At 42.9% G+C, this 144,179-nt stretch overlaps 2 protein-coding genes across 3 annotated transcripts in view; one reads left to right on the top strand and one right to left on the bottom strand.

The window, feature by feature from the left end:
- The window catches only part of ETFA (electron transfer flavoprotein subunit alpha), a 70,814-nt gene extending 15,216 nt beyond the window's left edge, over positions 1 to 55,598 (top strand). Inside the window, exons 6-12 of one of the 2 annotated variants that reach the window (XM_073652658.1) lie at positions 13,796 to 13,906; positions 17,835 to 17,936; positions 18,822 to 18,890; positions 26,660 to 26,742; positions 40,397 to 40,462; positions 42,713 to 42,793; positions 55,548 to 55,598. In XM_073652658.1, the coding sequence (XP_073508759.1) occupies positions 13,796 to 13,906; positions 17,835 to 17,936; positions 18,822 to 18,890; positions 26,660 to 26,742; positions 40,397 to 40,462; positions 42,713 to 42,793; positions 55,548 to 55,583 (548 nt within the window). In that variant the 3' untranslated portion in view covers positions 55,584 to 55,598. Of the gene's footprint in view, positions 1 to 13,795; positions 13,907 to 17,834; positions 17,937 to 18,821; positions 18,891 to 26,659; positions 26,743 to 40,396; positions 40,463 to 42,712; positions 42,794 to 44,608; positions 44,819 to 55,547 lie in introns of those variants that run through there. The other variant, XM_073652657.1, reaches the window with a different exon arrangement.
- An 8,091-nt stretch (positions 55,599 to 63,689) lies between these two features.
- Positions 63,690 to 139,363, bottom strand: TMEM266 (transmembrane protein 266). The gene is made up of 10 exons (XM_073652656.1): positions 139,216 to 139,363; positions 132,998 to 133,094; positions 131,163 to 131,317; positions 124,863 to 124,936; positions 124,577 to 124,633; positions 124,231 to 124,369; positions 89,679 to 89,794; positions 88,496 to 88,673; positions 68,906 to 68,968; positions 63,690 to 64,692 (listed from the first exon to the last, which is right to left on the bottom strand). Exons 2-10 carry the CDS (start codon positions 133,009 to 133,011, stop codon positions 64,160 to 64,162), a joined length of 1,329 nt encoding a protein of 442 aa, XP_073508757.1. The 5' UTR covers positions 133,012 to 133,094; positions 139,216 to 139,363; the 3' UTR covers positions 63,690 to 64,159.
- Positions 139,364 to 144,179: the final 4,816 nt, after the last annotated feature.

Here is a 144,179-nt window from a genome sequence, read left to right as displayed (position 1 = left end):
TCAGGTCTTATGTGTGGAGTCTGAACTGAATACCGACAGCCTTGTTGATGCTGGTACTCAACAACCGCCCTCTTCTGCTCACAAATCCTTCCCAATATCTGCAGTGTAGAGTTCCAACGCGTGGGGACATCACACACCAGTCTGTGAGCCGGAAGCTGCAAATGCTGCTGAAGCACAGCAAGGGCGGCGGAAGATGTAGCTGACTATCTAAAATGGGCACACAGATGACATACTTTGACAAGCAGATGGGGCACCTCCGGGTAGGATTTGAGAAATCTCTGAACCACGAGGTTAAGCACATGGGCCAGGCATGGTACGTGTGTGAGCTCGCCTCGCCTCAGAGCCGCCACCAGGTTCTGGCCATTGTCACACACGACCATGCCTGGCTGTAGGTTCAGCGGTGTGAGTGTGAGCCACAGACCTGCCTGCTCTTTCTGTCCACAACTCTTCAGCATTATGCGGTTTGTCACCTAAGCATATTAGCTTCAGCACAGCCTGTTGCCGCTTTGCCGAGGCAGTGCTGCAGTGCTTCCAGCTTGTGACTAATGTGGTCATTTCGGAGATGGAGGCTGAAGAGGAGGAGGAGGCTGAGGAGGATGAAGTGCAGGAGCTGTAGACTGTGGGGGAAACCCTGATTGACCTAGGGCCTGCGATCCTTGGCTTCGGGAGGACGTGTTCCTTCCCAAGGTCCGACTGGGTCCCGGCTTCCACTATGTTAACCCAGTGTGCCGTCAGCGAGATGTACCGTCCCTGCCCACAAGCACTTGTCCACGTGTCCGTGGTTAGGTGGACTTTCCCCGTAACTGCGTTGTTTAGGGCACTGCTAATGTTTTGGTAAACGTTCTTGTGTAATGCGGGTACGGCACACCGGGAGAAATGGTGGCGTCTGGGACCGAGTACCAAGGAACGGCCGCCGCCATCAGGTTGCGGAATGCTTCCGTCTCCACGAGCCTAAAAGGCAACATTTCTAGCGCAAGCATTTGCAAAATGTGGGAATTTAGTAGTGTGGCCTGTGGGGCGTTGGCTACGTATTTGCACTTGTGTTCCAAGGACTGGGGTATGGACAACTGAACGCTGCGCTGGGACAAGGACATGCTTCCTGATGCTGCTACTTGAGAGTGTGCAATGACAGGTGCAGGGCAGGAGGCATCTTCGCATGAACCATGGACAAGGGATTGGCTTGCATGTATAACAGCGGAAGAAGCAGTGGTGCCACCCGCAGACACTGTTCCTGGACCCTGGGGTTCGGCCCACAAAGTCGGGTGCTTTGCTGCCATGTGCCTGATCATGCTGGTGGTGGCCAGGCTGGTCGTTTTGCCACCCCTGCTGATGCTGGCCTGGCAGGTGGTGCGAATTGCCTTTTTGTGGTTATCGGCAGAGACTTTAAAAAACAACAAGACTCGGGAAGACCAAACAGTTGTACTGGCAACTTCCTTCGTGTTGGTGTTTATGGGGAACGGTTGCCTGCCTTCTTTCTGCGGCCACCACACTGCTTCTTCCTGCCTGTTGGGGTGCTCTGCCTCCTTCCCCCTGGTTGCTGCTGTCCTAGCTCTGCATGTCCTCCTGCCAGGTTGGGTTAGTTACTATATCATCCACCACCTCGTCTTCCACTTCCGCACTCTGGTCCTCCTCCTGACTTTGTGGCAATTGTGTCTCATCATAGTCCACCTCTTGTGACACTTTCCCACTGTCGCCTTCGTGTGACCATGGCTGCTCAAATATTTGGGCATCGCTACATGCGATCTCCTCTTGCCCCGCTTCAAGTGGACCGGGCAAGAGGCCAGAATCTATAAATGGGAAAAGTGAACAGCTCTTCAGAGTATCCAAGTGTGGGATTAGTTGTCTCCGGGCACTCGACATGGTGGGAGGAAGGAGGATCAGGGTGAGGAATATGCGGTCCAGACTCGCAGCTACTGAGACTTGACCGTGTGGAAGATAAGGTGGTGGTGGCTAAGTAACTGGAAGCATTATCTGCTATCCAACCAATAACCTTTTCACACTGCTCTTTGTTCAATAGTGGTGTTCTGCAGTCCCCTATTAATTGGGACAGGAAGGTCGAGCGAGAAGATGTGGGTGTTTGTTGTGGCACCATTTCAGCTTGCCCACGGCCTGGGCCTCTGCATGCACCATCACCATCACATCCAGTTCCCCGTCCCTTGCCCATTTTAAATGGAGGACAATATCTTCCACACTCACTACAAATGACTGAATTTGGAGCGAACATATATGTGATCCATGTGACAGACAAACCACAGTCTTAAATACCTGGCTTGTAGGTAACCATTTTGAACAGCAAACTGGTGTCAATTGCTTCACTGACACAAATTTTTAATGTATGGCAGAAATAGCAGTATTTTCAGTGCAATTATATGTGATCCGTGTGACGGACAAACCACAGTTTTAAATAGCTGTATTTTAGCACTGTAATATGGAAAGGACCTGGCTGTATTCTGCAGTACCAACCAGCAAATGGCGCCGAACAACGGTGTTCTCTGGATTGCTTTTTAAGCAAATAATGAGGATTAAGATCCAAAAAACAATTATTCCTGGCCCCTGAGACCTTGGCATTTTCTAGAAATATCTAACAGCAGCAGCAGACAAAACTTGAATGGAGCCTCTTGTGCTATGTACACTGCAGTCTGCTATATACCCTGCCTGCCTGATATCTCTGTAGATGGATTAGTCTTCAGAAGGACTGTTTGTTGAGATGGATATGTGTCTCTAATATAGTTTGTTACACCTACACTAACTAGAAGCAAACAAATCTCTCCCTAGCTCTGCAGCTCCTCTCCCTACACTGGAGTGACTGTGACGAGCATGGCGGTGCCAGGTCTGATATAGACCTGATGACGCTGTGTGGCCAGCCAGCCAATCACTGTAATGCCACAACCAACATGGCTGCGGCATTATTGTGAGTGGCAGGCAATCCCTGCATCTTCATTGGCTCTGTAAAGAGCTCCAAACCTGCAGGGAGGAGACCCGAGCTCCCGCTGAGCAACCCCGGAAATACTCGGCGAGCGCCAAGCATCTCGAGCAGTGAGATGCTCGGGCGAGCATGCTCGCTCATCACTAGTGCCAAATCCTGCTGAAGAATGAAATTTCCATCTCCAAAAAGCTTGTCGGCAGAGGGAAGCATGAAGTGCTCTAAAAATTTCCTGGTAGATAGCTGCGCTGACTTTGGTCTTGATAAAACACAGTGGACCTACACCAGCAGATGACATGGCTCCCCAAACCATCATTGATTGTGGAAACTTCACACTAGACCTCAAGCAGCTTGGATTGTGTGCCTCTCCACTCTTCCTCCAGACTCTGGGACCTTGATTTCCAAATGAAAATTGAAACTCTGGGACCTTGTGGAGTGTCAACGACTGCCTTCTGAACATCTGTCAAGTCAGCAGTCTTCCACATGATTGTGGAGCTTACTGAAACAGACTAAGGGACCTTTTTAAACGCGTAGGAAGCCTTTGCAGGTGTTTCCTGTTAATTATTTTAATTTACTGAGATAATGACTTTTGTGTTTTCATTGTCTGTAATCCATAATCATCAACATTAACAAAAATAAACACTTGAAATAGATCACTCTGTTTGTAATGACTATAGATAGATAGATAGATAGAGAGAGAGAGTGTTTCACTTTTTGGATTGAAGAACTGAAATAAATTAACTTTTTGATGATATTCTAATTTTGTGAGATGCACCTGTACATAAAGTGCAGCTCAGATTCATCTCCACTAAAAGCCTAGATCCTTAGATCAGGAACTGACATCTTATAGGACATGTTGGGTTTCTACTCATTTGGGTGCGTCGGGAGGCAAACAGGAAGCATGTTCCTTTAAATGTCCATGTCGGTTTATTGCTTCCTAAACCTGGCAGAAAGCAAAAGGTAAACAAACAACCTTTTGTTCAGGCAAAACAAAGTAAAGAGTCCTTAAGGCAAAGTCTCTGGTTAGCCAGTCCTGTGGAAACACAGGCTGGATAGCATTCAGCTCTCTGGCTCAGTCTGGATACAACATCACACAGGAGGCCTTCTCCCTCCAAACACAGACCATGTGCCAAACACCAGGAGTAAAGGGGAGTGGTGGCGCTAATAGGTAGAACTTTGATCTGCTGCAAAGGAGACAACTACCACAGTTGTCTAGTGGGTAAATAACAGCCGAAAAAAAAAAAATAAATAAAATTATATATAAACCTACGCTAGTCTCAAAGTTTGTAACGTATATATGAATAAAAGAGGAGATGTTGGCTGTATAAAATACGAATTTATTTAGAACAATAATAATCGGATAAAAAATATTTTGATAAGAGCAAAGGATAAATAGGATCATCAGGATTTACCTATAACTCTAAGTAAAGTGCGTAGTGCTTCTTAGTTCTGTAGTGGTTGGTTCCACATGGAGATAATATCCAATGAGAGGAAAAAAAAGATAATAAAAGTATTCTAGTGGGTGGCCTAATTGGGGGTGAAATTATAAGAAGATTTTTACCTGAAAATTGGGGTTGGAGGGATATGATAGGTCAGTAGAGGATCAGTTTGAGGGACGATTCTGTTCTAAAAATCAAAGTAGATGTTTAGGATTTAGGTTCTTATTTATCGAATTCATGGCGAGTGTATTTACCTGAATTGATGGTAGAAGGATAGTTTTTGGTCCAGTTTAGTGTTGGAGTTCCCTTGGAGCTGTGGATAGTTGGATTAGCTTTTTTAGGGTCTCTGGTTAAATGATGAATTAGGAATATACCAGACTTCCATGTGGAACCAACCACTACAGAACTAAGAAGCCCTACGCACTTTACTTAGGATCATCAGGATTTGCCTATAACTCTATTTATCTTTTGCTCTTATCAAAATATTTTTTATCCGATTATTATTGTTCTAAATAAATTCGTATTTTATACGGCCAGCATCTCCTCTTTTATTCTTATACGTTACAAACTTTGAGACTAGCGCAGGTTTATATATAATTTTATATATATTTTTCGGCTGTCATGTGCCAAACACCGACCTCCATTTTATAGGTTAACCACACCAAGAGGTGAGGTATGTGGGTAACCAGACCCGCCAATCTCTCATGGCTACCTGTAACCAGGTCCCAGGTGTAACAAACAGTCCTCTTAGTGCTTACGTGCACTAGAGCAACACTCCGGGTTACATTACAGAGGACAGCCATCTCTGTGATACATACCTCCCGTCTACTATGCGTCCGTTAGCCACCTTACAGATATTTCTTAACTTTCCCAAATTCTTATGAAAACATTTACAGCACATCCTGCATTGTAGTACGGTACTCAATTTATTATATATTTTAGGAGTCTGAGTTGGTCCATTTTATTCAGACTCCGACTACACCGAAATGGACACCGACTCCACAGCCCTGAATTGGGAAAAGCCACAAAAAAAACAAAAACCCCAGCGAATACGCCATCTTTTTTCGCAAGTGGCTACACCTACATCTCTAGACATCTGTCACATGGGATCAGTGAAGAGAACACCAAAGGTAGCCTGGCCAATTCTGGTGTCCTCTTTAGAAGGCCAATTAAGCTACATGGGGCTTGGCTGTGAGGAAAGGTCCTATTACAGAATATTAGGCCCTCATGGGGTCTTTCTGAAGGTTTGGTAAAAAAAATGCACAGCAGTAGTCTGCTGAAAGTCATTTTGAGGTACTTTGACCACTTGCTTCCTGTTTCTCCTCTCACAAATGTACAGATACCAGTCCTGCTGATGGGGTGATGCTCTTCTGTTGTTTTGTCAGCCTCTCCTTGTGTAACAGTCCATGTCCTGGGATCTGTTCCAAGTTCCTGATTTTGTTTGTTAAGGCACAGCAGACCTTTGACAATATGTATGGATATGACATCCTGGAGAACCTGGACTACCTGTGCAACCTGAATGGGCTGCAGGTCCCACTTAATACTACCAGTAGTGACGGGAATCTAGCAAAACGCAAAACTAGAGAAGAACTGGTCAGGAAGGATCCTGGTCCCTTTTTGGGGGCCGCTTACCCTTGCCTCTCCATTACGTTCCTTTTGTCATTTTTTATTTGCACCAAAGCAGGCTAAATTGATTGACAATCAATTTTATGCTTCCTAACTGGCCAGATTGATTGACTTGGGATTATACTGTGATGTGCAAATGTTCTCTGAATTTTTTGAGCAGTGTATATGCAAAATTACTTCATTTATGTAGATTCATTCTCTATGTAAACTGTTGAATATTTGCTTTTATAAAGTGTCGAAGAGAAAAATTAAAAATCCATAAATATATCTCCAAAAAGGGACATAACACCCTCACATTGAACATATGGCTTAATTATAACTAGGTAAGTGAGAAAGAGCTGACACTTCAACCTCCCTTGAAGTAGGACCTCACATTGAACATATAGGATTAATTATAACTCAGGAAGTGAGAGCTGCCCCTTTAATCTCCATTAAAGTAGGGACCTCCTGCATTGAGCAATTAATTACAGCAGAGATCTGCTCTGAAAACCAGTCACGAAGACTAGGATTCGGTTATTCAGAGGTGGAGAAGTAAACTTCCAAGGCAAGAGCTTCCTCTATTCAAAGCATTGATTGCAGACCTTTTGGAGCCAGTGGTCAGTGAGGAATGTTGGGGTTTACATCGATCCCGTATTTATAGGAGATATATTATCGGCATCGTGGTGAAGGGACGAACATAGCGCAGTCACTCACATCACCATAAGCCCATACTAGCCCCTCCGAACTTAATATTGATCGGATGGACGATGCTATCCATGCAATGTTTCATCTCTATAGAAAGGTAAAATTGCTATAGTAAACATGACAATATCTACCGCCTGGTACCCCTAGGAGCGAATGGATCTCCTAAAATTGTAACAGACGTAGCACATCCTACAACCTGCCACCATATGAACTCACCAAGGGGAGGTATGAGGACATAACCTTCAGCTAATAAAAATCTGAGTTTGGGGGTCTGTGATTGTTAATTTCTGGAAGATATAGTTCGCTGTGATAGTGTTCCATTTTACCAATCGGAGTGCTTCCCTCCATAAAGATAAGAGCCATTCCTGCAACATCAGGTTTAGTACTTTTCTTTTGTTATCCCTTTTTATTTCCTGTAATTGTATATACCGTATTGTTGTTACCATTTTGTAACATATTTGTTCATTTTTATAAACACTGCCTACCTTTCCAGACTAAATATATAAAATGTAATAGCTCTGTTCCTCTTGGTCTGTAAACCACAGCCGTGAAGCCATACACTACCTGTAACTGGTGTCCAATCGCCCTGTATGGTTCAGGACGAAAATAGGGAAAAAAATGTAATGCGTCAAATAAGGGTCCGTCTTGCAGTCCGACTCAGCTTATCAGCGTGGTGAAGCGGGGTTACAAGATGTGCGACCCTGCAGGGTGATTCTGCGAGTACCATCTCAGGCTGATAGAAAGGGGTGTTCGGCGGTGCGGGGGCTCCGCTAACATTTTGTGAAACCCCGGAGCCCTTGCACGTACATGGTTTCAATGCAGCTGTCTCGAGAGACTAGATTTATGTGCCGAGATCTAAATCTGCACATGCGGCCACTTTCCCGTAGACTGCTGCATTGAAACCATGTAAGTGTGGAGGCTCCGGGCTTTCACAAAATGTATAAAACTAACTTTTTTCTCCCAATTTCGGGGAGAAAATGGGGGTTGCATTTTATAATCCGAATGTAGCAACCCCCATTTTCCCCCCAAAATTGGGAGAAAAAAGTTAGTTTTATAATCCGAAAAATACAGTACGTATATACATATACAGTATTTATCCTACTATAAAATGCACTTTCCCCCGTCCCAAATTTGTGTGTGTGTGTGTGTGTGTGTGGGGGGGGGGGGTTGAGTCTTATAGAGCGACCCTGCCTGCTGGCACCCTGCTCCCCTGCACCTCTAAGTCACCGTAAAAGTGGACTACAAGATGCACCACCATTTTATTTAAAAATGTTTTTTCCTATTTTCCTCCCCAAAATTTGGGGTGCGTCTTATAGTCCGCAAAATACGGTGTGTGTGTGTGTGTGTGTGTGTGTGTGTGTGTGTGTATAATATATTTGTATTCCATGCGGTGGAATTGGAGATGTATATACCATACGCTCACTGTGAGTCCATCACTCATCAGTCATTTGATTAATTGTCCTGACGATTGGAGGCAGTGGAGGTGCGTCTCCCTGACAAACTGGTGGCAGCGGTGGGATCTGTGTGATCTCCCCGGTGTTATCCGTGACATAAAGATTTTAATTCTTTACTACAAAATAACGTTAACCTTATGATGAGTGTGGGTTAAATTATTCTATAACCACATTACTTTACATTAGTGTTTCTGATGCATTGTTGGCTACATGGGTGAAAAGTTTTTTTGAATGGTTTTGGCAATTTTTCTATAAAAAACTCAATTTTTACTAATTTGTTAAAAATAATTGTATTGCCATGTTATAATTTCTTTATCGATGGCCTTTCATCCAGAAATCTAATACTCCCGTTCTGGCTTTACCATAAAGCTACTTTATATATTCAGAGTGATTATCCTAAACTATTCAGCAAATGCATGCCCTCATTATCTCCCTCTTAGATTACTGCAACGTCCTTCTTGAGGGCCTCCCATGTAACACTCTTACACCCCTCCAATCCATTCCCAAATCTGCCTCACAGTTAATCCATTTCCTCCCGTATTATTCTCGCTCTCCTGTCAGTACATCTACTGACCACTCTTTGCCCACCAAATACTTTTTGAAATGACAACAATGACTTGCAAAGCTGTGTATAACCTATCTCCTACTACCTCGCCACAAGTAATCTTCAATCCTCCTTCTTTGCAACTCTTCTCTCCTCCTCACTGAACTGTCTCCAAGACTTCTTCTGAGCTTCTCCCGTACTTTGAACCTCAGTACCCCAACTGGTCTGACTTCCAACAACTTCCTTCCGAATAGCATTTGAAAACCCACCTCTTCAGAAAAGCCTAATACCTGCAGTAGCCCTGCTGCCCCCACACTGACATATGAGTATATGGGAATTAGAGGAACTTCAAAATCAAATAATTATGGTGATTAGGGAATGGTACATGCATAATGTAGTGTTACACCAGGGTATTGTCTTCTCCAGCTTGTGGTGTTGTTGGCCAGTAATATTAATTCAGAAACTGTCATCACCAACGCCAAATGTGAAATTCTATTATTCCATAGAAAAGTGAAAATTAGCTGCAGTGAAAAGGATCGTTGTTGTACTGTTCGCAAGGTTTGACGGATTTCCCTATATCTGCAATGATCATGGTGCACTCTTACAAGTTAATAATTAATAGAATCCTGTGAACCATGTCTGACATGGCGAGAGATAGTGAAGTCGCCCCAGTCATTTCTGATTGGCTACAAAGATTTTAGTGATTTATATTCACCTTTAAGGCTAAGTAGGGAGGGGGCAATGTAGCACATTTCTTAGGGTGCTTATCTTCACGTTCATGGGCCCCAACAGGGATTTGCATCGGAACCTCCTCTTCACACAGCAAAACTGGATTCGGACTTATGTGCTGACGGGGCCATAGAATAGAATAGTGCCGAGTGAGCAAGCACATGCTCTGTTGTGCATCATTTTCGGGCGTATACAACTACTGGAGGTGGACACTCAGCTGCAGTCTACTACTTCTGGGTGTCCGCGTCCAGTAGGCGTACGCGCTCGAAAATGGTGCATGGCAGAGTGCACATTCACTCTGTCTGCATCATTATAGTCTATCTCCCCGTCGGCGCATATACCCAAATCCCGTTTTGCGGGGAGTTTCACACATAAACCCAGACGGGACCACAGAATGGATGCCTGGATGTAGTGTGAAAGCGCCCTTACTCTGGTGTGCAGCAGCTGAAACATGCGCTAAAATTCATTAAGAGGAGCAGGTGTCTTACTGAATTTGGCACATTTTCTTCCAGCGCACCCTTTATCAAGTCTGATGAGCCCATCACCAGTCTTCATAGATCATAGCCTAAGAAGTTTAATCCTACGTTGTCACGTTGTGTAGCATACTATTGTGATTGTGTTCTATAGGAGCCCAGCTCTTTGCTGAGTGAACATAAAGGTGTTTCTCAGCTCGGACAGTGATTACGGCCAGGATTTGCCGTCACATATGGTTGGGGGTATATGTGATGGTTGGTGTCTGAGATCCTCAGCATTCGTGAGAATGAAGGTGACATAGAGCTGGTGTAGCATAACATTACCATTACTGTTTTTCTTTTTCCTAAGCCACCTATAACTGTGCAGGTAACTTTAGCACATAGCCATTCAAGTGAAGGGGCTGACTTTAGTTCTCTGCACAACCTGATGGCTTACAGATGAAATTTAGAGGGATGCAGTGCTGCAGGCTGAACAATGGGGTAATGGTTATATGCTATCATGTTATGACATGAGAAAACTGCTACTAGTGTAATTACCTGATATAAAACAGTGTGCATGTGCCTGTAATGCACATCATATTTAGTGTAATATAAGGTAGTAGTGTCCATTATTACATGTGATCAGTGACTAGCCGATCATATACTCCTGCTTAAATATGACCAGTCATTTCATGCTTGGAAAAATCTATGGTTATCGAATTCGCCCCATCTGTACATCCCCATCACCAAGTAATATCAAGTGCCCTCTCCCCCACATGTCCTGTTAAATATTAATACATCCTGCTGTTCTGAGAGCTCGTCACAACAACATACAATCCGTGTCCTTGGGATGAGAAATCTCCGAGGGAGGACATAACACTGTCCCTGGTGGAAAGCTCTGCGCTGCTTGGTGCAGCTGTCACACAAATGGCAATTGTACCACTCCACAGTGGGCGAGAAGCGGAATCTGTGCTCTGTAATCTCCCTATAAAATTAGTAAAGGTGTCCTCCCTAACTATTCGCTAGAATAAAGGTATGATGTGTGTAATAAATATATGTATATTTATTATTTTACTTTGGAAAAAATAAGTAAAGGTGTTTTCCCTAAGTTTATTAGCACATATATATATATATACATACATACATACATACATACATACATACATACATACATACATACATACATACACACACACACACACACACACACACACACACACACACACACACACACACACATAAATATATATATTATTTTTATGTATATGTACTAATAAAGTTTACTTATTTTATACAAAGTAAATTAATTTTAATAAATATATAATACATATATATTATAGTATATTATCCCATATGGTCCAAAGACAGGAAGAAGCATGGCAAATAGCTTTACTGTTTCATGACAGACCAAAATACTTTGAATCCTGAAGATTATTCCCCGACAGCTTTCCAAATGGCTCTTCTCTGGGGATGAGCAGATGTAGTTGTGCAGCTTGCTATGAACATGGATGGTGTGCAATGCAGTCTCTTCTGTGTTTGGTGAAGATGCCACCAGTCCTTTTAGTAATCCGGGGCTCTAACCTCCGCATCCGCCACCAGCTGTTTGTGCATTGGCAACTTCCTCCTCTGCCAGCTGTGGCTCAGGGTACATGGCTTTTATCAATTTTTTCCAGCTGTGACATTAATGGATGCCGGGTGGATAGAAGCGATACTCCATGCAGTAACCCTCTCTTCCCTCATCCATTGATCTTCATTAGATGGATGCTAAATGGATAGTAAGCAATGTGTGTCTATAGTATTGTTACACTTGATAGGGAATGTATACGTCTCATATACGGTGAAAGACATAATTATTTGATCCCTTGCTGTTTTGTAAGTTTGCCCTCTTACAAAGACATGAATAGTCTATGATTTTAAGGGTAGGTTAATTTTAACATTGAGAGAGAGAATATCCAAAAAAAAATCACATTGTATAAATTAGATAAATTTATTTACATTTTGCAGTGAGAAATAATTTGATACCTCTGGCAAACAACACTTAATACTTGGTGGCAAAACCCTTGTTGCCAAGCACAGAAGTCAGACGTTTTTTGTAGTTGATGATGAGGGTTGCGCACATGTCAGGAGGAATTTTGGTCCACTCCTCTTTGTAGATCATCTCTAAATCATTAAGATTTTGAGGCTGTCACTTGGCAACTTGGAGCTTCAACTCCCTCCATAAGTTTTCTATGGGAATAAGGTCTTGGAGACTGGCTAGGCCACTCCAAGACCTTACTGTGCTTCTTTTTGAGCCACTCCTTTGTTGTCCTGGCTGTATGTTTTGGGTCATTGTCTTGCTGAAAGACCCAGTCACGACCCATTTTTAATGTCCTGGCGGAGGGAAGGAGGTTGTCACTCAGGATTTTACGGTGCATGGAACAGTTGTCTCCTTCTCACCCAGCATCTTACTTATGGTTTTGTAGCCCATTCCAGCTTTGTGCAGGTCTATGATCTTGTCCCTGACATCCTTAGAAAGCCCTTTTGGTCTTGCCCATGTTGTAGAGGTTAGAGTCTGACTGAGTCTGTGGACCAGAGTCTTTTATATAGGTGACTATGTAAGACAGCTGTCTTTAATGCAGGTAACGAGTTGATTAGGAGCCAGAACTCTTAATGGTTTGTAGGGGATCAAATACTTATTTCTCACTGCAAAATGCAAATAAATTTATCTAATTTATACAATGTGATTTTCTTGTTTTTTTTTTTTTTTTTTTTTTTTTTGGATATTCTGTCTCTCAATGTTAAAATTAACCTACCCTTAAAATTATAGACTGTTCATATCTTTGTCAGTGGGCAAACTTACAAAAACATCAAGAGATCAAATAATTTATTTCCTTCACTGTATATAGTGTGATTATATTCTGTAGGTAAGGTTTAAGACCCCTTTCTTTACCTGTTTGGTGGTCCTAAATAAAATACAGTAATATGTAAACACTAGCAGCCCAAGTTCCGAAACAAATACGTTTCGGAAGCTAGAAAAGTGTGCTCTACATAATAAAAACTTACTCAAATTACCAAGGTCTAATCACTTTCAGCATTTTTACACGATAAACAACAAAGTTGTCATAATTAATAAATTAGTAAATGGCATTACGGAAAACAAAAATAAAATTTAGAAGATTACAGAGATGTTTGCCATTTCAAAAAGTGAATTGCCCAGGGCAAATCGTGTGGAAATCTCTCTGTATGCCTTATCATCTTCAACTGATCCTGTTTAAAATCTCTGCCTCAAGAACATTTCTATTCAATGATGTTACAACTAATCGTGTACCATTGCAAAGTCTTCGTTTTGTATTCAAATTTATCAGCAACATAATAATGCTGCCCACCTTAAAGGGAATCTGTCACCCCCTGGGAGATATCAGAGCTCTACTATGGGCATACTCTCTGTGAGTGGCGCTTTGCACATGGCCCGGAAGTCAGGGAGCACACTGCACGTCACAGGGCTCGTCACAGGGCCCTGTGGCGTGCAGGGGAGGGGGGATATGATAATTAAGCATATAGGCGGGGATTTGGGTGAATAATACGCACATAGGCGGGGATTGCTTGGCGTCCCCCAGACACTAAGCCTGTACGAAATAAAATTGATTAAAGCGCTTTTCTCTGCAATCAGACCTCTACTATGGGCCATACAGTTATGTATAGATTTACTTTTCTATACCCTGTATGCCCATAGTAGAGGTCTGATAACTCCAAAGGGGTGACAGATTCCCTTTAAGTCTAAGGCTATGACTCGGCATGCCTGATGGGGTTAAGCTATTTAAAAATTCAATAGGAAAATTGTTCCCTTTCATCGTCATCATCTACAACAACAGAGTCATCGCTCCAACGTCAGCTGATGTTTTTCTCAGACTCGCCTCAACCTGAAGCTCTTTATGTAGTAAGATGTTAATGGTCACATTTTGTAGGAAATGCCTTGTGCACCGTGAAGTGTGAAGAAGCCGTGAAGATGCTCACCGTCAGAGGAACGTCTTTTGAAGTGGCTCCAACCTCAGGGGGCAGTGCAAGTCTAGATAATGGTAAGTAGTTCTGTGCCTAATTCTGTAGGTCATATACATTCTTGAACACTTAAGTTAGAGGGCTATTGCCATCTTCTAATGTCCTAGCCTTTCTTTATTTTAGTGAATAGAGTTGGGCTGTCTTGAGCCATGAGAAATAAAGTGAATTCCCTTACCATCTGAGGAATATCCTTTTAAAATGTAAAGGTTAATAACAACATACTAACCCCTTCCCATCCTGCACTGTACATATAACTTTCCACAACTTGTGCCATTAGCACCAAGTGCCAGCTCATACCCCAACTTTTTAACCTCTTAGATGCTGAGGTCAATAAAAATGTCATTGGAACATTTCAACAGAGGTAGAAGGCCCTCTCTCATCCCATTGGGGCCTCCAAAATCTACTTGTGTGATTCTGATTAGTTTCCATAGCCTAATGTCCCCAGGTCTGCCATCACTGTATTCTTATAAAGCCTATATATTTGGCAGTGCAAACTTTGAGCTCCAGGTTATCACTAGTAAAAATATTTTTTTTTCCTTGTCAAAGGTCTGCATAACTCTTACATCTCACAAGACAAAAAGCAGAAAGCTGAGTAGAATATACTGCTTGTGAGACTTTCTGGTTAAAGGCTATGATCATACTTTTTCCTCATGGATTGTAAGCTTACAAGCTCAACGTTAGACAATGCAATTTGGAAGGAAAGTATCCAGCTTCCGATCATACAAGGTAAAATTATGCTTTAATTCAATAGTTGAAAAACGTGACATATTGTAAATAAAAAGTAAAAGATGACTTGGGCTATGGGGAAAGAAAAAATGGCCCAAGATCACCAAACGCGTTTCGAACGCACACTGGTTTCTTAAACTTGGTTTACAACTGAACTATCTTGGGTGGAATTATAAATGCACACAGTGAAAATTAATTGGGCAAAACGTGAGTGGAAACAGCAAATGCTCTGATAGGCAATGACAAAACCAAATCCGACAATACTGACATTACATTTTTGGAGCTAGAACTTAGGGGCCATCGTGGCCTTCCCATTTCCAGCAATTACCACTTCGGGTAATACTATACAGGTGCATCTCACTAAATTAGAATATCATCAAAAAGTTAATTTATTTCTGTCCTTTAATACAAAAAGTGAAACTCATATATTATATAGACTCATTACAAACAGAGTGATCTATTTCAAGTGTTTATTTCTGTTAATGTTGATGATTATGGCTTACAGTCAATGAAAACCCAAAAGTCATTATCTCAGTAAATTAGAATACTTTATAACAACAGCTTGAAAAATGTTTTTAAAATCCGAAATGTTGGCCTACTGAAATGTATGTTCAGTAAATGCACTCAATACTTGGTCGCGGCTCCTTTTGCATCAATTACTGCATCAATGCAGCATGGCATGGAGGCGATCAGCCTGTGGCACTGCTGAGATGTTATGGAAGCCCAGGTGGCTTTGATAGCAGCCTTCAACTCGTCTGCATTGTTGAGTCTGGTGTCTCTCATCTTCCTCTTGACAATACTCTATGGGGTTAAGGTCAGGCGAGTTTGCTGGCCAATCAAGCACAGTGATACTGTTGTTTTTAAACCAGATATTGGTACTTTTGGCAGTGTGGACAGGTGCCAAGTCCTGCTGGAGAATGAAATTTCCATCTCCAAAAAGCTTGTCGGCAGAGGGAAGCATGAAGTGCTCTAAAATTTCCTGGTAGACGGCTGCGCTGACTTTGGTCTTGATAAAACACAGTGGACCTACACCAGCAGATGACATGGCTCCCCAAACAGTCACTAATTGCTTTAAACTTCACACTAGACCTCAAGCAGCTTGGATTGTGTGCCTCTCCACTCTTCCTCCAGACTCTGGGACCTTGATTTCCAAATGAAAATTGGAACTCGGGGGACCTTGTGGAGTGTGTCAATAACTGCCTTCTGGACATCTGCCTACTGAAACAGACTAAGGGACCCTTTTAAACGCGTAGGAAGCCTTTGCAGTTGTTTTGTTGATTATTGTAATTTACTGAGATAATGATTTTTGCGTTTTCATTGGCTGTAAGCCATAATCATCAACATTAACAGGAATAAACACTTGAAATAGATCACTCTGTTTGTAATGACTATATAATATGCGTTTCACTTTTTGTAATGAAGAACTGAAATAAATTAACTTTTGGATGATATTCTAATTTAGTGAGATGCACCTGTATTACCTGCCCAAAGTTTTCATCCACGACATACTTTTTAGTCTATTTTGGTTGTTGAATTCACCAGAGCCAAAAGACATTGCAGCAATTCTAATTTTTCTGAGGAGTAATCAAAGGTCATTAAACAAAGATAAAAACATAGACATTACCCTTCCTGGTCTTTAAATTGGGCCATAAATATTGTATAATTCAAAATCAAGAATGTATTTAATTAGTACGACCCATATACCTAAAAAAAAAAACAATGATACAAATAAGAATAACTCTAATAAACTGACCTTAATTCTTACGTACAATTTTCACTTCCATTTCTAATATTTTAACCGTAATTTACATATCATAATGGATGATAAAGTTATGGATCCTATTTTGAATATAGGTATTGGAATTGTTTCGCGTAAGGCCTGTACTTTAGGTAACGTTTTGTCTCCCAGTTTGTGTAGGTCACAGATAACCAATTTCCTGGTAAGTTAGAGGACCTCGGTCAGTGTTTTTCAATTGTGGGCAATATCCCTGTAAAACCTGTTTGCACAATCACAAGACACATGTCTTAAAACCAGGATGGTAGTGCAACATTCACAGTCAAGGTTTTTTTAAATTTGTAATTCAGACCATGTTGTCTATTTCCTTGAATGCAGTCATTGCAATTTAAATATATATCGGTTCAACCATCAGAAAAATGAAATCTAGGATCCAAGAACATATTTATGACATTGTTCACACATCAAATCACAACATGTAAAGTGCCCCAACACACTTTGTTACACATCATAGCAGGGATATTTCTAATCTTAGAATTTATGTAATTGAGTCTGTCCCCAAAAACGCCCATGGTGGTGATCGTGAAAAAACTCTTCATACTAGAGAAGCTTATTGGATTTTTTTCTTTGAATACCCCAGCCCCCTCATGGTAAAATCTCAGAAGAGAGACTGTTTCATTTTTAATTCCGTAATATATTTTTCTTTTTTACCCTTTCATTTTTTTATTTCTCCATATATGTTTAATTTTTATTCATTTTGTTTCTTTATTCACACATGTTTTTTGTGGATTATTTCATGTTGTCTGGATTTGTTTTTGTCCTTGTCAATCAGAGCATTTTCTGTTTCCACTCACGTTTCGCCTAATTAATTCTCCATTTCTGCATTTATAGTTCCTCCAAAGATAGTTTCATTGTAAACCAAGTTTAAGAACGAAGTGTGCATTCGAAACTTGTTTGATGATCTTGGGTCCTTTTCTTTTCCTTTCCCCATACCCCCAGTCATCTTTTATTTACAATGTGTTATGTTTTCTAACTATTGAATTAAAGCATGATTGTCCGATTGAAAGCTGGATCCTTTCCTTCCTGTTTACAATAGTCCTCTACCCATCTGGCTCCATTCATCCATATTTACGGGGGACACCGCATAGAAAACAATTACCACCTATCCACAGAACGGATTCTCACTGATCTGGAGAATGGGGGCAGAAGTCCTCTGTAGTAATGAAGTGTCAGTGAGCATCAGCAGTCACTGGTTCATTAACTGTCTATGTCTCCAAAGTTAGCAGAGACTGCTCTGTTACACATGCTAACACTTCATGACCACCAGAGACTTTAGGACCGCTGTTCTCCCGATCGATGTGTTCAGTACAGGACACCATGTTATGAGAATTTCAGCATTAAAAGTACTTGTAGATTATTGGACTGGGAATAAATCCTACCACTTGCAGACTAGAAAAAATACCTGAAAATTGTTTTTAATGTTCTAGTAACTCCCCCTGCACCAATTGGAAAATCTGAGTGGTTACAGCAGAGCTTGACAAAAAGCGATCGTCCGGAGCTGACCAGTGCCAAGGTTGTGGTTTCTGGAGGTAAGTTTACAGAAGATGGTGAGACATATTTGCAAACTTGTTTAGTTGGTGGAATATTTGTTGCCTGGAAACCTCAATTTAATAGATTTTGATTTTGCCATGTGGCAAAGTATAGCAAAATTAGAAAGTGGTTACTGCACACAACCAAAAGAGAGTGAAGTATTATTACTATATCATACAATGTTAGGGGTATTGCTGTGCTTAAAAAAGGCTGATTGGAAACCAAAACATTGTAAGATGAACTCACTCAATCACCTTTTTGTTTATTCTGTTTAATGTCTGACTGAGCTATAGCTATTTGCTAATAGATCTTGTTCACACGCTGCATTTTTATTGTAGAAATGAAACACGCAGCATTTTACAGTAGCAGGAAAGTGAATGAGATTTCTGAAATCTCATGCACATGTTGCTCATTTTTTCCTTGCAGATTTGAACCATCAAAGCATCTTTCAAATCTGCAGCACATGAATTCTTTTAGTGTTTTTTGCAATGTTTTTCACCCATTCAGACCAAATGAATGGGGGGGGGAATGCAAGTAAAATATGCATGTGTTATACACAGTATTTTTTTTCCTGCCAGCACTGTTTCTTGCTGCAGAAAAATCTGCTGCAAATACTCAACGTGTACACTTAGCCTTAGGGATTTCATCTGTGTGTCGGTGTTCAGGACCAAACCCACCAGATATACTGCAAGTGCAGTATAGGGCCTTATAATATGTTGAGTAAATCATTATTGGGTCTTTACTGCAGAGGTGTCTGGCAACCTATACAACGAATGGAGAGGATTTTTAATAAGATGTAAATTGCAAAGTTAAATGTTTTTAGAAGCACTTTACCTAATTATAATTGAGAAAACCCTTTGTGTGCTTTTTATGCTCACTCTTAGGTCGGGGGCTGAAGAATGGAGAGAACTTTAAATTGCTGTATGATCTGGCTGATCAGCTGCATGCTGCTGGTAAGTTGGGTTTTATTTATTTTTATAAAGCTAATATAAGAGTGATTAATCTGACCACTTTATTGTCCAGGTCTGAGGAACTGAAATTGCACATTTTTGGCATTTTAGGAAAATTGCACAAAGCGGTTTTTGAATGTGAAGTGTAAAGCATACATCTCCAGTTGGGTAAAATGCAGTTAATCTTGGACCTCTAAATATTTATTAAAATGATTTTATTTTGTTTTAATCGTGGGGAATACCTTCTAAACTGTGCACTAATATGTCAGTTTCCCCAGCATAGTATTTTTTTTTTTTTATCGAAAAATGTAATCGCGGGGAGCCGATGTTTGTCACGGCACTCGAAAGTCAAATCATGACCTCCGTGTCTGCTTGATTCATTGGCCTGTTTGGCCCTGCCATGAGTGTTCTGCCAGTGTCAAACTGACAGGTAAAATGCATTGCAATACATTTGTATTGCCATGCATTAGACCACTGATCAGATAAATAAAAGTTAAAAAAGAATTGTAAAAAATGTAAATGATCTCCCATCCTCTCTTATTGAACTGGCTTCATAAAAAACCTATATAAATCTGGTATCACTGTAATCGTGCTGACCCGAAGTATATACCACACAAGGAACAGTGTAAAAAATAAATGAGCAATTCTTGAAATGCTGCTGATTTGTTAATTCTGCTTTTTAGAGATTGCAATAAGCCTCAGTTCACATTTATCCTGTACCCACTGAGAATTTACATCAGGGTTTATGTGTAAATCTTTGAAGTATGTGATTCAAACAAAACCCCTAACGGAAGATTTACTATAATGAAGGGAGTCACTTTGGACTCTGTCTAGTCTATGATCTGTCAGTGTCCGTCTTTTTATGCATAAGTGCTGTCGAGCACAGTTGTGTGCACTGCTGAAAAGGACATCACTGAACAGACGCCAGACTGAGTCCAGAATAACTCTGCCTCCCTCATTAAAGTGAATGAAACCATCGGGCTTCCGTCTGAATCACGTATTTCAGAGATTTAAATGGAAACTCTGATGTAAGTGCTCAGCGTAGAGCGCAGGATAAATGTGAACTGAGCCTTAAAGGTGATCCAAAATGTAATCCCATAAATAAAAGCTTTAACTCAACCCACAAAATACAAGTGGGATGCCCAATGGTATAAATTCTGTGAAATACCTGTTGTGTCAATATACTCACTGAAACTCTACATGAATTTACTGAGAGGTGTAGTTTATAAAACAGGGTCACTTATGGGGGTTCTGCTGTTCTGGCACCTTAGGGGCGCTGCCAATGTGACATGGTACCCGCAAACCATTCCAGCTACATTTGCACTCCAGTGTGTTTTTTTTCTCCACTTCTGAGCTTTAGAGCTGATGCAGATGAGCGTATAAATCGCTCTGACCCATGTTGTTCAATATGTATGTTCAGACGAAAGATTTTTTTTCCACGCTCCGACCGTCCGTGAGAATAAAAATTGCAGCATTCACTACTTTCTTGCATATATCGGATGAGACTCGCCTGTTCAAGTCTATGGGTGCATTTAAAAAAAAAAATCTGATCCCTCATAGAACATCCTTGTGGCATGTTTTTTTTTTTTTTTTTTTTAGCAATACATTTTTTTTAAACCTAGGAAACTATTTATTTTTTAATGTAGTTGTATGAAACTAGATTGCATACATACGTCACACGGATTTAAAAAAATGGACACGAATGGCACCTAAATGAAAATTTGATGACAGTTAAACCTCTTCTCAATTTTCTGGATGAAAATTGCATGATTTCTCATGCGTTTGTTGGCAGCCAGCTTTACACTGTGGCAGAAACATAGTTTTCGACTACATATGGGGAATCTACATACAAAGGAGAAATTGCGTAGCAAATTATCTGTTTCATTTTCTCAAATTAGCCCTTTTGAAAATTAAAGACTCGGGGCTAATACAATATTTTAGTGGGCTGTGAAAATGAAAACATTACATTTATCCCAATCTATAAAAATTCTCTGGGTTTTAAAATGCTCATTACACTTCTGGATGAAGACCTTAAGGGGTGTAGTTTCCAAGATGGGGCACTTGTGGTTGTCTGGGCATTACGCTGTTTTGGCATCTGAGGCTCTCCCAATGTGACAAGGTGTCTGCAATCTATTCTAGCAAAAATTGCACTCCAAAATTCAAATATCGCTGCTTCCTTTCCAAGCGCTGCCATGTGCCCAAACAGTATTTTCCGACCACATATGGGTATCAGTATGCTCAGGAGAAATTGCACAACAAATTGTGAGGTCCCTTTGCTCCAGATTGTCACAAAACCTGAAGGATTTCGTAGTACCTGCAAAGTGAATGAGATTCCTGATGTCTCATGCACACGTGACTTATTTTTTCCTTGCAGATTTAAATCTCCAGCATGTCAATTCTTTCAGTTTTTGTTGCATATTTCACCCATACTAATGAATTGGAAAAATGTGTCAAAAATGCTTACTTACCTATTTTAGGCTGCTTTTTTTCTGCCAACACATCAATATTTGCAGCAGATTTTTCTGCTGCAAATCCTGAACATGTGCACGTACACTAACTTGTGAAAATTAAAATTTGAGGCTAAAGCAACATTTTAGTAATAAAATAAATACATTTTTTAATTTTTCTTTCTAGTTTGCATTAAATATTGTGAAGTACCTGAAGGGTTATCAAACTTTTTGAATGCGGTTATAAATACTTTTAAGGGCTGCAATCTTTAAAATTTGGTTCTTGTTTTAGGGTTTTCAGGTATATAGACCCCTCAAAGTCACTTCAAAATTGAAGTGGTCTCTAAAAATACAGGTTTTGTAAATTTAGTGAAAAAAAAAATTGTTGCCAAACTTTTAACTCTTTTAGCATTTCAACAAATAAAAAAAGTGTTTTCAAGAATGATTCTGATTTAAAGTAAACGTGGTAAATTTATGTAGTTATGTATTAATTATTTTGAGTGGTATGACCATCTGTTTTAAGGGCATAAAAATTCAAAGTTTCCAAATTGCAAATTTTTTACATTTTTGCAGTAAAGGCAGGACAACAATAAAAAAGAAAGATTTTGGGTACTCACCGTAAAATGTTTTTCTCTGAGCCTTCGTTGAGGGACACAGGAAACCACAGGTTTATGCTGCTGACACTAGGCAGAAAAAAATTAACTGCTCCCCAGCAGGTTACACCCTGGAATCAAGCTAATCAGTTGGTGAGAAAGCAGTAGGAAGGAGAAATAGAGATAACACAACATTTTAACCAATAGCAACAACTAAGGGCAGGTGCTGTGTCCCCTAATGAAGGTTCAGAGAAAAAGATTGTACGATGAGTACCCAAAATCTTGTTTTCTTTATCACTTCATTGAGGGACACAGGAAACCATGGGATGTCCTAAAGCAGTCCCTAGGGTGGAAAAAAAACAGCTACTCACAGATCTAAGACCAGTCCACTGCTGCATGCAAAACATTCCTGCTCAGGCTGAGGCATAGGTGTGAACTCTGTAGAACCTTGGGAAGGATTGGACTGAAGACCAGGTGGCGGCCTTGCAGAGCTGCAATGCAGAGGCCTGATGGCGAACTGTCCAGGAAGCCGCCACTGCACATGTGGCGTGAGCAGTGACCCTTTGTGGGGGTGGTCTTCTTCTCTTCTTTCGATACCGTCCCGAGATGATAGAACGAATCCACTGGGCAATAGGTAGCCTTTGAAGCAGGGAGACCTCTAAGAGGACCTTCACTGCTAGTGAAAAGAGAATCCAAATGTTTGAAAGATGCTGTCCTTGTAATGTAGAGATGTGGAGCTCTGATGAGATCCAGTTTATGTAGGGATTGCTCCAAGGAAGGAGTGGGAGAAAGTCAGGAAGGACGATGTCCTCATTAAGATGAAGAGTAGAAACCACCTTAGGAAGAGTAGATGGAACTGGACATAGGACCACCTTTTCCTTGTGGAACACAAGGAAAGAGCTGCAAGTTGGGAGACACGTCTGATGTAGATGATCGCTACATAAAATAAAACCTTCCAGGAAAGTAGGGAGAGACCAAATTGAGATCCCACGGTTCTAAGAGAGGCCGATGGGGAGGGATGGAGTGAGCTACCCCCTGCAGGAAAGTATTGATTTGGGAGTGAGAGGCCAAGCTCCTCTGGCAATGGATAGCAAATGTTGAGACCTGATGCTTTAGGGAGCTGAGAGACTAAACAGAATTCAGGCTTGACTGCAGGAAAGCCAGGAAGGAGGGAGGAAAGAAGGACAGTGGCGCGACTTAATTGGTCTCACACCATCGAAAAAAAGCTTTCCAAGGAGAAAGTTAGTTTTCTCGCTTTGATCATGGTCTGAATAACCTGGTCGGAGTACCCTGCAGCTTTTCAGGCTGCGGCTTCTAAAGCCATGCCGTTAAACTGAGTGACTGTGAATTCTGGTGGAAGGAGAGGACCATAGGAAAGAAGGTCTGGTTGATCTGGGAGCGTCTAGGGGAATTCTGCGAGAAGATTGATTATCTCCACTTACCAGGCTGTTCTGGGCCAGTCTGGACCAAGGAGTATGACTGGAATGCCCTCTGACTTGATTTCACCCGTGGACATACCCTCGTGGCTGAGAAAATCGGCCACCCAATTGTCCACCCCAGGAATGTGTACTGCAGACAGAGCCAAGACAATCTGTTCAGCCCAAACCAGAATGCGGGACACCTACGACATGACTGGTCAGCTCCGTATTCTGCCCTGGTGGTTGATGTATGTCACGGCCGTGGCGTTGTCTCATGAAGGAGGGCCAGGTAAATGGCACTGATCTCCAGAAGGTTGATGGGAAGGGAGGATTCTTGGTCCATCCAGTGGCCCTTGGCTGTGAGAACCCGGAAGACCGCTCCACAACCCAGGAGGCTGGCATTTGTTGTCATGACTTTCCACCAGGTAGGCAGAAAAGATCTCCCATGACGGATAAGGGGAGAGGAACTCCACCAAGTCAGGGATGGTCTTACCCCATGGGGGAGAACAATAAGCCGATCCAGGGAAGCGATCAATCTGTCCCAATGTAAGAGAAGGGTTAGCTGAAGAGGACGGGTGAGGAAGAGAGCTGAAGAGAGCAAAGGGATGGCTCTCTGAGAGACTGAATCTTGAGAAGAATGGACTGAGACTTTTTTCTTGGGAAGAAACACCCTTGTGCGAAAGGTGTCAAAATCTTTACCTAGGAATACTAAGCGTTGGGCTGGGATCAGAGACTATGTCGATCTGTTGATGATCCAGCCTAGAAAGGGACAAGGTGTCAAAAGTATGGTGAAGATATAATCTTTCTGGTGTGGAGTATAGCAATGACTGTGGCCAATAACTTTGTAAAGACCCTGGGATCAGTGGTTAGACCAAAAGAAAGGACCGTAAACTGGTAATGAAAGTCCTGAACCGCGAACCGAAGGAATCTCTGCTTACCTGGAAAGATAGGAAAGTGAAGGTAAGCATCCTGAATGTCTACTGAACAAAGGAAATCCCCTCTGTGCGGATGCTCCACACTCTTGATGTGTTAGGGTGATAGGGTCCTGCCTAGTAGACATGAGAGGGTACAATATGGATCAGACCACACTGTTTGCACGGTCTCTAGGTGGGAAATCGGGGTGAGCAATTACATCCGGTTGCCCGTAGTCACAAGCTTTATCTGAAAGTAAAAGGGAAATCCTTAATAAAACACAACAAACAGGTAGTGGTGGGTCTGAGCGCAGTTGGTGGGTGTAGCCTGCTGGGGAGAATAATTTTTTTTCTGTCCCCCAATGAAGCGATAGAGAAATCTGCCATTGTTTTTTGTTCCAACATCAAAGATTCAGGTGTTAGGGATGTGGATATAGGGAAAATATATATTCTTGTACCGTGTTAGCCATTAGATAGAAAATATTTAGATTTGAGAGTCCTCAGTGGTTGATACCTTTTAATGGCTAACTGAAAAGATGGTAACAAATTGCAAGCTTTCGAGACTACGCAAGTCTCTTCATATTTATACACAATAAGACACAAAAATAATGCAATAGATAAGACAGGTGATGAAAAGCAGAGTTATTATGGAAGAGATAAACCGTTCTGGCTATAAATATTTTAGCAGTTAATAGTTAAGGAGTGTGAAGGTTTTATTGTCCTGTGACTAGGTCCAGTGTTATAATGGTTAGGGATGTGGAGATTTTTGTAAGTTTTTATGCAGGTTTAAAAAAATTCACACAATATAGCATGTTTTATTTTATTGATAAAATGGCGATTTTAGTGCTTTTTAGATGGAAAGCAAAACACTTTCTTTTTTATATTTTTTTTTATACAGTATTTGAGACACACAGGGGTAATTGAACATGCAATGTTTTGAGCACATCCATAATTCACTAAACTACTTATACAATGTGTTATCCCATTTAGACCCTTTCATACATGACAGACCTGGTGGCTATTTGTTCGTTTAGTAAAGAGCTATCGGGGATAACCACTATAATTAGTCAATATTGGAATAGCAAAGTAGTAATAAAATATAGCATTTAATAGATATACATTAAAATCAATATTCTTTAATCTCAAAAATAGGCAAAACCAAAAGCCGTCTACAGACTTTGGGTCTTCTGAATTAACCATCAACAGCTAAATAGCCGTGCATACATGTATACCACATATACTGAAATGCCAAATTACAGATATATAGGGTACAATAATAAACCTCAGTTGTGTAAAACAAAAGTGTGTACAATTTTTGATATTAACCCTTATTGGCATTTAGAGTTCAAATTCATCAAGGGATAACGTAATTTATGCTCAATGGGGCATATACTGTGTAGTGCTTTCACTCAACGCCCGAGCACATATGATTCCTGTGGATAATCTCCAAAGGTGTATAACATACATTTCATATACCTGTACACCATTAATGCATACATAGGAGATACCAGGAAAAAATCAGTGCATATTGAAATCCCACATGCCCATGTTTCTCATAAATCCTTCAAACTGAGCACTCTATTCAAAAAGACAAATAATCCAACAAGCATCTATACCAGTGCTTAGTCCAGAAAGGTACTAGTAACTACGTAGGGGAAATTTGTCAAAGCCTCACTGCGACATTCATAGGGCTATAGCTGTAGAAAGCATAATGAAACAGTCTCACCCAGTCCTACAGTGTACCATGGCTTAGTTCGTCCTGGTGTAATATCATCCTTCTATGTTTTACCCCCAGGAATAATATGGAGGTACAATGCTCCCAACGCGTTTCCTCCCAATTAGTTTCATCAGGGGAGACTTAAGAGGGGCTAAGGGACTCCACCATGAATATCAGCCCTTATCCTCCTCTCTCCTGTTACATACAGAAGACCCATACGTATTTGTTCGTTTACCAGTTGCCAAAACAACTCATTTGCACCCCACAATTGCTGATAGGATTCCAGCTTCAAACTTGGTCATTGCACAGTTGACACCCCGTGCTGATGGCATGGGCTCAGCACCTGAGTAAGCGCCACCACTGTGTCGTAAATCTACGACAATTTGTACGAAGATTCACCTGTCCAGAAGGAAAATATGTCATCCTGTGGAAAAGAGGTTCAGGAACACCAAGAAACTCCATAAATAATAATAAAGCAATGTCACACAGAGAACAATGGTGGCCATGTCCCAATACCTGTTTTAGTAATGCTTCTTCTGAGTATATTGAATCTGTGCACATATACCAGTATTTTAAAATCCAGTGTGTTAATAGCCAAGTCAGTAACACCCCTGAAAGACGTCTAATTATATGTATCTATGTATACATGATAGCTTTACAAGTAATAACTTTTTTGTATTGTACAGTGGGCGCCTCTCGTGCGGCTGTAGATGCTGGCTTTGTGCCCAATGACATGCAAGTTGGACAGACTGGGAAAATTGTTGCACCTGTAAGTATACCATACATATGTTCTACTTCCCTATAAAAGTCATTAATCACTTTTTAACAATTGTCCTGATCCCATCGTTCCTCCTTATTGTGGTCAGGATTGAATGAAGTTGTATGCTTGGAGCAGTAACTGTCAATCGCAATGGTGATACATGTCATTTGTCAGATAAGTACCATTATTTGACTTAATCTCTAGTGATGAGCGAGTACTAAAATGCTTGAGTGCTCAGTACTTGAATCGAGCAGCTCGGACAGGCTCGACACGTATACAGAGTATAATGCAAGTCAATGGGAAACTCTAGAATTTTTCCTGAAGACCCTAACAGGAGGGCTGCAGGAAAATTGCTGAAATGACATGGGAACAGCATGGGGAAGACGCCTGGATGCATCTCTGACTCCCAGGTCACTGCTGGGAACAATGTTGTCAGAGTATTACTCCACTTTTACGGATTGACAATAAAACATACAAAACTGAAGATAAAAATGGTTTTACAGGCAAAAAATGTTAGGAGGCCTTCTTTCCTGTATACTGACTTGTATATAAGGAAAAATTAAAAAGAGAAAGAAAAAAACCCTCCTCCACCCCTTAATAGCCGGGCCATCTCTGTCGCCCATAACTACAGTAGATGGGGGAAATAAAATGACACCCACCAGTGATCACCGGTAAATGTAATTTTAACATTTTACTACCTTATCTGAGCATGTGGTGTGTGACATGGTCAGACGCTTCCTGTTTAATTTATGAAGAGGGACTCTGAAACTCACAAAGCCTATGTGAACAATGCAAGAACTGCCAAAAAATAGAAGGGAGAGGGACTCCAATACACCTTGTATTAGACATAAAGGAGGGCCTCATACATTCTGTTTAAAATTGTCAGGTAGTGGGACTCCTAGACTCATAAAGACTATGCACAAAGTGCAAGAGCTGCCAAGAGTTAGAAGGAAGGACTGTAGTACACCCTGGAAGACACATAGATGAGGGCCTCCGAAAAAAATTTTTCCCCATTTTTGAGGGGGGGAACTCCTAGACTGGTAAAGCCAGTGCACTAATTGCAAGGGCAGATGGATGGATCTGCCTTCTTTGCAAGTTTTCCCACCTGCAAGGAATGGAGAGGTCTGTAATTTATATTGTAGGTACACTTCCACTATAAGAGACAGGATCTAAAAATAAAAACCAGAAAATCACAATGTATGATTTTTTAAATAATTAAATTGCATTTTATTGCATGAAATAAATATTTGATCACCTACCAACCAGCAAGAATTCTGGCTCTCACAGACCTGTTGGTTTTTCTTTAAGAAGCCCTCCGACTCTATACTCATTACTTGTATTAATTGCACATGTTTGAACTCATTACCTGTATAAAAGGCACCTGTTCATACACGCAATCACACTCCAACCTCTCCACCATGTCCAATACCAAAGAGCTGTCTAAGGACCCTAGGGACAAAATTGTAGACCTGGGATGGGCAACAGGACAATAGGCAAGCAGCTTGGTGATAAGGCAACAATTGTTGGCACAATTATTAGAGAATGGAAGAAACACAAGATGACTGTCAATCTTCATTGGTCTGCTTCTCCATGCAAGATCTCACCTCGTGGGGTAAGGATGAGTCTGAGAAAGGTCAGGAAATATCCCAGAACTACACTTGAGGACCTGGTCCATGACCTGAAGAGAGCTGGGACCACAGTCTCAAAAATGACCTTTAGTAAGACACTACGTCGTCATGGATTAAAATTCTGTGGCCCCCTGCAAAGTGGGACAGAAAGCTGGGTCTCATGGATGAGCGTGTTTGTTGTGCTCCTGCAGCAGACACCGTTTCACCAGGCCCACGGTCTTTGCCTCTGCGTGCACCATCAGCAGCATGTTCACTTTCCCGTCCGTTACTGCACACCTTGCGCATTTTAAATTAGGTATATAATATATACCTGCAAACTTTCTGGTATTAATAGGGAAAAGAAAATATGTATCCCTGAAAAGGACTTTTGTTTTTAGGTTACAGCAGCAGTATACCTATAGAAGGACTGTAAGGCAATAAACCCTGCCTACTGCAATAGCAATTAAACACTGCCTATATGCCTGCTCTAATCTAAGTTCTCCCTCCTAGATCAACTCTCCCTGAACTGCTTCCAGAGGAGAGTGTGCCAAGCATCGTGCCAGAGGATCTTATTTAAGACCCGATGATGCGGCCGGCCAATCATAGTAATGCCAGTAGCCCACATGATTACTTCATTACCGTGTATGGTAGGCGATCCCTGCACATTTATTAGCTGTTTAACAGCCACTAAACATGCAGGGCGGGGACTCGAGCATGATGATAGTTGATCGAGTAACGACCGTACCCGAGCACCCCAATGCTTGATTGAGTCTGGAGCAGTGGCAAGCCCGAGCTCTCATCACTGTTAATCTCCTTGAGTCAGCAGCTTGTATAATGCTATCTGTGAATACAGGTTCTATAGATCTTTAGGGTGTATAGCACAGGCTCCTGTTCTGTACTGCATGTGGGCAGTATCGTAACTCAGTGGTTAACTGTTGCTTTTGCAGCACTGGGGTCCTGGTTTAAGGCGTTTGTGTGTTCTCCTTGTTTGTCTGGGTTTCCTCCGGGTTCTCTGGTTTCCTAACACACTCCAGAGACATACTGATAGGGAATCCATATTGTGAGCCTCAATAGGACAGTGATGACGATGTCTGTAAAGCCTTGAAGAATATGATGGCGCTGTATAAACAAAAGTAGAATACTGGTAGGTGCTGTGGGAGTATCCTCCTATATCTGTTGTGACTCCATAGAGCCACGTTTTACTTTTTCTGCCAGTTTTGGCATTTGTAGGGGTAATTTACTTAATCTCATTGAACTCCCTAATATGTTTTAAGGACAGGACACGGTTGCTCTTATTTTAAGACCTTTTAGTACCAGGTTTCCTTTAGAGAACATCATTCCTTAAAATGCTGTGTGTTTAGCGAATTTGGAATTGTATGATTTTCTGTACACTGGAGGGAGTAATGTGTGCCTCCCCAAATTAATTTTCTTGGTAAAGGGGAATATGTCACCAAGTTTTTGTTACCTAATCTGACAGCAGCATGATGTAGAGCAGAGACCCTGATTCCAGCGATGTATCACTTACTGGGCCACAAGTTTATATTTTTAATAAAATCAGTGTTTCTCGGCTGGTTCATTGGAGGGACACAGAAAACCATGGGGTAGTCTGCTGCCACCTGGAGGCTGACACTTTTATTACATTCTAAATGAAAATTGGCTCCTCCACAGCAGACTATACCTCGCCTACTAGCCTCAGGCTTCCTCAGTTTTGTGTAGTGTCAGTTGAAGGCAAGGTATGTCTCAGACCTGTCACAAGTTTACTTATAGATAATGGCCGCATTCAAATTCTTGGTTGCAAAGAGTGATAATTTTATTATAATACAACACCACACCGTAGAAAAAAGGTGCTTAGTAGCGATACATGACGTTTCGACCTGGATAGGCCTTTTTCAAAAACATCACTAAAAGAGAGAATTAAGATTCTTCCCTATTTTGTCCGTACTTGTTCTTTATTTTTTCTTTGCCTTATTTTTTCCCTACTTTTTCCCTCTATTTTTTTCCTTTATTTTTTCCATTTTCTTTTTTTATTTTTAGTCTTATTTTTCCTTTTTATTCATATAGTAAACATTATCCATTCTATAGATTACTCTCCCCACTTTGTGTCTGGAGTATGATTCCTTTGGTGTTAGAAGGTATTGTCCTTCTCTCCCTATGCCCTATTATAATAGTTATTCACTGCTGCTAAGTTGCGCATGTGCCCCTTTCTTCTCTGTGCGCTCTATGGCCTGAATTAAGGTGTCCACCCTACAGCCACTCCATTTTAGACCTGCTCCGCCCTTTAGCCCCTACATTTTACTGTAGGTCCGCTCAGTCTTCCCTGCGTTCCAAGCCTCCATTTCATTAACACTTCCACCGGAAGCATTCCGCAGCACCTATATTTAAGATCCACTGCCACCAATGCCTCCCACACACCAGAGAAGCAGCAGGAACGCAAGTTTACACTACCACACCACCAACAAGGTATAGTCTACTTGTCTTTCCCATCTCTTATACTAGTGATCCTCCTATAGTTCCTATTGGTACTCCAACACCATACCTCTCATCCCCTGCATTATTGAGGCTCCTATAGATCCCACTGGTGCTTCAACAGCGATCTCTTATTTTTGATTTCTTATTTCTCCAGGCCTTTTCCAAGCCAGTATTTCCATTTATCCATTAAGCTTTATCCCCTTTGAATGCAGTATATAGGTTAGTATGTTTGGATATTGAGTGCCCATATTTTTACTATTGTGACATATTTAATCTAGGGATATATAGGGATCCCCTACCCTTTTCCCTATCCCCTGGTACCCCTTTTACTACTACTACTACTTGCGTCTGGCTGTGTACTCTCAAATGATTATTTACTTGCAAATGGTGTAGCTATGTGTATTTGTAAATATAAAACTTTTCTTTAATTTCTATGACACCCTATTAATGTATCTTAATTCTCTCTTTTTTAGCGATGTTTTTGAAAAAGGCCTATCCAGGTCGAAACGTCATGTATCTCTACTAAGCACCTTTTTTCTACGGTGTGGTGTTGTATTATAATAAAATTATCACTCTTTGCAACCAAGAATTTGAGTGCGGCTATTATCTATAAGTGATTGGTTGGATCGTACCTCCTTTAGCCAGTACCTCTTCAGTACTGTGTGCGCATCTTTTTTTCATGAAATTAGTCGTAAGGTTAGGCGTTAACCTCTCTCGCGTCAGAATGGCCAGACCAGAGTACCTTGACACTGTCGGTGGTCAGGTACTGGGGCGGCAGTCAGTAAGCTAGCCAGCTCCTGCCCACCCCACATAGCGCTCATGTTGCATGCAGCAGAAGATTGGATTTCGAGTCTTCAGGATAGGTGAGTATAGCCCTGTTGAGACAGTGTCCCCCTCCACCACCACCTCTCCGTACCCCCTTCCTCACTTTTTTCCCCTCCCCAGCTTCCTGTCTCTTAGGGTAGAGACATCTAGGATTGGGGCTCTGTGGTTTGGAGGAGAGGCTCTGGTCTGGTGCGATAGGCAATTCGCTGCTACAGTGTGGCGTGCCGTTTCGATCCTCTCTGCTGGCCTTCGGGGATCGCTCCCTACTCTCTCTATGCTGGGGTCGCGTGATTACCTGGGTCAGGTGGGATGGACCTAATGGTGGCCATTGCGCGCGACGCTGTCTCTGCCCTGGTGTGGCGGTCCTGTGCGGCTGGCAGCGCTGTAGTTAATCCTTTGGCTTCCTGGCGTCTGACCCTTTAGCCCCACCCCTTAATTTTCCAGCAGCACTATATCGCTCGGCAGAATTTTAAATGTGATGCCTGTGTGGGATCCTCACTCATTGGAGCGCAATGGACACCAGAGACACTGGGGTGCTCTTCTCAGACCGAGGACAGGGTACGCTGTTGACATCTGGTGGCTGAATTGGTTCTCCTCAGAAACTTTTCTTAAAGCTCACTGGCGGTTTTTCCCCTCTCTCTGGCTCTTATGATGTCTGAGTCCAGAGAAGACCTTGCGCGCCCATCGTTGCAGCCTGCACTAGTCACTTATTATGCATGCTTAGCCTGTAATAATACTTTTTCCACAGGGAAATCGGTGGCCTACTGTACCACCTGTGCTCATCCACCTCCCTCCCTGCTTAGGAAACCTCTGTAATGTCAGAAGAGAGTATAGCCCCGTCTGCTTGGGCTCCTGATCTAGCCCAGTCAGTAGCCGAACTAACCATAGTGTCCAGGACGCTGGTTGCTGTTTTGGAGCATGTGCCAACGGTGAGTGCCGCCCCAGGAGCTCCAGTCGCCGCTGTGAGTGAGTCACCAGTATGGCCGATATCAGCCGAGATCCAAGTGGCCTCACTTTACTTCATCCTCCAGATCTTTCTCCCCCTCTCAGGAAGTACTCTTTCCCCAACTCTCGGACTTCAGTTCCAGATCAATCTATATTAGACCCATATCAGATGGGGAAGTTGAGTGAGATGGTGGAAAGTCTGGCGTCAACTCGTCTCTAGGGGTGACTTCAAAGAACCCCTCCGCCCTCCAGGTTTCTTTAGGAGAGGCAAGCTCGTGGCTAGGTGTTTTTCTAACTAAGAGGAATTTGGGGGTGGAGGGGGGAGGAAGTCCAACAGAATGAATGGGAACGTTTTCAGGAACACAGCCCTATGGAGGTGTTATACCTGTTTCCTGGGGAGTTGGTGGCATCCTGATCCTTTCTGTGGTAGACACTCCCGTATCTCGCCTATCAAGAACGGCTACCTTACCTCTTGTGGTAGCGGCACTTAGAGACCCCACACACAGAGGTATAGAGTCTGTGGCTATATCCACCTTTGAAGCAGTGAGCTTTGTCCTCAGCCCTGCTTTCGCTGCTACTTTGGTATCCAAGGCAGTTACTGCTTGGGAAAAACATTTATGATGCAGTGTTCTGGCTGGTTCCCAGAAGGCGGAGCTAGCGGATATTACGGATCAGATCGCGCAGGCAGATATTGGTGTTCATTAGATGCGGCTGAATGCTCTGCCCAGGCACAAGCAATTGTGTGGCCAGACGTCTTATGTTATAGTTCAAGATATGGCGAGCAGATTTGGCTTCGAAGAAGTCTCTTACAGGTTTACCCTTCCAGGGGTCGCAACTGTTTTATACTAAATTGGACAAGATCATTGCTGATGCCAAGGGTGGCAGAATCACCCTGCTTCCCCAAGCCAGGCCCAGCCATCCATTTCGAAGACAGTGGGCTTTGCAGTTCTGCTCTTTCGTCAGTTTCCAGCCGTCAGGTCAGACCCGGATGTCAAGGAGATAATCCTTTAAACCTACTCCCGCCGGGCGTTCCCTCTTTTCAGGTGGTAGCCCCTCTGGTTCCAGAGTCGGTAGAGGAGTTACCATCTGACGGGCGGCCCGCACTCGGAGATTTTTCCCGGGTGGGTGACCGCCCCCTCGTCTTCAGTGAGGCATGGCTGGGTGCCGTCAGCGATTTATGGTGGTCTATTTTGGCTACAGAATAGAGTTGTCCGCTCTTCCGCGAGATCGTTTTTTTCAGATCTCGTTTCACCCCCCAGTTCTCCCAGTATAAGAGCCGGTTTAGATCAAGCTATAGCATCCCTGCTTCAAGTAGGAGTAAACATGAAGCTTCCTCCTCCAAAACTCTTCAGAGGGTTCTATTCAAACCTATTCGTCATCCCCAAAAAGGATAGTTCGGTATGACCCATTCTGCATCTAAGACAGCTGAACAAATGGGTGTGGCTGCGTCACTTCAGGATGGAGTCACTCCGGTCAGTCATGGCATGGAGTCCGGGGAGTTTCTGTCCTCGATAGGCATCCTGAATGTGTAATCTTCATGTATCTATCTTTCTGGCTCATCAGCGATTTCCCCCCCCCCCCACACTTTGCAGTCAAGAAACCAAGATCACTTTCCGTTCAGGGCCCTTACCTTTGGGCTAGCAACCGTGCCCAGGGTGTTTACTAAGGTTCTGGCCCGTTATAGCTTTACTCCGGATGAGGGAGATGGTGGTAATTCCTTACATGCACAATATTCTGGTCAAGGCACCTTCCTTTTACCTAATCTGGAGAGTTTGCAGATTGTTCTAGATTCCCTGGAACAATTCAAATGAATTGTCAACAGGGCAAAGTCCGCGTTAATTCATCACAGTGGCTTTGGTTTCTAGGGATACTATTCAACACAGTTCAAACGTCAATCTTCGTTCCAGAGAAGAGGCTAGCGGTGCAATCTTCTGTAGAAATTCTGAAGCAGCCAGGGAGACATTTTCTCCGGTTTTGCATGAGTCTTGGGAAAGGTGGTAGCAACCTTCGAGGCAGTCCCATTTGCACAATTTCATTCAAGGCTTCTACAGGACACACAGTTGGCCTGTTGGGACAGGTCAATACAATCTCTAGACTGCTCAGTCCTCCTTTCACTTCACTTTTGCAAGTCTCTCAGATGGTGGTTGATGTCGGCCCTAATAATCCAGGGTCGCTCCTTCCACCCCAACCAGTGGCAGTTTCTGACCACGGATGCCAGCCTTGTCGGATGAGGGGGCGATCTTCCACCACTTGTGGGTTCAGGGATCGTGGAACAGTCAGGAGAGAGACCCCTTTCGATCAATGTATTGGTGCTCAGAGCCATCTGTCTGGCTCTTCTACATCTGGTTTTAGGATTGCCCATCAGGATCCAGTCCGACAATGCCACATCAGTAGCCTATGTCAACCGTCGAGGAGGGACGCAGAGTCTATCCGCCATGTCAGATGTGGCGGAGATACTGAAATGGGCAGGGGACAAGGTTCCTCTGATCTCGGCGGTTCATATACCCGGAGTAGACAACTGGGTGGTAGACTTCTTTGAGCAGATTTGTCATCTGTGGGTCACACCTAGATGTAGATTTGTTGGCATCCAGATGCAACTGCAAGGGACCAAGATTCGTCGCAAAATCTTGAGATCCTCAGGCAGTCGGAGCTGACGCATTGGCAATTCCCTGGTCCCAGTTCTCCCTTCCTTACCTTTTTCCTCCTCTACCTCTTCTGCCCGAGCTTCTCAAGAAAACTAAAGGTAGAGGGGATTCCAGTTATCCTCATCGCACCAGACTGGACCTCGAAAGGCCTGGTAAGTGGACATGATCAGCGTTTTGGCAGAAGTCCATTGGACTCTTCCTTACAATCCAGATCTTCTGTCTCTGAGTCCGTTCTCCCACCAAAATTTACGGTCATTCAGTTTAACAGCATGGCTGTTGAAGCCATGATTCTGAGGGCAGTGGGTTTGTCAGAATCAGCCATCCAAACCATGATCGGGGAACGGAAGTCCTTCTAGCTGTGCATCGATCACTGCACCTTTTCAGCCTCTCAGGGAAATTTCTTCTCTTCATCTTGCTTATAAGGTAGCTTTCCTTATAGCCATCACCTCTGTTAGGAGAGTATCTGAACTTGTGGTTCTTGTCGAGCTCCTTCTCTTATCTTGCATAAAGATAAGGTAGTGCTGAGAGCTGTTTTGTCCTTCCTTCCCAAGGTGGTTTTGGCTTTCCACCTTAACAAGGACATTGTCTTGCCTTCCTTTTGCACTGCACCTTCTCATCCGATGGAGAAAGCTTTGCACAAATTAGATGTTGTCAGGACTGTGCAGTGTTATCAGCCACCGCCCCATTTATACGGTTTAATTCCTTGTTTGTCATACCAGACTTAAGGCAACTATTGCTCGTCAGAACAGCGATCATTCAGGCCTATAAGGTGAAGGCCAGGGCGCCTCCTTTTAGGGTTAAGGCGCACTATACATGGGTGGTGGGGGGCCTCCTGGGTGGTTCGCCACCAGTCATTGGTCCTGCAGCTATGTGAAGCAGCTACTTGGTTATTGGTACATACCTTCTCCAAGTTATACAGGGTCCACACATTTGATTTTTCAAATGCAAGTTTCAGCAGGAAGATTTTGCAGGCGACAGTTGCTCATTCTTTGGCCTTAGCAAGAGTGGAGAATTTGATGGTAACAGTATATTATTTATAGCCCCACCCCAGGGACCGCTTTAGGACGTCCTATTGTTCTGTGTCCCCCAATGAAGCAATTTTTAATTTTTGGTACTGACCGTAAAATCTGTTTCTTGGTAGTCTTCATTAGGAGACACAGCACCCAACCTTAGTTGCCTGGTTGGGCGTGCATTTATGTTGGTTTTCCCATCTCTGGGTGTAATGGAATTATTTTTCCAAATGCTATAATGGTTTTTTTTGCTTCTTCTGCTTTCTCAATAAACTGAAGGAGCATGAGGGTAGCAGGTGAAGTATAGTCTGCTGGGGAGGAGCCAATTTTCATTCAGAATGTAATAATAGTGTCAGCCTCCAGGTGGCAGCACACTATCCCATTGTTCCGTGTCCCCCAATGAAGACTACTGAGAAACAGATTTTACGGTGAGTACCAAAAATCTTAATTTTATCTACTACAGATCTACTGGATGAGGAGCTCTGTATTACCCCGTCCACACCACTCAGTGACAGCTTTCTGTGTACTTTGTGCATAAGTTTTTGTTACCTAATCTGAGAGCAGCATGATGTAAGGGCAGAGACCCTGATTCCAGCAATGTATCTCTTACCAGGCTGCTCTCTCCAGTTTTGATAAAATCACACCTCTAGTGATCGCCTTATTTAAAACTGATTTTATAAAAACTATAGCAAACAGACTAGTAAGTGATGCATCGCTGCAATCAGTGTCTGTCTTTTCATCTGCTCTGACATTAGGTGGCAAAAATCTGGTGACAGATTCCCTTAAATAAATGTCAATATTCCTCCTGGAATACATCACTTAACAGCGTCCTTCACATGCTGACAGGCCTGGCATCTTGTGGCGTCACACTTACCTGTTGTGCGACAGTGAACATGATGGGTGAAAGTCCTTTAAATAATTCAGACATCGGCTTCTTGACTTCTGAGTAAACTGTCTTGAATGAACCTCTAAACTGAATACTGCATATAGAATAACTTGTAAGATTGATTGGACGAATAAAACCGTGACAGATCATGTATAACGTAGTCAAATATTTACCCCGAGCAGCATTATTCTCTAATAAAGTCTGTAGCAATAGAGGGAGATAAGCATTGTATGTCCCAACCATTACCATTGCCCCACACTCTGAGGCCTTTGGTGAATTCATGGCTTGGCTTTCTTTAAATGAAAGAGAACTCAAATTGTTCTGTCAGTACAAGAGTTAATGAGACGGATTAAAGGGGGATCCAGAACATGCTGGCCAAATTGCTTTTATGTTTAACCCCTAGGGAACAGAACATCAACTGCTTTCAGCCAAATGCACTGACATATGAATATTTTACAGCAATTTAATGTTTTTTTCCAGCGGCCCCAAAGGACCTGCGAATCAATTTGCGAACGTTGTTCTCCTGCAGTTAAAGGCTGAGCTGGATAATTCAGGATGAAAGAGGCTGTCAGCCCAGAGCTTTTTAAGAGGCTTAATAAGAAAGTAGAAATTACTCCCACCCGATATCCGTCCTCCTCCTCTCACCTACTTAAACTTTTATGCTCTGAAGTGGTCCGTGCCTATGGCTTGCTCCATTTTATATAACTTTTTATTGTGGCTTCGTGCTTTATTCTACCTGGTTAACTCAGGAAAATGATTGTAAGATCTTATGTGACAGATGAGCATTCTGTATGTGGATTTCCTTTTTATTTTATTTCCAGTGTAAAAAAATAAATATTTTTCACAATTTCAAATTAGCCACTCAATATAATTTAGACAAAAAAAAACATCCTGGTTCAATATATATTAATAAATGGTTGACATGGTTATTTAAAGAAGCACTCCCATGAAAGTTTCAATCCTCTTGATATATTGCAGTCATCATATTATACAGCACTGTGTACTTACAATTGCTCATTTTACCTTTCTACCCAGATAATTCTTCTCTTTTCTCTGCTCTATGTAGAAACAGGAAGTCTCTTGTCCCTGCATTTATCATTCTCCTCTTCAACTCCTCCTCCCTTTGTCAGAGACTTTTGCAGTGGCTCAAGACTTGTGCAGACAAAATTGACCTCCTGTTTCTACAGAAAGTTTAGAAGGGTTCAGCTAGTCAGTTTTTAATCACGATATTGATATCATAGACCTAATGGAAAACAGAAGAATTATCTGGGTAGAAGGGAAAAATGAGCAATTGTAAGCACACAGTGCTGTATAATATGATGACTGCAATATATTAAGATGATAAAAACTGTGATGGGAGGGATTCTTTAAATAGTAAATGGGAGAGAACGAGGCAGACAAAAGTGGGGTGGATACAAACTACAAATCTTCTTAAAGCTTTCCACAAAGTTGCTTTTGATTTTTCTTTTTAGCATAGACTTATTTGCCATTAAAAACATTGCAGAAGTGTGCATAGCTTGTTAATTCTGACATCCTGCCTCCACCACTAGGGGGCAGCTTATCGTCTTGGTAAGATTGTTGTGTGACTCTGTATACCCTAAAAACAGTTTATTTTAAGCGTACCTGTCGCTTCTTCCAAAAGCAGAGTAAATGATGATTTTGCAGTCCGGTCCCTGAAAAGGTGCAGTTAACACTGCTTTTGGTGCAAATACCAGTCTAATATATCCTGGAGCTATCCGGATTCTGATGCTTTATAACTTACTTTCCAATCTTTTTGAATGAGCACTTCATTCTTATCAGCATTCTTCCAGCACTATAGGAGCTGGAGCTCTTTTACCTTCACTCCCCAGTATGCATTGGCCTTCCCAACATATCTCTGTATTAAGCCTGTATGCAGTTTGATTGAAAAAAGAGCAGGAGCAAATAAACAAAGACTTGCCCCCATTTGATGTAATCCATCTCGGCTTTCTTGATACAAGAGACTAATTACATTTAACAAAAAGCAGTGGAGGGCAAGACACAGAAGGTAGATGCCTAAGGGCTGATACTTTTAGAGTGATTTTTTTTTTTGTGGAGGCATATTGGAAACTTTCTTTTCAGTAAGTGTATTTTGCAGTATTGCTGGGCATTGCACTGGCCCTCAGATGAGCCTAAGTTTATTGAAACCAAAGACATTTTAAAGTTGGAGTTACAGTTTAATAGGTGGCAAAAAAGAAAAGCTTAATGACTTTAGAAAATGGCCACTAAAAATCTTTATGAATCCGTTCTAAAAGTGGTTGTAGCGCCCTCTACGCTTATTTTATTGTCTGCTTTACCAACTTGTATCATCAGTGGATCAGATACAGTTCTATATGACTACAATACTATCAAGTATAATTCATATATTTTATTACATTCAAATAAAGACAAATAAAAAACAGACGACAAGGCAAACAATTAAAAATGTATAAAACATAAATAAAATACAGCTCAGGAGGGGGGAGTGGTGTAAGGGGGCCGGGGTATGTCTCCAATCTTGCCTTCATCATCATGGTCTCCTCTGTTTGCTATATTATCTGTGTAATCCCCTGCTTTGGGATTCAGACATGATTTGATTCCTTTCAGCCAAAACCTCTTTTTGAAGGTTCCATTATTCTAGCAGCGTTTAATTATATTATCCCTCTTTTTTTCTATGGTATTTATACACCTGGTAATCAATTGCCATATATATTTATTGCACAAGCACTTTATGTTAATTTATATGTATTGATTTTCTTGGTATCCTTTGGTGTTCCCTATAATACGTATATTTATTATTACTTTTTGCTGCTATTAGAGGTGATCATGTATATTTAATTATTGACAATCTAAATTTGGCTGGCACAAAATATATTCATCATTTGTATAGGAGATCCATGTGTAATATTTATTGTGAGCATCCCCCTCCCCCCTCCTGAGCTGTATTTTATTAATGTCTTTATACATTGTTAAATCTGTTTTTATTTGTCTTTATTTGAATGTAATAAAATATATGAATTATACTTGATATTGTAGTTCCTTTTATACCTTTCTTTTGTGGTTTGTATTCAGAGTTTGAGGTATTTGGATTTATTTTTTGAAATTTGTGGCATTTCCTTCTCTTTATAGGATTTATTCTACAGTTCTATATGCCACTGACAAGTAATACATATTGGTATTCCAAAGGATTTTCACCTTTATGTATGAAAGACTTGTAAGTGGTTAATGATGGCTGATTGTATTAGTTGTGATGATATCATGGGTTCTTTGTACTTGCAGGAACTGTACATTGCTGTTGGGATCTCTGGAGCTATCCAGCACTTGGCTGGAATGAAGGACAGTAAGGTAAATGCATCACAAGATGTAGTGACATTTTACCATTACTTAGATCACATTTTTAATTTGAGGTAACACAAATAATCATCTAATATATATTTACTTCATACTGTCATCACCAGTATTTTACTGGATTATTCTAAAATGTGGATTGGCTGCAGTATCTACTTAAAGGGATCGTCCACTACTCAGAAAACCTTAAAAAAAATATATTCCAGAGTGTAAAATAAAAATAGCAGATACTCTCCTGCACCAGCGCCATTCCAGTGATGTCAGTGATATCCAGGTCTCCCAGAACTTGAGTGACACTGGCTGCAGTGCTCTTTATCATAAGTCAGCAGCCTCTAATGGGCTGTAGTTTTCACACTTCCTTCTAATGTCAAAGCTTCATCCAAAGAAAGTGTAAGGAACGCATCATATTAGTGACTTCTGATTGGCTGCAGCCCCACATGGCGTAACAGTGCCACGTGAGCCCTGGGAGACTCGGTGCCAACAGCGTTGGAACGTTTCTAGTGCGGGAGGAGAATATCTGTTACTTCTTTCTCCTACTGTAAAATAAAAATATTTAAAGAAGTGGTTTTCTGAGTAGTGGGCAACATCTTTAAAGTGAAGCCTCACTTTTCTTTAAATACATGTACGCAGGGCAAACATTTTCATCTCCTAGTATTTTCTCATGAGCTTTTATTGTAGAGGTCAGAAAAACAAAAATAGCGCCATTTTATAGGTGTTCATTTTGCTGCACTATAACCATGTTCATATGATCCATTAACTGATGCACTTAGCTGCAATTTTATAGTTGTAATAAGCTGCTGAGTGCTTTTCTATAGAAGACTTGGTGATATAACTTTAAGGACTTTACCAGTAGACTCCTACCGTGGGAGAACACCAAAAAATGGTTTTCCTTTGCGGAATGTGTAATGTTCTGCAGGTCTGGACTGGTAATTTTCCCATGCGGATAGGTTCCTGTTGGGCCAGTCATTCTCTGTCAGCTGCTTTGGAATAGCAGAAACTGTACTGGAGATGAGAAACAAAAACCTAGTCTGAGCCTGTGAGAATATTCTATAAGCTTGAAAGGGAGCAGGCAGTGTATCCACTCTGACAAGGGCATTGCCTTATTGAGTCACTGCCAAACACTGTAATCGGCAGGAAAAAGTATACCTCCAAAACGTGCCGAGAATAAAAATCATGCTAAAGAACGGCACAGCCTCAGACCTATGCCGTATTCGGTGCACGTGAGCTTTTTCAAGGCCTTGAGAAAGCGTACGTACAGTTCACACTGCATCAGTCTAAGAAGGATCAGACAATTGCCGCAGGTAACTTCTTCTTGGTACACGGTACTGATGATGTCTCTCCAGCATCACCTGTGCAGTTTTTGAATTTGGAAGGGCAGAAGCACCTGTGGTGTCATCACCATGTGGTGACCACTAGCCTAGCACCCTAAGAGGACAAATGAAACTGGAAAGCTATACCTACACTTTCCTTCCACCTCCAGCCTCAGCTCCATCTTCTGCCAGTCTGGAAGGAATAAGAACCTCTTGCTAATCTCCTTAAATATTAGCAAAAGGACCAATATCCAATGTTTATTTAATATACCTCAATGCCTGCATCCGCTGGTTCAGTTTGTTTGCTCTCACTAAGGAAGGCTGAGGTCCGTCCTTCCCGTATGAGTATTGTATTGCTGCCTCCAGTGGCAAATGTGGTTAAAACCTAGAATCTTTCCTCCCCGAGATGGTTTGCCTCACCAGTGATAATGAAACTGATAGGAATTGTGAGCAGCAAGCACAAATACTTAGAACCTTTCTTGTGATATCATGCAGACACTGCCCTCCTCCCTAAACTAATCCTATGCTGCGCTTGTCCACTCCTTCCCTATCATCGGACATGATCGATGGCTTAGCCAGCCAAAAGCACGTTTAGCCACTATCCAATAAGTATTACTGGGGATGGCGCGAGGAGTGATCTCATGCCTCAGCTGAAGTGCTCGGAAGCGTAAATGCCTATGCCTAGAGCACTTCCTTGCACTAAACCAGCCACTCAGCTTGGCGCTTATCTGGAGGTATTTGTGCTGGACGGTCTTCAGACGTTCCATAGAACTTGATGGAGAGCACATACATGCTCTGGTACCTTTCCATTGACAGGGTTTCAGGGACCTCTTTTCTTTAAAATAGATGTGGTTTTCACCTCTGAAACCCAGACCTAGCTTTACATTGTCACTTTTTTTTCTTAATTGGAATCTCTCATTTGTTTTTGTGCTTTCAGACCATTGTTGCCATAAACAAAGATCCAGAGGCTCCAATATTCCAGGTGTCAGATTATGGCTTGGTAGCTGATTTATTTAAGGTAAACTATCTTTTTGTACATACAGGGTGTTTTATTGGTTTACCTAGGGTATGACACTATGATGATTTTAGTTTGTGTTCTACCCCAAAATCCATGTGGAGTTTGCCTCCAATAGCTTTAAATTGCAAATGTCCCTTCTTGTTCCAACCAGTGACATATTTTAAATCTGTGTTTAAAGAAAAAAATTAAGTGGTAGGTCATTTTTCAAAGCAGATTACCCACTGAATGGGACTAACCTGCATGCTGATCCCCAACATATCTTACTGCATTTTTTTTGCACATAAATTCCTTCATGGGAACATAGACCCTGATTCATTATGGCATTTACACCTTTTTTTCGCTTCGCTTTTTTCATTTAATTTTTGCCTTTTTTAAAGTTTGTTTTTATGTGTTCCGGATTTTTTTTTTTGTTTTAAAAAGTTGCACATTTTCTTTGTGTGCAAATGTACTCCATTTGCCCCTCCTAGAATAATTTATGTACGTCTGAACTTTTTCCCAAATTTTGTGACATTTCAAAGGATCATACAACTTTTTGCCATAAAGAGTCACAAATAAGGTTAAAGACAAAAATAAAGAACATTTTTTTTGTGCATAATTAAAGAACCATGAGTACCATTGTGAAAAAAAATTGTTCAAAAAACTTTTAATTCCACAGGACAGAGATAGAAAAGTAACTTAAACCCTCCAAGTGATGAATTGGGACCAGTCTTACAGATTGGTTCAGTTTGTTTCACTGTACCACGTATAGTGATGTCTCACATGTGTAAAGGTCCTAAGTAAAATATTATATAGTTTTATATGTACCTGAGTACATAACTTATTATATAGACATCCTGGTTGTATTAATATCATCTATATCTGACTTGTTCTTGACATTGCTTCCAGGTTACGCTGTTGCCTGCCTTGTATGCTTTTCTGTGCTCCACAGGGAACAGCAGGTGGCAGTGCCAGTACTTAATGCGGCTCCTGAACTGTCGCCTGCTGGCAGGATCCAAGCCACAGTCACTTAGTGTACAACATGTAGACTATTTCCTCAATAAATTTTGTAGGAGCAAATTAATTCCACCCGATGGAAACAGATATTGTAAATAATTGAAGATTTCTTTTCATTGAGGACCACCCTTCTACACTACTCATATTTACACATGTGGCTAAAGTAAAGGTTAGACCGTGCAACCAGTTGACCGCTATCCAAGTATGTGCAATGCTTTTCTGTATAATTAAGCTCTGCATTGGCTTAAAGTACTGCCCTAATTTGGTCCTTTACCCATTAAAGTGTTAGTCTTGCTCCACTTACTTCCATAGTGGGAGATGAGCCGGACTGGTGACTTCACGAGATATCTACTGGGCAATCAGCAGGTATCATGCACCTTAGAATGACAGGTGCACAAAAGTAGCTCAACGCACACAACCGGGCAGACATCTGTAAACGTGTTGTCACCGTCCTCTCACACCTTCTGATGTGGAAGCGAACAGAGCCAGAATACCTATTTAAAACCAGTATTTTTGTCTTAAATGACAAATTTTGTAGATGTGGTGGACCTAGCTTTTTATTTTGGGCTTCCAGAACAAACTTTTTTTTTTTTTTGTTACAATATTTACCAAAAAATTAAATTTAGCAAAATTAAAAAGTGATCTTACCTTCTGAAAGCTGCTGACTTTCAACCAGACAAATAAAATCCAGCCTGATTTGATCTTTGCCCTCCTCCAAATAGAGGGTCACACTCAGATTTTTGATAAGACCAGATGACTTGTGTACTGGGGTTATATATTGTCATCAACTGTGTGTGTTTTATGTTTGGGTTTTTTTTGCAGGCAGTCCCAGAAATGACTGAATTGCTGAAGAAAAAATAGTCTGTCCATCCAATGGAATAGCTGCTGCGCCTAGGAAATTTGTACTTGATTCTCTGTTAATACGCACATGACATCACAGAAACACTGTATAAAATTCTTATACTTTTTTTTTATTGGCAGCGATTACATTTATAAGTATCACAACTTTATTAAACCGATGCTAAAATTTAAGCTGTGAGTAATGTGTTATGATGAGTGTTTTTTTTTTTTTTATCGTTGTGTAGAGGATCATAGCCATGGACCATCATTCTATTAATTAATGATTACCTCTAGTATAGTCAGGAACTTGATAATAAAAATCCTAATAAATGACTTTGTTATAGGAAGCCTATTTGAGAGTCACAGATTGCTTTTATATTGCTCCCAAAACTATACCCAACACACAAGTTCGCCTTTGGATAACCTAAATTTTGTATTTTTAGGAACTGCAAAGTAATGATATATTTGAACCTTGAACTGGCTGTTTAGTGCAAGAATTACCCTTTCCAAGCTTGAGCTCTCGATATGTATTTAAAATTCTGTAATCCTCTAGCCGTAAACCTTTCATTCAGTGTGAGGCCATATGGAATGTCTACAAGGTGGTGAGTGTAACCTCACAAATATTACAGTCCAGCCACAAGAAGTCGCTCACATTTGTATGAGCTGTAAGGGTTCACTCTCTCGGGTAGCCGTTTGGAACACGAAACTACAGGATTTTTTTTATATCACACATGGAATAGTATTTATTGCCACTGGTTCTACAATACCGAAACAAAACTATAAATAAAAAATCCATAGCCTTGTCCAGGCACTAACTAAACAACACAGACCCATGCTACTCAGACATGGCTGAGTCAGCGGTTTTGTGTGACCGAACTGAGACTACTGTCCATAGCAACCACTGATACTTACAGTTTGGTGCACATGGCCTGTGCAGTTTCTTCTCATAGAGACTCTGGCTTGTCTCTCTCCAGCTCCAACACAACCCAGTCTGCTCAGCTTCCTCCAGTGGACTAACCAGTGTGCACATGGCTTGGATCTAGTCATAGCTATCTAGGTGCATCTAATCAGGACCTGTAGTGCTAGGATTTAACCCTAGCCTACCTGGCTTTCCTACAAAGCCATATGTCCAAGATTATTAAATTTTTACGAATTCCATTCAATAACTTCTTCCAAAAAATGTTGCATGATGATTGTTTTTTTTCCTTAGTCTGTTAATCAATTCTTCCAATTTTGGGTGCAAAAAATGCTGCCATTCATCATTCCAAACTTAAAGTAGCAGTCCCCTTAAAGGGAATCTGTCACTGTTTCTTTGCTATGTAATCTGAAAGCAGCATGCTGGAGGGGCTGAGACCATGCTTCCAGCATTGTCAAAGAAAATGTGGTATCCAGCTCCAAGTTAAAACATGTGTTTAATTAATCCGTGTTAAAAATTACATCCATGAGGAAAGGGTATGGTGGGGGGGGGTAGGTGAACATTGCTATGCGTTTTGAACGATCTAGCGTTCTTTGTCACAGCTTCTGGAACAGTGTGTCGGTGCATCCTTAAATTTCACTGATAATTACAAACCGGTGTACTAATTTAGTGACATGGTTAGGCGTGTCCACAGACATCATCACTGAAAAGAAAGCAGCATTGTGTCACTTGCTGCTGTGCATGCTGTAATTTTTATACAATCACTATTTTCTCAGCTGCAGATCTAGCAGTGCTCAGAATGCTGAGCCTTGTGTAACACCACCCACACCATTGATTAGCAGGTTTCTATCAATGTACAGTGTACACAAAAGCTGACAATCAGTGGTGGGGGTGAATGGAGCAGTTGAATAGGAGGCATGAGACACCTAGTCCCGTAGTGATAATCTCCTGCTGATAAAATACTGATTTTCATTGAAACCGCAACGCACAGCCTAGTAAGTAACAAATTGGTGTAAGCAGGCTCAGCCCCTACATCATGCTGCTCTCAGATTACATAGCAAAAATCTGCCTACAGATTCCCTTTAAAAAGTTATTTACTAATGCTAGGGGTTACGTTCGTACTGAAACGGGACAGCAGGAGAGATCAGTTTTAGTAAATGATATTCTTCATAAAATCATTTGCAAACCTTGTTTCCTAGAGCTTAAAAGGGTAAAATTGGCAGATTTTAAAATGTACGTCACTGGTGTATTTCTGTGCAAATTGCCTCTTCAGAGAAAAAGAGGTCTTGTACTCTATAGCGCCACCTATTGGAAGCAGCAATCCTACAAGTCACAATCAATCCTTTAACGAGTCGTGCAATATGACTTAGGATATTATTTCTGTGCTGAATGGTTCTTTTGCATGTGGATCAGATTTGTTGAAAGCCTAGCCACATGCCTACTGTATCTTGCTGTGGATTTTGTGCAAATCTGAAGGTAAAATTCTCAGCCCTTTACCCTCATTTCTCCTAGAAATATATTAACAAGTGAGTGTTATCAGCTGGGAGGGGGGGTGTTCCTACCTTCATAATCCAATCGGCGCTGACAATGTTACTGTGTGGACATATGCCCAACTACTAATGTCCAGTTATCAATTTATTCTTAAACTTCGAGTAAGAATAATAGCGAACGAGCACAATACAGAGATATAAGAAAATATGTACAGTGGTATGAAAGTGTTTTCCCCCTTCCTGATTTCTTATCCTTTTGCATGTTTGTCACACTTAAATGTTTCAGACCACAAAACAAACTTAAATATTAGATAAAGATAACACAAATAAACACAAAATGCAGTTTTTAAATGAAGGTCTTTATTAAGGGAAAAAGAAATCCTAACCTACAGTTAAACTATGTTACTATGTTACAGGGCCCTGGGTGAAAAAGTGACCCAGCCCCCCTTAAAACATAAAGTGTGATTTATCACATCTTTGGGAAGCTGAGTTCAATTTCCCTAGCCACATACAGGCCTGATTACTGCCACACCTGTTTTCAATCAAAAAATCACAAATAGGACCTGCCTGACAAAGTGAAGTAGACCAAAAGATCCTCAAAAGCTAGACCTCCTGCTGCGATCCAAAGAAATTCAGGAACAAATGAGAAACAAAGTAATTGAGATCTTAATCAGTCTGGAAAACGTTATAAAGCTATTTCTACGGACTGACGAGACAAAAGTTTAACTTTTCGGAAAATGTATGTCCCGTTACATCTGGCGCAGAAGTAACAGCATTTCAGAAAAGGAACATCATACCAACAGTAAAACATGGTGGTGGTAGTGTGATGGTCTGGGGCTGTTTTACTTCTTCCAGACCTGGAAGACTTGCTGTGGTAAATGGAACAATGAATTCCGCTGTCTACCAAAAAATCCTAAAAGAGAATGTCCGGCCATCTGTTCGTAACCTCAAGCTGAAGAGCATTTGGGTTATGCAGCAGGACAATGATCCAAAACACACCCACAAGTCCACCTCTGACTGGCTTAAGAAAAACCAAAATTAATAGTGTTGAGCGAGCACTAAAATGCTCGGGTGCTCGAAGCTCAGGCCGAGCTCACCGTGATACTCGGGTGCTCGACCCGAGCAACAAGCACAATGTTAGTCTATGGGAGACCCGAGCATTTTTGCGGCGGCACCCCCGGCAGTCTGTAGAAAGCCTAAAAAGTGCCCAAAACGATAGGGACAGTGCTCAAAAGACATAGGGGCAGCATGGGGATCGCCCCTGGAAGCATTTCTGACCCCCAGGTCATTGCTGTTAACAACGTGGTCAGAGGTATTAAGCCACTTTTACGGGCTCACAATAAAACGTTCAAAAACGAAACTGAAACTGCTTTCCTGTGAAATATGTTAAGGAATTTCCTTTCCAGGGTAAAGACTTGTGTATAAGGTAAAATAAATAACCAAAAACAAAAATACTCCTCCACACCTTGGGCTATGTTCACAAGTAGCATTTTTCATGCGTTTTTGCACTTTTGTATTGCTTTCAACCGTGACAAATGCATTCAGCGGGAACTGTCATTTTAACATTTTACAACCTTATCTGGCCATGTGCCGTGTGACAGATGCATACAGTGCTGAAAAGACATGGGAACAGCATGGGGAAGACCCCTGGAAGCATCTCTGACTCCCAGGTCACTGCCTAAAAGTGTGCCCATCAGAAGTGATCCTTGCCGCATCAGAAGATGCAGACTTGCAACTATCCCCGTGCAAGTCCTTGTCCCAGGGCAGTGTTCAATTGTACCTCCCCCATTCCTTGCAATGCAAGCGCAAATATGCAGCCAACCACCCACCCACCCGCATGCTGCAATACCATACTGCTAGCTTTCACTTGAAAGGAGGCCTTTTAGTTTGGAGGAAGCCGAAGCTGGCCACTACCTCATGGCTGCTTTGGCAGCGAGGTATCCATACTCAGTACCCCGGCGGCTGGGTGTCCATAAACGGTCCCCAGCCGCCCCTATTTCTCCTGTCACCTTCCCACACACTTTTCTTAGCCTGGCCTGCTTTAGGGAAGCATAGGACGAGCCCACCAGAGAACAAGACTCCTCCGGTGGACCCTGGCTTCTCCATCAGGGGAGTTGAGAGTGCCAAGGTGAGGAGCATGATGATAATGATAGAAGTTAGCATCGGCTTTGTTTTCTTTTAATGCAAGCGTAAGTGTGCAGCCTGCCACCCACCCACCCCAGGCTGCAATGCCATACTGCTAGCTTGCACTTGAAATGGGGCCTTTTAGTTTGGAGGAGGCCGAAGCTGGCCACTACCTCATGGCTGCTTCGGCGGCCTGGTATCCATACTCAGTCCCCAGCCGCCCGGCGGCCGGGTGTCCACACTCGGTCTCCAGCCACCAGGGGGCGGCCGGGTGTCCATACTCGGTCCCCAGCCGCCCCGCGGCCGGGTGTCCACACACGGTCCCCAGCCGCCCCTATTTCTCCTGTCACCTTCCCACACACTTTTCTTAGCCAGGCCTGCTTTAGGGCAGCAATGGACGAGCCCACCAGAGAACCAGACTCCTCCGGTGGGCCCTGGCTTCTCCATCAGGGGAGTTGAGAGTGCCAAGGTGAGGAGCATGATGATGATGATAGAAGTTAGCATCTGCTTTGTTTTCTTGGAATGCAAGCGCATGTATGTAGTAGCGGCTAGGCCTGAGGTGGTCAGCGTTTTGGCGCATATCCTTCCTCCTCCGAGGATTGCTGGATGTTTTCCTGCTACTATCCCAGTTCTATGACTCCCGTTAAAACAAAGCTTCAGGTGATAAATGATGGATGAGGTGGTGGCAAAGGAGAAAGAGCAGGAGGAACAGGGACCATTCACATCAATATCAGGCCAGTCAACCACATGTCTTGTAGGATATGTTTCTGTACCAAAAGGAGCGGTTTGGCTACACAGTTATAGGGCATACAGTGAGTGCAATGCCTACCAAAAATTTAGAGGCACTCCAATGCCCCTTGGAAGTTACATGGAGGTCAGAGGGCCTTAACTAAACCGTTTTTTCCATTTATAGCAACTGGGTCTCCTGTGCACTGTTGGCCTAAGCAGTGAATGGAAGGCTTTCCAAAAATATGAGGAACTGCAATGCCCCTTGAAACAGACGTGGATTACAGCGTACTAAAAACCTTCTACCCATTATTGGGGAGTGGGTCTCCCTTAGTGTTTGCCTATGCATTGAAAAGCAAAAGCTGACTAAAATTAGGAGGAAATGCAATGCCCGTTGGAAGAGTCGTGGAGGTCGCAGTAGCTTAACAAGACTGTTTTAATGCCCCTTGGAAAAGTGGTGGAGGTCACAGTAGCTTAACAAGACGGTTTTAATGCCCCTTGGAAAAGTGGTGGAGGTCACAGTAGCTTAACAAGACGGTTTTAATGCCCCTCGGAAGAGACGTGGAGGTCACAGTAGCTTAACAAGATGGTTTTAATGCCCCTTACAAGAGCCATGCAGTACAGCATATTACAAACATTATTCCCATTTTTGGGGAGTGGGTCTCCCATAGTCTTTGCTTATGCCTTCCAAGCAAAAGCTGCCAAAAATTAGGAGGAAATGCAATGCCCGTTCGAAGAGTCGTGGAGGTTAGAGTTAATAAAAACAACATTTCAATGCCCCTTGGAAGAGCTGTGGAGTTCAGAGTGGTTTAACAAGACGCTTTTAATGCCCCTTGGAAGAGACGTGGAGGTCCCAGTAGCTTAACAAGACTGTTTTAATGCCCCTTGGAAGAGACTTGGAGGTCGCAGTAGCTTAACAAGACGGCTTTAATGCCCCTTACAAGAGCCATACAGTACAGGATCTTAAAAATAATATTCCCATTATTGGGGAGTGGGTCTCCCACAGTCTTTGCTTATGCCTTCCAAGCAGAAGCTGACAAAAATAAGGATGGAGGAACTTTCAATAATGGCAACACGGACCACAGTAACCCTGGTGGTATAGTGGTGGTGGAGGCTGAGGATAAGGAGAAGAACATATAACAGCCGAAATGAGGAAGCGTATACCCATGTGTGGCTGTGAAGCGGCGCATGTGAATACACCTCCCGAAATAACACAGTGGATTTGACTTTGTTACTCTGCTGTCATTTGGTCGTGATGAGAAGTCTAGGCCAATCCAGCCCTTGTCCATTTTGATAAGGGTCAGCTTGTCAGCATTGTCAGTTGACAGGCGAGTATGCTTATCAGTTATAATTCCCCCAGCGGCACTAAAAACACGCTCCGATAACACGCTAGCGGCAGGGCAGGCCAGGACCTCCAAGGCATACAGAGCGAGTTCATTCCACGTGTCCAGCTTGGATACCCAATAATTAAAAGGCACAGAGGAATCACAGAGGATGCTGGTACAGTCGGCAAGGTACTCCCTCACCATCTTTTGAAACTTTCCACTCCTTGTGAGAGTACCCCATGCCTCAGGGTCTTTCCGAAGGGAGGGTCTAAGAAAACTGTCCCAGAACGTTGACAGTGTTCCCCTGCCTTTGCTGGATTGGAGTTGCGTCTCTCTCGCATGTACGCCTTGGTTGGGCAACGAACTGTGACCTCTGCCGCTAGCGTGTTCAGATGGGAATTTTTTTAACAGTTCTGCAGCAAGGGCCTTCTGGTACTGCCCCATTTTTGTAGACCTCTCCACCTCAGGAATAAGAGAGTGAAAGTTCTCCTTGTAGCGGGGGTCTAAAAGTGTCACCAACCAGTAATGACTGTCACCCAACATTTTGACAACGCGAGGGTCATGGTTAAGGCAGCGTAACATAAAGTCAGCCATGCGTGCCAGACTGGTAACGGGCAAGACTTCCGTGTCCTCACCAAGATGATGACTGACCATGCTCTCCTCCTCTCCCCCCCCCCCCCCTGTCCTCAGGCCACCCACGCTGAACCAACGGTATGACAGTTGTACAGGTACTACCGTCTACAGCGCATGATACAAGCTCCTGTTTTTCCTCCTCCTCCTCTCCCTCATTGTCCCACAATGCACGTTGGGATGAGATGAGGCTGGGCTGTGAGTAATCGACCGCTACGGCTTCTTGATCCATCTCATCATACTCTGGCTGCAATGCCTCCTCTTTTATTCTCTGCAGAGAGCGTTGCAAAAGACAGACAAGTGGAATGCTGATGCTAATGATGGCGTCATCGCCACTCACCATCTTGGTGGACTCCTCAAAGTTTGTCAAGATGGTACATATGTCAGACATCCAGGTCCACTCCTGAGGTCTTATGTGTGGAGTCTGACCTGAATATCGACGGCCTTGTTGCAGCTTGTACTCCACAACTGCTCTCTTCTGCTCACAAATCATTTGCAGCATGTGGAGGGTAGAGTTCCAACGTGTGGGGACATCACACACCAGTCGGTGTGACGGAAGCTGCAAACGCTGCTGCAACACAGCAAGGGCGGCGGAAGCTGTAGCTGGCTTGCGAAAATGAGCTGACAGGCAGCGTACTTTGACGAGCAGATCTGGCAACTCGGGGTACGATTTAAGAAACCGCTGACCCACGAGGTTAAGCACATGAGCCAGGCATGGTGCGCGTGTGATCTCGCCTCGCCTCAGCGCCGTCACCAGGTTACGGCCATTGTCACACACGACCATGCCTGGATGTAGGTTCAGCAGTCTCAGCCACAGATCTGCCTGCTCTTTCACAGCTGTCCACAACTCACAAGCAGTGTGAGGTTTCTCACCTAAGCTTATGAGTTTCAGCACAGCCTGTTGCCGCTTGGCGGAGGCAGTACTGCAGTGCTTCCAGCTTGTAACTGATGTGGTGATATCTGAGATGGAGGCTGAACATGAGGAGGAGGAGGATGATGCGCAGGAGCTGTACACTGTGGGGGCAACTCTGACTGACATAGGGCCCGCAATCCTCAGTGTGGGGAGGATGTGTTCCGTCCCAAGGTCCGAATGGGTCGCGGCTTCCACTATGTTTACCCAGTGTGCCGTCAGGGAGATGTACCGTCCCTGGCCACAAGCACTTTTCCACGTGTCCGTTGTCAGGTGGACTCTCCCAGTAACTGCGTTGTTGAGGGCACGGCCGATGTTTTGGGACACGTGCTTGTGTAGTGCGGAGATGGCACACCGGGCAAAATAGCGTCGGCTGGGGACCGAGTACCGAGGGACGGCCACCGCCATAAGGTTGAGGAAGGATTCCGTCTCCACCAGCCTAAAAGGCAGCATTTCCAACGCAAGCAGTCGTGAAATGTGCGAATTTAGGACTGTGGCCTGTGGGGCGTTGGCTGTGAATTTCCGCTTTCGTTCAAAGGTCTGGGATATGGACAATTGAACGCTGCGGTGGGACATGGACGTGGATGCTGTTTCTTGAGAAACTGCCATAACAAGTGAAGACTGAGAGGAGGGGGCATCTTTGCATGCAGTATGGACAGGGGATTGCCTTGCACACACAACAGGGGGTTCTATTGCACGCACAACAGCGGAAGAAGCAGTGGTGACACCTTCTGACACTGGTCGTGGACCCTGGGGTTCACCCCACAAAGTCGGGTGCTTTGCTGCCATGTGCCTGATCATGCTGGTGGTGGTCAGGCTGGTAGTTTCGTCACCCCTGCTGATGCTGGCATGGCAGGTGGTACAAATGGCCTTTTTGGGGTTTTCAGCAGAGTCTTTAAAAAAATTCCAGACTCTGGAAGACCTACAGGTTGTACTGGCAACGTCCCTTGTGTTGGTGTTATGGGGAACTGTTGCCTGCCTTCTGTGTGCGGCCACCACACTGCTTCTTCCTGCCTGTTGGGGTACTCTGCCTCCCTCACTCTGTGTGCTGCTGGCCTCGCTCTGAATGTCCTCCTGCTACGTTGGGTCAGTTACTAGATCATCCACCACCTCCTCCTCCTCCTCTTCCACTTGCGCACCACGATCCTCCTCCTCACTTCCTGGCAATTGTGTCTCGTCATCGTCCACCTCTTGTGACAAATTGCTAGCGTCGACTTCCTGTGGCCGTGGCTGTTCAAATATTTGGGCATCGCTACATGGGATTTCCTCTTCCACCACTTCAAGCGGAGCAGGCGAGGGGCACAAATCTGGAAATGGACCAGTGAACAGCTCTTCAGAGTGTCCAAGTGTGGGATCAGTTGCTGTCTAACGCCACTCGGCCTGGTGGGAGGAAGGAGCATCAGGGTGAGGAGGAGTATGTGGTCGAGACGCACGGCTAAATAAGATTTGACCATGTGGAAGACAGACTGGAGGTGGTGGTGCCCAGGTAACTGGAGTATTATCTGCTATCCAATTAATAACCTGTTCTTACTGATCAGTTCGCAATACTGGTGTTGTTCTGTGCTTCCCTAGTAATTCGGTCAAGAAGTGGAAGCGAGAAGATGTGGCTGTTGGTTGTGGCACATTTTCACCTTGGCCACGTCCCCATCCTCTGCACGCACCATCACCAGAACGTCCAGTTCCACGTCCCTTGCCACGCGCCTTGCCCATTGTAAAGGCTATGTGCCCACGTTGCGGAACTGAAGCATATTTTTTACGCTTCTCCCTGGCGGGAAAATCGCATGCGGATTTTACATGCGGTTTTCCCGCCAGGTAGAAGCGTTTGTGAGGCGTCTTTGCATGCATTTCCGCATGCGGGTTATCAAGCACTTCTCCAAGTGATTTTAGCATCACTTGGAAAAGTGCTTGACAACTTGTTCACACTATATAAATCCATGCAACCGGCATGGATTTATATAGTGTGACCAAGTAATAGTTAAAAAAAAAAAAAAAGAATCAGAATGGTAAAAAATAAAGTTTATACTCACCTTCCGATGCATTCCCTGCCCCGTCCGGAGTCTTGAGCGGCTCACGCTGTTGTGTGCAGGACCTGCGGTGACGTCATTGAGTCATGTGATGGGTCACATGACTCAATGACGTGGCAGGTCCTTCACACAACAGCGCGACGGCGGGAAAACATCAGAAGATAAGTATAAACTTTACTTTTTCTTTTTTTTACAGGTTCTTTGGTACCCAGGTCTGGATGAGAGTCTCCTCTCCTCCAGACTTGGGTACCATCCGCACATTGATTCCGCTGCGCTTCCGCAAAATTAATGGACATGCTGCGGATTTTTGACCGCAGCATGGGCATTGACATTGCGGAATGCCATTGGGGACCATGGGGTGCGGATATACATGCGTTTTACAAGCGTTTACGCTGCGGAAATTCCGCAGCATATACGATTGCAATACGCAACGTGGGCACGCAGCCTAAAGGGAGTAAAATAGCTTACACTCGCACTATCAATGGAAAAAGGGTAATAAAAAGTAGATTAGAACTGTGGAAGAGGAAAACCACAGTTCTGTTTCTCTGGCCTACACCTGACTCTTTTAAACAATCTGAACAATCAGGGAGAAACTATTACTGTTTTTCTTTACGGAAAAAATACCAAAAGCTGAATAATAGAGATTTTTTACCGTGGAATGGCAAAACCACAGTTACTGTTTACTGATGTATACCAGACAATTGTAAATAGATATATTTGCGGCTGAACAGTGAGCAACACAGTCAAACTGTTTTTTTGTTTTTTGTTTTTTTTAGGTAAAAATGGCCCAAAAGTGGATAATACAGGTTTGAACCGTGGAACTGCAAAACCACACTTCTGTTTCTCTGGCCTACACCAGACTCTTTTTAAAAAAATATATTTGTATTAATAAGAGGGGTATTTGTTTTTTTTTAGATGAAAAAAAAAAAGGATTTTTCCTGGCCCCCGACACCTGGTGCTAAGTCCAGCAATTTCAGCAACAGGAGCACACAGGACTGTAATGCAGCGTTTGCTGGTATAACCACTGCGTCTCCTATACAGCCTGCCTGCCTGGTATCTGGGATGGATATTAGTCCTGAGCAGGACTGTTTGTTTGATCTGGCAGCCTTTACAGACCCTACGCTAACTATTTTACAGTATATATCTCTCCCTAAAACAGCAGCGCTGTCCCTACACTGCCTGATCCCAGCCGTCTGTGTCCAAGATGGCGGTGCCCGGTTTTAAATACTCGAGGTGACGCTGTGCGGCCAGCCAATCACTGTAATGCCCACAAACAACATGGCTGCAGCATTACAGTGACTGGCTGGCAATCCCTGCATGTTCATTGGCTCTGTAAAGAGCGCCAAACATGCAGGGCGGAGACCCGAGCTCCCGCCCGAGTAACCCGGAAATGCTCGGTGCTCGCCGAACATCCCGAGTAGCGTGATGCTCGGGCGAGTACCGAGCAGTGTCGAGCATGTTCGCTCAACACTAAAAATTAAGACTTGAGTGGCCTAGTCAAAGTCCTAACCTTAATCCGATTGAGATGCTATGCCATGACCTTAAAAATGTGGTTCATGCTCGGAAACCCTCCAATGTGGCTGAATTACAACAATTTTGCAAAGATGAGTGGGTCCAAATTCCTCCAGAGCATTGTAAAAGACTCATTGCCTGTTATCGCAAACAACTGCAGTTGTTGCTGTAAAGGGCAGTTCAACCAGTTATTAGGTTTATGGGGTAATCACTTTTTGACACAGGGCCCTGTAGTTTTGGTTTCTTTTTCCCTTAATAATAAAGACATTCATTTAAAAACTGTATTTTATGTTATCTTTGTCTAATATTTAAATTTGTTTTGTGATCTGAAACAGTTAAGTGTGACAAACATGCAAAAGAGTAAGAAATCAGGAAGGGGGCAAACACTTTCACACCACTGTATTATGTTTAATCATATTTTATTGAGAGGAACAGAGAAAAAGAGAATGGATAGAAGGACACGCAGGACCCTATCCAAAATCAAGTACAAAAATAAAATTGACATTGAGACTCTTGTAAAACAATAAAATGCTTCCATTTTTTTAATACTACGTATAATAAACTGTATTTAATTCCATAGGGAAATCAGAAAAGGATTCAGGCTAACATTCATATGTGTTTTCCAAGATAAATATGCATCCTAAAACGATATGTGCAAATGAAATGCATGAACTGGGTAGCCGGTTTAGGTCAATAAAACATTTGTATAGGGTTGATATTGCTAAACTACAGCGACATGCGTTCTATGTGAATCATATCTATGTATTATGATGCTTAATCACTATATAAATCATTACTCAGCATTTTCAAGATATTCGCTTGCTGTCAGTAAATAGGAATAGATAGGGAGGAAAACCAGCTCACCCCTCTGAGTAGACACAGGAAAGGGAAAAGCTGATCCAGCTTGTGATCCACAATGCAAAGGGACTTAGAAATAAAGACTTTTTAACCTTAATCATAAAGAGATACAAAATATAAAAACCTCTGTTAGAGGGATAGTAGGGCGGACATGGGGAAAAATAATGAAGATACCAGATGCGTTTTGAACGCAAGTGCTTACTTAAACTTGGTTTGAACCAACTTTCCCCTTTCCAGTAAATAAGAATGCAGCGGCTGAAACCATGTACTTACCTAGACCCGATCAGCTAAGCAATTGTCAATTTTAGGTAAAACTCTGTGACCTAAACCATCTGATCAATGCTGCTGCTCTATTCAGTTTAGAGCAGGCCTGCACAACATACGGCTCGCGAAGCTGACCAGGAGATGCTGCTACTTCCTTCCTAAATTCAAATGTAAATATACATATAATGGAGCTATGGCGGACATTGTGGGGCAATTGGGGGGAGATTGTGAAAGGGGGCATTATAGTGTATGGTGGGGTGGAGATATTATGGAAAGGTGCAGTTTGGGGGAGGGGTAGTATGGTGGGATATTATGGAGAGGGGCAGTGTGAGGGGGATATTTTGTGCAAGGAGCACAGTGAGGGGCAATTATTTATTCAGGGGCACAGCATGGGAGATGTTTATATTTATGGAGCAGTATAATGATATGGTGTCCTTAAAATTAAGTGTCGGGAAGTGCTGCTGAAGACTGAGAAGAGGGAAGTATGTACATGAAATGTCATCATGGCGTCTACTACATGGAGACAAAAGGAATGGAAAGCTTGAATCAACAAGGATGTCACCTATAAGGTACCTGGATATACATATTAGTGATACAGTGTACGTCTCATCAGTGCTGTGGTTCCTGTATGGTCCACAGGCCGATAACAACAACTCCTCCCAGCATCTCCTTACTATTGTTAACCTGATGAGAGTTGTATGCTCAAGCAATACAATTCTATATGGGGCTGACCTGACAGTACAATTGATCACAGTACATGTATACAGTACCAAACTTAGTACAGACAGTGGTTCTGGCTCTACATTTATGTACTAATGGTGGTTCTGGCACCGCATACATGTGCTGACTGTGGTTCTGAACTTGCACACATGTAGCAAGCCATAATGTGTTTCATCGCTATGTTAAAATTTAAAAATTCTCAAAACTAAGAGATCAGAGATTACAAGGAGAATTTGGTGAGTTTCTGCTGCAAAAATTCAGTTTGTTAGCATGTGTTCACACAGTTGTTGTTTTTTTTTTAAGAAACTCTCCAAATACTCATATACTGAATATACTCATATACTGAAAACTTGGGGATAACACCAGGACTCTTCAAGTCTGGCAACAGGAGCCATGTGAACATGGACCAGTTTAGGACTACTCCAACTGCATCATAAAATGGGTGCGATTGTTCTGGTGTTTTTTTTCCCCACTTATGATTATTAGTTCTATTTATAACTGTATTATTGGTTAAATGGGCCTGGTCATTCAGACTATTGACCATCCTATCCTGGACTGACCACTGTCAGTTTCTTCCCCACACAGGGAGGTGGATTATATCTGTTCATGTGTGTTTTTCGAAGTCATTTGTATTGATATGGGTGACCTATTTTTAATATAGGTGTTTTTTGTAATTTTAATACTTTTTGAGTAAAAGGTTAAGTTTTATACATTTTGCTTTTTTGCTTCTCTTCTTTTAATTCAACCCACAACTAATTTTAGTATGAGTGGGGAGGGGGTTTCTTGCAGACATGGGGGAACTACAATGGCAAATCAGGTTCAGCCCGAACTGACAGGTCCAAAAATATTTAGCCAATGACACAAGTTTTGGCATTTTAGCTGCTTTATATAACTATTTAATATGTTTTGGTAATCAATATGGGATTAAATTGCAAACTATCTTCTTTAATTTGAGCGTATTCACATCCTAATTGGAGTATGGGTTTAGAAATTACAGTTCTTTAATATGTGGTCTTCTTTAAAAAGGACCAAAAGTAATTGGACAATTATCTCAAAAGTTCTTCAATGGGCTCCATGGGCTATTCCCTCATTAATCCATCATTAATGAACAGTTAGACGGTCTAGAGCTGATTCCAGGTGTGGCATTTGCAATTGGAAGCTGTTGCTGTATGCACACTACATATGGTCAAAGGATATCTTAATAGGAAAGAAAATGACCATCATTAGATGAAAAAAAGAAGAAATCCATCAGAGAAATAGCAGAAATGTTATGAGTGGCCAAATCAACAGCTTGGTACATTCTGATAAAAAAAGCACACTGGTGAGTTTGGGAATGCCAAAAGGCCTGGACGTCTACGGAAGACAACAGTGCTGGGTGATCGCAGAATCCTTTCTATGGTGAAGAAAAATTCCTTCACAACATCCACCCAAGTAAAGAACACTCTTCTGGAAGTAGGTGTTTAGGCATCATCTAACTTTACGATAAAGAGAAGACTTTGAGAGTAGATACAGAGGGTTCACCACAAAGTGCAAACCATTAATCAGCATTAAAAATGGAAAGGCCAGATTAGACTTTGACAAAAAAAAATCTGAAGAAGCCAGCCTAGTTCTAGAAAAGCATTCTTTGGAAAGATTAAACTAAAAGCAGTATTTACCAGAATGATGGGAAGAAAGGTTGGAGGCTTGGAACGGCTCATGAGCCAAAGCATACCACAGCCTCTGTAAAACAAGTCGGAGGCAGTGTGATGGCATGGGGCACTGGGTCAAATGAGTTTTTGATGATGTGACTGAAGATAGAAGCAGCCGGATGAATTCTGAAGTGGACAGGTCGATATTTTCTGCTCAGATTCAACCAAATGCAGCAAGGTTAATTGGACGGTGCTTCACAGTACAGATGGGCAATGACCTAAAACATAATGAGAAAGCAACCCAGGAGATTTTTTTTTTTTTAAGGCAAAGAATTGGAATATTCAGCCATAGCAGAATCAATCACCAGACCTCAATCCCATCGAACATGCATTTCACATGCCTAAGACAAAACTTAAGGCAGGAAAACCCACAAACAAGCAACAAATGAAGTCAACTGCAGTAAAGGCCTGGCAAAGCAGCATGTGACAGTGTATGGTGACGTCCATGGCTTCCAGACTTCAGGCAGTCATTGATTGACTCCCTACAAGGTATTAAAAATTAACAATGTATTTATGGTAATACTAATAATCTATTTATATAGCACCAACATATTCTGCAGCGCTTTACAACTCAGACAATTTACAGACATTACCGGCACTGTCCCCATTGGGGCTCACAATCTACATTTCCTATCAGTATGTCTTTGGAAGGTGGGAGGAAACCGGAGAACCAGGAGGAAACCCATGCAAACACGGGGAGAACTTACAAACTCCTTGCAAATGTTGTCCTTGGTGGGATTTGAACCCAGGACTCCAGCGCTGCAAGGCTGCAGTGCTAACCACTGAGCCACCGTGCTGCCCAGTTAATTTGTCCAATTACTTTTGAGCCCCTCAATATTTGTAGAGGTCTTCGGTGCGGTAGAGTTTGATGGAGAATTATATTAAGGAAAATAGTGAAAGGGCTATATATAAAAAAAGAACTTCGATTAGGAAACGTGATAGGCTGCCCTAAACAGATATGTTTTTAGGGAGCACCTAAAACTGTGTAAGTTGTGGTTCGTCCTAATTTCTTGGGATAGAGCATTCCAAGGAATAGGTGCAACTCTTGGAGTCGGGAGTGGGAGGTAAGGATTATTGCGGATGTTAATCGAAAATCGCTTGTGGAGCTTAGAGAACCGCTAGGCCGATCAACAGAAATGAGGGAGGAGATGTAGGGGGGTGCTGCACTGTGGAGAGCTTTGTGGGCGAGAACAAGCAACCAAAATTGGATCCTATAATGTTAGGGCAGCCAGTGCAATGACTGGCACAGAGCGGAAGCGTCCAAGTAACGATTAGCCAGATAGAGGAACCTGGCTGCTGCATTAAGGATGGACTGGGGAGGGGGAAGGTCGAGTGAGGGGGAGGCAAATTAATAGAGAATTACAGTAGACAAGGTGGGAGTGGATCATGGCAACAGTGAGGGTTTTTGTTGTTTCCATGGTGAGAAAGGGGCAGATTCTAGAGATGTTCTTCAGGTGCAGTGTCCTTTATGCCGATTTGAATGCCGCATAAAGAGTAGGAGATGGTGTTCAACAGTGTCGAAAGCTGCAGAGCGGTCAAGAAGAATGAGCAGAGAGTAGTCACCATTATGTTTTGCTGTCAGGTCATTGGTCACTTTGAGTGCAGTTTCTGTAGAATGAAGCCAGACTGTGATGGCTCTAGGAGAGAGTGAGTGGAGAGGTAACGGGTAAGGTGGGAGTAGACCAGGCGCTCCAAGTGTTTAGAGATGAGGGGGAGATTGGATACTGGTCTGTAATTATTTGTGCAGGATGAGTCAAGAGAGGTTTTTTTTTTTTTATAATAGAGTGTTTGAAGGAGGAGGGGGAAGATACCAGAAGAGAGGGAGAGATTGAAGATTTTAGTTAAGTGAGTAGTGACGAATGGAGAGCGAGAGGCTGGAGTAGGTGTGAAGGAATGGGGTCAGTAGTGCATGTAGTAGGACGAGAAGAAGAGAAGAGCCTGGAGATGACTTCTGTGACTGGGTCAAATGTGGAGAGTGAGCCAGAGGAGATGTGAGGAGAGATGGGAGTCACGGCTGATTTCCTGATGGATATTTTCTATTTTCTCTGTAAAGCAGGAGGCCAGATCATCAGCACAAATGTCCATCATGAGGCCCTGCGCTTTAGGACTGAGGAGGGAGTGAAAGGTGTTGAAGAGTTTATTTGGGTTGTTGGATAGTGAGGAGATGAGGGTGGTGAAGTAGGTCTATTTAGTGAGGTGAAGGGCAGAGTTACAGGTTCTTAACATAAATGGATAAAGTTTTCTGGTGTGCGAGTTTTCCTCCATAGGCGTTCTGCACTCCTAGAGCATCTCTGGAGAAATCTAGTTTGCAGTGTGAGCCAGGGCTGTTTTACTCTGTGTTTGGAGGTTCTGAGGGTGAGGTGCGCTACTTGGTCCAGGGTGCTTCTGAGAGTGTCGTTATAGTGATATACAGATAGATCAGGACAGGAAAAAGAGGAGATTGGGGACTGGACAGTGATGAGTGTAGGGAATCTGTAAGTGTATGAGGGTTAATGGCTTATAGATTTCTGAATGTGTAATAGGTAGGAGTGAGCTGGGGTGGGCGAGGATTTATGAGCACGAAGGAGAGAATGTTGTGGTCAGAGAGGGGAAGAAGCGAGTTATCTAGGTAGGAGATTGAAAAGAGCTGGACAAAGACCAGATCAAGGGTGTTACCGTCTTTGTGTGTCTCGGAGGTTGAAAGCCAAGAGAAGTGGTTAGAGATAGAAGCTGGGATGCAGATGGGGAGGTGGGTCTGTTTATGGGGATGTTGAAGTCTCCCAGGATAAGGGTTGGTAATTCTGAGGACATGAAATGCGGCAACCAGGCAGAAAAATTGTCAAGGAACTGGGTGGGTGAGCCTGAGGGATGGTATACGACCACTAATCTGAGGGAGAGGGGATGAAAGAGTACGGGGGAGCAATGAAAGATAATACAGATGTAGTATTGATTGGCGGTCCAAAGTAACAGAACTAGTTGGCTGCATTGGAAGAGCTATTTATAGACTTGCCAAACAGATTATTTTCATCCCAGAAGAAGGAACGTGTTATTTCCTGAAACGCATAGAGTCTCACGATGGTACTCTGGAGCTTATATAGCAGCATAGGACATCATCCTGCAGCGCTAATAGTTTCTACTTTGACCACTAGAGATACGCTACTGGCCGGATCACTCTCCTGGGACATTCAGCTCTTCAAAACGAGGTAACTTTGGAAAACAAACAGTCCTCAGAAGACTCAGGAATCAGACTGTAAACACCACTGCAATGCTGACAATAAGGTTAGCCAAGTAAAGTTAGTTGTATATTGTCTATTACTTTATAGAGTAGCAGCATACGTTCACACGTTTGTCATTTTTAGAGTAGGTTCACACAACCAATTTCTGCACATCCGAGAAAAACAGTCCAATTATCCTCATAAGATGTCATCCGATAGCAGCCCAATTTTTTTTTTCATGGACCCATAGATATGTTTCAAAATTTTTCCTGAAGACCACTCTGTCCAAGAAAAAAATTGGACACATCACTCATACCTATGATATTCTATGGAACTGTGCATATCTGTCGTGTCGTGTGCACAAGCCCTTAGTTGTCAAGATTTGGTGGGTATTTCCAAGCCATTTTAAGGCGTTTTTGATTTAGTTAGAATATGTAGTTGGGACTGTACTGGTATCATACGAGCACAGAGTGTAGTAATATACATTTATTGGTTTTAGATTTGAAATGAAGAAACCCTTTCTTTTTTAGCATTTACATAAAACTGCCAACACAAGCTGAAAGCCAAATAACATTGTAATGGCGTAAACCGAGAATATTCAAATAGAAATGGATAATGATGAAAAAAAAAGACTAGACTACGTATGTACTTGTACAGGTCACTTTATTACTTGCATTTCTAAAACTGCCAAAACGTCATTGTGTATTAGAAAATATTGCAGCATTTGTACAAAATCTGTAGTGATGAGTAAAGGAAGTATTTCAGCTATGCAGCCATACCTGCTCACCAGATATTTCTGTGTAGTGTGTCCTGTTCTTCCAAAGTCCATTGTACACAAATACATGCAGTAATGAATCAGTCTTGTAAACTCTAGTGTGAGGTCCAGCAGCAAATTTGTATTTAGGGATTTCTTCTATCTCCTGAGAATAATGAATCTAGGCTTCTTCTGAACATGAATCCCGTTTGGCTTCAAAACGGTATCACAGTGACTGGAATCGCATTGGACTGGATGATCGCTGTAGTAAATGTCATGTTTAGCTCTGATTGATGCTCGTAATTTTAATAGCCTGAATAGCGTCAGAGATGACTGTTGGCTTGAAGGAATCTAATGCTGTGCATTTCACTGAGCAGGTATAAATCTAAGGCTCTGCTTCATTTTAACTCTGTATCTATAGGTTTACTCTCGAGAAGAGGGAGATTGAGTGGAATCACTGACCTGTCATGGAACACTGCAAAGCCCTCCCGATTCACCCTGTTGTAGATATTTCGCCCATGTCTAGGGCTTTCGGTGTGTAAACCTACAGGATTGCGGAGGTGTAAGTTGGCTGTTTCCAGCCCTTTCTGAATGAAAGACGAGTCGTCAGAAAGGGAAGACAATAGTTCCTGTACCACGGTTTTATTAACTCGGTTTCTGCTGTTCTGAGCCAGAGGATAGTATTCTGTGGATTCCTCTCTGGTGCTGCAGTCTGTGGAGGAGCAGAATACCTGGCTACTAATACTCTGTGCCAGTGTTTCTGAGCTCTCTGGAGATCTGGATACACTCACTGAGGTAAGACTGCTGGAGCTGCTGGCCTGTTCTAGATTGAGTGGGACCTCTGCAGAGTACAGGTCAGATGATATGTTGGGGTGATGATGGACATCTATAGCTGCTGTAGTGATTATACATGTCCCAGGAACACCACTTTCTGCAGGAAACAGAGAACATAAAATAAGACGTCAGCAGTATCATCATCATCAGCTCCTGCCCTGGATGTGGATTCAATCTTTGTGGATTTTGTAATGTCCCTGAGAACTTTCAATGTGAATAAAATGGCCAATACTGTGGACTAGATGCCGAACAAAAAGTAGAATAAAACACGATCAAAAAGACGAATGTAAATAAAAATTGCATAGCTGAAAACGTCATCTTGTCCCGCAAAAAACAAACAGCCATACAGCTCCATCAGCGGAAACAAAGTTATAACTCTCAGAATACAGTGATGCAAAAACAATTCTTTTTTTCTATAAAATAGTTTTTATTGTGCAAAACATAAAAAAAAAAAACTATAAATGTGGCATCGCTGTAATCGTAGTGACCCGAAAAATAAAGCTGCCTTATTAATTTTACCACACGCGGAAGAGCATAAAAAAAAAACAATTCCTGAATTACTGATTTTTGTTCAATCTGCCTCCCACAAATGGGGACAGAAAGTGATCAAAAAATGTGATGTGCCCAAAAATTGTACCAATAAAAACATTGTCATCCTGCAAAAAACAAGCCCTCACATGACTCTTGTCGGCAGAAATATAGAAAAATTATAGTTCACAAGTATGGCAATTCAAAAACTTTTTTTTGTAAAAAAATAAGCATTTCTCAGTGTGTGACAGCAGCCAAACATAAAAAAAAACTATATAAATCTGGTATCGCTGTAATCGCACCGACCCGAAGAATAAAGTAGTCTAATCACTTATACTGCATGAGGAATGGCGTAAAAAATAAATAAAACCAATTCTTCACTTGCTGTTGATTTGTTTATTCTGCCTACCTAAAAATCGCAGTAAGGCTCGGCTCACATTTACCTTGCGCTCTGCGCTGAGCGCTTACACTGGAGTTTCCTGAAATCTCTGAAATACGTGATTCAGACGGAAACCCCGGTGGAAGATTCCCTATAATGAGGCAGATGGAGGCACCGTGAACTCTGTGGTGTCCACCTTTTTAGATGTGCATAAAAGTGCGGTCGGCCGCACCTCTGAAAAGCCAAACACTGGTAAAAAGGGGCCAAACGAAGTCTGGAATAACTCGTCATTAGTGAATGGATCCGTCGGGGGTTTCATCAGAATCACATGCTTTTCATCGGAATTACGTGTTTTAGATATTTAGATGGAAACCCTGATGTAAGTGCTCAGAGTAGAGCACAGGATAAATGTGAATTAATCCCAAATTTTCTCTACCACAAAATGCTACCAATAAAAGCTTGAACTCAACTCACAAAAAAACAAGTCCCCACTCGGGCCTGTCACCTGTTAACAGAAATATAGGGGATGTCCATGTTACTGGTAGCACAAAGGCTCTGGAAAAGCAACATGGCTCCAACAAAATTAAAATCTAGCAATATCTGAGCTCCTAAATCCAAATGCCGTCCCCCCCCCTTCTGAGCCCCACAGTGTGCCTAAACTGCAGTTAGCATACACATATTTGACATTAAAGTAGTGAGGAGAGCCCACTTAATTTACGGGTGTGTGACTCCAGTATCACAAGCTGGGCACAATGTATTGAGCACTACAATGTACTAGGCACTACAATGGTATATTTGCAATTTTCACTCTGCAACATCCCGTGTGTTTGTTTCTGGAAAACGTCCAGTGTAAAAATCGCCACTATACCCATAGATGAATTCGCAAGGGATTGTAAATTCCAATAAGGGGTCACTTGAGGGGAGTTTCCACTGTTTAGGCACATCAGGGGCTCAGCAAATGTAGTCTGCAAACTATTCTAAAAAAAAAAAATCTACGCTGCAAAAGTCAAATAGCGCTTTTTCCCTCCCGAGCCCTGCCATGTGACCAAACAGTACTGTACAGGTATTGCTACATTCAGGAGAAATTGTGTAACAAATTATGTGGACTTTTTTTTACCCATTTCCCCTTGAAAATAAAAAAAATCTGGTATTTTAGTGATAAAAATGCAATTATTAGGTCTTCAATACAAAAGGGTAAAAAATTCTGTGACACACCTGTTATGTCAAAAACCTTACTGCATCACTAGATGTATTCTCTGAGGGGTGCAGTTTGTAAAATGGGGTCACTTATAGAGGGTTCTGCTGTTTTGGCACCTCAGGTGCTCTGCCAAGGTGACCTGAAGCCTGCAAACCATTCCAACAAATTCTGCATTTCAATATGGCACTACTTCCCTTCTTAGCTTTGCACTGTGCCAACATGTGGTCGGAAACTCCTTTTCAGGTAACCTTCGGAGAAATTGCATATCAAATTATGTGGTCCACTCCCTCCTAATAGTCTATTGAAAATTAAAAACTTGGGGCATTTCGCCATCTGGACTTTGACGATTGAAAGTGAAAAATGCGAAACGCGCGTTGGGAGATGGCAGCGTGTGTGTGCTAGGCTCCAGCACATGTTGGTATGTCTTATTCGCTTACTTCTAGCATTTGTACTTTAACATCCATTTACTGTATTTGGCCCTATGGGTATATACTAAACACATACACTTGTTTCCTCATGGTAGGATATTCTCTGATGTGCACTGTCACTTTACTCCCCTTTTTATACTTACCTGTAGGTCTATTGTATATTTCATACATTATTTCCCATGACCATGATATATAGGGACTGATCATTAAGCATCAATGGCTCAGGAGTCCCTGATGTGTACTGTCACTTTATTTTTCTGCATGTACCCGTTTGTAGATTTATTGGACTTGTGATACTGACTTCAATTGTTTATGACATACAGTAATTGATTTTTATGCAGTAATGTCTATTTATTTTTTGAGTTTGACACCATCCTATTTATCTTTCAGTGGTCCTCCTTTTGTACTTCCCACATATGCATTTTGCTTTTACCTGTAATTATGTGCATCCAGGTGGCCACTGTCTGTAATCTGCTGTAGCCCACAATCCCAGTATTCCTTTCCACCTGTGGGGGTTGGTCCCCTTGTTTCCCTGGTTTTTAGCTCTATTTATCTTAATAAATGTTTTCAAATTATGCCATAATGTTGTTGTGTATCCATTATTAGGTTTTTCCATTTTGAGAGTTACACAACAGTTGTATTATCATCACTTGTTCATTATAGATGTATCTGGTTTAAAGGCATAACCATTAAAAGTTTGAAATGTTAGCCAAAATTCTGATATTTTCACAAATAAAGAAAAAAATAATCTATTTAAATTTACCACTAACATAAAGTACAATGTGTCTCAGAATCACTGGGATACGTTGAAGCGTTCCAGAGTGATTACCTCAAAGAGTCACATGTCAGAATTGTAAAATCTGGCCTGGTCGGGAAGGTGTAAACAGGCTGGAGAGGTGAAGGGGTTAAGGACCAGTTTTATTATAGTGTAGCTTTTTATGCTTAGAATTGGTGACAAGTATATAAACACCACACAGATAGCACACTGACCAAAAATAAATTCATCTGAATATAGCGTGTCGTTGCAACCATTGTGGCTTAAATGACTTTGCTTTTTAGCTCAGATTAAGCAATAAACTGAAAGCAGAGACTAGAGAATCAAAATGTCTTAAAAGGGTTGTCCACCACTGGACAATACTCTTTTAGATGATAAAGTGACACAAATAAAAAAAAAATAAAAAAAATTAAAAACACATATCCCCACGGAACAGCACCCCCCTTCCAGCAATTTTGGCACCATGTCTCCCAGTGGTCATGTGACATAAGTCAGCAGTACTGGATAGGCTGCAGCGCTCACATGACAACATCACGTGACCACTGGCAGACACAGTGTGACATCATTGGAAGGATACCAGTCTGGGATTTTTTATTTTATCTGGGGCAATTAAGCATTTTAGAAAGGGTTGTCTGGTCTGGTTTGGTGGACAACCCTTTTAAGGTTAGCGGTTATTTTTCAATATCCACTGATAATGTACAATAAAAATTATATTGTTGTACCGTGTTAGCCAGAAAAATCGATATAAATACTTTTATGGCCAAAAATATTCTAGAAAAATGATATTGCAAGCTTTCAGAGCACAGAGGCTCCTTCATCGGGGGGGCATTTTCAGGATGGCACACAGAGTGCTTACAGCACTGTTGTACAAACCATAGGGATTTTTATGTTTAGAATCCAACTGGGATTTAACTAATAATAACAGTATGTGCAATATGTGACTAGCAATATTATCTAACTTTAGATGTACTAAAAGCCTTATATGACACAATGCAAACTTACCACTACTGGCTTCATTATAATACTGTGTGATATAATTGTTCATGTCGTCCTTCATAATCACTTCTGCAAAGTAAAATAATGGGAAATGTTTAATCAAAAAATGATGTACTATTTAATCATTTAAATCAGGTTTTTAGTATTAAAGGTGTGTTTCACTACAATAACACTGATGACCAATCCTTGGAAAGGTTATCAATATCATAACAGGGGGGTTCTGACACCCGGCACCCCCCACTGATCAACTGTTCTTAGCTTTGATGGCAGCAGGATGTAAACAACTGGGGAGCCTAACAGCATAGCCTAGTCAACCGTGTGGTGCCCACTACTACAGAGCAGTTTCTATTCTCTTCCATAAGTGGATGTTGGCCCTCCACTGATTTGATAGTCAGGACCTACCCCAAAGCTTGGTGATCAATATCACAGCAGTGAAAAAAACACCTTTAAATATACTTTTTTTTTTAAAATGTTGTTAATGTTTTTATTTGTGACATTCAAAAACATAAATCTATAACCTGCTGGCAGACCTAATGAAGTAAAGGGAAACAAAAATAAAACTGAAATATTTATAATTAGGAGAACAAATAAAAAATCTTGCCCAATTACTGATAATAGCTCTTGCCTGTTACAAAAAGGATACTAAAGTCGGTTCTTCCATACCTTCTTTTGTAGATTAACCCTTTACAAGCAGCTATGTCCCTTCTTACCAAATTAACCCTTTGCTTCCAGCTAGGACCTCCTCTTACAGATTAAGCTTGTATTAGCAAAATTATCCTCACTGTATTATTGCATGGCTGATGAATAACAATATTCTGTATGTAGTAAAGCTCAGATCTTGGATGGAGGTAAGGGGGCTCACAAGATTCTCTGTGGACATGTCTTTAGGCTGCTCTGCATTATGACCCCGTGAACAATGCCCCCTTGCTAAAGAGCACAAAAACTGACCACTTTTGACCAAGTGCAAGGAAATTTGCCATTTCTTGCTGCTAAAACAGACCATAGTAAGAGCTTGTAAACAGCAAAACCTTGACATATCTGTTGAAGAAATCTGGAAGCGCTCAATCCTTTTCAGCATGATGGTTAGCGACTTTGCTAGTCTGATAAAAATTGCCCTTTGTCACCCCGTTAGTGCACACTATTTTTGTTGGTTTGTTGGTTATATATTGTGGCAGGATCACTCCCAGAGCTCTGGGGTAGGGGCTGAAGACTTATCATCTATGGCAATTTCTCTATGAATTGACTTCAATTCTGTTCAGATGCTGCCATAATGTACATATACCTTGTTGCACCATCTACACAATAAAAGATTGATAAGGTCAACTGCTGGGATATTTTTTTTTTTTTTAGCAGCAAGCATGCAAAGTTTGGCCCCTTTGTAGTTTGTACAAGACATCATTAAGGTGGGGGTGGGAAGGAGATATAGTTCAGGGTAGGATAAATTGATATTTCTGTATATCAACTGATCATATCACATCATGTCAAGAGGAGATTTCCAAGGGTGTGGAACTGGAGCAGAGACACAGCCTAAGGGTGCAGTCAGACGGCCATATAAATCGGACCACAATGCTCGGACTGGCAGTGTCTCTCCCGACCCAAGCGTGACAGCTGCATAGAAATATATGAAGCTGTTATATCCGGGTCAGGAGAGTCGCCAGCCAATCCGTGCGCTGCGGTCCGATCTCAGTCCGATTTATACGGCCATCTGATTGCACCCTAAATGCTACAAATAGAAAGGTAGACACGGCACTTCCGGTGAGTTGGTGCACAAGTAGGATCCTATCTTACAGCCAATGAAAACACAAAAGTCATTATCTCAGTAAATTAGAATAATTAACGAAAAAACACCTGCAAGGCTTCGTAAGCGTTTAAAAAGGTCCCTTAGTATGTTTCAGTAGGCTCCACAATCAGGGTGAAGACTGCTGACTTGACAGATGTCCAGAAGGCAGTCATTGACCCACTCCACAAGGAGGGTAAGCCACAAAAGGTCATTGCTAAAGAAGCTGGCTGTTCACAGAGTGCTGCATCCAAGCATATTAATGGACAGTTGAGTGGAAGGAAAAAGTGTGGTAGAAAAAGGTGCACAAGCAACCGGGATAACCGAAGCCTTGAGAGGATTGTTAAGAAAAGGCCATTCAAAAATTTGGGGGAGATTCACAAGGAGTGGACTGCTGCTGGAGTCATTGCTTCAAGAGCCACCACACAGACGTTTCCAGGACATGGGCTACAAGTGTCGCATTCCTTGTGTCAAGGCACTCATGACCAATAGACAACGCCAGAAGCGTCTTACCTGGGCCAAGGAGAAAAAGTCCTGGACTGTTGCTCAGTGGTCCAAGGTGTTTACAGATGAAAGTCAATTTTGCATTTCATTTGGAAATCAAGGTCCCAGAGTTTGGAGGAAGAGTGGAGAGGCCACAATCCAAGCTGCTTGAGGTCTAGTGTGAAGTTTCCACAATCAGTGATGGTTGGAGAGCCATGTCATCTGCTGGTGTAGGTCCACTGTGTTTTACCAAGACCAAAGTCAGCGCAGCCATCTACCAGGAAATTTTAGAGCACTTTATGCTTCCCTCTGCCGACAAACTTTTTGGAGATGGAAATTTCATTCTCCAGCAGGACTTGACACCTGTCCACACTGTCAAAAGTAACCTGGTTTAAAAACAACAGTATCACTGTGCTTGATTGGCCAGCAAACTCGCCTGACCTTAACCCCATAGAGAATCTATGGGGTATTTTCAAGAGGAAGATGAGAGACACCAGACCCAACAATGCAGACGAGCTGAAGGCTACTATCAAAGCAACCTGGGCTTCCATAACACCTCAGCAGTGCCACAGGATGATCGCCTCCATGCCACGCCGCATTGATGCAGTAATTGATGCAAAAGGAGCCCCGACCAAGTATTGAGTGCATTTACTATCATACATTTCAGTAGGCCAACATTTCAGATTTTAAAAACATTTTTCAAGCTGTTGTTATAAAGTATTCTAATTTACTGAGATAATGAGTTTTGTGTTTTCATTGGCTGTAAGCCATAATCATCAACATTAACAGAAATAAACACTTGAAATAGATCACTCTGTTTGTAATGACTCTATATATGAGTTTCACTTTTTGTATTGAAGAACTGAAATAAATTACATTTTTGATCATATTCTAATTTTGTGAGAAGCACCTGTGTATAGAAACTTGGCACTCAAATGTGATAAACAAGGATGCAATTTTATTTGTTATGATATCCAGAAAAGTAAAGGAACAACTGACCTTCATCAGTCTCCTGGAAAAGGTATATAAACATATAAATAATTGGATGTACATCACAATATAACAAACAAGTCAAAATGTCAATTAATCAAAAATAAAAACAAATTAAACAAATACAAAACAAGAAAATGGTTAGTCTAAAATGATCAGCAGTTAATGTAACGAGGAATACATCAATTGTCATCTGTGGCAATATTTCCAATATAGAAATCAAGGAAATGGAAAAGTAAGGAGTTTGGTGCAAAGCTGGACCGAAGTAAGAAAAAGGCCAAATCAAATAAAATTGCATCTTTGTTTATCACATCTGAGTGCCAAGTTTCTAAAGATTACCTAAATGGTACAAAATCAGTAATTATATTGAAATAGTGAGCACTACTAACATAGCGGTAAACTGACCACCCTACTTATTATCTGACATACTTGATTTGTCTTTTATTAAGTGACAGCCTCCATTCCGCTTTAATCTGACCCTCTCACCTACATTACTAAGCATCAGGAGCTCTGTGCTGGTAAATAAGCATCATCAGCGATGCCTGTGGTTTGTCGACTTTAAGTGCTTCGATGCTTGAGATTTGGGTACTGGTAACAGAGCGTTACCCACTTGTCTTGTGGTTTATCAACTGTAAAAAGCGGCAGAGTTTCAGGAATGTTCCCGTTTCCCAGAGAGCCATATAGCCCACCGTCCTTTGGGAACATGCATGGCTCCTACAGCACTCTGCGGTTTACAGGTGAAATAAACAGATGTTTTCTGTTCAACATTTTCTCTACTTTAAATGACCCAAAACCACCACCTCCAACTTCTCTGCATCCTGAAGACAATCAGAGCTGACAATGAGACGGAAAGACTCTGCTTTCCCATTCTGGGCTGATATTTAAAAGCTTTTTTGGCCGCGTTGAGGCTGAATTGCCTGCAGTCAAGGGAGGGCCGTGAGCTAATGTAAGAGTTTAGACTGAGCATCAGTGTAGCTGTGGGCTGTTAGACTACATCATTCATGCACAGCTATCTGATGCTCAATCTTTCCATTGTTTTCATCTATTATTCACATTTGCCGCCACATGACCACATAATGCCATGAAACCTTTACCCTTTCATCACCAGTAACACAGACAGTAAACATGCAACTAAATTGATCTCATATATATCTGCAGTATTGTGCAAGTTTTAGGCAGGTGTGGAAGAATTACGCAAAATAAGAATGCTTTAAAAAATAAAAGTGTTGGCATTTTGTTAATTGATAAAAGGAAAAATGTTAAGTGAATTAACAAAAGAGAAAGCTAAATCAAAATCAATATTTGGTGTGACTGTCCTTTTGTTTATATAGTGATAATGATCATCATTTTTAGATGTAGGTTGAGATGCAGTCATTAACTGAAACAGAAATACCTGTATTACATAGTTACATAGTTTATAAGGCCGAAAAAAGACAAGCGTCCATCCAGTTCAGCCTATTTCTTGTGCACTGCAGCTATTCCGCAGCGTTGATCCAGGGGAAGGCAACAAAAAACCATGAGGTATAGGCCAATTTACATCATTGAGGAAAAATTCACTTCCCGACACCAATCTGGCAGTCAGATTAAATCCCTGGATTAATTAACTAAGCATAAGATGTAATTTTATTGTTCTCAAGAAAGGCGTCCAGGCCTCTCTTGAACTCATTAAGTGAGTTGGACATCACCACTTCCTCTCCCAGAGAGTTCCAGAGTCTCACGGCTCTGACCGTAAAGAATCCCCTTCTATGCTGGTGCAGGAACCTCCTTTCCTCCAGACGCATAGTGTGCCCCCTCGTCTTTGTCACCATCCTTGGTATAAACAGGTCATGGGAGAGATCTCTGTACTGCCCCCTGATGTATTTATACATGTTTATGAGGTCTCCCCTAAGCCTTCTCTTTTCCAATGTAAATAGGCCTAATTTTGACAACCTCTCTGGGTATTCTAGTCCCTCCATTCCCTTTATTACCTTAGTCGCCCTCCTTTGTACCGTCTCTAGCTCCAATATGTCTTTCCTGAGCACCGGAGCCCAGAACTGTGCACAATATTCTAAGTGCGGCCTTACCAGCGCTTTATACAGAGGAAGAACAATGTTCTCATCATATGCCCCTATTCCTCTTCTGATGCATGCCATGACTCTATTTGCCTTCGCAGCTGCTGTCTGACACTGGGCACTCCAATTTAATTTGGTATTAACCAAGACACCCAGGTCCTTCTCCATGTCAGATTTCCCCAACGGTTTCCCATTTAATATGTATGGGTGACTGCTGTTTTTCTTTCCCATGTGCATGACCTTACATTTATCGGCATTGAACCCCATTTGCCATTTTTTGGCCCAACTCCCCAATTTATCTAAATCCTCCTGTAGCTGTGCCCTATCCTCATCTGTATTAACTACTTTACAAAGTTTAGTATCATCTGCAAATATTGCTATTTTACTATGCAACCCTTCCACTAGATCATTAATAAATATATTAAATAATATAGGGCCCAAGACAGACCCTTGAGGCACCCCGCTAGTAACCCTGACACACCCTGAGCTTACTCCATTGATAACCACCCTCTGCTTTCTATCACTCAGCCAGCTATTTACCCACTTGCACACATTATCCCCCAGACCAAGCATTCTCATTTTATATACCAACCTTTTGTGTGGCACAGTATCAAACGCTTTGGAGAAGTCAAGGTATACAACATCCACTGACTCTCCCCGGTCCAGCTGTGAGCTCACCTCCTCGTAGAAGGCGATCAGGTTTGTTTGGCAGGAGCGATCCCTCATGAATCCATGTTGATATTGAGTTAGACAGTTATTATCATTAAGATATTCTACAATAGCATCTCTAAGAAATCCTTCAAACAATTTACCCACAACAGATGTTAAGCTGACTGGTCTATAGTTCCCAGGGTCACTTTTAGACCCCTTTTTGAATATTGGTAGCACATTTGATTGGCGCCAGTCTAGTGGGACAGTCCCTGTCCATAAAGAGTGCTTGAATATAAGATACAGCGGCCTGTCTATCACATTACTTATTGGGAGACTTAAAACTGGGTGAGGAGCAGGCAAACTCTGTCACAGGTCATACACCATGGCAAAGCTGAGCACAGCAACAATACACAAGGTAGCTATACTGCATCAGCAAGGTGTCTCCCAAGCAAAGATTTCAAAGCAAACTGGGGTTTCTAAAATGGGCTTTTCAAACGTTTTCTAAGAAGCACCAAGAAATGGGCAACATTGAGGACCATACACACCAAGGAAACAAACAGTGCAGTAGGAGAACGACACATCACACTTACTTCCCTTCAAAATCAAAAGATTTTCAGCAGTGCCATCAGCTCAAGGTCCAAGGAATCTATTAATGTCTGCAGTTTGAATTGCGAAATCTGCTGACAAATCCACTCTAAAGCAACTGAACAAGTTTGCATGTTGATTGCACACGGGAACAAAAAATAGGAAACAAATGTAGGGAAGACAGTCCATAAAATGATTATCATCATTATGTTCATAATTAAAATCAAATCAAAATCTCATCATGCAGTTGTTTAGCATTCACAGTGCATTCTGCTAAAAATAACACCCAGTGATTACTGGTTCTGAGTGAAAATGACCAATTAAGCTGTAAATTGTATAGAGAAGATTGATTTTTAGTCCCTTCCCTACATAAGTTGCAATAGTCTTATTCGGGATGCTGTTCCCACAAATGGATATGTCAGTATGTTCAGACATGTAAAAGTCAGCACCAATCCTGGCTGTTTAACAGTCAAAGTGGTAAAAGAAGTGACTGGTCCATTCTTCAGGTGGCTTCCCACTGAAAGTCGCCACCATTTTATATATTAAAATTAAACAAAAAACGTTGCTAAAACATCAAAAAAGATGCTTCAGGAAAAAACAATGGCATTTTCCTCAAGTTTCTTGAAGTTATGCTGGTATCTAAAAGAAGACGTGTGCACACAGCCTTAGTCCCTGAAAAACCGGATTCAGACAGAACCATTCACGGTAATACGGCAGATAGAGTCAGTCTGGACTCATTTGGCCTCTGTTCCAATTGTGTCACATCTTTTTAAAAGGTACACAAATGCACAACTGACCACATTTTGCACACCCATAAAAAGAGATAGACACCCCCAGAACAGAGGACAGACGCAGTCCAAAGTGACTCCTATGCCTCCTCATAGTGAATGGTTTTGTCTGAACCATTAGGCAGAAACCCCAGTGTAAGTATTCAGCACAGAACAGAGCATAAATGTGATACAAAATATTATTTACCCCAAAATGGTACCAATAAAATCTTCAACTCATCCCACAAATAAGCCCTGTCAATGGAAGAATAGGAGATTTCCACATTACTGGTAGCTCAAAAGCTCTGAAAAGAGACATTGCTCCCCCAAAATATGAACTACCAAAGCGGAATGCATCCCCCCAACCTTTCCTTTTCTCCCTTCTGAGCCCTATAGTGTGCCAAAACAACAGTTATGTGATCACATGCATGGCATGATGTAGCAGGAAGAATTCATTTAAAGGGAATCTGTCAGAAGGATTCACCCTCCCCCCACACACGGTTTATATGACTGTGTTGGTTGCTCTATGAAAGAGAATATCATCCAAACGTTTACCTATGCAAATCTGTTGCTCCCTGACTGAAAAAAAGACGTAGTTACTTACCGGTAACGGGATTTCTCGGAACCCATGACGGCACCAAGGAGAGAGGGGATCCGCCCTTCAAGGACAGGAAACCTACAGATAAAAAGGGCGGCACCTCTCTCCCGCATCAGTTGTTTACAGAGCACAGAGAGGACCGCCAGGTTAGTAACACAAATTTTAACATCTTAAAAGGAGCTTGCCAGACACACCCTGTGACTAAGCATAGGTAATAAATAAATGTGCACACCCATGTGTGAAGGGAGGGAATGTACGGGTGCCGTCATGGGTTCCGAGAAATCCCGTTACCGGTAAGTAACTACGTCTTTCTCTTTCCCCATGAAGGCACCACGGAGAGATTTGCAGAGAAGTGCTGATTAGGGAGGGACCACCGCTTCCAGAACCCTTCTGCCAAAGGTAAGGTCCGAGGAAGAGGTTAGATCCAGCCGATAGTGCTTAAAGAATGTAGAAGGGGAAGACCAGGTTGCAGCTCTACATATCTGCTCGATTGAAGACCCAGCTTTCTCCGCCCAGGAGGCTGCTACTGCCCTAGTCGAGTGAGCCTTTAAATCTTTTGGTGCGGACTCCCCGCTTGAGGAGTAAGCCAGGGAGATGGCGTCCCTTATCCACCTTGCCAGTGTGCTCTTGGAGGCCTTCCGTCCCTTCAGAGATCCCTGGAAGCACACAAAAAGAGCCCTATCCTTCCTACACTCCCATGTGGCCTCTAAGTACTGGATGATGCACCTCCTGACATCTAAGGTGTGAAGGGTTTCTTCCCCCTTGTTTTTTGGGTTTGAGCAAAAGGAAGGGAGGGTGACCTCCTGCGACCTGTGGAAAAGTGATCCCACCTTAGGAAGGTATGCTGGGTCAGTCCTAAGTGTCACCCTGTCCTCTAGAATTTGCATAAATGGGGGCCCCGCTGATAAGGCATGTATGTCGCTAACACCACGTGCCGATGTGAGGGCTACTAGAAGGGACGTCTTGAGAGATAGGATTCTAAGAGATGCATCCGGTAGAGGCTCAAAGGGACGTTTGGTCAGGGCTGAGAGAACTAAATTTAAGTCCCAAGGAGGAGCATTCCGGGAGGGGATGGGCCTGGACCTATGAGATGCCCTGATGAATCTGGAGATCCACCTATCCCTGGCCAGGTCGCAGTTATATAGGGCTCCCAGTGCCGCCACCGGAACCTTTAGAGTGCTTGTGGCCAACCCCCGCTCCAACTCTTTTTGAAGGAACTCCAAGATGGCAGTAATGGGGGCCTCCCCTAATACTTTCGAACCCGTGAATGAGAGGAATTTTTTCCAGGTTTTACCGTAGAGTCTGGTGGTTACGGGTTTCCTACTCTGCAGTAGGGTAGAGATTAAATTAGGGGAAAACCCTCTATCCCTTAAGAGCGCCCTCTCAAAATCCAGGATGTCAGGTGCAGGTTTGCTACCTGAGGGTGAAGGATCGGTCCCTGAGACAGGAGATCCAGAAGGACCCAGGGGTCGGTGGTGGACATTATCCTCAGCCAGGAAAACCAAGGCCTCTTCGGCCAGAAGGGGGCGATCAGAATTATGTTTGCCTCGTCTTCCCTGATTTTCCTCAGAACCGCCGGAATGAGAGCAATCGGAGGAAAGGCATACGCTAGCTGGTGGTTCCATGGGATTGAGAAGGCATCTAGTGCTGCTGGGTTCCCCTTGGGGTCAATTGAACAGAACATGTCCACTTTTTTGTTCCGCCAGTTGGCGAATAGGTCTATGGAGGGGTTTTCCCAAGCCCTCGTGATTTGGTTAAACACTAGTTGATTCAGCTCCCACTCGCCCTGTTTCAGCTGGGTCCTGCTCAGTAAGTCTGCCGTGATATTCTCAGTCCCTTTTATGTGGAGTGCCGATAGGGACTCTAGATTGTTCTCTGCTACCTGGAGGATAGAACTTGACACTTGTAGAAGAAAATGGGACTGGGTCCCCCCCCTGGTGATTTAAGTATGCCACCACTACCTTGTTGTCCGAAAAAACTCTTACATGATGCCTCCGTAGAGTGTTTAAGAATTCTAAGAGGGCATATTTTACAGCCAGGAGTTCCCTCATGTTGGAAGATACCGCTTCCAAATCCTTTGACCAGACTCCCTGAGCTACCTGGTCGTTTAGATGAGCCCCCCACCCCTTGGGGCTTGCATCTGTCGTTAGGACCTGTGACACTGATATTGTCCATGGAACGCCCCTGGCTAAATTGTCCCCCTCTGTCCACTATGTCAGGGAAAGCAAGGTTTTTGATGATAAAGTCAGCAGACCTTCTAAGTGCCCTCTTATTGACCTTTCTGCCCCCAAGATTTCCCATTGTAAGACCCTGGTGTGCAACTGAGCCCAGCGGACGCCTGGGATGCAGGCAGTCATGGAACCTAGGCGGGACATTGCACCCCGCAGTGTCATGTAGGGATGGTCCTTTACGTGGGATACTCGGGCCATCATGCTCTGGATTTTCCCTGCCGGGAGACGGCATTCCTGAATCCTTGAATCTAATAGGATGCCCAAGTACTCCTGCACTTGATCTGGCTCCAACCTGGATTTTTTTAGATTCAGAAGCCAGCCTAAATTTGTCAAGGAACCCATGACTCTTGCTAGATGGTCCTTGCAATGGTCGAACGAGTTGCCTATTATAAGCAGATCGTCCAGGTACGGGATTATTAGGATGTTCTGCTCCCTCAGATGGGCCATAACCTCTGCCACTATCTTTGTGAAGACCCTTGGGGCTATCGCTAACCCGAAGGGGAGAGCCGCATATTGGTAGTGTTTGATTATGCCCTTCAGCGGTATCGCAACTCTCAGGAATTTTCGGTAGTCTGTGTGTATGGGGACATGATAATAGGCGTCCTTCAGATCCAGGACGGCCATAAAACAGCCCGGGAACAACAATTTCACTGATGTTTTTATTGGTTCCATCTTGAACGATTGTACCTTTAGAAATCTGTTAAATTTTTTTTAGGTTCACAATAGTCCTGAATGTTACGTCCATTTTATTTCTGAGGAACAGAGGGGAGTAGAATCCTTCGCCTTCCTCCTGAGCTGGGACTTCCTGAAGGACTGCTTTGCCTACTAAACCTAGAACCTCCTGTTCTAGAGCTAGTTGTTATGCCCCTGAAGACCTCACGGGGGTTATAACGAAATTTGGACGGGGAACGGAGAGGAACTGGAATCTTAGTCCTGATTTTATCAGGCCTAAAATCCAACGACTGTCTGATATTTTTTCCCAGGCCGGGAGGAAGTGGAGAAGTCTCCCCCCCCACCTGGGGCTGCCTTTCATTGGGCGGGTTTCCTATTGTCACTGGGGGGCCTATTAAACATAAACCCCTTGGCCTTTTTTTGTCTTCTGTCCTCCCACCTGTCCTGGTCTTTGGGGGGGTTTTCTCTGCATTAATTTCCTGCTCCGAAAGGATTTCCTAAATGAAGTACCGGAGAGCACCGGAAAGCGTTTTTTATTATCCCCGGCTTTGTCCAGGATATCGTCCAGGGTAGATCCGAATAGGAACTCCCCCTCACAAGGGATGGAGCACAGCCTAGACTTTGTTTGGGGGTCACCCGGCCAGCATTTGAGCCAGAGGGCCCGTCTAGCTGCGTTAGAAAAACTCCCAGCCCTGGCTGCCAGTCTGACGGAGTCGGCTGAGGCGTCAGCTAGAAAAGCTGCTGAGCCCTTCATTATTGGGATGGAGCCTATTATGTTATCCCTTGATGTTTTACTTTTTAATTGCATTTCTAGCTGATCCAGCCAGATCATTAAAGATCTGGCTGTGCATGTGGCTGCCACTGCGGGTTTTAGCCCCCCTCCTGCCGCCTCCCAAGCTCCTTTCAGAAAGGAGTCGGCTTTTTTGTCCATTGGGTCTTTCAGCACCCCCATGTCCTCGAATGGCAGGGAAAATTTTTTAGAAGCCTTGGCTATCGCTACATCTATTTTAGGCGCCTTCCCCCAGAAGGAGCATACTGGGTCCTCGAAGGGGTATTTCCTTTTGGGCGATAACAATCCTTTCCTTTCCGTTTTTTTCCATTCCCTCTTAATCAGAGAGTGTACTTTATCATTAAGAGGGAAGACTCTCCTTTTCTTCTGCTCCAAGCAACTAAACATTATATCCTGGACTGATTTTTTAGGGTGAGGATCTACGAACCCCATAGTGGACCAAACTGCTTTAATCAAGCTATCAGTTCCATCTATAGGGAAACAGCTACGACCCCCATCCCCCGAAGATGACGAAGACGATGAGCAGGATGAATCGGAGACTACCCCCTCCTCGTCTGAACTACTAGATTCTGACACCAGGGATAGGTGTCTGGTTTTCCCTTGTTTCTCCCCCCCCCCTTCTGCAGGGGCTTAAAGGTATCCTCAACCTGAGACTTAATCAGGGATCTGAGTTCTGAAGCAAACTTAGGGGTCTCCTCACAGATTGTCTGTTCGATGCATGAGTTGCACAGTCTTTTTTGCCACGTAGTGGGCAGATCCTCTGCGCAAAGTGCGTAGGCCCTGTGCTTGGACTTGCCCGTACTCTTCCTTCCCTGAGAAGAAAAGAGAGGGGGGTCCCGGGTTACAAGTGAGCTTTCACGAAGATCACTTACCGACCCGTTGTAAGAGGGAATACCGGATTTGAACAGGAACCTGTCCCAGTAGCTGGGTCTTTCTTCGAGGTTGACGCCATGCTGGAGTCCGTGCCACGTTGTGAAGACCTGCCAGACCGTCCGCTCCCCCAGTCACCTTGGCTGTGTTGGCGTGAAGGGTCACTGGAGGGTCCTTTTGTACGCTTCCCGCGTCTCTGAGGTGATGGTGATGGTGAGTGGGGGTGCAGGGGCTGCACCTCCTGTAGCTCCTGCTCGCTCATCCTGAAGAGTGCCAGAGCCTGCCAGGAAGCACTTCCCCTGTGCTTCCCTGGCAATTTAATCTCTATAGGGGTCCGCCCCCCCCCTTTGGCCTGCCACCTCTGAGCCATGAGCGCGCCGTCCCTCGGTTTCCTGCGCGCGCGTTCAAACGCCGCTCCCAGAGGGACCTGCGGCACGTGTCACTTCCGGAGCGTGCCCCAGCCGCGTCAGAGGGGAGCGCCTCCTGCGCGCTCCCCCGGAAGCCCAGGCAAGCATTGGACCTGGGCCCCAGAGCTCAGGCCTACTCCCCAACCTGAGCCCCGGAAGCCCAGCCATACTTACCAACCTGGACCTCGACGCCACTGGAGACCGCGGCGGTCCAATCCCTGCGTCGCGTCTCCCTGCCACCCTAGAGGCCCACTGACCCCAGCGGTTGCGCTACAGGACACCGCATCAGCCGAGGCAGGGAACCCCCGCTGCCTGAACCGGTCTGGCCGGGCCTGGTAAGTCAATCTTTTCTTTTATCTTCGTTTCTTTCACTTTCTTTCTTCTCATCTGTAGGTCCCCGTCAAGGACAGGAAACCAACTGATGCAGGAGAGAGGTGCCGCCCTTTTTATCTGTAGGTTTCCTGTCCTTGAAGGGCGGATCCCCTCTCTCCGTGGTGCCGTCATGGGGAAAGAGAAAAAAACACTGGCTTAATAAATATGCAAATGTGGCTTAAGTGGTCTGGGTGCCATCAAAGCTTCTGCCTCTATTGAATGGCCATCCTATGCAGGACTGACCGCTCATGGTCTGTGGGCTCAAGCTAGAGCGGTTAGTCAAGCAGAGGAAGGTGAAGCTGGTTAGGAAATAGAGCTGGGGAGGCGGAGGCTTTAGAGGTGCTGTTCTCAGCCCTAGAGCACTTAAAAGGGGTTGTTGGCCCCTTTCTATGATTATTTCAGCTTTCCTCACTGGAGAATGTGACCATCAGACTCCTCCAACAGAAATGCAGAGTTCCAATTGCAGGATGCTCCTCCATCAGAAGCCATTTTATGGACATAATTGCTGGTCTTTTTTTTTTTTTTTGACCACCCCCTTTAAACCTCAATTTGGATATCAAACCAGCAATTTTTCAGTCAGCGAGCAACAGATTGCATCCGTAATGGTATTGATGAGTTTATCTTTAAGAGACGAATATGACCATAAAAACAGCTTAGGGAGGTGATCATGTTAACAGGGTCTCTTTAACAATTTAAGGCGTGCATATCTCCAGAAGCACAAGCTGAGTACAATGTATTACACACTAAAATAACTTATATGCAATTTTCACTCTACAACAGCCATCAAACTTATTTCTGGAAAACACATGTGGTGTGAAGACACTCACTACACTGGTAGATGAATTCATCAAGGGGTATAATTTCCAAAATGGGGTCAATTTTGGGGACATCTTAGGGACTCTTCCAGGCTATGGGGCGGACGCTGCCCGGAAGAGAACTTTGCCTCCTCTCTTCATTATCCTTTTTCCTCCCACATTGTCACTCTGTCCCTGGGAAATCCCGCGCCCATAGAAGGGCGGAAAACTGAAGAGGAGCGATGGCAGTTGGAATGCGCAGGCGCGGGATCCAACTTCCAAGCAGCGTCCATCACATAGTCTGGAAGAACTCATTTACATAAAGCGGTAAAAGATGATTTCTCAACAACCAGGCTTCTGATATGAGGCATACAGGTATCACTCTCCTCCGCAGTCTATAACCATTATGCCCATATTAAGAGGTTAGATCTCTCAAATGTGTTAAAAAAATTTTTTCTTGTGCTGAGATGTTATAAATGTGCCCCTGCTGTGTACTGTGTAATGGTTGTGTCTAACCGTACAGGGACATGGTCTGATCATACCACATCTCCTGGGCAGGGGAGGACACAAAAGAGTATACAAACATTACAGCAGGGGATCACAGCGGATTCTGTGAGGTAAAACATTGGTTACAAACAGGCAGTGAAATGTTTTACCTCACAAAAAGAATCAGCTGTGATCCCCTGCTGTCCTGTCTGTATACTCTTTTTCTTCCTCCTCTGCCCAGGAGCTGTGGTATGATCAGACCATGTTCCTGTATGGTCAGACACAGCCATTACACAGTACACAGCAGGGCACATTTATAAGATTATCTCAGCACAGGAACATTTTTTTAACACATCCAATTGTGAAACTTATTATTATTCCAAGATCTAATAATTAAAATATGCTTTGTTTGTGGGGGAAAACCCCTTGAAGTAAATATAGAAGTTGCAAAAGATCCAAATAATATTTTATGTTCCAGGACAATCAGTTTATTGAAGGCACCCCACAGAGTGCGATGTAGAAAAATTAATGTTATGGTTACAGACTACAAACAAACCCTATCTGCAGCCTGATCCTGCAGTCATACTACTTCTATGAGCACTGTAATAGGCAAAGTTCACAAAATTTTCGGTCCAGTCCAATTGCTGTCTGTGAAAAAAACGGACAAGTTAAAAAAAAATAAAATTGTAGCATTCACTAGTATTTTCTTTGTGTCGCATGAAACTCGGCTATTCAAGTCTATGGGTATGCATAAGAAAAACAAAAAAAACAGTCGATTTTTATGGATATATTGCAATTCTTAAATGCAATCATCTGAGTCTCTGATACTCAGACGATTTTTTTTATATGCTTGAAACTTAGTCGCAGGGGCATATGAACCAGACACACATGGTGCCACCACAATACTACTAGGGAAGGGATTGCATGGTGCATAGCATACGCTTCACCACCCACCCTGCCATACACTGTCAATCACAGCTGGTCTAGCAGTTTCTCAGTCTGCTGAGCTAGGATTGGCAGCATCTGGGAGAGGGGTGAAAGAGCACGCCTCCAAAATAAAAAATCTTTGAAGAAATGTCCAGTTGCACTGCAAAGCAGAGATTTCATATAGTGTACTCTGGAAGAAACAAAAGTGAATATCTCTGCAAGGGAGCAACACAGAACAGAAAAGAGCGGCGGGATCAAGGAAGCTCAAGACAGTTCCAGCAAAGTGGATATAGAAATCTTGTGCCCACTGTGCTTTTTCTTTTTTAACTCTGCGTAAACTGACATGCGGTGTGTATTTCAAATCCGAATCATGCCAATTTCTTTTGCGAACAAGCGGAATTTAACGTGCGGCTTTTACCCATAGAATTGCACTAGATGCGGAAAATCCCCACACATGTAAAAAGCACATAGCTGTAACAGAGAAGTTTTGTCAAAGCAAAATACCAGGAAGTATCCAAAACAAAAAGAAGCTTTATTTAAAACGTGACTTACCAAAAAAGACGGAAAAAGTGCACTCAAACGCAAGTAACCTAATAAGTGCAAAAAATCTGCATCATCAAAAATTCATCAAATTCTCATAGTGGGAACATAGTCTTGTACACAGAAATACTGATGGCATACAGTCTATTTCTAAAAATCTCACATTTCATTATGATTAGAGGGATATTACAATGAATTACACTGGTAACATTTCTCCCAAAAATGTCCAGTGGGTCAGGGACCCCCTTTTTTCTAGAGAATGGCTCAAAAGAGGGCAGGGATAGTCAAGATGTTCAAAAGTTGCAAAACAGGCATATTAAAGAGCACAAAAAAAAAGCAAAACATGATTCCACGGTGACCCCATATAAGCCCCTGTTGTCTATGATGCAGGAAGGCATTCATAATGTCCTGGTGTGAACACCGTCCTGAAAATGTGCATAATTTACACTACAACAGTTTTTGACAGAGTACTTTCGCTGCTTACAGTTCCAGCAAAGCGAATGGATTTCTAGAAATCTCATGTCTACTGTGGTTTTGTTAAGCTGCGTAAACTGACCTGCGGTGCGTGTTTGACATCCACAATGTCAATTTCTCTAGCGGGTTCGCTGAGTTTTATGTGTGGATTTTACCTTTAAGTTTGCATCAAATGCGGAAAATCCACACATAAAAAATGCATATGCGTTTTTAGTGCGTTTCCACTGTGTGCACGAAAAACGCAGTTTTGTCAAAGCCAAATACCAGAAAGTATGAAAAAAAAGCAGTTTCATTTAAAACTTAAAGGGGTATTCATCATCTCCCAAGATCCTATCCCAATATGTAGTAGGTGTAATAATATTATTATTATTATTATTAGTGCGACTACTGTTGTGCTAACAGTGACAGTTAGGTAGCTGGTAGTTGGCGATACCATGGATACCTAAGCTACTGCAATAACCTGCACATGGGGTAAGCGACATAGAGAATGAGAAGAACTACACTACATTTCTAATTGGAGGTATTTGCTAATATTATTACACCTATTAAATATTGGGATAGGATCTTGGAGATGGGAATACCCCTTTAAAAGTTTTAAATTAAATTGCTTTGCTTTTCATGCTCGTTTCTGGTATTTGGCTTTGACAAAACTCTGATAAGGTCACGTGCGGATTACATAAGGTTTTTCGTGCATTTCCACAGTGGAAAGGCACTAGAAACGAACATGCCAAAACATACCATGGCAGCAAACACACAATAAAAATGCATGTAAAAAAAGACGCAATTAAAAACACAAATTACCCAATTTAGCTAATAGGTGCTGATACGTTACAAAAACTCAGCATCATCTGGCCGCATACATATGCTCAAAATGACATTACTTCCCAAACTACTCTACCTATTTCAAGTTCTCCCAGTTACTGCACCATCTCATTATCTTTAAACGACCCAAATAAAGCCACACTATACCGCCATTGTCTGAAAGGGGGATTTGGAGTAAACTTCTTGGTATCTGATTATCAAAAAGTTATCAGCTATATTTACAAATAAAGTACACAAATGATAGAAAATCTGGTCATCTTGGTCAGTATACACTAACCGCACACCCTTCACCTCACCATCAATAAGACTAGAGGCTTCCAAATCTTTCACCCAAAACATTTAATTGGTATTCTCCCCTCCTTCTCCACCTCTATGTCACCACATAATATCCTTGCTATAACTTGATACATGACTGTGTATGTTCTTAAAATTTCAATAAAAATTTACAGTTGAAAAAAATAATAAAAACTCTGCATCATCTCATCAGGGGAATGTAGCCTTACCAAAAAACCCTGCAAAAGTAATCATATCATCATATGTATTTCTTTGTAAAAACCACTTGCTCTTCATATGTTCAGTCTTTTGAGCATCCTTTAACAGCTTCAGATCTTCAAAGACACCAAGTGTTTAACCCCTTCACTACCCTTGACGTACATGTACATCAAAAGTAGTGACCCTGCCTTTGATGTGGGCTTGCACGCCGAGGCCACATCTCTCTCCGCACTTGATGGCTGATTTAATCGGATATCAAGTGCCTCTAACAGCTGTGGGTGGCTGTTAACCAGTTAAATGCCACTGTCAATCTCTGACAGCAGCATTTAACATACGCCAGCAGGGAACAAGTCGTTCCTCCCACCCATCGGCGCGCCCATGACGTGACAGCTGGGCGCCATTGGGATGTCATGACAGCTAGGGGTCAGCTGATGATCCCCATGCCTATCATTACGAGCCTCCTGTGATTTTGTCTATGCATAGCAGGGCTGATCCACTGCTACATATAGCACAAGCGATTGGACAATCGCAGCTTCAAATCTCCTAAAGGAACTATTAAATGCATTAAAAAAAAAAAAATGTTCAAATCACCCTTCTTTTGCCCCATTAAAAATAAGATAATTAAAAAAAAATAATAAAATACACGTTTGGTATTGCTGCATTCAGAAATGTCTCATGTAGGAAAATCTAAAATAAATTAATCTATTCGGTAGACGACATAACGGAAAAAAAACAAAAACGAAATTACGTTTTTTTGGCCACAGCAGCATTGCAATAAGAGGCGATCAAAACGTATCCACCCAAAAATTGTATCATTGAAAACATCTGCGCAGGGCACAAAAAATAGGCCCTCGCACAGCCCCATATCTCGAAAAATGAAAACGTGACGGGTCTCGGAAAATGGCGACAAAGGCAAGATTAGTTTTTTATTTTACAAATTTCCAAATATTTTTTCACCACCTAAATAATAAAAAAAACTATGTATGTTTGGTATCTGCATACTCATACTGACCTGGGTAATCATATTGCCAGGTCAGTTTTACCATATAGTGAACATGGTAATAAAAAATACCCAAAAAATAATTGTGGTATTACACAGTTTTTACAATTTCAATGCACTGGGATTTTTTTTCCCCTTTTCCAGTACACTATATGGTAAAATGAACGGGGTCATTCAAAAGTACTGTACAACTTGTCCCGCAAAAAATGGCCAGATAAAAAAATAAATAGAAAAATGCGAAAAAAAAAGGACGATGAAAGAAGGTGTGCAAGAAACAAACAAAAACTTGAAGAAGAAAAAAAAAAAAAAGGAAAAATTAAATTTGACATTTCCAAAACCTCTCTCTTCAAAAATTCAGCTGGTAAGCAAGTTTTAGCTGCCGATGAAAATGGTAAGTAATATTGCAAATAAAATTGGTGCTAAAATGTAAAAATACTGTACAGATATTAAGTTAGCAAGAAAAATAATAAAATCTGGAGTAAATCTTTAAAAGTTAATGTGCAAATTCAGCAGACCCCCCATGTATCATACATTATGTCTTGTAATAAACAAAACTGTGCAAACAAATGGGTGACAGACTGAATAAACTACTGAAGGGTTTTTCAGGCTTCAACAACAGGTATATGGCACAAGAATGTAAAATCAGGAAAACAACAAAAACTAAAAACTTTACCTTATTAATTCTCCGCTGTTCCTACATCGACCCTACTTGGTCCTCTCTGCTCACAAACCACATGCACAGGTCCACGGCGGCCAACCAGTTCTATTAATGTAATAAATGTGTCTACTACTAGGAATGGCTGTACTGTGCACTCACCATGTGACAGCTCGGTGATATTTTCGGTTGCTTCCTCATCAGAATCTCTTCCTCCCATCACCTTGAACCGGCCGCTTTTGTTCTGTAGCTCATGTGGGAGTTTTAAGGCTCGTTCCCTCTCGACCACCAGATCCAGGTCTTGCTGTGCAAGGTGAGCTCTTAGCTGCCGAATTTCAAACTAAGAAAGAGATGAGAACACATATCGGTATGAGAAATTGTAGATTATGAATATCATGGAAAATAAAGACAAATGCAGGATTAGCTTTAGTTTTTGGAAATGTGACCTCAGGTTTTTATTTAAGTTTCATGTGGGGGCCCTATAGTTGTAAAAGTGCATTAACACTGCATTTGCCGAGTATTTTGATGGCGTACGCAACAAGGATTTCCAAACATAAAACTCAAACCTGACTACACATTGTCCTTCGGTAGCAAGTCACTCATATTGTCTGATGGTTTAAATAAAATAAAAAAAATAACAAAAGGATTCTAAGTGGTATATATGCTTTACTGTCACTGTGGGGCTTAGATTGATAGAACGTAAAAAAATGCATTTATATTTTTTATACTTTTCTATGAAAGTTGATAATTAGAATGTTTTAAAATTGGGTATTTTTTTATTTTAAACTGGAATCGGTATATTAGCACTAACTCAGACTCCATCCAAAACTAGCTCCGATTCAGACTCCACAGCATCGATATTGACATACATATTAGTCCAAAAAAAGGCGATTGGGGTTCTATGAACAAGTTTGACGCATAAACTGGGAGTTTTCACAGACGTACACTGTAAATGTAGCGTGAATGGACCCTTGCAGATCATATACTATAAGTAGACTTGGAGAATCGATGAATGCCTTCACTGCATATTTGTAACCAGGAAAGTGTCGCCACCTAGTGCTAGCAAACCAAAATGAAATCCTTGTTTCCACTGATTTGAGTACAGATTAAGTGCTAAAACAAAAGGAAAATGAAAAAACAAGCTGGATCAAGGATTTTTAATTTAGTGGTGTGATCACTAGAAACTTTCACTTCTTACCTAATGACAGTGTGTTTCCCTTTTAACACAAATGTAACAATTGTAACGCAGCACACGTATATTACTGTAACAGTGCGCTTGTATGTGTTAAAGATTGTATGAAAGAGGAGAAAAAAAACACAACATAAAAAATAAAACACAACTGACCGCTTGTTCTTGGCACATCTGTGTGAGTCGTTCCAACTGCTCTTCCTGGATTAGCTTGGCTTTTTCATACTGTTGTATCACAATCTCCATCTCCACTTTTACAGGTAGGACATAAGCTGCAAGGAGTTACACAACTTGTAAGAATAGTTCGACATATAAAATAGCTTTAAATATAAGAGGAAACTGAGTTAAATGGTTTGAAATCCATGACGTTTATTCAACAAAATGTAAAAAGAGGTTTATAGCAAGACAAGCAAAGAGAAGTCCACCACAGTAATCAGCACCACACGATACATAACAGAATAATATTGTAAAGTGGCCACCACCATGGGCCCCATGAGGAAGTATTGCAAATTGCGCAATGGCCAAAAATCTAAGCAAGTGCCTAAGCAAATATGAAAAGCGACAGGAGTACACCAGCAGGGTTAAAGCCCAACCTTCTACCTCCTACCCAAGGTCAACAAGGATGCCGTCAATCCTTCCAGATGTCTGAATGACTCCGGTATTGATGGGTTATGTGAACCCATCTGTAAATTTATTGGTTTCTACCTAAAAAAGGAGTAGAAACTTTACCATCTTATGTTAACCCCTTCATGATGGGACCATTTTCCGTTTTTGCTTTTTCGCTTTTTGCACCCCTACTTCTCAGAGCCATAACTTTTATATTCTTCGGTTAATATGGCCGTGTGAGGGCTTAGTTTTTGCGGGACAAGTTGTACTTTTGAGCGACATCACTGGTTTTACCATATCGTGTACTGGAAAACAGGAAAAAAATTCCAAATGCAGTGAAATTGCAAAAAAAGTGCAATTCAACAAATGTTTTTTTTTTAATTTTACCACGTTCACTGAATGCTAAAACTGACATGCCATTATTATTGTGCAGGTCATTACAAGTTCGTCGATACCAAACATGTATAGGTTCCTTTTTATTTAAGTGGTAAAAATAAATAAATTCAAAATTTGCTAAAAAAAAAAAAAAAAAAAAAAAAAAGGTCAGTTTTCCGTGACCCGTAGCGCCTCCAATTTTCGGGATCTGGGGCCGGGTGAGGGCTTATTTTTTTTGCGCGCCAACCTGACGTTTTAATTAAATACCATTTTGGGGTAGTTCCGATGTTTTGATCGCCCGTTATTGCATTTTATTGCATTGTTGAGGCGACCAAAAAAACGTAATTCTGGTGTTTTGAATTTTTTTCTCGTTACGCCGTTTACCAATTGGATTAATTATTTTTTTATATTGATAGATCGGGCGATTCTGAACGCGGAAATACCGAATATGTGTATGTGTTTTTTTTTATGGTTTTATTTTGAATGAGACGAATGGGGGGGGTGATTTAAACTTTCATTTTTTTTATATCTTTAAAAACTTTTTTTTTTTACTTTTTGCTAGCCTCAATAGAAGCAGCACTTGTTTGATCTCTTGTACTACACACAGGAGATGATCAGATCACCTGTGTGTAGCAGATTTGTTCACTTGCTATGAACGCCGACCGTTGGGCGGTGCTCATAGCAATCTGGCAATGACAACCACAGCGGTCTCCTGCAGACCCCGGGTTGTCATGCCAACTCATCGGCGACCCGCGATCATGTGATGGGGTCGCCAATGACGCGCTTCCCGGAAGAACGATTTACATGCCGCTGTCAGAGATTGACAGCAGCATTTAACTGGTTAACAGCCATGAGTGGATCGCGATTCCACCCGCGGCAGTTGCGGGCACATGTCAGCTGTATAGATCAACTGACACGTGCCCGGAAAGGCGTGGGCTCAGCACCAGAGCCCGCACTAAACAGGGGGTTATGACGTGTGTCGTACTATTTATATATATAAGAACAACTGAGTAGAATGGCATGGAAAAACTTTATTACATAAATAGTTCATTAAAAGACAGTACATCACTTTAGTAGTGTTAACATATAACTTGGACAAGCAGACATATCGTCCCTCATATTGCATATAAATAGGTCAAAACAAATGGTTCACCCCAGGGGTCAGAGCTATGTGCTAATACTAAAACAGGGAGAAGGACATGTAATAAAGGTAGTTGGAAATCACTCCCATGTGGATTCTATGATCCCAATAATCCCAAAAGTCATATTGCACCAGACTCACCCAGGTAAAGAGGGGCCCCAGACCTGCAAAAGATGACACAGGGACAGGACACAAGGTTGAGGCTCTGATTGTCAATCAATTTCACATGCTGTTGTGCAAATGGAATAGACAATAGATGGAAATTATTGGCAATTATCAAGACACACTCAATAAAGGAGTGGTTCTGCAGGTGGGGACCACAGACCACATCTCAGTACCAATGCTTACTGGCTGATGTTTTGGTCATTTTTGAATGTTGGTTGTGCTTTCACACTCGTGGTAGCATGAGAAGGACTCTACAACCCACAGAAGTTGCTCAGGTAGTGCAGCTCATCCAGGATGGCACATCAATGCGAGCTGTAGCAAGAAGATTTGCTGAAGTCTGTCAGCGTAGTGTCCAGAGGCTGGAGGCGCTACCAGGAGACAGACCAGTACACCAGGAGACGTGGAGGGGGCAGTAGGAGGGCAACAACCCAGCAGCAGGACAGCTACCTCCGCCTTTGTGCAAAGAGGAACATGAGGAGCACTGCCAGAGCCCTGCAAAAGGACCTCCAGCAGGCCACAAATATGCATGCGTCTGCACAAACGGTTAGAAACCGACTCCATGAGGGTGGTATGAGGGCCCGACGTCCACAGATGGGGGTTGTGCTCACAGCCCAACACCGTGCAGGACGCTTGGCATTTGCCACAGAACACCAGGATTGGCAAAGTCGCCACTGGCACCCTGTGCTCTTCACAGATGAAAGCAGGTTTACACTGAACACATGTGACAGATGTGGCAGAGTCTGGAGACGCCGAGGAGAGTGATCTGCTGCCTGCAACATCCTTCAGCATGACCGGTTTGGCAGTGGGTCAGTAATGGTGTGGGGTGGCATTTCTTTGGAGGGCCGCACAGCCCTCCATGTGCTCGCCAGAGGTAGACTGACTGCCATTAGGTGCCGAGATGAGATCCTCAGACCCCTTGTGAGACCATATGCTGGTGCGGTTGGCCCTGGGTTCCTCCTAATGCAGGACAATGCCAGACCTCCTGTGGCTGGAGTGTGTCAGCAGTTCCTGCAAGATGAAGGCATTGAAGCTATGGACTTGCCCGCCCATTCCCCAGACCTGAATCCGATTGAGCACATCTGGGACATCATGTCTTGCTCCATCCACCAACATCACGTTGCATCACAGACTGTCCAGGAGTTGGCGGACGCTTTAGTCCAGGTCTGGGAGGAGATCCCACAGGAGACCATCCACAACCTCATCAGGAGCATGCCCAGGCGACATACAGGTCATACAGTCACGTGGAGGCCACACACAATACTGAGCCTCATTTTGACTTGTTTTAAGGACATTACATCAAAGTTGGATCAGCCTGTAGTGTGTTTTTCCACTTTAATTTTGGGGGTGACTCCAAATCCAGGCCTCCATTGGTTAATAAATTTGATTTCCATTGATGATTTTTGTGTGATTTTGTTGTCAGCACATTCAACTCTGTACAGAACAAAGTATTCAAGAGAATATTTCATTCAGATCTAGGATGTGTTATTTGAGTGTTCCCTTTATTTTTTTGAGCAGTGTATATATCTACTATATAATCGGCTTATCCCGTCTGTCTGTCCGTCCAAGAAATCCCGAGTCGCTGATTGGTCGGGCCGCGGCTAATCAGCGACGCGGGATTTCAGAACAAGATGGCGGCCGTTAGCGGCTCATCTGCCACACGAAGGTCATCAGCAATGCAGCCGGGAGTACCCCGACCAGCGGCCTAGACGGCGCCGCTCCTCGGTCCTCCCTTCACACTTGCCGTCGGGAGATCAGCGGCCCTAGCCGCTGATCTCCTGACGGTAGCCGCATGGAGGTCAGCGGCGATACAGCCGGGAGATGACCGTCGCTAGCCGGTCATCTCCCGGCTGCTCGCAGCGGAAGTACCCGCACAGGCAGCGCCGCTCCCCGGTCCTCACTAACACGGTTCGCTGATTGGTGCCAAATTAGGGACCCCGGGGGGGTTAATTTAAAGTAGTGCACAACCCATTTAAACACTGCTTCGCTGATTAGTCGCGCCCGGTCGGCCGCATACATATTCTAGAATACCCAATGCGTTAGAATCGGGCCACCATTATGTATGTATGTATATACACACACAGTACAGACCAAAAGTTTGGACACACTTTCTCATTTAAAGAAATTTCTGTATTTTCATGACTATGAAAATTGTACATTCACACTGAAGGCATCAAAACTATGAATTAACACATGTGGAATTATATACTTAACAAAAAAGTGTGAAACAACTGAAAATATGTCTTATATTCTAGGTTCTTCAAAGGAGCCACCTTTTGCTTTGATGACTGCTCTTGGCATTCTCTTGATGAGCTTGAAGAGGTAGTCACCGGAAATGGTCTTCCAACAATCTTGAATGAGTTCCCAGAGATGCTTAGCACTTGTTGGCCCTTTTGCCTTCACTCTGCGGTCCAGCTCACCCCAAACCATCTCGATTGGGTTCAGGTCTGGTGACTGTGGAGGCCAGGTCATCTGGCGCAGCACCCCATCACTCTCCTTCTTGGTCAAATAGCCCTTACACAGCCTGGAGGTGTGTTTGGGGTCATTGTCCTGTTGAAAAATAAATGATGGTCCAACTAAACGCAAACCGGATGGAATAGCATGCCGCTGCAAGATGCTGTGGTAGCCATGCTGGTTCAGTATGCCTTCAATTTTGAATAAATCCCCAACAGTGTCACCAGCAAAGCACCCCCACACCATCACACCTTCCTCCTCCATGCTTCACGGTGGGAACCAGGCATGTAGAGTCCATCCGTTCACCTTTTCTGCGTCGCACAAAGACATGGTGGTTGGAACCAAAGATCTCAAATTTGGACTCATCAGACCAAAGTACAGATTTCCACTGGTCTAATTTCCATTCCTTGTGTTCTTTAGCCCAAACAAGTCTTTTCTGCTTGTTGCCTGTCCTTAGCAGTGGTTTCCTAGCAGTTATTTTACCATGAAGGCCTGCTGCACAAAGTCTCCTCTTAACAGTTGTTGTAGAGATGTGTCTGCTGCTAGAACTCTGTGTGGCATTGACCTGGTCTCTAATCTGAGCTGCTGTTCTGTGATTTCTGAGGCTGGTGACTCGGATAAACTTATCCTCAGAAGCAGAGGTGACTCTTGGTCTTCCTTTCCTGGGGCGGTCCTCATGTGAGCCAGTTTCTTTGTAGGGCTTGATGGTTTTTGCAACTGAACTTGGGGACACTTTCAAAGTTTGCCCAATTTTTCAGACTGACTGGCCTTCATTTCTTAAAGTAATGATGGCCACTTGTTTTTCTTTACTTAGCTGCTTTTTTCTTGCCATAATACAAATTCTAACAGTCTATTCAGTAGGGCTATCAGCTGTGTATCCACCTGACTTCTGCACAACACAACTGATGGTCCCAACCCCATTTATAAGGCAAGAAATCCCACTTATTAAACCTGACAGGGCACACCTGTGAAGTGAAAACCATTTCCGGTGACTACCTCTTGAAGCTCATCAAGAGAATGCCAAGAGTGTGCAAAGCAGTCATCAAAGCAAAAGGTGGCTACTTTGAAGAACCTAGAATATAAGACATATTTTCAGTTGTTTCACACTTTTTTGTTAAGTATATAATTCCACATGTGTTAATTCATAGTTTTGATGCCTTCAGTGTGAACGTACAATTTTCATAGTCATGAAAATACAGAATAATCTTTAAATGAGGTGTGTCCAAACTTTTGGTCTGTACTGTATATATCTATCTATCTATCTCTGAAAAAAAATGTAGAAATTTTTGCAAATATCACATGATCATAAGTATTCAGACCTTTTGCTCAGTATTGAGTAGAAGCCCTTTTTGAGCTAGTACAGCCATGAATCTTCTTGGGAATGATGCAACAAGTTTTTCACACCTGGATTTGGGGATCCTCTGCCATTCTTCCTTGCAGATCCTCTCCAGTTCCGTCAGGTTGGATGGTGAACGTTTGTGGACAGCCATTTTCAGATCTCTCCAGAGATGCTCAATTGGGTTTAAGTCAGGGATCTGGATGGGCCAGTCAAGAATGGTCACAGAGTTGTTCTGAAGCCACTCCTTTGTTATTTTAGCTGTGTGTTTAGGGTCATTGACTTGTGGGAAGGTGAACCTTTTACCAAGTCTGAGGTCCAGAGCAATCTTGAAGAGGTTTTTAGCCAGGATAGCTCTGTACTTGGCCGCATTCATGTTTCCTTCAATTGCAAACAGCCGTCCTATCCCTGCAGCTGATAAACACCCCCATAGCATGATGCTGCCACCACCATGTTTCACTGTTGGGACTGGATGAGCAGTGCCTGGTTTTCTCCACGCATACCGCTTAGAATTATCACCGAAAAGAGTGAAAAATTTAAAGGGGTCTGAATACTTTCCGTACCCACTGTATATACGTGGGTGTATAATATATACGACTTTGGCTTTCGGACTGGCTCCTAAAACAAGAAGCCCCCAGCGTTTCCCGATCTCGCCACGGCTTGAGAAAGTTCACATGGTACACTTAGTGCTGCTTTCTTCGGCCAGGCTGGTGAACTTTGTAGTTCACTTCGCAGAGTTTCTCCACCACCTCATATGGGCTTTGCCACTTGGCCAGGAACTTGCTTTCGACAGTGGGAAAAAGCACCAGTACACGATCCCCAGGCTGGAACTGTCTCAGCCTCGCTGACCGGTTATAGACCCTTGCCTGGGCCTCTTGTGCTTGGAGGAGATGAGCCTTCATGATAGGCATCACTTTTGCCATCCTCGCCTGCATCTGGGCGACATGTTCTATGATGCTCTGGTGGGGCATAACCTCGGCTTCCAAGGTTTCCTTGGCAATATCCAGGAGCCCTCGCGAATGACGTCCGTAAAATAGCTCAAACGGAGAGAAACCTGTAGAAGCTTGTGGGACCTCTCTTACCGAGAAGAGCAGGAATGGTAGCAGGTAGTCCCCAGTCACGACAGTCTTTCTCTACGACCTTTTGAGCATTGCTTTTAAGGTTTTATTAAAGCGCTCCACCGTCTGTGGATGGTAAACGGAGGTTCGCTGCTGGGTAATCTGAAGGACTTTACACAGTTCCTTCATTACCTTGCTCATGAACGGGGTTCCTTGGTCCGTTAGGATCTCCTTCGGCAGTCCAGTCCTGGCAAATATATGGACAAGTTCCTAGACGAAGCTCCTACTCAACGATTTCCTCAGTGGTACCGCTTCCGGGTACTGGGTCGCATAGTCCATGACCACCAGGATGTATTGGTGGCCCCGGGCCGATTTGATTAAGGGCCCCACTAGGTCCATGGCAATCCTCTCAAAGGAGATTTCTATCACAGGTAGGGGGATTTAAGGACTACGGAAGTGGGAGGAGGGCGCGGTTATCTGGCAGGTGGGGCAGGATCTACAATAGTTCAGGATCTCCCAGTAACACCCTGGCCAGTAAAACCTCCTCAATATCCTCTCCTGAGTTTTCTCGACCCCCAGATGTCCTCCCAGAACATGTGAATGCGCCATATCTAATACTCTCTGTCGGTATGGCCTTGGAACTAATAGCTGCTCTAGTATTTCATCACCCGTTGGTTTGGTTACCCGACAGAATAACTCCCCATGAACTGCTAAGTGTGGGTACCTAGTGTCTGACCCCGACTCTTGAGCAACCCCATTACAGACAGTAACATTGTCATATGCCCCCTTCAAGGTCAAGTTCCAAACTTGAGCAGACTCAAAATTTTCTCCTGTCACCTCTAACTCAGGGAGGTTGGCCTCCTCGGGCACAATCTTGTCCTCATCGCCTGCAAGAACACACAATGGGAACTCATCCCCTTCAGATGTCGACGGGGGTATTTCCTTAGGGACCTGGAATTTGTCCACGCAACTCAGTCCGGTTCCTTTCCCCCACAAGTCCCAGAACAATGGGAAATCGCGCCCCAATATGACGGGATATATCAGGTCCTTAACCACCCCGACCTCGTGGGATTGGGCACCACAGTCTGCTCCCACTGTCACTGTGGTCACAGGGTAGTCCTTGGCGTCCCCATGTATGCAGCGAACGCCCACAGTCTTGGCAGAGATCAGCTGGTGGGGAAGGTTGGCACTGACTAGACTCCCTGAATCCAACAGTCCAAGCACCATCACCCCATTAACGGACACGGCACATGCCTGCGGCCCCTCGTCTGGTCGACAGTCCACACTGCAGGCGGGATAAGCATAATAGGAGACCCGTCTGCCTAGGCTGCAGTCCATGAGCTTGAGGGACATATGGCAACTTGCGGCTAAGTGTCCAGTGTTGCGACACCGCCAACAGACTAGATCTTTAGCAACTGTCCTTGTGGCACCTTCAGTGGAAGTGGGACGCCCTCCAGTGGTGGCTCTAGACCCCGTCCGTGGTAATCCTGCCCCCTTTTCGGTATCCCAGTATGGAGAAGTGACTATTTCTGGTTTCCCGATAGATTTCTCAACCACCTGGTACCTCTTTACCAGCCGATGAAGTCATCTGCGTTCTGGGGATCGCCCTGGGCAACCCAAGTCTGTACTGGCTTGGGAAGGGAGTGCACAAGTCTATCAATCACCACTCGCTCATCTGGGCTAGAGTGGAGGACTCTGGCTGCAACCACTTCTGAACGAGATGCAGTAGGTCAAACATCTGCGAGCGACGGGGTTTGTCTCTGGCATACGTTCAATGGTGGACTTGTTGGGCTCTCACAGCCATATTCACTCCCAGGCGTGCCAAGATCTCTGTCTTTAGCTTTGCGTATTCCTTGGCATCCTGCAGTGCCAAGTTGTAATATGCCTTTTGGGGTTCCGCTAACAAATGTGGTGCCAGAACCTCTGCCCACCGTTTCTGGTGGAATAAACACAGCCTTACTGGCAAAACAAAAGATACACAATAGCACAGTCCATATGTGTGTGAGGTTCGCCCACACAGGTCCTGAGCTATGGCTGTCCAGTCTGGAGAGCTTGCCTCTCCAAACACAACACAAAGAAGAAAAAAAAACAGGACTGAACATTTAAAACTTGCTCAGCCACACCCTGAGGTGGAGGTATATGTATATAAATTATATATATGTGTATATACCACACGTCATGGAGGGGTTAAAGACGCAACGGACACCCTTACTAGGATTGACGGCATCCTTGTGGAAGAGGGCATCCTGTTGGTCACAGCCGATGTTTAAACTTTGTACATATGCATCAGCCATACGGACGGCTTGGATGCAGTCCGCCTCTTCTTGGGGGCCTCCAACCTGGGCGGCCCTATGTGAGAGCTCATCCTAGAGTTGCTGAGCGGTGTCCTCACCCACAACTTTTTTGTTTTTAAAGATCTTTTTTTATCTACAGAAGCACGGCACGGCCATGGGGTCGGCTTGCGTGCCCTTGTACGCCAATCTATTCCTGGGTGAGTGGGAGAGACGCATTTTTGGCGATGGGGGCACGCCGGCTGCCAACCATGTGCTGTGCTGGCTAGAGATATATAGATGATATTTTGGTTTTTGTGGAGGGGTATGGTGCAGCAACTCGGGGGAATTCATCGAACAACTGAATGTGAATCTATATAACATCAGGCTTACTTATGTATATCAAAATATAAAAATAGAACTACCAACCATATGAATGTAAATCCAGCATGGTAGAAGGTATAATAAAATATAACTTTTAATGTAATTATATTAAAATGGCCGCATGGCTCAAGTAAAAAGACAATGGACAAGAAAAACCAACAAACGAAACACAAAAACTTCAGTCACCAACCCAGGAGGGGAAGGGTAAACATGCCCAAAATTGCGACCACCTAGTAAAATGGCAGTGACATATAAATAATTGAGAAAGGAACAATCTCACCATTAGTTATGGCCTTACTCAAGGTAACAGAAGATCCCCACTAGCTGGTATTTCATCCAGAGAGGCAATATAAAGCAAACAGGGGGGTGGGGGGAAATCACCCACACAATACCCATAAAGAAATATCTCATGTATAGATGATGAGCCGGGGATCTATTGCGCATGTCCCATAAGGTTTCCCATTCCCTACGCGTTTCGTTAGTTACTCATCAGGGGATAGGTGGGGGAGAAGGGACCACCGTATTGGCACAACAGGAAAGGATTCCCAAAAAGTATAACAGGGAATTACATGTGCTGCATACACAAATCCATTGGTGGCGTTTTTAAATATGCTCACTTCTGGCGCCAATTACAAGCATCAGACGTCACTTCCGGTGCGCCATGTGACGCATCACGGTGCCCTCGTATCCAGACAAAGGGCGCAGGCATTAGTGTGTGATGCGCTCCAAGCTGGAAAGCATAGACGGACGCTCGCGTCACAGGGGAACTGGAAGGGGCGGGACAAGCACGCGACCTCCGGAACACTGCGCTCCAAGCTGGAACGCACCGGCAAATCCTGCGCAGGAGTGTCGCCGTCATATTAACAAGGGGACGTGCTCATCAAACAGCCTGCGCTCCATCAGGGACACCCAACTGATATATGAATACATAAATGAGGCCCCATTGCCATAACATCCACAAATATAAAAGGGTGGACAGGGAAGGGGAGCATACAGTAGGGATATAAATTCATGTCCATCTGGATAATATTATAACAATCTTCAATGTAAGCCATAATGCTTATTCAAAACAATGAGTCTCAAATGTTGATTATGAAGAAGGACAAGGAAGCATCATAAATACACAATGAGTATCTCAGAAATTTATAAAATTACAAGGGTACAATCAGCAATAGTACAAAAAAACATAATAACAATCACCCAAATAATTTTAGCAAATAGAGTCCTACAACCCAGGGTATAACACACCCAGGGGAGGACAAAGTTTATTAACGTGGTAGTTGAGGCGGGCCAAGTGGCCAAGGGTCATGAAGGGACAGACAAAATGTATTGTAGACAGGCAGATACACAGATGGACCACCGAGATGGAGAATGAGGAGGAAGCAGAATAAGGGGGGAGTGCCCTAATATCCCCTAGTTAAGCTATTCTGACAACCTACCTGACAGTGGAGGTTGGCACCCTAGGGGGATCTTCTGTTACCTTGAAAAAGGCCATACTCCAACTAATGGTGAGATTGTTCCTTTCTCACTTATTTATATGTCACTGCCATTTTGCTAGGGGGTCGCAATTTTGGGCATGTTTACCCTTCCCCTCCTGGGTTGGTGACTGAAGTTTTTGTGTGTCGTTTGTTAGTTTTTCTTGTCCATTGTCTTTTTACTTGAGACATGCGGCCATTTTAATATAATTACATTAAAAGTTATATTTTATTATACCTTCTACCGTGCTGGATTTACTTACTTATGTATATGACATAAGAAAGGTCGATTTCCTGAACATCACTCTAGAAACAGATGATCATTCGTACATTCAGATGGATGTTTACAGGAAGCCAACCTCCGTTACTGCATTGATTCACGCTAGTTCAAATCACAGTCCAGCCACCATTTGGGCCGTTCTGGTTGGACAAAGTGAGGCGGATTTGTTCATCTGATGACAAGTTCGAGAGACAAGCTCGGGATTTGAAGTTCAGATTTGAACAAAGAGGCTATAGCCGGAGATGTGTCAGGCGTGGCTATAACAGGGATAGTGCAACTCCCCGTATTAATCTTTTATATTCCAGAAACTCTTTGGACCGGAGCGAGGAGAGGATTAGGTTCATCTCCATCTTTAACCAGGAGTGGACAGGCATCAGAAACATCCTGACTAAACACTAGGATGTACTGAGGACTGAGCCCTCCCTGGGAACTTTCCTGGGTGATTTTCCATCCATGATGCCCAGGAGATCTAAAAATCTAATGACTTCTCACCAGGAGGTCATTCACATTCCTGAGAAGCCGCACCCCTTTGGCTCAAGGGGCCCTACGATGTTTCACGTGCAGTCACTGTCTTGCCTGTGCCAATGACCTCCGGTGCTCTACTTTTAAATTTACTGATGGCCTTAAGGAATTTCAAATCAGACAATACATTTCATGTAGCACCTCAAATGTGATCTATTATGCCACCTGCAGTTCTACACTGATATACAATGGTCTAACATCTAGGGAGCTCGGGGTCCATGTATGTGAGCACGTGAGGGACATCGGCGAGGCTAGGACAGTGACCGACCCCTCTGAACATAAGACCATTCCACGGCATTTCTGAGACGTACACAATTGAGACCCTCGGTCCCTAACAATACGGAGTATCAATATTGTGCATACGGGGTTTCAGAGGGAGGGGGCGAGGGAACTAAAAAAAAAAAAAAAACTCAAGTGCAAAGAGAAACACAATGGATCGTACGACTAAACACTATGGTCCCAAATGGCCTTCATGAGGTACTAGGCTTCTCTTGCTTTTTATGAATAGAGAATTTCCTATTATCTCTCTGTCCAGATTTTACCTATCCCTTTCTGACGAGCATGATGGACTTTTTTAGTCTTCTTTTATTTTTATAATATATTTTTGTTGTGTTTTTCATGTTTTCAAGTATTATACTTTTGCTATGTCTTCATTTCTTCCTATTGGAATTCTGTGATGTGCCAGCTGAAACCCACCCCCCACCCCCCTCTTTTTGAGAAATCCCGCATGAATTTTCAGATTGGATCCAAATAATCAGTTGGATGTTGTTAAGTACCCTCTGGATTTTGTTACTTTGTCCTTTTTTGACTCTGTTAAGAACTATTAGAGTGTATTAATTTAGTGCCTCACTGTTATTTTTATATCAAGCACATATATTCATACTCACGCTGTGGATCTATTCTGGGGATGTGGTACACATGCGTGGAGTCCCGTGTCAATGGCCGCGTGACGGATTTCCGGTCAGTCGGACACGTGACCAGATACTGGTGATATTTAACGGCTTCCCGACCGCCCACTGTAGATAAATGTCCGCGCTGCCTGGGCTCTGTGCAGCGCGGACGTTTAAAAACGGTGGGTGGTCCCGCAGCGCTCAGGACCCCCAGGGTCCTGCAAGCGCTGCAGGAGCGGTGCAGAGCGATAGCTCTGACAGGGAACATCATCGGGACCTGATTGGATCAGGTCCCAGTGATGTTAACCCTTTGCTGTCTTCTATATGCCGCGATCTATAGTGATCGCGGCATACAGAAGACAGCAGGAGGAGAGGGGGTCGTCCACTTACCTCTCCGACGACCCCTGATACCCTCCAGGACCTTGGGTTGCTATGGCAGCTGGAGGTCACATGACCGCCTCCAGCTCTGCCATATATGGTGTCCTGCCTGGCTCAGCCTGCAGCCTGCAGCTGAAGCCTGGCAGGAGACTGACTGTGAAACAGTCAGTGAAGATCTCATGTAATATAATATATGTCTATTACATTACATTACATGAGATCAGGGATCAGAAAAATAAAAATTAATGTCCCATACAGGGACTAAGTAAAAATGTAAAAAAAAGTAAAAAAAAATGTTTTGAAACTGTTAAAAAAAAAAATACAAAATAAATTAAAATAAATAAATAAAATATTAAATCAATAAATCCGTATATTTAGGCAAAAATAAAAAAAGTACACATATTTGGTATTGCCACGTCTGAAACAACCCGAGCTATAAAACTGTCACACTAATTAACTCCTTCTGTGCACACCGTAATAAAAATAAATAAAAAACGGAGCAAAAAACTATGCTTTTTCTCATATCGCCAAACAAAAAGTGGAAAAAAATGCGATCAAAAAGCAACATGGAAATAAAAATGGTACCGCTGAAAACGTCATCTTGTTCCGCAAAAAAAAAGCCGCCATACAGCTCCATCAGCCGAAAAATAAAAAAGTTATAGCGCTCAGAATAAAGCAATGCAAAAAAAATATTTTTTCTATAAAATTGTTTTGTGTAAAAGCGCCAAAACATAAAAAAAATATACAGTAAGTGTAGTATCGCTGTAAACGTACTGACCTGAAGAATAACGCTGCCTGATCACTTTTACCACACACAGAACGGCATAAAAAAAAACCCTCAAAAAACAATTCCTGAATTGTTGTTTTTTGTTAATTTTACCTCCCAAAAAAACGGAATAGAAAGCGATCAAAATATGTCCCGTACCCAAAAATGGTACCAATAAAAATGTCAACTCGTCCCGCAAAAAACAAGCCGTCACATGACTCTGTCGGCCGAAATATGGAAAAATTATAGCTCTCAAAATATGGCGATGCAAAAACTAGATTTTGCAAAAAAAAGCGTCTCTTAGTGTGTGACAGCTGTCAGTCCTAAAAACCCTATATAAATCTGGTATCTCTGTAATCGCACCGACCCGAAGAATAAAGTAATCTAATCAGTTATATATCACACTAGGAACGGCGTAAAAAAATAAATAAAACCAATTCTTCACCTGCTACTGATTTGTTTATTATGTCTCCCAAAGATCGCAGTATGGCTCGGCACACATTTATCCTGCGCTCTGCGCTGAGCACTTACGCCAGAGTTTCCGTGTAAATCTCTGAAATATGTGATTCAGCCGGAACCCATGACGGAAGATTCCCTGTAATGAGGCAGATATAGGCCACTGTGGATGCCGTCTGGCCTGTGATCCCACGGCGTCATTTGTTTTAGGTGTGCATAAAAGTGCGGTTGGCCACAGTTTTGTGCACTTCTGAAAAAAAGGACACCACTAAACAGAGGCCAGACGGAGTCCAGAGTAACTCTGCTGCCTCATTACAGTGAATTGATCCCGCAGGGGTTTCATCTGAATTACATCACTTGGAAATTTAGAGGGAAACCCCGATGTAAGTGCTCAGCTTAGAGCGCCGGATAAATGTTACGTAAAATGTTCCCAATAAAAGCTTCAACTCAGTCCTCAAAAAAAGCTAGTCCCCACTCAGGTCCGTCATCTGTTAAAAATATAAGGGACTTCCAAGTTACTGGTAGCAGAAAGGCTCTGGAAAAGCGAAATGGCCCTTGCCCCCCAAAAGAAATTCAGAAAATTTTGTGCTCCCAAATCCAAATGCCTATTCTACAATAATTTGTTTTCCAATTGTCAAATAGCGCTCCGTCCCCCCCAGATCTCGCTTTATGGCTGAGTGGTACGATACAGCCACATATGGGGTATTGCCACTTTTAGAAGAAATTGTGTGACACATTTCGGCACCATTTTTACCCATTGCCCTGTGTGAAAATGTAAAATCTGAGGGTAAAACATTTTTTTGTGGTAAAAATATAATTATGCTTTTTTCACTGCCCAATGGTATAAATTTAAAAATTAAAAAATACTCACTACTTCCCTAGATGAATTCCTTGAAAGGTGTAGTTTACAAAATGGGCTCACTTGTGGGGGTTTCTGCTGTTTCGGCATGTCAGCGACTCTTCAAATGTGACATGGTGTCTGCTGCCTATCCCAGCCAACATAGCGCTCCTTTCTCTTCCGAACCCTGCCGTACACCAAAGCAGTGGTTTTCCCCCACATATGGGGTATCAGCGTACTCAGGAGAAATTGTACAACAAATTTCATGGTGCAATTTATCCTGTTACCCTTATGATAATGCAAAATTAGGGAATGAAAAACATTTTTTGTGGGAAAAATGTGAAAATTTTATTTTTATGGCTCAATATTATAAACTTCTGTGAAGCACCTTGGGGTTCAAGGTGCTCACCACACATCTAGATAAGTTCCCTAAGGGGTCTAGTTTCCAAAATGGTGTCACTTGTGGGGGGTTTCCACTGTTTAGGCACATCAGGGGCTCCCCAAATGCAACATGGCGTCCGCTAATTATTCAAACAAATTTTACATTCAAAAAGTCAAATGGCGCTCCTTCCCTTCCAAACCCTGCCGTGCGCCCAAACAGTGGTTTGCCTCCACATATGGGGTATCGGCGTGTTCAGGAGAAACTGCACAACAAATTTCATGGTGCAATTTATCCTATTACCCTTTATGATAATGCAAAATTAAGGGATGAAAAACGTTTTTGTGGGAAAAATGTGAAAATTTTATTTTTACAGCTCAATATTATAAACTTCTGTGAAGCACCTTGGGGTTCAAGGTGCTCACCACACATCTAGATATGTTCCCTAAGGGGTCTAGTTTCCAAAATGGTGTCACTTGTGGGGGGTTTCCACTGTTTAGGAACATCAGGGGCTCTCCAAACGCAACATGGCGTCTGCTAATTATTCAGACAAATTTTACATTCAAAAAGTCTAATGGCGCTCCTTCCCTTCCGAGCCCTGCTGTGCGCCCAAACAGTGGTTTTCCCTCACATATGGGGTATCAGCACGCTCAAGAGAAATTGCACAAAAAATTTTGGGGTCCATTTTTTCCTGTTACCCCTGTGAAAATAAAAAAATTGGGTCTAAAATAACATGTTTGTGAAAAAAGTTAAATGGTAATTTTTTTCTTCCACATTCCAAAAATTCCTGTGAAGCACCTGAAGGGTTAATAAAGTTCTTGAATGTGGTTTTGAGCACCTTGAGGGGTGCAGTTTTTAGAATGGTGTCACTTTGGGGTATTTTCTGTCATAAAGACCCCTCAAAGTGACTTCAAATATGATATGGTCCCTAAAAAAATGTTTTTGTAAATTTTGTTGGAAAAATGAGAAATCGCTGGTCAACTTTTAACCCTTATAGCTCCCTAACAAAAAAAAATTTTGGTTCCAAAATTGTGCTGATGTAAAGTAGACATGTGGGAAATGTTATTTGTTAACTATTTTGTGTGACATATCTCTCTGATTTAAGGGCATGAAAATTCAAAGTTTGAAAATTGCAAAATTTTCAACATTTTTGCCAAATTTCCGATTTTTTCACAAATAAACGCAAGTGATATCAAAGAAATTTTACCACTATCATGAAGTACAATATGTCACGAAAAAACAGTCTCAGAATCGGGGGGGATCCGTTGAAGCGTTCCAGAGTAATTACTTCATAAAGTGACAGTGGTCAGAATTGAAAAAATTGGCCCGGTCACGAAGGCAAAAACAGGCTCTGGTGCGAAGTGGTTAAGTGGGTCTTGCTGGATGTTATAGACATCTTGCCCTAGAGGAAGCGTTAATTGAAACACGCGAAACGCGCATTGGGATATTGTCCATCTTTCTCTCCTCTCCACCAAAGTTCTACATCCCACACTGGTAAGATTTAACCCTGCTGGTTTACCGCTGTCATTTTACATATTTGCTTAGGCACTTGCTTAGATTATTTGCCATTATTGGCCATTGGGCAATTTGCAATATTTTGCGCAGGGGTCTCATCGGGGTGGCCACTTACCATATTTTTCTGTTAGCACATGCTATTTACAATTGATGTTATGTATCGTGTGTGGTGATGATTACTGTGGTGGACTTCTCTTTGCTTGTCTTCCTATAAACCTCTTTTTAAATTTTATTGAATAAACATTATGGATTTCAAACCATTTAACTCAGTTTCCTCCTATCTTTGATATGTGTTTGTTGGAGTTGGTTCTATTGGGTGACCCACGGCAACCATTCAGTGTTGAGTCTCACCTCCTGTGCTAAATATGCCACTGGCAACTCTCTTTATATTATGAAATAGTTTGTAGATACAGCTCACCCCATCCAATATATGTATGCTGCTCAGCCTGGTTTCCTGGGCAATCCACTCTACTATGCACGAATTAAGCTTGTGAGGCATCAAGCAGCTTTGTTCAAAGTTGTGAAAATAGGTTTTCAAATCTAGGAAAGCAAATTAAAAGACAAAAATACTTTATTATTACTTCATTAAAATAGCAGCATGGGCATAAAAAATATATCCAATGCGTTTCGAGTCTAGCTGACTCTTAACCATAGACATAGCTCCAACTGGTGCTAAATCTACGTTTAAGAGTCAGCTAGACTCGAAATGTGTCAGATATATATTTTATGCTCATGCTACTATTTTAATAAAGTCATAAAAAAGCATTTTTGCTTTAATTTGCTTTGCGGGATTGAAAAACCTCTTTTCACAAGTTTGACACTTACCAGAAAAAATTCCAGAGCAGATGTCGCCTAATCTGCATGTGTTACACTGCGTGTCAATTTCCACACCTGAAAAAAATTCTGTAAAATCTCATCACCTTCCCTGGTACTGTAATCTGCTGTGGATTTGAACTGTTCAGAATTATCCAAGTCTATTGCAAATAACTTTATATTTGCTTCCACATGTAGAGTTTTCAGCACAAACACATTTGGCTCAAATAAATTTACCAATTGGTAAATTCCTAGTAAGTTTTGGATGGCAAATTTCAGCATAGTGAATGGTGTTCCCACTAACTGGTTTTCTATAGAACTGCTTTCTAATTAGACCATCTTTTGGATGTAGAGATTTATCAAGGAAAGATACATGGTTTTCATGTCGTACTGTAAACCTTTTTTTAAATCAGATAAATTTTTTATTCATTTAAAGATAAAATAATGAAATATGCAGTAAAGCTATTAGCAAACTTGGCAAAGGGCAAGAAGGGAAAGAGTAATATCTTAAAGCTTAAGACTAGAGAGGGTTTAATGGTGGATAACCCTAGGGAAATAAACTCAACCCTGCGGGAGTATTATGCTAACTTATATTTAGAAGAGGCCAAGGGCACAAGTAGAGGTGAGGACTTTCTAAAAAAAATTAACATACCTTGTGTCTCAGAGCCACAGTTAAATATGCTAAATGCAGTTCTATAGAGCTTAAGGCCTCGTATTTCGCAGACGATATCATACTTTACATGGCTGAGGTGGCAAGAGATCTGCCAGGGGTCCTGGATCTTATGTAAAATTTTGGTATGTATTCGGGATTCACTCTAAATAAAAGCAAATGCGAAATTCTCCACTTAACAAATAGAGACAGAAGTAGTATGGTGGAAAAGGAAACGTGCAGTATTCCAATATCCAAAACACATATAACATATCTGGGTATCAAGCTGGGGAGAAAACCAGAGTCAATATATAACTTAAACTTTCCTCCAGTCATCTCCAAAATTCAACAGGAATTAGAAAGGTGGCAAAATTTGCCTTTGAGTCTATTGGGCAGGATTCACCTTTTAAAAATGATGAGTTTTCCAAAACTAATGTATCCACTGCAGACCATTCCTGTTCTCCTAAAACATGTAGATGTGCAGAAAGTATACTCGGCTATTAGGAAATTTATATGGAGAGGTCGAAAACCCCGTATAAAACTGAATACACTGATGGCTTCCAGGGAAGAGGGAGGGGTAAACTTGCCAGACATAAGAGGATATAATTTAGCGTGTATTTCCCGTCACATAGTAGATTGGTTTAACCCCTTAACAACATTTGCCGTACTAATACGCGTCTGTGCCCTGGAACTTAAGAGCCAGACCCGTATTAGTACGTCATGGCGATCGCGCGCGCACACAGGCTGTGCGGGCGCGATCGCCGCCGGGTGTCAGCTGATTGTCACAGCTGACACCCAGAACTATGTGCAGGGAGCGGTCCTGCACCGCTCCCGGCACATTAACCCCCGCGATGCTGCGATCAATGCGGGGGCAAGGGGAGGTGATCGCCGATACTCACCTCCTCTTCCGGCTTCCAGCGCAGTCTGCAAAGGCTTCCCGGGTGTTGCCATGACGACCCGATGTCGTCATGACAACATCCGGGTCACCAGACAGCAGGAAGATTGCTTGGACATGCGCAGTGCATCTCCAAGCAATCTTCACACTGTGCATTTCTGACAGCTTGCATGGCATAGGGATGGTGCTGCATTCCTGTGCCATGCAGGCGATCAGAGAAAAAAAAGTGAAAGTCCCAGAGTGGGACAAAGTAATAAAGTGTATAAACTGTGTGAAAGTGGAAAAAAAAATAAAAAAAAAAATTAGCAAAAATATAAAAAAAAAATTAAAAAAATAATCCACCAAAAATAAAAATATAATGTACCCATCAATAAATATTATTATAAAAAAAATAAAAAAAAAAACAATAAAAGTACACATATTTGGTATCGCCGCGTCCGGAACAACCTGACAACCTGACTTATAAAACTGTCCCACTAGTTAACCCCTTCAGTGAACACGGTAAAAAAAAAAAAAGAAGCAAAAAACAATGCTTTATCACCATACCGCCAAACAAAAAGTGGAATAACACGCGATCAAAAAGACACATATAAATAAAAATGGTACCGCTGAAAACGTCATCTCGTCCCGCAAAAAACAAGCCGCCATACAGCTCCATCAGCCGAAAAATAAAAAAGTTATAGCTCTCAGAATAAAGCGATGCTAAAAAATATTTTTTCTATAAAATAGCTTTTATTGTGTATAAGCGCCAAAACATAGAAAAATGATACAAATGTGGTACCGCTGTAAACGTACTGACCCGAAGAATAAAGATACCTCATCAATTTTACCACACGCGGAACAGAATTAAAAAAAAAAAAAAAAAAAAAAAAAAAACAATTCCTGAATTGTTGGTTTTTGTTTATTCTGCCTCCCAAAAATTGGAATAGAAAGCGATCAAAAAATGTCACGTGCCTGAAAATGGCACCAATAACAACGTCAAGTCATCCCGCAAAAAACGAGCCGTCACATGACTGTCTGCCAAAATCTGGAAAAATTATAGCTCTCAAAATATGGCGATGCAAAAACTAGATTTTACAAAAAATGCGTCTTTTAGTGTGTGACAGCTGTCAGTCATAAAAACCCCATATGATTCTGGCATTGCTGTAATCACACCGACCCGAAGAATAAAGTCGTCTAATCACTTATACCGCACAAGCAACAGCGTCAAAAATAAACTCTTGGGTTAGGATTGGGCTAGGGTTAGGGCTGGGTTTGGGGCTAGGGCTGAGCTGGGGCTAGGGTTGTGCTGGGGCTAGGGTTGTGCTGGGGCTAGGGTTGTGCTGGGGCTAGGGTTGTGCTGGGGCTAGGGTTGTGCTGGGGCTAGGGTTGTGCTGGGGCTAGGGTTGTGCTGGGGCTAGGGTTGTGCTGGGGCTAGGGTTGTGCTGGGGCTAGGGTTGTGCTGGGGCTAGGGTTGTGCTGGGGCTAGGGTTGTGCTGGGGCTAGGGTTGTGCTAGGGTTAGGGTTGTGCTAGGGTTAGGGTTGTGCTAGGGTTAGGGTTGTGCTAGGGTTAGGGCTGGGGTTGGGATTTTTTTCAAAAGTAAGAAAAAAAGATGACGATATGGCGACTAGTGTTGAGAGCAAGTGCTCGCTACTTGAGTTTGCATCGGGTGCTCTGGTATGCATTGAGTATCGTGGGTATTTGAGTGACATGCTCGAGTCTCTGCCCCATATGCTTCGCGGCCAAAAAACTTTACGGGGATTGCCTGCCATGCACGAGCGATCCCCGCATGTTTTTTTTTGGGTGTCTAATAACCGTGAAACATGCGGAGCAGGGACTCGAGCATGTCACTCGAGCACACGCTGTACATGGTGCATACCTGAGTACCCGATGCAAACTCAAGTAGCGAGCACTTGCGCTCAAGAATAATGACAACTTATTCAATATGATGACCTAATGTAAACAAATTCTGTGCCGTACCTCTGGGTTCAAAATGTTCACTATACACCTTAATAAAATCCTTGAGGGGTATAGTTTCCAAAATGGGGACACTTGTGGGGGAGCTCCACTGTTTAGGCACATCACGGGCTCTCCAAACGCGACATGGTGTCCGCTAACAAATTGAATGGAAAATCGGCTCAAATTGTTAGCGGACGCCATGTTGCGTTTGGAGAGCCCCTGTGTGCCCAAACATTGGAGCTCCCCCACAAGTGACCCCAGTTTGGAAACTAGACCCCCCAAGGCACCTATCTAGATGCATAGTGAGCACTTGGAACCCCAGGTGCTTCACAAATTGATTCATAAAAATGAAAAAGTGTTTTTTTTTTCACTTTTTCATTTTTACGAATCAATTTGTGAAGCACCTGGGGGTTCCAAGTGCTCACTATGCATCTAGAAAGGTGCCTTGGGGGGTCTAGTTTCCAAAATGGGGTCACTTGTGGGGGAGCTCCAAAGTTTGGGCACACAGGGGCTCTCCAAACACAACATGGCGTCCGCTAATTATTCAAGCAAATTTTACAATCAAAAAGTCAAATGGCGCTCCTTCCCTTCCGAGCCCTGCCGTGCGCCCAAACAGTGTTTTTTCCCCAAATATTGGGTATCTGCGTGCCCAGGGGAAATTGCACAACAAATTTTGGGGTCCATTTTTTCTTGTTACCCCTGTGAAAATAAAAAAAATTGGGTCTAAAGTAACATTTTTGTGAAAAAAGTTAAATGTTCATTTTTTTCTTCCACATTCAAAAAATTCCTGTGAAGCACCTGAAGGGTTAATAAAGTTCTTGAATGTGGTTTTGAGCACCTTGAGGGGTGCAGTTTTTAGAATGGTGTCACTTTTGGGTATTTTCTGTCATAAAGACCTCTCCAAGTGACTTCAAATGTGATGTGGTCCCTAAAAAAATGGTTTTGTAAATTTTGTTGGAAAAATGAGAAATCGCTGGTCAAATTTTAACCCTTATAGCTCCCTAACAAAAAAAAATTTTGGTTCCAAAATTGTGCTGATGTAAAGTAGACATGTGGGAAATGTTATTTATTAACTCTTTTGTGTGACATATCGCTCTGATTTCAGGGCTTAAAAATTCAAATTTTGAAAATTGCAAAATTTTCAAAATTTTCGCCAAATTTCCATTTTTTGCACAAATAAACGCAAGTGATATCGAAGAAATTTTTCCACAATCATGAAGTACAATATGTCACGAAAAAACAATCTCAGAATCAGGGGGATCCGCTGAAGCGTTCCAGAGTAATTACCTCATAAAGTGACAGTGGTCAGAATTGTAAAAATTGGCCCAGTCATTAACGTGCAAACCACCCGCGGGGCTTAAGGGGTTAAAGACACTAGTGGGTTCTCTGATACGGTCCTGGAAAAATCGTATGCGTACCCGTGGAACTTAGTCGCCTTATTACACACGCCACAAAGCCTAATGCCTAAAAAAATAAAAAACTCAATAGTTTATCGGGATACAATAGCTACATGGAAGGAACTTAGGAGAAAACTTAAATTATCATGGAGAATATCGAGAGATTTACCCATATGGGGAAATCCTGTGTTCCAACAAATAGCAGAGAACAAACTATTTCAGGAATGGAGGGTGAGGGGGATCCATAAAATAGCTAATCTACTACATGAAGAAGAAAATAGGTGGCTGAGTAGGGAAGAGATAATATTAAAATTCAAGCTAAGTGAACAACAATTCCTACAATTCGGACAAATAAAAGGGACAATTATGACGCATTTGATAAATGTGAGTGAAGAGACGAGAAGGAATGCAATGGATAATCTATTATTTGACCGAACAGGTACATGCTATATATCCGCAATATACAGAAATCTGAAAGGCATCCTTGGAAAAATAGACCTAGAGAAAACATTCAGATCCTGGGCCAAACAAATAGAGGGTGAGGAAATCGGGGAAAAAATGCTGGCGGGTTGGCAGGCAGTACGGAAAAACATCTTAAGTGAGGTTTGGAGAGACACACAATTTAGGATTTTGCACAGAGCTGTACTGGCCTTCAACATACCAGTATCTAGAACAATGAGGGATCGTCTGATACATTGTCCAAAATGCAAACTCGGAAAATCTGATGTTACATGGACTCTGGGGATGCCCTAAAGTACAGGAATTCTGGGAAGATATAAAACATATGATGGAAAATATAGGTATTGGGAACATATCATTGCACCCATTACCGTTCCTCTTCCATTACTGGAAAGGAGAAGAAGCCCCACAACAAAAAGGAAAGAACACATTAACTCCAATGTTCCACTAATTTGTATGATAGCTAAAAGAAGCCTATTAAAGGATTGGTTGAGCGATTCCATTCCAAATCGGAAAGTTATAATGGGACAAATGAAAACTTTGTTTCACTTAGAATGGTTGGAAGCCGAGCGTAACAAGGAAAAGAGTATAAAATCGCTCATAATAAAATGGAAAAGCTTCTTACTTAGACATTACACAAACAAAGAACTTCAGGAAATTATGAAACCCTTTGAACAGACCAGTTGGTACATACTGGAAGACTTGGGTACAACATTGGGGAAGTTGAAAATAGTTGATCGTAGAAGAAGTAGATCGTAGTAGAAATTTTAGAACCACTCTCCATAATCTTTGAAAATTCTTGGAGAACAGGAGAAGTCCCAGAAGACTGGAGAAGAGCAAATGTTGTTCCTATCTTCAAAAAGGGGAAGAAGGTGGACCCAGGGAACTATAGGCCGGTGAGTCTGACTTCTATACCAGGAAAGATCTTTGAACAAATTATTAAACAACATGTATGTAAGTACCTGGATAAGAATGAAGTGATTAACCAGAGTCAGCATGGGTTTATAACTAACAAGTCATGTCAGACTAACTTAATTTCCTTCTATGACAGAATCACTGACTGGGTGGATCAGGGAAATGCTGTAGATATAGTATATCTTGACTTCAGCAAAGCATTTGACAAAGTATCTCACACCATCCTTATTGAAAAAACGACCAAGTATGCAATGGACCAGGCAACTGTTAGGTGGATTCATAACTGGCTTAGTGATCGGACTCAAAGGGTGATTGTAAATGGCTTCACATCCAGCTGGATGAATGTCTCAAGTGGGGTACCACAGGGCTCCGTCCTGGGACCTGTATTGTTCAACATCTTTATCAATGATTTAGATGAAGGAATTGAGGGTAAACTGATTAAATTTGCTGATGACACAAAGCTAGGAGGGATAGCTAATACTAGAGAAGAGAGAGAGAGGATTCAAAAAGACCTAAATAAACTGGAGCAGTGGGCAGCAACCAACAGAATGGTTTTTAACAGGGAAAAATGCAAAGTACTACATCTGGGCAATAAAAATGAAAAAAGCATATACAGAATGGGAGGAATAGAGCTAAGCAACAGTACATGTGAAAAAGACTTAGGTATACTAATAGATCATAGACTGAACATGAGTCAACAGTGTGATGCAGCAGCAAAAAAGGCAAATACAATTCTGGGATGTATTAACAGAAGCATACAGTCTAGATCACGTGAAGTCATTATTGGTCTTTACTCCTCTTTGGTCAGACCTCATCTGGAATACTGTGTACAGTTTTGGGCACCACATTTTAAAAAAGACATAGACAAACTGGAGCAAGTTCAGAGAAGAGCGACCAGAATGGTGACTGGTCTGCAAACCATGTCCTATGAGGAACGGTTGCAGGATTTGGGAATGTTTAGCTTGCAAAAAAGAAGACTGAGAGGAGACTTAATAGCTGTCTACAAATATGTCAAGGGCTGTCACATTGTAGAAGGATCATCTTTATTCTCTTTTGCACAAGGAAAGACTAGAAGCAATGGGATGAAACTAAATGGGAGGAGACACAGATTAGATATTAGAAAAAACTTTTTGACAGTTAGGGTGATTAATGAGTGGAACAGGCTGCCACGAGAGGTGGTGAGTTCCCCTTCAATGGACGTCTTCAAACAGAGGCTGGACAGACATCTGTCTGAGATGATTTAGTGAATCCTGCTTTGAGCAGGGGGTTGGACCAGATGACCCAGGAGGTCCCTTCCAACTCTACCATTCTATGATTCTATGATCTGAATGTTGATGGAAAAGGTGGAAGGGATACAGGTTAAGACGTAGTATAAAATATGGATACAGACTAAATATTCAATAATGTTTAAGGGATTAAGAAGAAGACGAAAAGAAAAGGAGAGGTGCACACAAAAAATATACAAGTGTTTCCTGCATGTTGGGGAAGAGGGAGGGCAATGGGGAGGGTTTTTTTTTTTCTTCAATGTTTACTTTGTACTTAGACCATACAATTAGTAAGGTGATAATCAAAACTGAAATGATGAATACTTAAGCTAAGAATAATGCATTGGAATGTACATTTACATACTTATGTTATATGTTAAAATTATTTAAAAAAAAATAATGAAATACAACTTCAGTGCAATAATTTTCCATTTTCTTATTATCAAAAAGAATCCCTCCCTCAACCCCCCTCCCCTTTTAAGGACAACAGTAAACATTTATTGTTATATAAAATATGGCTCAATATCACAAAAAACATCTTATAACCATTGCAATGCATTTTATAGTGTAATCACCGGATTCTTCCCTCCATAAGCATTAATCACACCTTCCATGATGCCCATAGGTTGTCACTGAGTTTGGCGGTTTTCCTTTTTAAATAGATTTTCTCCTCCATCCGTACCACATAATCCACCTGCCTTATGTACTCTTGTCTAGAGGGAGGCTCCGTTCGCACCCAATACCTAGCTATTACATTTCTAGCTGCATATAAGAGTCTGGCAATTGCCAGTTTTGCGATATCGTTCCCCATAAGTTCCTCCACATATCCCAGCAAGCAAACCACTGGATCCCTAGGAATTATACAATGATAACGTCCTTCAATTAGGGCAGCTACTTCAGACCAATAGTTTGCAAGCTTTGGGCAACTCCACATAACATGTAGTATACCAGCAACTTCAGACCCACATCTCGGGCAATCCGAATTCTCCCATACCCCTATTCTGAACAAAAAAATCGGGCGATCTACAGTATATGCTCTATGTACAAGAAGTAGTTGGGACATTCTGGTAGGTTCATTTAGAGACAACTTGGGGATATATTCCAATATGGACTCCCATTTGTCATCTTCAATGGTACCAACATCTGCTTCCCACTTTTCCTTCGCCAAAACAGGATAGTTCAATAGAAAGGTGTGAAGCAGATCAGCATACACCTCAGATATGACGCCTGCTGTACATCCCCCATACAAATATAGTCAATAACGATATCCTTTTGAACAGATAGGTTCCTCATTTTCCTTTGCTTAATAAACGCATGCTTAACCTGTGTATACTGATAGCTGTGTCCGTCTAATAAGTGAAATTCCTCTTTCAGCATCTCTAGGATTTTGATGTTTTGATTATCCATCAGTTGGTAAATGTACTGTATACCCCTTGCCATCCATCCTCTCAGCTCTCCTATTTTATAAAATTCACCTAAGTTTTCATTATCCCAAATAGGAGTATACATAGACATTCCCACTATACCTCTAATCTTCTTCACCCTCGTCCACAGTTTATGGACTAGGCCACAGGTTGGGTATGACCTGCCCATGTTCCCAAAAAGTCCCGACTCTAGGCCCACTACCAATGGACTTTTTTTAAGATGAAATTCCAAAACCGCCTGGATAGTCCCCTTCGTTGCCCTCTGCGCCCACCCTCTAATATGCTGGGACTGTGCTGCCAAAAAATATATCTACGGGTTTGGTAGGGCGAGACCCCCCTCCTCTTTCGGCCTCTGGAGAGACTCCAGCTTAATCCTAGGTTGTCCTCCACCCCAGACCAGATCCCTAAATATTGCATTAATGCGCTGGAACACCGGCTGAGGAATCCACACAGGGGAGTTATGTAAAACGTACAACAATTTGGGCATTAGCACCATTTTAAGAAGATTGGTGCGTCCCACCACCGAGAGGCGCATTTTGCTGCATGTAGATGCTTTATCTTTTAATTTCCCAAGTATCAGGTATACATTCAACTGAAGGTACTCCTTTACTGGTAATGTTATTATAATGCCAAGATACTTAAATTCTCGTACTAATTTGAGTTGTGTACGCTCCACCTGTTCAACATCTACGCCATCCAGGGTATCTATTTCCATAATATGAGATTTATCCCAATTAATTTGTAGCCCAGATAACAAGCAAAATCTATTGATGATAGCTATTGCACCATGTAATGACGTCTGAGGGTCCTGTAAGAATAATAAAATATCATCTGCGTACAACGCTATCTTCTCCTCAACCATTCCATATCGAAATCCCTTTACCACGTCTGACTGTCTCATTACAGAAGCCAGCGGCTCTATGGCCAGGGCAAATAACAGCGGGGAAAGGGGGCAGCCCTGTCTGGTTCCTCTTGTCATATCAAATTTATTTGACCGTTCCCCATTTACTCTTACTTTGGCTACCGGGCGTGTATACAATAGCTTTACCTAAGCCATGAAAACCGGACCAAATCCCATCAATTGGAGAACACGCCAGAGATAGCTCCACTCCACACTATCAAAGGCTTTCCGTGTGTCCAATGAGACCACAACTCTATGCCCAGCATTGTCAGCGGCCAACTGCATGTTAAAGAATAGTCACCTCAAGTTAATGGCCGTTGATCTATCTGGCATAAAACCTGACTGATCTGAGTGTATAACACTAGAAACTACACGGCTTAGTCGGTTAGACAATACTTTAGCTAAGATTTTAATATCAGCCGGTAGTAGGGATATGGGTCTATACGAATCTGGCTGTGTCCGGTCCTTATCCGCCTTGGGCAAAACCACCACCGTAGCCTCCCGCATTGACTCCGGTAATTCTCCCACCTCCAGGGCCGCCAAAAACACATTTTTCAATTTTGGCAATAGTACATCTCTAAGATGTTTATAGAATTCTGTTGGTAGGCCATCCGCTCCTGGGGCTTTATTATTTGCCATTGAAGCCAGAGCTTCCTCCATCTCCTCCGCCGTCAGGGGGCCTTTCAAGCTATCCCTAGCCTCCTCACTCAGCTTAGATATCTGGGGTCCCCTCAAAAATTGGTCTATATCATCTCCCGTGTTACTTAATTTAGAGTTATATAGGTCACTATAGAAGTCCCTAAACACCCTCAAGATATCTCGCGTTTCGTCATACTGTAAACCTTAACTTTAATTATCATTCAAATGCTGGACAAAATGTAAAGTTTATTCCTAATCCCCTTGCCAAGGTCGTCTATATAAAGAACGTAGCACTTGATATTATCCAAGTACGGGTTGATGGTAGCATATATAGAGAGAACTCGTCTACCAACAAGCCATATAGATGTTGATCACTGAACTCGAGAATTTCAACCCCAATGGGCACCCTTCCATTTACAAAAGAAATCAGTTGTCAAAATGAAGAAGATATTTTTCTGAAAATAACAACATGTAACAAACAGTATACAAGACCATAAATCCTTAGGATAATTGCTGTGTTTGCTGACAATGAAATTATAGAGCCTTCAACAAGGATAAGCTATGTGGCAATGAGGTGTATAAAGAAATGACATCACAAGTCATCCATGACTCCTCTTTCTCACAATATAGATCTTGTGATATTAGAAGAATCTCCTTGGTATCATTTATGTAGCTGTGGCTTTTTTTGACCATGGGCTGTAGAAGATCATCTAGCCACGATGAAATATGTTAAGTTGAAGCACCACTCCAGCACTGTTTTTATTCAATGCTGGAGTGGCGCTTTAAATGTAAGCCCCCTGCCCTTCTTTTTAGATTCACCTTCCGGTGGCTTCAACTTTTACCAACACCGCTCCAGTCCCATGGCGCCATCTTGTGCCTGTAACTTCTGACTGGCAAGAAGTCACAAGTTACGTTACAAGAGCTCAATGCAAGTCTAGGAGAGCCAGAACGAGGCCCACATAGAGATGTATTGAAAAGTGACCTCCGAGCCACTCCATGAAACACTGGAGCAGCCGGCAGGTCATTTTTCGCAGGAGACCGACAGGGGCGATGCTAGAAAAGGATGAAGACGGCGGTAGGAGAGTATGAGACAGGGGGTAGGGGAATCACATTTAATGCACCACTCCAGCGGTGCAATAAAAAAAACATGCTGGAATGGTGCTTTAACCCCTTAACAACATCTGACGTACTAATACGCGTCTGTGCCCTGGGACTTAAGAGCCACACCCGTATTAGTACGCCATGGCGATCGCGCGCGCACACAGGCTGTGCGGGCGCGATCGCCGCCGGGTGTCAGCTGATTGTCACAGCTGACAACCGATACTATGTGCAGGGAGCGGTCCTGCACCGCTCCCAGCACATTAACCCCCGCGATGCTGCGATCGAAGTCGATCGCAGCATTGCGGGGTCAAGGGGAGGTGATCGCAGATACTCACCTCCTCTTCCGGCTTCCAGCGCTGTCTGCAAAGGCTTCCCGGGTGTTGCCATGACGACCCGATGTCGTCATGACAACATCCGGGTCACCAGACAGCAGGAAGATTGTTTGAACATGCGCAGTGCATCTCCAAACAATCTTCTCCCTGTACAGCGCTGACAGCCTGCATGACACAGGGATGGTGCTGCATTCCTGTGCCATGCAGGCGATCAGAGAAAAAAAAGTGAAAGTCCCAGAGTGGGACAAAGTAATAAAGTATATAAACTTTCAGAAAGTGAAAAAAAAAAAAAATTGCAAAAATATCAAAAAAATAAATAAAAAAAATAATCCACCAAAAATAAAAATATAATGTACCCATCAATAAATATTATTATATAAAAAAAAAAACAATAAAAAGTACACATATTTGGTATCGCCGCGTCCGGAACAACCTGACCTATAAAACTGTCCCACTAGTTAACCCCTTCAGTGAACACGGTTAAAAAAAAAAAAAAGAAGCAAAAAACAATCCTTTATCACCATACCGCCAAACAAAAAATGGAATAACACGCGATCAAAAAGACAAATATAAATAAAAATGGTACCGCTGAAAACGTCATCTCGTCCCGCAAAAAACAAGCCAACATACAGCTCCATCAGCCGAAAAATAAAAAAGTTATAGCTCAGAATAAAGCTATGCTAAAAAATATTTTTTTCTATAAAATTGCTTTTATTATGTAAAAGTGCAAAACATAGAAAAACGATATAAATGTGGTACCTCTGTAAACATACTGACCCGAAGAATAAAGCTGCCTTATCAATTTTACCACACGCGGAACAGAATAAAAAAAAAAAAAAAAAACAATTCCTGAATTGTTGGTTTTTGTTTATTCTGCCTCCCAAAAATCGGAATAGAAAGCGATCAAAAAATGTCACGTGCCTGAAAATGGCACCAATAACAACGTCAACTCATCCCGCAAAAAACGAGCCGTCACATGACTATCTGCCAAAATCTGGAAAAATTATAGCTCTCAAAATATGGCGATGCAAAAACTAGATTTTACAAAAAATGCGTCTTTTAGTGTGTGACAGCTGTCAGTCATAAAAACCCCATATGATTCTGGCATTGCTGTAATCACACCGACCCGAAGAATAAAGTCGTCTAATCACTTATACCGCACGAGGAACGGCGTCAAAAAGAAACTCTTGGGTTAGGATTGGGCTAGGGTTAGGGCTGGGTTTGGGGTTAGGGTTGTGCTAGGGTTAGGGTTGTGCTAGGGTTAGGGTTGTGCTAGGGTTAGGGCTGGGGTTGGGATTTTTTTCAAAATTAAGAAAAAAAGAAGACGATATGGCGACTAGTGTTGAGAGCAAGTGCTCGCTACTTGAGTTTGCATCGGGTGCTCTGGTATGCATTGAGTATCGTGGGTATTTGAGTGACATGCTCGAGTCTCTGCCCCATATGCTTCACGGGCAAAAAAACTTTACTGGGATTGCCTGCCATGCACGAGCGATCCCCGCATGTTTCTTTTTGGGTGTCTAATAACCGTGAAACATGCGGAGCAGGGACTCGAGCATGTCACTCGAGCACACGCTGTACATGGTGCATACCTGAGTACCCGATGCAAACTCAAGTAGCGAGCACTTGCGCTCAAGACTAATGACAACTTATTCAATATGATGACCTAATGTAAACAAATTCTGTGTCGTACCTCTGGGTTCAAAATGTTCACTATACACCTTAATAAAATCCTTGAGGGGTATAGTTTCCAAAATGGGGTCACTTGTGGGGGAGCTCCACTGTTTAGACACATCACGGGCTCTCCAAACGCGACATGGTGTCCGCTAACAAATTGAATGGAAAATCGGCTCAAATTGTTAGCGGACGCCATGTTACGTTTGGAGAGCTACTGCGTGCCCAAACATTGGAGCTCCCCCACAAGTGACCCCATTTTGGAAACTAGACCCCCAAGGCACCTATCTAGATGCATAGTGAGCACTTGGAACCCCCAGGTGCTTCACAAATTGATTCATAAAAATGAAAAAGGGTTTTTTTTTCACTTTTTCATTTTCATTCCAAGTGCTCACTATGCATCTAGATAGGTGCCTTTGGGGGTCTAGTTTCCAAAATGGGGTCACTTGTGGGGGAGCTCCAATGTTTGGGCACATCAGGGGCTCTCCAAACACAACATGGTGTCCGCTAATTATTCAAGCAAATTTTACAATCAAAAAGTCAAATGGCGCTCCTTCCCTTCCGAGCCCTGCCGTGCGCCCAAACAGTGTTTTTTCCCCACATATTGGGTATCTGCGTGCCCAGGGGAAATTGCACAACAAATTTTGGGGTCTATTTTTTCTTGTTACCCCTGTGAAAATAAAAAAATTGGGTCTAAAGTAACATTTTTGTGAAAAAAGTTAAATGTTCATTTTATTCTTCCACATTCAAAAAATTCCTGTGAAGCACCTGAAGGGTTAATAAAGTTCTTGAATGTGGTTTTGAGCACCTTGAGGGGTGCAGTTTTTAGAATGGTGTCACTTTTGGGTATTTTCTGTCATAAAGACCTCTCAAACTGACTTCAAATGTGATGTGGTCCCTAAAAAAATGGTTTTGTAAATTTTGTTGGAAAAATGAGAAATCGCTGGTCAACTTTTAACCCTTATAGCTCCCTAACAAAAAAAAATTTTGGTTCCAAAATTGTGCTGATGTAAAGTAGACATGTGGGAAATGTTATTTATTAACTCTTTTTTGTGACATATCTCTCTGATTTAAGGGCATAAAAATTAAAATTTTGAAAATTGCAAAATTTTCAAAATTTCCGCCAAATTTCCGTTTTTTTCACAAATAAACGCAAGTGATATCGAAGAAATTTTACCATAATCATGAAGTACAATATGTCACGAAAAAACAGTCTCAGAATCAGGGGGATCCGTTGAAGCGTTCCAGAGTAATTACCTCAAAGTGACAGTGGTCAGAATTGTAAAAATTGGCCTGGTCATTAACGTGCAAACCACCCTCGGGGCTTAAGGGGTTAAAGATCTTATACCAGCCACAACTGGACAAAAGAGGGATGCTGCAAACAGTGAACCTAACACAGTGTGAACACCAGGAAAAGAGGAATAGAAGCACATTAGCAAATGAGCATGAAGAAATAAAAAGACAGCTGTAAAATAAGTAAATGCTTGTTGGCTTGTGTGTCGGCACTCGGTGGTGCAGTAGAGGACCTGCGCGCTTGTGCACACTGGCCACTTGAGGACCTGCGTGACGTCACGTCACGTGGGTGAGTACCGGTACGGTGGCCTAGGGGGATCAGAATAGCCTTTAGAATAGCGCGCAGGTCCTCTACTGCACCGCCAAGTGCCGACACACAGATTGGTGAGAGCGGCCGGGACCCTGCCCCTTCCCTCTCAGCACCATGCCACCAGCGCTCATTCATACAGCGGAGGAAGCTTCTTCTGCCACACGGACCGGCAGCCACACAGGTCCACTGACATTGGATGTCCACAACTGACAAGAAGAGTGCGACTGAACCGTAAGTCATTGTGCCAACTTGCTACAATACGTGCAGCTCCCTGGACTGTTCTATGCACGCTGTGATTAAGCTGTGATTTGTTTTCTCTGACCCACGCAAGGATTTAAAACAACAGCAGTCAGGGGACTGCCCCTACTTCTATAAAACCAAGACAAGACACCCGCTACTAGTGCTGCAGGAATTCTACCCCGCTCCACTCCAGCAAGGAACCCATTTGCTTTAACTACTCCTGGGTCCACGAATACACCCACCAGTGTTTAGCACTTTGCAACCACTAAATGCGGGTCTCCTCCTAAACAGCACCAGTCAGCAACAAATAAGTGACTCGACCTGTAAAGGTATATTCCACTACTGCTCTGTAGCAGTACTCGTTATAAAATACCACCATTTCCTATTAATCTTTTTTCCCACTCCCTTTGTCACTAAATATAGGTGATCGCCTTAACTCCACAAGTGGAAGCCGCCCCCCATGTCTGCATCCAAACCTTCTAACTACAATCGACCAATACAGGTACAAAAACCCATTTTTCTCCCCCCTCCCCTAGGCAACTAAGACCTCCCGTGACTGAAGGAAAATCGTCTCTCATTCCCTTGCAGTCTAACTGGAACGTGGATAACCCAAACCTGACCGGACCCCTTCCCCAAAACCCTCCTACACCTAGATATCTCAATAATATAAGAAGGTAACCTCTAAAACTTGCCACTAAACAATTCCCTACCTTTTCTCCATATAAGGGGGAACCTCCAACCTGGTCATCAAAAGACCCTCCAGGAAGCTCATAACTGCCTCTCAACCAGGAAAAACTTCTAGGGCTCCCATCCTGACTATCTTCCCTCCTCCCATTGCTTTTAGCCCACTAGCCACCTTTTAAAATAATGATTTTTAACTTCTTGTAACCTACGTATTTAATAAAATTGGACAATTTTAACATCTTCATTTTTATTTCTTGCCACATACCCTATACACTAGCGCAAGTTGTTATATATATATATATTTCTTATCTTGAAAACGTCAGACAACTGTGGTAGTTGTCCTCTCATGCAGCAGATATTGGGCATACCTATTAGCGCCACCATTCCATTGGCTTGTTGGAAATAATTTGATAGAAAATAAGGGAAGAATGAATGAGTGGTAAAAGTATTTTAGACTAAATAGTTTCAAAATTACAAAGCATAAAATGTCACTTACCATCAATAATTCTCTTCACCCTCCATATCCTCAAAGAAATAAAGAGACTGATGGCATCCCATGGACTACTGGGTCCATTGGCTACTGTAGATGCCACCATGGGAGCAAGTGAGAGAATAATGACAGCTCCATCCAATACCTGTTGAAGACACAAATATTATTGAAACAGTAAGAAAGAAAAATCCTGCTTTATTGGTTCTATATAATTTGGGACCGAAAGATTAGAATATGGCCAACAGAAAAGGTCTGTACATGGCTGTGGACTTACTCAGGGAACCATTTCTTGTAGCAGAATGATGCCTGTCACTTTGTTGAAAACACAAAAAAAGCGGAAGAGAAAACTCACCTCAACTTTGTTTTCAATATAATCCCAGATACCCAGAACAATGATCCGGAGTACGGTCTAATAAAAAGAAAACAGAAATTTCATCTGTAGGAAATACATGACTGAGTTACTGGGAGTTTCTAGTACACTACTTGTATGTTTTCCAATTTGCACTTGACCGATTAAAGAGAACACAGATGAGAAAATATAAGTATGTAACAGCAGGGGGGACAAAACAATGCGGACTTTAGAGAGGTTAGACCACTTGTGCTAAATATTGGAAGAAAGCACGTAAAATAAAGCTTACCTCTACAAAGAACAAGGAGAGAATGGACAGACTAATCCAGTGAATGATCCCTGAACACTGTGATGCATTAGAAACTAAGAAAAATTAGGCAAAAAAAAATAAAATAATTGATAATCACCAGTCTGAGTAAGTCTGTTCACACATGTGCAGTTCAGGATTTTATAGCAGCAAATGAGACTCATATTCCAAAGTATTATGCAACGTTGTAGCATTTTCTCTCAGATTATTTCAATTATGGCTTTTATTAAAAGGGGATGATCAGCAATACCACCTATAGCCTGTAGCTGAAAGTGGCACAGTTTCCACAAAAAATAATAAACAACCCCTCTATATTTACCGGTTACTCAAACAAGTTACTAAAGAGAAGCATTTTATTTTATACAATGATGAAGCCAGAGGGCTTGTCTACATCACCCATATAAAAATTGCTTATAAAGGAAATCTGTCACCAGTTTTTATCATCTAATCTGAGAGCTGCATGATGTAGAGACAGAGATCCTGAGTCCATGAACTATGTATAACTCTGCCTCCACCAGATTGCCAGCTTTCAGCCTATGCACAGTGCACACAGAAAGCTGCCAATCAGTGGTGTGGACGAGGTTATACAGAGCTCAGTATTCAGAGAACTGCAGCAGAAAAAAAACACAGATTTGTATTTTGTATCTTAATAGATCAATATATTGTCGATATTCCATTGGCCAATCGATATCCTTCGTTTCCTCATCATAATCTTGGTCTTATTAGGCATTGACTTATGGTCCCCCTTGGCTCTTCCTTACTTTCTTACTCCTTTCTAGTCCCCCCATTACCTACCTATTTATAGATTGTATTAATTAGCTACCTTTACATAGCACCCATCATTTTATTTCCTGTAATTTCATATAAGAGGGGTCACCCCAAAAAAAACAAGAATTATTTTCTGTAGGCAAGTGGTTTGGCAGTGCTGCCCTTTCCCACTAGGTATGCTTACTAGACACTCTCCCTCTAGTTTCATGAGAAACCATTGCAGCGGACAGAGTGATTGTTTTCTTAAGCCCCTCCCAACACTCTCAGCGATTTTGCAATGACAAACTTTAAGGAACAACGAGCCAACATCAAATTCTGTTTCCTGTTAAAGAAAACAGCAGCAGAAACAGTTTCAATGCTTCGGGAAATTTATGGGAAAGAAGCTCTAAGTCCGGCAAGAATTTACGAGAGGTTTGCCCGATTCAGAAGGGGCTGAATGTCACTTAAAGATGAACCCCCGAAAATGTTCAAAAAGTGAGCGATGTCATCATGTTTGATCGTCACAAAACAACTGACGAATTGGAGAAAATACAGTGGCGAAAATACATTTCTGATGCACAGCCGATTTTGCAAGTTTTCCCACCTACAAAGAATGGAGAGGTCTGTAATTTTTATCGTAGGTACACGCCAACTTTGAGAGACAAAATCTAAAAAGAAAAACACATTGTATAATTTTTACATAATTAATTTTGTTGCATGAAATAAGTATTTATTTGATCATCTACAACCAGCAAGAATTCTGGCTCTCACAAAACGGTTAGTTTTTCTTTAAGCAGCCCTCCTACTCTGCACTTATTACCTGTATTAATTGCACATGTTTGAACTCGTTACCTGTATAAAAGACACCTGTCCACACAATCAATGACACTCCAACCTCTCCATCATGGCCAAGACCAAAGAGCTCTCTAAGGACACCAGGGACAAAATTTTAGACCTGCAGAAGGCTAGGGTGGGCTACAGGACAATAGGCAAACAGAGTGGTAAGAAGGCAACAACTGTTGGCATAATTATTAGAAAATGGAAGAAATACAAGATGACTGTCAATCTTCCTCGGTCTGGGGCTCCATGCAAGATCTCGCCTTGTGGGGTAAGGAGGATTCTGAGAAAGGTCAGGAATCAGCCCAGAACTACATGAGAGGACCTGATCAATGACCTGAAGAGAGCTGGGACCACAGTCTCAAACATTACCGAAAGTAACACACTATGCCGTCATAGATTAAAATCCTGCAGGGCATGCAAGGTCCCTCTGCTCACGCCAACACATGTCCAGGCCCGTTTGAAGTTCGACAATGACTATCTGGATGGTTCAGAGGAGGTATGGGAGAAGGTCATGTGGTCAGAGGAGACCAAAAGTAGGAATTAGTCCTACCGGTAACGGTATTTCCACGAGTCCATCAATGACAGCACCACCAGAAGGTCGTCCTTCTTATCCTTGATAGGATCAGGAAACACAGAAAAGGTAAATAGCTCCTCCCTACCACCACCCTCCAGTGATTTTTCAAGTACCACACCAGGATGGATGTAACAAAAGTGTTTATTGAATTTCCTTCTATACACGTTTATTTCACGTAACAGACAGGAAATCCAAGGGGGGGGGACTGTAATGGTGCGGTCATGATGGACTCCTGGAAATACCATTACCGGTATGACTAATTCCTACTTTCCAGGACATTCCTCCTGACAGCACCACCAGGAGAAATATCAAATAACTCCTTTAGGGCGGGATTACTGCTTGGAAGACTTTCCTCCCAAAGGCCGTCTGTTGATTTGACAGAACGTCCAATTTGTAATGTGTACAAAAAGTACTTAATCTTGACCAGGTCGCTGCTCTGCAGATCTGATCCACAGAGGCCCCTGCTCTCTCTGCCCATGAAGCAGACATTGCTCTTGTTGAGTGAGCTCTCATGTTTTCCGGGGGAGGTTGTCCTGCTTTAATGATCGGTGACTTTATCCACCTAGCGAGAGTAGATTTTGATGCTTTCCTTCCTTTGTTTCTTCCACCGAATTGGATAAAAAGGTTTGAATCAATTCTCCAGTCTTCCGTGATCTTCAGGTATTGTAGAATCGTTCTTTTAACATCCAGGGAGTGGAAAGAAAGTTCTTTCTGATTGGTATAATTTTGTCAGAAGGAAGGCAAGACAATTCTTGCGTCTTGTCCCTGATAGGGACAGGAAAAACACTGGAGGGTGGTGGTGGGGTGGGGCTATTTAAGCTCCTCTGTGTTTCCTGTCCCTATCAAGGATAAGAAGGATGACCTCCTGGTGGTGCTGTCAGAAGGGACGTCCTGGAAATAGAACTTTTGGAGGAAGTGTTTGAAGGAAGAAGAAGGATGATTACAACCCCAAGAACACAGTCCCAACCGTAAAGCATGGTGGGGGAAACATCATACTTTGGGGGTGCTTTTCTGCAATGGGGACAGGAAGACTGCACTGTATTGAAGGGAGGATGGATGGGGTCATGTATTGCGAGATTTTGGCCAACAACGTCCTTCCCTCTGTAAGAGAACTGAAGATGGACCGTGGCTGGGTCTTCCAGAATGACAATGACCCGAAACACACAGCCAGGGCGAAGGACTAAGGAGTGGCTCCGTAAGAAGCATTTCAAGGTCCTGAAGTGGCCTAGACCTGAACCCAATAGAAAATCTTTGGAGGGAGCTGAAACTCAATGTTTCCCAGTGACAGACCCGAAACCTGAAAGATCTGGAGAAGATCTGTATGGAGGAGTGGGCCAAAATCCCTGTTGCAGTGTGTGCAAACTTGGTCAAGAACTACAAGAAACGTCTGACCTCTGTAATTGCAAACAAAGGTTTCAACACCAAATATTAAGTTCTGGTTTTCTATTGTATCAAATACTTATTTCATGCAGTAAAATGCTAATTAATTATGTAAAAAATCATACAATGTGATTTTCTGGATTTTTTTTTTTTTTTTTTTTTTTTTAAGATTCTGTCTCTCACAGGTGAAGTGTATCTACTATAAAAATTACAGACCTCTCTATTCTTTGTAGGTGGGGAAACTTGCAAAAATCGGCAGTGTATCAAATACTTATTTTCCCCACTGTTACTGGAATTTCCTGGAGTTCATACCAAAGAATACTAACTGAACGTTTGAACATGAGACACATTGCAGCAAAGTTTGTTCCACGACTGCTTTCCGATGACCAGAGGGAGAGCCATCTTAGAGGGTGTCAGGAATTGAAAGAACAGACACAAACTGACCCCGATTTGTTCTCAAAAGTCATCACAAGGGATGAATTTTGGTGTTACGCTTATGATCCTGAAATAAAGCAGCAGTCCAGCCAGTGGAAGACAGCTTCATTGCCCCTACCAAAAAAAAATCACAGCAAGTGAAATAAAATTTGAAGTCCATGTTGGTTTGTTTTCTCGACATCAAAGGACTCATTCACGTTGCATTTGTTCCTCAGGGCACCACACTGAACCAACATTACTATCTGTAAGTGCTGAAGCAAAAGCATGAGGCAGTGAGAAAAAAAAATACCTGAATTATGGCGACATTGGGCTTGCCCACACAGCGTTGAAAATCAACCAGTTTCTGACGAAAAACGGCATGACAACTGTCACGCACAGTGTGGGAATGACTAAGTACAACACGAAGGGATGAGGGGAAGGAAGTCCAGACACTAGGGAAAGGGGGAGTGGAGGCCCCTAGGCTGATCTAACAATACCCTGCCTACTCTACCGTCCATATATTGATTCCACACCAATCGCTGGAGCAGGAAACCTAAGCCCTGTATATCCCTAGAGCTAGGCCCTTGATAGGGAGGGGGGGTGAGCACTGGTCAGTCCCCACTAAACTAAAGACAACAAGGGAGACAAACTAAAGGGGAGAACTTAGCTTGAGCAGACATCAGAGAGATAACATCAAACGTCCTCCAAGGGCACCAGAGAGGAAGCTAGACGACTGCAAACGCTCCAAGTCTTCACAAGGAAAAATATGAATATCACCGACGACTCCCTGCAGCAGACTGAAAGTTTATAAACACCCAGACCAGGGTGTGTCAGTCAAGAGCAGGAGGGAGGTTGCCGCTGGGTCCAAAAGTGAGAAGCATTTAAGAAGACGTCTGCAATGCCAATAGCAGTGACCTTCTGCAGACAGATCCAGAGCGACTGTCTGTCGCATCTGACACACCGATGACAACAATGGTTCCTCACCCCCCCCACTCACCTGACCTTGCCCCCTGCGACGACTTCTTATTCTCAAAAATGAAGAAAAACCTAAAGGGAGAACGTTTTCAGAGCATAGAAGGAGTTAAGAAATAATAGCTGGAGTCATCTAACAGCATTAGTTCAGGAGAATATGAAAAATGTTTCTAACAGTGGAAAAACCATTGGGACATGTGCATATCATCTAATGGGCAATATTTTAATGGGGATTAATGTTTTCAATATGCTATTTTGATTAAAAAATTCAAATAAGTAATTCTCGTTATTTTGGGTACTCCCTCGTACACTGAAGTGGTGGTTTATTTCTGTTTACCTCTCAACCACATAGGTCAATTACTTGCTGTTTCTTTTCTGATAAATCAATAAACCTTGAATTTGAAAAAAAACACTGATTTTATCAAAAATACAACATGCTGCTCAGTAAGTGACAAATCGCTGGTATCAAGGTCTCAGCCCCCACATCATGCTGCTCTCAGATAGAGGTGCCAAAACCTGGTGACACATTCCCTTTAAATCTAGTACAAAAAAAATGACAGTGGAGAACAGGACCTCGTAAGTAATAAGGGGTATACCACTAAATATCAATTAAACACAAAAAAAGAGAACCATAAGTGTTTCAACCACCCCAAATAAGATATGGTTAAGCACAGTGTGTTGACTAAAAAGATACGTTTATTAAGCCTAATATAACATACTTGGTGAAAGGGATGAAGGCAACAGAGTCAGGAGAAGCCCCTGGGGCTTCTGTTGGTTGCCTCCATCCCTTTCACTAAGTATGTTATATTAGGCTTAATCCATGGGATATGTATACATTTGTGATGTTGTGCATTACCTGCGACTGATTTCTTAGTTGGCCTAATAAATGCTTTACTATATGACAATTCTGCTGTGACTCTATCAACACACATTTTGTTGTTAATAACGAATTGTATAGTATATGCCATATGACCTTATGTGTTATAGTGTTGGTTTAAGATCTGACTACAACTGTGTCTCTATCTACTCTCTTTTTGCCCTGTCTGCCCATGTTATATCTTATATTATATGGAATTTATGCAATGTATTTTTTCTAAATATATTCAATAAACTTATGAAATCTTTTTCGTCAACACACTGTGCTTAACCATATCTTATTTGGGGTGTTTGAAACACTTATGGCTCTCTTTTTTGTGTTTAATTCCCTTTACATCTGTTGAACCAATTATAAAGTACATGACACTGAGGCCTGGATTGATGGCGGCATTCTAGAGATTTTACAGTGATAACATACAATGTCATACTAGTAAATCTAATACGAGCAACACAAATAATCTAAATTTATAATGACTCACATTGAAGTAGCTTTGTGTCTATCAGCAGCTCCATAGTCATTAGAATTACCACTATGATCACGCAGGCTACCAGGAAGCTATTCACTCCGGCACTGAGCAGAAATACGTGCCACACTGTAGCCCTCTTGCCACAACATGGCTTCAGCCAGCTCGACCTATAAACAATAGAAAAGTACTGAAGCAAATCCCCACACTTCCAACATTTTAGCTACTTTACCCAGGAAAAACAGCTTTCCAAATATACCAGTTATTATACTCAAATCATCTTCTCTCTTGATCTGTTTAATATCATATATAAATATTCATAAATCTACTATTCTTTGTAAAAGCAAGCACATAAACTAGCTCGTCAAGATGGCAACTCTGCTGCTGCGGTGCCAAGTCTGACTGTAATCAACTGCACAGCAGCATCCAACTAATAGCTGCTATCGATCAGGAAACAGTTTGTACTGTTATCACAAATCTGCTGTACACCTACTAATTGATGGCCCAGCCGTGCCACAATATCATGTCTCCACCACAATAAAGGCAAAGTGCCCAACCCCTTTAACGTGGGTAACCAGTGTGCATTAATATGGATAAAATACACTTAAATACTTTTGGGCTCCAATGCAGACAAAGTTGCCAAAAAGTCCAGACTTCACCAGGACTATCGAGAAATTTCAGAGACAATCTTGACAAAATCAGGTCTTTCCTGACCCAAAAAGGGTAGATTTTACATAAACCTCACCTAAAAGTAGGTCTTCCACCCTGGGTATTTCAAGGGTGGAATTTAAAAGTCTCTATTCAACAGCAATGGGGATATGTATGTGGGCATTTCCCAAATGTTTCATATTACTTAATTTTAAATTGCTGTAGAATGTTATAATTATTATTATTATATCAGTTTGGCACAATCAATTTAGATATATAAGAATTGGGAAACCATCAGCCTGGATGTGAGTGGAGTAAGGAGTAATGTTAAGTCCAAAGTGTTTCTTAGAACAAAGTCCCTTTATTCTCTTGTGTCCCTATAATTGGAGTTATTTAATGATTGAATAATAGTACAAATGCCACCAGGACTTAAAAAGAATCCGGTTTATGAAAAAATAATAACAGATTAATTCATTATCAATAAAGCAGGCTAATATGTTATGGCAATACATAGGACATAGGGGTCTACTCCTGTGTAGAGGCCCACCAGGGGATTCACTTGTTCCCATATGGCCCAGTTCAAGCAGACTGATATACACTGTTATGATCATTTCTATTCCCCAGCAGCAAGGAAAGTATAATGGGCATCAATCAATGCCAATGGAATGTGGATTTCTAGATAAGCATTTTTTTTATTTTATTGTTACAGCACAGGACTTGGTCTTGGTTGGAACTTATCTTTAATATGACAGTGATGTGGGCGCCTCTTGTGTCTGTTAGCAGAGACAGATGCAAGAAGCTACTATTGCAGGCCACAGTACATACCTCCCTTTCAGCAGAGGGGACATCAAAAGGAGGAACACAGATGTGATTACATGGGGGTCATCTACTGTGACAGACAAGAAAAATAGGGGGGAGGGGGTGGAAGGTTGTCCTAACTACCACTGAAAAATATTTGGAGGCTGAAAATGCTACCTATGTGGTCCTTAATAGGAAGAAGAGCAACAATTAACTACTTGCTACCACCCATAACTTTTCGTTGTGTTCTCAAGATTAAAATTCCAGAAGTGAAAAAGTAGAAAAACTTTTCAGAAAAGCGTCTTCTCGTACTAGTAATGGGCTCGCTACCTCACAGTTAAATCTGGGAGAAATTCTGCCCAACCAAAGACACATGCCTAGAAGTCATCTGAAGAAGTACTTACTGTGGGTTAGCCATGATAAATTGTGAAAAAACACCACATTCATATTTCAGATGTTACTTAATCCAGACATGAGAGAAAATGTGTCTCTTGAATCCATCTAGAAAATAAAAAGTATAATATATCCAGGAACTTCATACATAATAATTATCTAATGCAAGTCAGTAAGAAGTAATAATATACAATCTCCCTTCACAAAACAGCGCAATCTGAACATCTCCAGCACTGTTGGACTTTCCAACACCCATACAAATCTGTCTAGTAATGCCCTGATATATTGCCCACCCTCATACCACTGCAATAGCTTAGCAGGAGTCAGGGAGATTCAATGGCAGCCATTTAGACTACAACTAGGGAATATCTACTATATAATTGTCTTATCCCGTCCGTCCGTCTGTCTGTCTGTCTGTCTGTCTGTCCAGGAAATCCCGCGTCGCTCATTGGTCCGGCAGCGGCCAATCAGCGCCGCGGGATTTCTGAAAAAAGATGGCGGCCGTTAGCGGCTCATCTGCGGGACGGAGATGCAGCCGGGAGATGAGCGGCGCGAGGCGCTCATCTCCCGGCCGGTAGCAGCGGAAGGACCGCCGGCGCCGCTGACCTCCATGCGGAAGGGAGGACCGGGGAGCGGCGCTGTGGGTCGCGATACTTCTGCTGCGAGCGCCCGCTCATGTCCCGGGTTCTCGCAGCGGAAGTACCCGCACAGGCAGCGCCGCTCCCCGGTGCTCACCAAGACGATTCGATGATTGGTCGTGGTCTTCGGACCCGACCAATCACTGATCTTAGCGCAAAAGTTAAACACCGCTGTGCTGATTGGTCGCGGACGCTGCCCGCGACCAATCACCGATTTGGGCGCCACATTTAAATATCGGCCACGAACAATCAGCACAGCGGTGTTTAAATGTGGAGCCAAGATTGGCGATTGGTCGCGGCCGATATTTAAATTTGGCGCCCAAATCGGTGATTGGTCGCGGGCAGCGTCCGCGACCAATCAGCACAGTAGTGTTTAACTTTGGCGGCAAGATCAGTGATTGGTCGCGGGCCAAGACGGCGACCAATCACCGATTTGTGCGGCACATTTAAATAGCGGCCGCGACCAATTGGATGTCAGTGCCGCTCGCCGGTCCTCCCTTCACACCCTAGGCGCATGGATGTCAGCGGCGCTGCCTGTGCGGATAATTCCGCTGCGAGAACCCGGGACATGAGCGGGCGCTCGCAGCAGAAGTATCCCGACCCGCAGCGCCGCTCCCCAGTCCTCCCTTCACACCCTAGCCGCTGATGTCCCCACAGTATCCGCATGGTGTTACAAAGGTCCGGACATTTGTGTTAAAAATCGCTGATTGGTCGCTGGCGCTGCCCGCGACCAATCACTGATTTGGGTGCCAAATTTAAATATCGGCCGCGACCAATCACCGATCTTGGCTCCACATTTAAACACCGCTGTACTGATTGGTCGTGGACGCTATTTAAATGTGGCGCCAAAATCGGTGATTGGTCGCGCCCAGCGTCGGCGACCAATCAGCACAGCGATGTTTAATTGTGGAGCCAAGATCAGTGATTGGTCGCGGCCGATATTTAAATTTGGCGCCCAAATCGGTGATTGGTCGCGGGCAGCGCCTGCGACCAATCAGCGATTTTTAACACAAATGTCCGGACCTTTGTAACACCATGCAGATACTGTGGGGACATCAGCGGCTAGGGTGTCAAGGGAGGACCGGGGAGCGGCGCTGCGGGTCGGGATACTTCTGCTGCGAGAGCCCGCTCATGTCCCGGGTTCTCGCAGCGGAAGTAGCCGCACAGGCAGCAGCGCTCCCCGTTCCTCACTAATACGATTCCGCTCCCCGGTCCTCACCAATACGATTCGCTGATTTGTCGCACTCTCCGCACGCGACCAATCAGTGATCTTGGCGCTAAAGTTAAACACCGCTCTGCTGATTGGTCGCGGCCGCTGCCCGCGACCAATCACCGATTTGAGCGCCACATTTAAATAGCGGCCGCGACCAATCACCAATTTTGACGCCACATTTAAACACTGCTGTGCTAATTGGTCGCGGACGCCAGCCGCGACCAATCAGCGAGCTTGGCGCCAAATTTAAACAACGCTCTGCTGATTGGTCGTGGACGCCAGACGCGTCCAATCTGCGAGATTGGCGCCAAATTTAAACAACGCTCTGCTGATTGGTCGCGGCCGGCCACTGCGACCAATCAGCGATATCGCCGGCAAATTTAAACGCCGCTCTGCTGATTGGTCGCGGTGGCCGGCCACGACCTATCAGCGATATAGGCTGCAAATTTAAACGCCACTCTGCTGATTGGTAGCGGCCGCCAGAGACCAATCAGCGAGATTGCCGCCAAATTTAAACAACGCTTTGCTGATTGGTCGATTTTATCGCCAAATTTAAACAAGCTCTCCGGTCCTCACTAACACAGTTCGCTGATTGGTCGCGGCCGCCACCCGTGACCAATCACCGATATTGCCGCCAAATTTAAACACCGTTTTGCTAATTGCGCAAGGTCGGCCGCATACATATTCTAGAATACCCGATGCATTAGAATCGGGCCACCATCTAGTATCATTATAATAATCTTCAGGTTAGAGGTGACACCATAAAGTTAGGTAAGAATCATCTGCAGCAGAGCATAGACCTATATACAAATATCCCTATGGCTCAGATAACTAATCTGCACTCCAAGCAGCTCAAAAGGGAATCCCACCATGAGAGTGTGCACTTTGAGCGTTTGGCACATAACATTCAAGGGAACCTGTCAGTCGATTATAGTCGGCCAAAACACAGGCAGAATAAGTTAGAGCTGACTGTACATCTGCAGATAGGTATGTTTTTCTCAAAAACACTCTGGAAATTTAAGATCCAGCCAGGGACCATAGGCAGAGACAAGACTAGTCTGGGGCCATCGCCAGCCGGCCTCTTGCACTGCTCTAATTGATAGACAGGTCTCTCCTAATGTACAAGACTAGGAGAGACCCATTAATTACATGGAACAAAGCAGGTAGAAACTGGAGGGACTAATGCTTCAGATCTACCATAGAGCTCTGGCCTCATTTGCATATCAATGCAAACACTGATTTATCAGTAACAGAGGAACAGACTGGTCATGTCAAGGTATTGCTGGACTTATCTTTGAAAGAGCTACATGTACATATAGTTTGGGGTTGAAATCCTGCTGACAGATTCCCTTTAGATAGAGGATCATTCACCAATTTGAGCATGTTAAACTGACCACATCATGGAATAGTGACTGCAGAGCTGAATAAAATGTAGTTTTTATTTTTTCATTTGTCCTCTCCGTTGTAGAGATATTAGCTTGTAAAGTTTAAATTATAATATAGAAGTCCAGTTGGGCGTCACCAGAGATTGGTCTCTGGGGGCGTGTTCTTCCCCTGTAGGACATTGACCAATTATAAGCAGGAGGCTTTCTACTGTGTGAGATATGTAATGACTCTCCTCACTGCAGAGCTGTGTTTGATTATACAGTGCCAGGAAAATAACAGAAATGAGTGTGATTACTAACATTTCAGCTTTCATCTCAACTCAACCAGAGCTAAAAACACTGTGAGAGGAAAGCTGCTAAAAGTTTTTGTAATGAGACAAAGCTCAGCTCAGCTGTACTGCCCCTACAGGTGTTTATAATCACCCTCATCTCTGCTCTACTTCCAGATCTTTGTAATCACACACAACTCTGCAGTGAAGCCATTGAGAACAAGGCTGTGTCATTACGTCTCACATAGGAGAAAACCTGTTCTAAGCTATTGTAGGGACGTGTTCTTTTTTTCCCAGTTTGTTGCTGCCTGCCTATAATCATGCATGGGACAAAATACATGCCCCCAGAGAAGAATCGCAGGTAATGCCCAGTTAGGTTTAACAAAGTATAATGTGAGTGAGAAGAAGACCGGAGTGGAGCTGCAAAGTGTGGAAGACTGTGATCGGTGAGTACATTAACATACTTCCGCTACATTACATTTACATAGGCTTAGAGCAGAAAAAAAGTTTAATAGGAGTGCTTTTGTACCCACTTCTGGACTATCCATGGACTATAAACGTCTGGGTACTCCACACTTTACACTGCATTGACTTTCTAAAACATCAATGCAGTGTAAGCAGTGGCCAGACTCCCCACCTTCTCTGCTACACCAGTACTTGTATATACAGATTAGGAAGCATTGACAGTGCTTTATAATCTGAATTCAATGATCATGTGATTCCTGGGTGTAGGGAAGGAACAACAGCTGCTGAGTCCTAGGGGACCCAGTCAGTTCTGCTATGCAGGCAGAGTGAATATTCCCTTTAACTAGGGCCAATTTACCAACCCCAGTTGTAAGGAAAATCAACAATAAAAAAAGAACATATTAATGTGAAAATGACCACCAAAAGTATTGTAAGACTCCATGGGGAGCACAATGAATGAAATAAATGAAAAAAAATATATATATATATTGCCGATCTAAATTCCTGATTGTAGCCCCACCCCATTAAAAAATAAATAAATAATATGTCCAATATATAAAAATAATTTAGGGCACGGGGAGAGTACAGACGGCGACGCCAGGGCACAGGGAGAGTACAGACGGCGACGCCAGGGCACGGGGAGAGTATAAACAGTAGTATGACAGAAGTAAGATAATAAACAATGGTACTCCGTTATATAGATACTTCACATATTTATGTGACTGTAAATACAACAACATCTCTAGTTAACTACCAGTATATAACGTAATTAAATCAATAGGCTCCTTTAACACACAAATAAGAACATTGGCACAAGAATTGTGCAAGAGCTATTCAGCCATTATAATAAACTGATCACAATACTCTAACATTTCCAAAGACATCATACTGTCATGTATCACTGGGGGTATATTTGCCTGTCCAAGTCAGGGTGAACTTTCCTAATGATATGCAAGGTATTACAATTACCAAGTCTATATCATCAATAAAAGTACACTTGTACAAGCTGAAAGCTTTCTCCACCCCATGTACTAAGTGACACATGGAGCCCCTCACATTGCAAATCTGACCAAAGGAGCATCTACCATCTTCACGCATACGCTACACAGACTCACTGTGGGCATACAGTTGTACTCTAGTCTAGATGGCCAAACGTTTGTCAAAGGAACATCCCAATTTATTCATCAGGCATTAAAATTGAGGAGTTGAAGAAATATTTTGTGTACACAGACTAAGGCTTCATTCACACATTTATGCCACGTGTCCTAGTCCTGTCTTTTCTCAGACAGAACACTGACCCATTTGCACGGAGTCATTCACACATCAGTTTTAAATACGTGTTCGTGTGTCCAGTTAAATACGTGTCCAGTGTGTGAATCTCAGAGCAGGTCCTATTCCCATCTTTTCTGTGGATCAGACTCCGCCATCAAAGTCTATGTAAACAGATGACACACTCAGGACAGACTTTGTGCTTCAGAGATCTGTTAGTGTTTCACTGATCCATTGCAAAAAGTCAATGGATAAAGAAAAGATCAGACATACCTGATTCAGTGAAAAATAAAAACCAGAAGCAGCTGGGGGGGGGGGGGGGGTTGGTCGATTTGTCTGGGATGGTAACACCCAAACCGATATGGAATGCAGCCTTAGAGGTGGGATACCAGTACTGGCTTTTATTGGGGTCTTATTACTAGACTAATGGTCTCCTAGAGTCTACAGCCGATACAGACTGACAAATTGTCCACTGAACTTCAAGGGTCTTTCCACGTTAACATGGGCCCACTGATATCAGGAGGTTGAGGGTCCACAGTCACCAATCAGCTGGCCTTGCCTAACAGATGATTGGCTGTGGGGACCCCCACCAAGCTATTACCGGAAACCCCCCCTAATGAACTGCAATTGGATGAAACTCTAGCTACATAAAAAAACATTGAAGCCCCTGAAATGAATGAGTATATGACTGTTTCACCCTGGTCTGCAGTGTGATGCCAGCATCGGGGGTCTGTGAGCAGCTCACTGACCACAGCTGTGTCTCATGCAGTGAGTGACAGGTAAAGGTGGCTATAGAGACACTAGTCGAGCAGTCAGCCCTCTCCAGCATCCGCAGCCGCCATTATGGAGGGTACCGCTACCCCGCAGCCCTCCTACTCTCTCGAATCCCATGCCTCCCACAGGCCACGTTCTGCACACAAGTGCACGTGTGCCCCCTCACTCCAGCCCAGCGCCCCGAGCTCTGCCCCCACTAATGCCCCACACACGTGCCATGGACAGGTCATTCCACTCATAGACCGGACCGGCTCCTCCTCCACATTCTCTCCAAACGTCTCCTTGGAAACCACGACTCCGCCGCAGCCTCCGCTAAGCCGCCGCCACCACCTGACTAAGTGTTAAGGCCAATGGGAGGGCGCGCTACGATCACGTGCCGCACGCATACTGCGCTGACGTCAACACCGTCGGTTCACCTCAGGTGACGGAGCTGTAGTTCTTGTCAGATGAGCTGAGGCGGCCATGTTGGATGTGGGCTGTTGTACAGAGGATTAGGGGGGATTATCTGCACTGCGTGCTGTCAGTGTGTCTCCTGAGCTCTGGGCGAGAAAGTGAGAGCGAGAAGAGCCGTCTTATCTTTCCTTGTGTTGTGCTCTGCTGAGGGCGACGTGTCTGTGACAGTTGGTCTGTACAAGTGTCAGCTGAGCAGTAACGACTAGTGGCCATGTTCTGCTGGGAGTCAGTGTGTTATGGCTGAACTACTGTATGCAGATGTTATACAGGCAAAGGAAAGTGTGGGAAGGACGCCATAGAGACCCTGCCTCCTCTATAGGCTTCTCACTAGAGTTAAGTGGGATTCAGGTTTGGAAGGTGTCACTCATCCATGGGATATAGGGGTAGTGTTGAGCGAGTATGTTCTGTCCGAGTACGCTCGGGCCGAGCACCGAGTAGTTACAGCTGCTTGGTGATATGTTTGAATCGCTCCCGTGTGCATGATTTGCAACTGTTTGGCAGCTTTATTACATGGGAGGAATGTGTAAGAAATAGACATTCCTCACATATATTAAAACTGTCAAACAGTCGCAAATCATGCACACGGGAGCGATTCAAACATATCACCGAGCAGCTATAAATACTCGGAGCTCGGCCCGAGCATACTCGGCGAAAGGGTTAACAGAACATACTCGCTCAACACTAGATAGGGGATAACTTCCCGATCGCTGGGGGTCCGACTGTTGCTCCCACCGATCCCAAGAACCAAGGTGTGAATGGAGCGGAGGTTGATCCAGAGCTGCCGCTCCATTCATCCTTAATGGGATTTCCGGATATAGACGAGCGCTCGCCCAGCTGGTCTTTGGCGCTCCCATAAACATCTGCTCCATTCACACTGGGCTGTTCAGGCTTTGGGGCCAGCGAGGGTCCAAGCAATCAAGAAGTTATACTTCATCCTCTGGAATGCGGGATAACTTCAAAACTTGAGAATACTGGCTGTCATCTACCGACCCCCAGGGTGAGCCACCACTTTCTTAGACCACTTCACCACCTGGCTGCTTCACTTCCTTTCCACTAACATCCCCACTATCATAATGGGTGACTTCAACATCCCCATTGACACTTCCCACTTATCTGTCTCTAAGCTCCTATCCCTCACTTCCTCCTTCAGCCTTGTTCAATGGTCTTCTGCCGCTACTCATAAAGATGGCCACACGCTGGACCTCATCTTCACCCCCCTCTGTTTCCTATCTAACCTCTCTAACTCTCCTCTGCCTCTCTCTGACCACAACCTAATCATTCTCTACCCTCTCCAGGTCCACAATCCCCATTCCACAAACTTACACACCCTCGCAGAAACCTCAAACACCTTGACCTACACTCACTCTCTGAATCCCTCCTCCCTCTTACAGACATAAATTCTTTACACGTACACGATGCATATGTTGCTGCTGCTTTATATAACACTACAATAGCTGCAGCTCTTGACTCGATCGCCCCTCTCACACATACCAAAGCTCGCACAATCAACAGGCAACCCTGGCACACCAACCTTACTAAAGAACTGCGACGGGCCTCCAGGGTTGCTGAGCGGAGATGGAAAAGGTCTCACTCCATCGAACACTTCATCGCATTCAAACAATCCCTCAGTATTTTCAAGTCCACACTCACTGCAGCAAAACAAACTTACTTCTCATCTCTCATATCCTCCCTGTCTCACAACCCTAAGCAGCTATTCAACACTTTCAATTCTCTCCTCCGTCCCCCAGCGCCTCTTCTCTCATCTCAGCCGAAGACTTTGCCTCATTCTTCAAGCAGAAGATTGACACCATCAGACAAAGCTTTTGCCTAAAGTCCCCACAACCCCTCCTCATATCTACTCAACCTTCCTCCTCCAAACTCCATTTCTCCACCATTACAGAAGGTCAAGTCACCTCTTTACTCTCCAAATCACACCTCACCACCTGCGAACTTGACCCAATCCCATACCACCTCATCCCTAACCTTACCACAGTCTTCATCCCAACCCTAACCCACCTCTTCAACCTGTCACTAACGTTGTCTTCCCCTCATGTTTCAAACATGCCTCAATCACACCCATCCTCAAAAAGCCCTCCCTTGACCCATCCTCTCTGATTAGCTACCGCCCCATATCACTTCTCCCCTATGCCTCAAAACTACTAGAACAACATGTCCACCTTGAACTGTTCTCCCATCTCTCCTCATGTTACCTCTTCGACTGCTTACAATCTGGATTCCGACCGCATCACTGGACTGAAACTGCCCTGACCAAAGTCACCAACGACCTACTAACCGCCAAATCCAAGCGACACTACTTCATCCTCCTCCTCCTGGACCCGTCATGTGCATTCGACACAGTCGACCATTCCCTCTTACTACAGATTCTCTCATCTCTTGGCCCTATCTTGGATCTCCTCATACCTAAATGACAGGACATTCAGCGTCTCCCACTCACACACCACCTCCTCATCTCACCCCCTATCTGTTGGTGTCCCCCAAGGTTCAGTTCTAGGACCCCTGCTCTTCTCCATCTACACCTTTGGCCTGGGACAGCTCATAGAGACTCACGGCTTTCAGTATCACCTCTATGCTGATGACACACAGATCTACCTCTCTGGACCCGATATCTCTTCCTCACTAACCAAAATCCCACAATGTCTGTCCGCCATCTCATCCTTCTCTGCCAGATTTCTAACATGGATAAAACTGAATTCATCATCTTTCCACCATCTCATTCATATCCCCCATCTGACCTATCCATCAACGTCAATGGCTGGTCACTCCCCCCCAGTCCCACAAGCTCGCTGACTTGGGGTAACCCTGGACTCTGATCTCTCCTTCAAACCACATATGCAAGCCCTTTCCACTTCCTGCCGACTCCAACTCAAAAATATCTCCCGGATCCGCGCATTCCTCAGCAAAGTCTCTGAAAAAACACTAGTGCATGCCCTCATCATCTCCCGCCTTGACTACTGCAACCTCCTGCTCTGTGGCCACCCTTCCAACACTCTTGCGCCCCTCCAATCTATCCTAAACTCTGCTGCTCGACTAATCCACCTGTTGTCGTCCCCCCCCCGCTATTCCCTGGCCTCTCCCCTCTGTCAATCCCTTCACTGGCTCCCCATTGCCCAGAGACTCGAGTTCAAAACCCTAACCTTGGCATACAAAGCCATCCACAACCTGTCTCCTCCATACATCTGTGATCTAGTCTCCTGGTACCTACCTGCTCGCAACCTCCGATCCTCACAAGATCTCCTTCTCTACTCCCCTCTTATCTCCTCCTCCCACAATCGCATACAAGATTTCTCCCGCGCTTCCCCCCTACTCTGGAATTCTCTACCCCAACACATCAGACTCTCGCCTACCTTGGAAGCCTTCAAAAGAAACCTGAAGACCCACCTCTTCCGACAAGCCTACAACCTGCAGTAACCACCGCTCCATCACATTGCTGCATGACCACCTCTATCCCTTGTAGATTGTGAGCCCTCACGGGCAGGGTCCTCTCTCCTCCTGTACCAGTCGCTGACTTGTTTTGTTAAGATTATGTAAGTGTTTTCTCTATGTATACCGCCTTTTTCACATGTAAAGCGCCATGGAATAAATGGCGCTATAATAATAAATAATAATATCCCTTTAAAAAACACAGGAAAAAGTGATATTGTTTAAAAAAAATCAGTAGATTGTGCAAAATAGACCTAAAATTTTATAAACTACAGGTATCAAAAAACACAATGCCAACAATGCCTAATAAGAGTTTTCCCAACTAGGCATGTGACCACCTAGCCAAAGTAAAAGGGTTAACTCGCTAAATGGGATCCAACGGCTGGGACCCCACTGTCCTGACAACGAAATTCCCCCTTAGAATGGAGCAGTTGCCGAGCTTATGGAGTAACTGAATGTTCCATAGGTTTCTAAAGCAGATTCCCAGCATGTGAAAGAGACCTGTTATTGTTGTGTCCCACTTCAGATTTTACCTGCTGAAAGCAAGTAAAATCTGCAGCTATCCTGTAGGGTGTATTCCCAAACAGCAAACTCATTGCAGAAGTTTCTGCAACTAAAAAAAATACTCCTTTAAACATTTCATTTTTTTGTTTGCTACATGTGCATGGATTTCTGCAAGGTCCATTCAGATAAATGGGACAGATTAGCTTCTTGTAAATATACTCATATTGCACATGAACACTAAAAGAAACACTATTAAAATATACTTTTTAAAACTAATATATTGCCATAGTTCATAATACAAGCTACATACATTAATAAATAGATTTTAGACCTTATTATTACTCCAAAAATACATGTCAGAAAGGTTGTATAATCTTGCTAGTAAAATATACTGGAGATCATAGTTGTTATCACTAAAAATAAACTTTTAACGCCGGCCTTTACATACGATAATGGGCCCGACAGGGGGTAACTCTTCACCCATAGACCTTCAGGTTTAGAAGTTGAAATCACTACCCTGGGCGTGGTTGACATCCTCTTGACTTGTTGGACGGAGAAGACTATTATTTTCAACAAGTATTATCTCAGATATCAGGAGCATTATTATCAAGCTCGAATAATGCTCTAAATCGTATTGGGGGCAGTTTCTGAGGCTTGGGGGACCTGACATGTTCCACTTAAGGTAAGTATACCAGCCTCATTAGTTCTAAGAGCACTGCAGTTTACACTATGAAGTCAGTGACAGACCCCCTTCAATCACTTGTGGACAACTCAGAGTGTTA

Source organism: Phyllobates terribilis, unplaced genomic scaffold (genome assembly GCF_046119375.1).
Source record: "Phyllobates terribilis strain yellow unplaced genomic scaffold, ASM4611937v1 Scaffold_11__3_contigs__length_659146591, whole genome shotgun sequence".
Taxonomy (NCBI): Eukaryota; Metazoa; Chordata; class Amphibia; order Anura; family Dendrobatidae; genus Phyllobates; species Phyllobates terribilis.
Note: the sequence above shows the minus strand (reverse complement) of the source record. Positions and strands in the feature narration are given on the sequence as shown.

Bases quoted from the DNA above. Each gene is read 5' to 3' on its own strand.
- TMEM266 (XM_073652656.1), bottom strand. The intron at 124,634-124,862 runs GTAAGCTTTATT...TCTTTTTATTAG, and splicing joins TCTCCTTGTTCTTTGTAGAG to ACCGTACTCCGGATCATTGT. The intron at 88,674-89,678 runs GTCAGTTGTGTT...TCTCTTTCTTAG, and splicing joins AGATGTGCCAAGAACAAGCG to TTTGAAATTCGGCAGCTAAG.